This window comes from Rissa tridactyla, chromosome 24, assembly GCF_028500815.1.
Source record: "Rissa tridactyla isolate bRisTri1 chromosome 24, bRisTri1.patW.cur.20221130, whole genome shotgun sequence".
Taxonomy (NCBI): Eukaryota; Metazoa; Chordata; class Aves; order Charadriiformes; family Laridae; genus Rissa; species Rissa tridactyla.
The window spans coordinates 147,953-256,854 of NC_071489.1; the positions used below are offsets into that span (position 1 = coordinate 147,953).

The following is a 108,902-nucleotide window of genomic DNA, read 5'->3' on the forward strand; positions in this document are numbered from 1 at the left end:
AGTTAGTGGCGGGCTCTGTCCCTGCTAGAACTGAAGCCCCCTCTGGGGAACACACATTGTGGGCGGGGCCTTGGGGGGTATTTAAAATATGTCACAGAAAATTTAAGACGTTTTACAAATAATTTAAGCAGTAACTTATATCCTAGTGTTTTGTTTATTTGAATTTTGTGGTGCTGCAGGGGACCCCGGTGAGGGTTTGGGGTGGTTTGTTGGGTGGTTCCACTCGTGCTGTTGGCGACAAGGAGCGGGTTCAGGAGCTTTTTGGGGGATGGAGGGGAGGAAGCGGCACGAGGGGAGGGCTGGGGGGGTGACGGGACCCCAAGGGCTGTGCCCACAGGGTGACAGGAGCGGCTCTACCTGCTGTGGGTCCAGATTCCTCACTCCAGAAGCTGCTCTGGATTTGGGATCCCGCCTCTGTCCCACCACTCCCGCTGGAAACCCCAGTGGTGGTGGGGCTTGGGGTGCTGGGGGCTTTTGGTGGCATTTCGGGGTGGCTGAGGTGAGGGACTGAGGGCTTTTGGCCCAGGGCATGTACCCCCACGGCTGCTTTTTGAGGGGGGAGAGCGTCCAGCGGAGCCACCCCTTGTGGGCAGTGGTGGGTGCTGCCGAGCCCATGGGGTGGTGTTGGGCCCGAGGGTGCCCACCCCGGGGCTGGGTGGCCCTGGTGCCACTGCGGGCGCTGCTGCCACCGCGTGCAGAGCCGGGTCCGGGCTTGGAACATGGTGTGGGACTCGGCACGGGGCTGGTCCCAAGAGGAGCCGCGTGGTGTGTTCCCACAGGGATGTGAGACGAGGCTGTGCCGGACGGCAGGATCGAAGGGTCGCTGTCCCCAGCCGGCTCTGCCGGGGGATCCCGTCAGTGCAGCTGACCTGGAAACAGCTCTTACTGCAACCCTGGGCTGGGGCAGCCACCTGGGTTTGGGTTGAATGTTTTTTGGGGAAAACACCCGATTTCCTTTGTTCTCAGACTTTACTTTTCCAACTTTCAATAAATGTACTGTCTGCGTATGGTTTTGTGAAACTTTTTCTACATCAGCCTTGGTTTTAAGCGCAATCGGTGCCGCTGCCCCTCGCCAGCGCCTCTGCCGTTCCTGACACACGCCCCCTCCCCCCGCTGGTTTTGGGTACGGTTTTTAGGTCTCAGGCTCCCGGCAAAGGCCCGTCCCTCGCGTCCCCCCCGCTGTTTTTGGGGGTGGCTGCTCTCGGGTCGTCGGGCTTTGCAGTGACTCACTCGTTCTGCCCTTTCCGTTAGTCAGCGGGGAGCAATGTTGGTCTTCATCTGTCCTGGGAAGCCGGGAGGGAATGGGGTCCGGGCGGGGGGGGGGGGGGGGTCCTGCTGCCCCGGGACCGTGTAGGTCTCCCCGGGGCCACCGGGAGTCCCCGGCCCCGCCGCGCCCACGTGCCTCCTTCCCGCCGCGCCGCCCTCACGTGACTCCCGAGGGCGTGGCCCGTCCCGGCGGAGTGACGGCGAACTCGGCCAACCGCGCGCGGCACCGCCCCCACGCCCGCCGCCGATTGGCGGTCGGTCGGGCCAGTCAGGTGGCGGGGCGGGTGCGCGGCGAGGCAGCAAGGAGGCCGCGGCGGCAGCGAGGTAAGATGGCGGCGGTGCCGCCCGCCCTGAGCGGGGTCCGCGCAGCCCTTCGCCGCCATATCTGCGCGCTCCCCCCGGGCCCTTCCGCCCCGCACCGGCCGCGGGGGCTGTTGTCCGCCCGCCCTCCGCTCCGGCGGCGCTGCCTGGGCTCCCCTCCGGCGCGCCCCTCACGCCCGCCGCCCGCGGACAAAATGGCGGCGCCGGGGCAGCCGGGCGGCGCGAATACGCATGCGCGCGAGCTGGGCGCGGGGGTGGGTGTTGGAGCACGTGCGTGGGGGGAGCGGGGCCGGTGGGGGGCACCGGCAACAGGGGGTGGGCACCGGGATGTCCCGGGAGCAGGGGTGGGCACCGGGAGCAGGGGGTGGGCACTGTGAGCAAGGGGTGGGCACCGGGATGTCCCGGGAGCAGGGATGGGCACCGGGAGCAGGGGGTGGGCACCGGGATGTCCCGGGAGCAGGGGTGGGCACCGGGCGCAAGGGGTGGGCACCGGGAGCAGGGGGTGGGCACTGTGAGCAAGGGGTGGGCACTGGGATGTCCCGGGAGCAGGGATGGGCACTGGGATGTCCCGGGAGCAAGGGATGGGCACCGGGAGCAAGGGATGGGCACCAGGATGTCCCGGGAGCAGGGATGGGCACTGGGATGTCCCGGGAGCAAGGGATGGGCACCGGGATGTCCCGGGAGCAGGGATGGGCACTGGGAGCAGGGATGGGCACCGGGATGTCCCGGGAGCAGGGATGGGCACCGGGAGCAAGGGGTGGGCACCGGGATGTCCCGGGAGCAGGGATGGGCACCGGGCGCAAGGCGTGGGCACCGGGAGCAGGAGCCACGCACTGAAGAGCTGCACGGGGGAAGCGTACTGGGAGGAGGGGCTTCTGCACTGGTGCTGGGAGGGACCCCGTACTGGTCACTGTGCAGTGGGTGAGCGCTGGGGCTGCGGGGGGCGCGGGGCTGGGAGCTGGTGCCCGCTGAGAGGCCGGGAGTTGGGGGATGGATGATGCCGGGAAAGAATGAGGTTTGTGTGGGGCATCATGGGGTCGATGGGCTGCGGATGGGAGGGAGCCTTGCACCCTGGGAGGGTGTGGAGCTGTGGGGGTCCTGCGCTGGGGTGGTGGGGGCAGAGGGGTGCCTCTGGGATGTGTATCCCCACCACCACCACCACAATGCTGGCAGGTAGCCGTGCCTGTTGTCCCCACACCTTGGCGTGGATGGTGCTGCTTGGTAGCTCCGGTGAGCGAGATGTAGTTCTTTCTGCACAGCAACGGGGTTGCTGCAAAGCTAAAAGTTTCCTCAGACGTTGCAAGAAACTGTCTCTGTAGGAGCAACTTCATATCTTGCCTGTTCAAGGGGGTCGAAGAGATGCGTTAGCAGATGCTGCTCATCTCTCTTTTTATCAGTAGTTTGTTTTGTTTCTTTTAACAAGTCTGCATCTCTTGAGCAGGTGTTGGCATGAACAGAATTCGGATCCATGTTTTGCCGTCAAGCCGAGGACGCCTTACTCCTGTGCCGCGGCCGCAGGAGCCTCTGTCATGTGCCTTCACCCACCGCCAGTGCTCCCAGCCACGGCTGGAGGGGCAGGAGTTTTGTATCAAGCACATTCTTGAAGACAGGAGTGCCCCTTTCAAGCAGTGCAGCTACGTTTCAACAAAGAATGGAAAGCGATGTCCCAACGCTGCGCCCAAACCAGAGAAGAAGGATGGGTGAGTACCTCTGTCTCACGGTTCTCTGGTTCTGTACCATATAGACTTAAAGTGGGCAGGAGAAAGCCCTTCTGCTAATTCAGCTCTGCACTTATGTTACCTCAGACAAGCGGCTTCCTCTTTCTCAAGTGTTTTTAAGCTAGAAAAAGACTGTGAGTGCTGGACACTGCGTGGAGTTGTCTTGGTCCTGGGGGACTGTCGGGCTGCTGCCCTCTGCCATCAGAAGGTGGCTGCAGTGATCCAGGTCCTTTGTAAGAGCCGGACGTGCACCCACACGGGGCCGTACCTCTGCTCAGCCCAGCAAATATAACTTGCCGCTGTCTGTGCTTATGGATCATCCTCAGCACAGATACTCTGGTTGTGTTATGTGGAGTTGATGGCCTCATGGCACTTCTTGTCCTCTGATGCATACGAAATGTTCTGATTGCTGTGGATGGAAGGACCTAGAACAGTTATCGACATTCAGTGAGCACATCGGCAGAGCACAGTTTTCCTGACGGGACCATCAACCCCGTTTCATTCTCTGAGTTACGGGGATGGGGACACTGGTAGTCGTCATTCTGCCCTTGGTCCCTCTGTGATAAAAAGGATCCATGCGATGTGGGCCAGCGTGCTCTGCGTGGAAACTGAGAGTCCACTGTAAATGTTTGGCAGCAGAAGAGCTCACCTCAGTGGCTTTAAGTAAAAAGCTCTTTTCTCTCCCTGCTGCTTGCCATGTGGCTGCTGGCTGCAGTGCCAGAGGTGGCATTTCAGTGGTGGTGTGTGGTCTTCGAGCCACTGGGGGTCTCTGGCATTTCCGAGCTGTACCTGCAGCCAGCGGCGCTCCCTGTGAGAGAGCTGTGGAGGGATGTGCTTTCCAGGTGCTAGAGAACGTTTCTCACTGTATCACTTGTTCGTTTTGCTGGCTGAGGGCTTGGACTTGTAACGAGCTTGTGATTTATTCCCGCAGTGCGTCGTTCTGTGCAGAGCATGCCCGTAGGAACACTCTGGCGCTCCAAGCTCAGATGAAGAAGTCCAATCCTGGGCCTGTAAGCGAGACTCTCCTTTGCCAGCTCAGCTCTTACGCCAAAACAGAGCTGGGCTCCCAGACTGCAGAGAGCAGCCGCAGCGAAGCCAGTCGGATCCTAGGTAAGAACTGAAAGCAAAAGCTGGTGTGAGAGCACCTGGAGTTCTCAGTTTTGTGTGGAAATGCCAAGAGTGTCACATCTTAAATCCAGTGAAAAAAAGATCTGTGGGTAAAACATTCTGCAAACCCTGGCGTGTCTCGCCTGCCACTGATTGTAGATGAGTTACGCTGCCAGGCTAAAGTCCTGCAGGTTTTCTTCCCTTGCGCTCGCAGAGCAGAAACGTTAGCTACCTTCCCTCTTTCCTGGGTTAGTCTCTAGTGGTGCCTGTCAAACGCTGGCTCAGTGCTGAGCTTCCCATCTCCCCGAGTGGCTCGGTGGGGCCAGCTGGCAGTTCGTGGTTCCAAGGTACAGGCAGGAGCATCACTCCCCAGGAGCTGTGTGTTTTGGCTGCACCGAGTTGGTGGGCTTTCTGTTCCACGTCCCTTGCTCACACTGCTTGGGGAGGAGAAGCCTCTCTTGGCAGGAGGCAGAGCCACTTCACCTCTGCGTGGCCATGGAGCCGAGCTCCTGGGGTCTCTGGCTGTCCTGTGCCGCAGCAGCGAGCGCTAGGACAGTGTCCTGTCGCTCAGGGCAACTTACCTTTTCAGATGAGGACAGCTGGAGTGATGGCGAGCAGGACCCTATCCCAGTGGACCAGACATGGCGAGGGGACCCGGACAGTGAGGCTGACAGCATCGATAGCGACCAGGAGGATCCCTTGAAGTAAGCTGGACGCTGGTGGCTGCCGGCTGCTTACACGCGTGTAGCGTGCAGAGCGTTCTGAGCTCGGTGTGACACCAGAGGAGACAGCGGTTATGTTAGAGGTGGTGATACTAATGGTGTTGCAGTTGGCCTTTGTGCCTTGGTGGGTTGTTAGGCGTGGATGCTTGCAAGTCTTGGACCTGGTGGGAAGTATTTGATGATCATTCTCTTTCGGTGTGGAGTGGTCTGTTCAGCAGCAGTCTCTGGGTGATCTCTTAACTTTAAAAAAAAAACAAAAACCCAAACAAACTCAGTATTTCTGCTCATTGCCCATTGATCTCGGCCCACGTTTCTGATAACGTCTATGTCATTTGGTCAGAACAACCCCGAGGGACCCTTGCAAACTTCACCCTGTTTGCGTGGGTGTTTTTCAGGCATGCCGGCGTATACACGGCAGAGGAGGTGGCTTTGATCATGCGAGAGAAGCTGATCCGCCTGCAGTCTCTCTACATCGACCAGTTCAAACGGCTGCAGCACCTTCTGAAGGAGAAGAAGCGCCGATACCTGCACAGCCGCAAGGGAGAGCATGAAGCCATAGGCAAGTACCAGTACAGGTAGTCACTGGTCTGTATTCCTTCGGCTGAGGGCACAGCACTTCTCTAAAACACGTGCAGAATTCTACAGTTTAAAAAAAAAAAAGGTGGTTTTTGCCCTTTGTAGAAGCAGATATCAGAGCAGTGCTGCCTCAGTAAGGGTGAAAATTATTGTAGGACTGAAACTCAGTTAGAGAAGGTATTTCTGTCTCTGGCCTCGTGCCCAGAGATTGGTATCATTTGGGTTAGAAAGGTTGCCGGATTTCTTTTCTCTTCAAAGTTTGCAGTGTTGTCAGGAAATGAGACTACAAAGTTAATTCTGAGACAAAAGTTCTTTTCTTGTATGGGATTTCCTGTTTTTGGTTTTATAAACAAATTTATTCATCTGTAAGGTTCTGTCTGTATCGGCAGAAGTTTGTTTTGGTAGTTACTACTGTAATGACTTATTCCTCCTTAGTACAGATGCAAATTTCCCTTGCAAAAAGAACTTCTGCCGGGGTTGGAGTTCTCCCTGTGCAGAGCATGCTCTGGGGTGCAGGAGTTCATAGTCCAGCAGAGGCAGGACCAGGTTGAAATAATTGCTTGCAGGGCGCAGAACGCTTTCTCCAGCATAGTCTTATAATAGCTCATCCTGGAATATGGCAAAATACAGCTCGCTCCCAAGTAAAAATAACTGGAAGTTTGGTATGTAACAATTTCGTAGAACTCTTTTTAGCAAACCAGTAATAGAAAAGCATATCCCGAGTGTTGCCCTGTAATTATAGCTGGGAGCACTTACGGGAAGCTTCCAGAACTTGCACAGGAGCAAGCTGAAATTTTGACAGACTTCTGCTCTTCCTGCAGAAAGTACGATAGTAGACTTTTGAGTGGCCAAATTATTTTAAAAGGTGTTTTAAAATTATTCTGTCATCCCAAGCGCTCCTCATGTGCACAGAGAAGCTGGGATAAATTTTGGGATGGAATCTGCTCTGTCATCTTCTCGTATAGCTGACAGATGTGCTTCCTGTTTATATATGCGACTCTCACCGCTCGTTCGCTCTGCGTTGACATCTGTGTCGTTAGTCAGCTGTTGGAGCTCTCGACAGCTGATTTTGGCTCTGGGTACCAAAAAAAAAAAAAATAAATATGGAAGGATGTGGCAGGTGGGGTGGTATTTTCTGAGCCCTCCCTTGCTCCCCGCAGGCAGCAGCCTTCTGACAGGCCCGGAGGGGCTGATGGCCAAGGAGCGTGAGAACCTGAAGCGCCTGAAGTGCCTGCGCCGGTACCGGCAGCGCTACGGCGTGGAGGCCCTGCTCCACCGGCAGCTGAAGGAGCGCAGGATGCTGGCCACCGACGGCGCTGCCCAGCAGGTGGGTCCGGCTGGAGTTACAGCCTTGCTCGGAAGCTGGGGCTCTCCTTCTTTACTGGGAGCAATTCCAGGCTAGGTCAACTCTGGCCAGATTGTCCCTTGTAACGCCATTTCTGCAAGAGCGTAATGAGGTGAGAGCACCCTCGGTATCCACACGTTGGCTGAAACGTTGGGGGTTCCTAGGGTCATTTTAAATGGTCACCAGAACATCAAAAGTTAAAGGTGTGATGGAGAATTTTCCCTTTCGAAAGGGAGGGCTCAGTACAAGGTAGCCTGATTTTCATCACTGCAAAATGTGTAAAAAATACTCTTCCGTATGGTGGTGAAACCCAGACTCCTCCTGGACCTGTGGGGACCCAAAGGCAGCCCCTTGCATCACACGTGAAACTAAATTTGAAGCTGTGTGCTTCAAAGCCATTTCTTTTTAACCATTTAAAATTCAAAGCATTCCCTTAACCGACTTCTGAAAGTCGAAAGATAGGTCTGAGAAACCTCATTCTTTGAGACAGACTTCTGATACGAAGGTCTTCTATTGCAGTCGAGTCGTGCCTTATTATCTCAGCTCTCCTTAATAAAAGCTTGAATGGGAAGGACATAATGAGGAGTGAGGCCCTGCTGGAATGGAACTGAGTTTGGTCTTGGCGTGTTTTGAAAGCAGGACGCGAGTGTTGTATAGCTGAGGGGCTTTCTCTGGAACGGAGCCGGACGACTCCAGCGCAGCTCTGAGCTCTTCTCTTGGACTTGCAGGCGCACACCACCCGCTCCAGCCAGAGGTGCTTGGCCTTCGTTGACGATGTCCGATGCTCCAACCAGTCCCTCCCGATGACCAGGCACTGCCTTGCACGTATCCTTTGATCTGCCTGGGCTGCCTTGGGCTGTGCTTCTGACTGTTTGCTGGCAGTTTGAAGTGTGTCTGTTCCTCTTTTTTTTTTCCTTTTTCTTTTTTTTGTCTCTTTGGCCCTCAATCAAGGCCATCGGTTTGCTGTAGCCGTTGGTTTCAAACAGGAGCCCAGAGGAAACATCTCCCGGTCTGTTGGCGCTCCTGTCCCCGTGGAACAGCCAGTTCGTGTGGGAGTGACACCAGCCTGGCCTTGCCCTCGCTTCTGCATGGGCAGGTCCCGCTGCAGCATTTCTGCGGTACATTCTCTCATCCAGAGCGTCCGAACGGGGTGGCCAGTTCGCTTAGAAGCAACAAGGGAACCTCACAAAGCCCGAGGGAGACACGAGCTAGTTTCTGGCTGTATTGAAGGGAGGGTTAGAAGGAAATCTGCTCTCTCCTTGGCTCTGGGTGCCGAGTGCCAACAGCCGACCTGAGCAGGGTCTGCAGGCGCTTGGTATGAGTCCTGCTGTGAGGGTGGTGCGTGGGAAGGGGTGTCTGACTGCTGAAGCATGCGCTCAGTGATTCTTGGGAGGATCAGAATGGGGGAATAGTTCCTAGCCTGTTTGGGGCTGCCATGGACCATCTCGGTCTCCTTTGCCCCCTTGAAAGGTTCACACGTGTATGTCAACAGCCAGTTTCCCAAAACAGCCTCGGCTTTTTGAGAGCCAGAACTGAAATTGCCACTGGGATCCACCCACCTGGGGGATCACTGCCCCAGCATGGGATCCACAAACCGAGCGTTGCCCCGGCTGCATCCGCACGGCTCCGGTGTACGTGGGATTGGGTGGATGCGTCTGGGAGCAGGTTTGGATCGTGTCGGAGCTGCATTAGCAGCTGTTGCTGGTGTGAGTCAGGAGAAGCTGCGGCGCTGGGTCCCAGAGCGGCGCTGGCAGCCAGGGGGAGGATGAGCTCTTTGTTTTGTTTGAGCTCTTCGTTTTGTTACTGAAGTTGGCAGACTCGACTCCGGCTATGCGCAGGGAGCAGCCCAGGGAGCAGGAAGCTGCCTTTGTTTCTCTCTAGTGACCATCTACTTCAAAATAAAGACAGGATAAATGCCTCTAAAACAGTTAAAGCAAGTTGCTGTTTGCAGCTGGCTTGCTTTGAGCAGGGCAGGCCGAGAAGGGAGTGGAAAAAGCGAGGTTTGATTTCCTTACGTCTGAGCTGTCAGCTGACTTTCACTGACACAAACAAGATTTTACTTTGGTTAGCCCCGCTGAGCCGATAACATCTGCAGTCTGCTCGGCTTTGTGCATTGTCAGGAGGCTCTTGGGCTTTGTTTGCTTTTCAGGAGCTGGATTGTTTGTGACAGTGCATTAAAGGCACCGAACCCAGCTGGGCCGTTGGGCTCCAGGTGGAGCGTGTGATTTCTGTCATCTTGGCAATCCATGCTTTTTGGCTACCAATAAAGTCAGTGCTTGAGCTGGGAGTCATTCAGAGAGATTAAAATCTGCCTTCCCCACCCTGCTGTTCATACAGACGCTTTCCTCGCCACATCTGCCCTCGAGATCTGGCTCCTCTGGGCCAGGCTCTGTACCGTTGCTTCTTGCACAGATTACGGGCTCCCCGCGGCTTGCCGGGACTCCTGTCGGCGCCTTCACAGCTGCCTCAGCGCGGGGAGGAGAGGAGGAAAGGATAAATCTGAAACCTAGGTGACGTAAGGAACTGGGTTAAACTTGGCGCCTTTTGCCAGTTTGTGTGGGTTTGGAAGCTTGGGGTTTTTTGTTTTTTTTCCTCTCCCACACTGCGCTGCGTGAAGAGGAAACTGGGGTGAGAACAGTTACTGGGGTGGGTTTGATATTGAGGGATCTGACCTGAAAAACACGATCCGCACCTGAAATCTGCTCTGGCCCCAGCTCTAGGTTGTGTCACCCAAGTGCGCAGAGCAAGGCACGGTCTCCGTGCAGGTGACGGTCTCAGCCGCTCCCTGCAGCGGTGAGTAGAAACTTCACGACTGTCAGTAAAATGAAGCGTTGTTTGGGTGAACCCTCGTGCGGCCTCAGCAGTGGGTCCGTCTGTGGATTTGCAGGGCTCTTGGAAGAGGATGGGATTCGGTGTGTGGCTACTCTCTGCTGGTGGATTGCTCCGCCAGCACGATGCGATTGGAGCAGAGTTTCTGGTTGTGATTAAAGGCAGGAAATCCCATTTACACCTCTGGCAGGAATAGGTTTTCCATTGGGAAGGAAAATGCACTGGGAAGATAGAAATACCGGAACTAAGCTCCTGGCTGTGGAAAAAGCATTGTGTGTGCTCGTATCTCCGCTGCGTGTTAGATGTTGGGGCTTGTGCAGATGCCATTTAAATGGATGTCTGCAAATAAAAGTAAGCCCGTGCATTTGTAATATCTTCCATCTGAGGATCTGCAAGTGCTTTACAGGGATCCAGCCACATCTCCCAGCCCCCACTGGGAGGCTGTCGCTGTTGTCCCCGTTTCTCCATCACGCAAATAATGTCACCCGCGTTGCCGGGCAGTTGGGGTGCAACTCTGGAGTCTGGACTCCTGGTCTTGGAGAGGTGTGGGAGGTTTTTACACCATTTGCAGGAGGGCGGTGGGTGAGTGGGGAGCATTTATGCCTCTGGCAGCGTGTCTGTAGCTTGTCTCCTGCGCAGGTTTCCCTTGACCACGTCTTCCCAGACATCTGTCAGGACACGAATCAGACTCTATTTAAACCGTGTCAAGGCTCTGAGGAAGTGCCTTGCAACAAGCCGGTTCCCGTGAGCCTCTCCGAGGAGCCGTGCTGCCCGCTCCACCTCCGGCTGCCCCCGCAGATGTACGTGCCGGAGCAGGTCCTGGCTGTCCCCGAGGAGCTGGAAGCTGCCCCCACCGACCTGTACTTGAGCGCTGCTGAGCTCCAGCCCACGGAGAGCTTGCCCCTGGAGTTTAGCGACGTAAGTTGCGCAGTGCGGGATGTGAAAGCAACGTGGCCAGCAGAAAAACATCCCTGGAATACTGCTGTTTCCGTGATGGGCCGTGAAGTCCCAGTGAAATCCTGGTGGAGTGGGCTGCAGTGCAGCAGCCCCGGTGCTCTCCGCGTGGAGCATGCGTGGACGTCATGTAAAGCCCTGCCTCCCCGGCACAGATACCGTAGAACCGTTTTTATTCTTTGGGAATAAGAATCTCTTGAAAAATGCGCAGGAATGCAAAAGGTTTGGGAGATGTTTGTTTCTCCAGGGTTGGTGACTGCTTCTTTAGAAGGGCTGTGCTCTCATTTAAATCCGTATTTAGGGGCTTTTAAAAAAGAGGATTTTCCCCCCCCCCCTTCTCTCCCATGAGAAATCCAGGAGGATTTTAATCCCCAGATTATTCTGATGCCTTGCATGTATGTTAAGCCTACATGCTTAAAATCCTCTGAAATTTGTTTAAACAGAAAAAAACCCACCGTGGTTGTTTGGAGCCGCTCGTCTGAGCGAGGTGTCACTTGCTTTAGCGTTGGGATGCCCCCAGGATTCTTGAGCGCTTCGATCAGGAGGCGAATCTTGTAACCACTTCAGAGTTTGGAGGAGGGACCACCAGCAGCTGTGGGGTCCCGGGGAGGGCAGCGATGACAGGGGAGAGCGAGTGCTGCTGCGGGGGAGTCGGGGGAAACGCTCCTCCTGCCTTTGCTGGGCATGGAACCAGCCCCCCTCCCTGTGGGGCAGAGCCGGCACCACGCTCCATGAAAACAGCCTTTGTGGGAGGTGGGGTTTTTCAGGTCAGGAATGAAAAACGCAACTGTTTCTCCCCCAGCCTGTCCTTCGGGAGGGTCCCCCGCCCTCTGCGGGGTTTTGGGTGCTTCAGGCAGGATCCTGGGTGCCTTGCTGCTGCCCCGTAGCCCACACCGTGTGTGGGCGCGCGCTGCAGACAGTCTGTGGGAGCCCTCGGTCCTTGGCTCGGAGGGGTTCGGAGCTGCGGCAGCGTACGGCTGCGTAGGGCATCTGTGTTTTATCTCGCATCACGCTGGGCTGGTGGAGTGCCACTCGTGAGTCGCAGGCATCTCGCCTTGATGTCAAACACCCTCCAAAGCCAAAACAAATCCTGTCCTCTAACAATAGCCTCGCAGGAATCCCAGCCCCTTGCGTCAGCGGGGTTATCCACGCACGCAGCCGACGGCAGCGAGCAGCGTGGACGGAGGAGTAAGCCAGGGACCGTCCACTCCGAGAAGTTGTGTCAGGGCAAAGAGGGTGGTGTGGAAATCCTGGGAGAGGGGCGACTGCTCCAGGTGTCCCGAGCAGGGCAGGATGGGACCCTTTCCCCGCCCTCTGGGCTGCTGCAGGGATGCTGCTGGTGCTGCATGTCACACTGGGCTCCCCACCTGGTGCCCCGCACCTTGTCTGCTGCCAGCCTGGACCAGCCGCGCCGGGAGGACGCGGAGGCCCCTGTAGTTGTGTTCCCAGATGCTGAGGGTCCTGGTGCCATGGTGCCCTGCTGCTCTGCTTTCCCCCTCCCTGTGCCCACGGAGCAGTCTGCTGCCCGTTCCTGCCTGCTGCTCGAGGGGAAGGGCTGCGAGGGCTCCTGTCTCCTGCGGGGATCCTTGGGACCCCTCCTGCTGATGAGCCGCTCCCGGTGTTTTCTCTCCTAGGACTTGGACGTGGTGGGCGATGGCATGCAGTGTCCCCCGTCGCCTCTGCTCTTCGATCCTTCTGTGGCCCTCGATCAGTCCCTCAGAGAGGTGGCCGAGGCCCCCATAGACATTCTGGCCCTGGAGGAGCCCTCCCACCCCAGCATCCCTCTGCAGCCGGCACTGACGGACAGAGGAAGCTCCTCTGCCCACGTCTTCTCCCCGGCTGCCGACCCTCCGGCCGAGCCGCCTGTGCAGGTACGGCCAGGGAGCAGCGGGGGCTTCCAGCAGTAGCCCAGCTCCTGCTCCCAGTGGTCCCTGGGGCTCTGCAGTGTCTTCCTGGGGACAGAAGTCCCCGTTTGCCCTCCCACCGCGCAGCCAGGCCCTCGGGGGGTGGCTCTCCCACGCAGCCCAGTGCTACCCCCAGGCTCTGGAGGACATCAGGAGCGTTGAGGGGGTGGCAGCCGGAGCTTGTTCCCGGGGGAGCGGTGGAGGACGGGCCATCGCCTCTTCTCCGTGGGTGGCTCGGTGCCACCCTCTTCCTGTGCGTGGGACGGGTGTCGCGGGAGCTGTCTGGGATGTGGTGGGGGTGTCTCGCAGGCTGGGGACGGCCAGCTGTGGGAAGCCCATTTTCTCACGTCTGTGGACTTGAAGGGGAGCCGTCATCTTCTGGGCACAGGGCTCCTGCTTTCTCCGTTTGAGTCTCGTTTCTTCCCTTGCAACTTGCTCCTCCTGTCCCACCCGGAGCCTGTGGCTCAGGATGTGCCTGCAGGGTGACGTCTTTGGCGATGTCCTCAGATGCCCCATCCTGCGTCCCCTGTCACCCCTCCCTGCAGCCGGCGAGTCCCTGCAGTGCCTCTGCCCTGCTGGGAGCTGCATGTTGGGGTGGGGGCACCCCAGGCCCTGAATGAAGGCCACCGGTTTACTGTAGCCGCTGGTTTCAAGCAGGAGCCCAGAGGAAACTTCTCCCGGTCTGTTGGCGCTCCTGTCCCCGTGGAACAGCCAATTCGTGTGGGAGTGACACCAGCCTGGCTTTGCCCTCGCCTCTGCCCGGCAGGTCCTGCTGCAGCCAGCCCACCCTGCCTTTTCTGTCCCCGACAGAGCCACCCTGCCATGGCAGCGTGCCACCCGGCGCCCAGGGACGAGAGGCGGCCGGAGGAAGCCACCTCCTCCCCCCAGGCCCGCGGAATGGCCACCAACGGCAGCCTGGAGCCAGCGTCCGTCAGCTGAGACCGGCAACACCTGGCTTCTCTCCGCTCCCCCATGAATCCCGGCTGGCGCTGAGTCCCCGGGACGCGCGTGGAGACCGGCGGGTGCTGGTGCCCTCGCCCAGCACCCAGCCGAGCCCCAGCTCCGGCCGGCGGCGTTCCTGCGGTGCCGGGGGCTGAAACTCTGGAGCGGGAACCCCAGACCCTCCTTCCCCCGGCTCTGCACGTCCTCTCTGTGGGGGGGCCGGAGTAGCCACGGGGGGACACGGGGACGGCCAGGGTGGTTCTCCACCCTCTGGGACCCTTTGCTGTGGGGCTGCAGCTCCCTGGGGGGGCTCCAGGGGTCTGTAATGTTTGGGTGCGGGGTGGGGGGTCCCTCCAGCGTGTAACCCCCACAATAAAGTGATGGAGATGGGTGATGAGTGTCCTTGTGTGCCGGGGGGCGGAAGCTGAAAGATGGAGCAGCCAGTGCTCCCCTGGGGGGGTCTGGGGCTGCCCTGGGGGGGGCGGGGGACCCCTCTGCCCCCAAACCTCTGACCGGGGTGGGGGGCCACCTTTGCGTAGCGCTCCCTTATTTAGGTCATTTGCACGTTAGCGCGGTGGCTGCGGCGGGGGGGACCCAGCCGGGCTCCGGGGGGTCGGTCTCAGCTCAGGGCGGGGGGGGCGGGTCCCGGCCACTCGGTGTTTCCTCGCCGCCGGAGGGGGCCGGGGGCCGTGCCCGGGCCGGGGGCACCGGGTCCCTCTGGGGCAACTCCGGCGATGGCGGTGGGGGGAGGCACCGGGCCAGGGGGGGGGGGGGAGGATCCCGGCTCCGGGGAAGGGCCGCTGCGCCAGCAGCACCGGGACCCCCGCCGCCCCCGGGACCCCCTCCCCGCTGCCCCGGGGCCCCCCGCCGCCCCCGGGCGCGGATTGGCGGCGGCGGGGGCGCAGGGCGGAGCCGGCCCGGTGGAGCCATGACATCACCGCCGCCGCCGCCGGGCGAGCCCCGGCCCCAGCCCCGGTCCCGGTCCCGGCCCCAGCCCCGGTCCCGGCCATGCCGCCCCGCGCCGCCGCCGCCGCCGCCCCGCCGTAGCCCCCGGTGAGTCCGGCCCCGCCGCGGCGGGAGGGGGGCGGGGAGCGGCGGCGGCGCCGCCGGGGGGTCCCCGGGGGAGTCGGGCCGCAGCTTGGGGGCACCGGCAGCCCCGCGGTGCCCGGGGTGGGTCGCCGCTGCCGCCGGGCGCCGGAACGTGCCGCGGGGGGGAGGACACCGGGCGGCGGGACCGAGGGTGCCCCGGGGGAAGCGGCGCGGGGTGTCCCCGCGGATCGTCCCCCCACCACGTCCCCGGTGCCTCCCGGCTGCTCCCGGCATGTCCCCGGTGCCCCCCAATGCATCCCTGCTGTCCCCCCCACACACGCACGTCCCCGCTGTCCCCGGGCTGTTGTCCCCAGATCATCCCGTGCGCCCCCAGCACATCCCGCCTGTCCCCGGTGTGTCCCCACTGTCCCCTGGTGCACCCAGGCTCTCCCCGCCGTGTCCTGGCTGTCCCCGGTGTGTCCCCCACTGTCCTTCATCCCACCCGCCTGTCCCCTGTGTGTCTCTGCTGTCCCCGCTGCATCCTGGCTGTCCCCAGTGTTCCCACTGCATCCTAGCGTGTCCCTGGTGTGTCCCCAGTGTCCCCACTGCATCCTGACTGTCCCTGGCGTGTCCCTGGTGAGTCCCAGCTGTCCTCGATGTGTCCCTGCTGCCCCCGAGGCTGTTTCTCCAGCACATCCCACTTGTCCCCAGTGCATCCCGGCTGTCCCCAGGGTGTCCCCGCTGTCCCCAGTGCATCCTTGCTGTCCCTGGGCTGTCCCCGGTGTGTCCTGGCTGCCCCAAGAGCAGCCCAGACCCTGCAGCCCAGCAGGGTTGGGGACACTGGGGGCTGTCACCCCATGTCCCCAGGCTCAGGGTGGGGACCCTGGCATGGGGCAGGCCGAGGCCAGCTCATCGTGGCCATGCTGTGGGACCGTGGCCCGGGTGCAGGGGACCATTCCCTGCCGCGCTGGCGTGACCACAGCCGCGCGGTTTGGGCATGTGCCGTGTCCCTGCAGTGCCGGGGTTGGCGGGTGCGAGTAACCGGGGGAAGAGGGAGGGGGACATGGGCTGCGAGTGCCCCCGGCCCTGCTGAAGCTGCATCCCCCCCCCCCCCACAGGGACCCTGGCGCTGCCCCCGCGGGGCCCTGTGCTGGGGGAGGGGACGGTCGCACGGTCCATCTGTTGGGGGCCCCCCCATCCATCCCCCGCCGGCGGGGCCTGGGGGGGGCTGCGGGCTGCGGGCTGCTCTTCCCCTCTAGACGGAGCCTCACTTCCCCCCCGTGACGCAGCCGGAGCTACCAGCCCCGGGGCCACTTCCTGCACTGGGGCAGTGCCAGGGGGGCCCACACACCCACGGGCCACCACTGACCACCCCGGGAACCCCCCTGGCTCTGCTGCCGGCCCCGTGGGCTGCGAGGGGACAGGGACAGCACGTGCGAGGTCTGGCCGCGTGTGCCGGTGAGGGTGCACAGTGCTGCTGTGCCTGGTGCCAGCGGGGTCCCGGGATGTGTGACCAGAGTGACGCAGTCCCTCGGGTTGGGGACGGGCAGCTGGGGGCTTGGTGGGGATGTGGGGAGCGTCCCACAGCCCCTCTCTGTGGCCGGCCTCCCCCTGTGCCGAGCAGGGCTGTGGGTGCCGGCGCTCCGGTTAATTTTGCCGCTCTCGTTGCGTTGGGTGGGAGAAGGCGGCAGAGTTTGCTCCGGGGCCGTTGGGTGGCCCCCAGCGCTCCCTCCCACCCATGGGGCAGCCGTGCGGGCTCCCCGGTGGGGGACAAGCCTGTGGCGAGCCCTGCACGTGCCCAGTCCTCGCCTGCTTCCAGCGTCCTCCCTCCCGGCCTCGCTGCCTCCAGCACCCCCAGACCCTCCCGTCGTCCCCTGCGGCTCCCCCCGCCCCGCTGACCCCCCTCACCAGGACACGGGGCATCGCCGCCGTGGGGTCCGGGGGAGCCGGGACCGCGTGGCCCCACGTGAACCCCAACCCCTGCCCGGCTCGCGGGGTGCAGGGTGGAGGCCGCGGCCTGGGGCCACGGCACCGCTCCGTGCCTGGAGACCCCGGGGCCTCCCCGAAGGCTCTGGGGGGTCCCTCTCCAAAGGGTCCTGGGTGCTCCGGGGGCGTCCCCCTTCTTGGGGTGCCCTGTACCCCCGGGGGTGCCCGGTGCCTCACGGTGATGCTCGATGCTTCCTCCCCCGGGATGCCCGGTGTCGCCTCTCCCGGGGGTCCCCGCTGCCCCGGCCCCCCCCCCGCCCCCGTGCCGGCTCCCCGGTGCTCCCAGCCCGGGGCTGGCGCTGGCGGAGCCGCGCACTGGGGACGGCGGCGGCGGCGGCCCCGGCTCCTCCCCGGCCGCGGCGGGAAGGCGGAGCCGGGCCGCCGCCGCCTCCCAACAATAGCGCGGCCGGGCCGGGCCGGGATGGAGCCGCCGCCGCCGGGACCGGCCCCGGCGCCGCCGGGAGCCCCGGGCGTGAGTGCGCGGCGGGGGCGGGGGCGGGGGCGCGGCTTGGGGGCGGCCCGGGCCGGGGCCGGTGCTCGGGGCCGACCCCTGCTCCGGGGCGAGCGGCGCGGGGAGGCACCGGCCCCGGCGGCGGGGGGAGCCCGGGGGAAGCGGGGTGTGCGGCACCGGGGCGCGGGGGGGGGGGCCGTCTGCACCCCGGGGTCCTGCGCATCCCGGTGTCCCAGCGCCGGTGCCAGCCCCGGGGGCGCTGTGTGTCTCGGGGACCCGGGGCCAGTGCAGGTCCCGGGGCCGCGGGTGCGGTGTGTCCAGGGGCCGGTCCCAGGGTCCCTGCACCCCCCGGGAAGGGGCAGGGGTGGCTGGGCTGCGGGGGGGGGCGGTCCCTGTGGCTCCCGGTGCCGGTGCTGGTGGGGTCGGCCCCACGGCTCCCCTGAGGCTCCGTCCCCCTCCCCAGCCCCGTTTTTCCCCGCAGGTGACACCGCGGAGGGACGGGGCTGGGGACATCCCAAGCGAGGTAAGGGGGGGACCAGGTTGCCCCAGGGCCTGGCAGCGCTGCGGGCTGGGGGGACACCGGCCAGGGGACAGCGGGGACCCCGGCCTGATGCGCATCCTCCCGCAGGCCGCGATGTCGGAGAGCGTGGCCGAGGCACCGGGAGACGGGAGCCCCGTGGTGCTCGGTGAGACGGGGACCAGCCATGAGCTCCTGCAGCGGCTGCGGGAGCTGGAGGTACGAGAGCGGCCACCGGCTGGGACCACTGGTCAGCGGTGCTGGTGCCACTGGGCAGACACGGCCACCAAAAACTAGGGCCCCCAGGGCAGCTGTGGCCACCGGGCAGCTGCGGCCCATTGCCTTTGGGCAGCTGCGGCCATGGCCACCGTGCAGCCATGGCCACCGTGCAGCCATGGCCACCGTGCAGTCATGGCCACTGCCACCGTGCAGCCACTACCACTGTGCAGCTGTGGCTGGTGCCACCGGGCAGATGTGACCATTACCTTTGGGCAGTGGTGGCCACTGCCACCGTGCAGCCAGTGCTGAGGTGGCTGTGGCCGTTGTCACGGAGCCAGTGGCCCAGACACCACAGAGGGGGCAGCACTTTCCTGTTTTCCATGGCCCTTGTGTGCCACTGCTCCTGGGGCAGCCCCGTCTCTCCACACGTGGCCCGGGGTGCCACCAGGCAGAGGAAGGGTCCCCTGGGTGCCGTGGGGGTGTGTCCAGGTGCCCGGGGTCCTCCACCAGGTCCCCTGAGCCTGTCCCCGCTCTGTCCCCAGGCGGAGAACTTGGCCCTGGCCCAGGCCAATGAGAACCAGCGGGAGACGTACGAGCGCTGCCTGGACGAGGTACCAGGGGGAGGGGGGGGGTGACACAGGTGACACAGGTGACACACGCGTGTGCCGGGGCCCGGGGCTGCGTGTGCCCTCACGCCCCACCCAGGGCCCCCCCTCTGCTCTCCAGGTCGCCAACCACGTGGTGCAGGCGCTGCTCAACCAGAAGGTGGGTGTCAGGGGGATGTCAGGGGGCAGCGGGGGGCTGGGGGGGGGTCCAGCCTGACACACACACACCCCCTCTGGCTCCCACCCCCCCCCCCCCCAACCAGGACCTGCGCGAGGAGTGCATCAAGCTGAAGAAACGGGTCTTCGACCTCGAACGCCAGAACCAGGCGCTGAGCGACCTCTTCCAGCAGAAGCTGCAGCTCTCGGCTGGCTCCCTGCCCCAGGTGCGGGGGGGGCGCAGGGTGTTGGGACACACACACACACACATGGGGCAGAGCCCCCCCCCAGAGCTTAACCTGGCGTCTCCCTCCTCTCCAGTTGCCGCTGCACCCGGTGCCGGTGCCCCCGGACCCCCCGGCCACCCCCCAGCTGGGCTCTGCTGAACAGCCGCCCCCCCCGCTGCCCTCCGCCTTCTGCATCCCCCCCCCGGAGGTGGGTACTGGCGTCTCGGAGCGGGGGGAGGTGGGTTCTGGCATCTCGGAGCCCCTCTGTGCCGGCGTCCCCCTCCCCAGGCTGTGGCGTCCCCCTCCCCAAGGTCGTGCTGTTGCCTTTTCCACGCCTGCGGTGTTCCCAAGCCCGCAGGACCCGGCTTCCCGGGCCCGTGGTGTCCTCCCCTCTGTCCCCTTCCCCGCTGCCTTGGTGTCCCCATCCCCGCACCTGTGGCATCACCCTTTCCAAACCTGGCTGCCCACCGCGTCCCCGTCCCTGAGCCTGTGGTGTCCCCTCCTCTGCGCTCCTGGCATCCACCCCTCTGAATCCCCTCCGCCTGCAAACCCCTTTGTCCCCGGTGTCCCTGTCCCTGACCTCGTTGTGTCCTTCTCCCTGTCCCCCTCTACCCACAGCGTCCCCAGGGCGTCCCCCTCTCCCAGCCCCCCCACCCCAGGGCCTCGGTGCCGGGCGACCGCGGGGTGATGGTGCGCGGTCCCCGCAGGTCTCCCCTTCGGTGCCGTCGGGCAGCCCCGGGCTCAGCCCCGGCGCCCCCCCCCTGGACACCCTCTCCCCCTTCTTCAAGAAAAAAGCCCAGATCCTGGAGGTGCTGCGCAAGCTGGAGGAGACGGACCCGCTGCTGGGGCCCCCCCCGGCCTCCCCCGGCTCCCCGGAGCCCTGTGCCGCCCCAGGCTGGCCCCCCTGCCCGCTGCGGGGGCTGGGGGCTGCCGGGGGGTGGCGGGGGGCCGAGGGCAGCCCCTGCTCCTCGCCGGAGGAGGCTGCGCCGCCGCGGGGGGCCCTGCTCAGCGCCTTGGCCGAGCGGCTGCTGCGGGGCGAGGGGGGGTGCTGCCGGCTCAACGGCGAAGCCCCCGGGGGACCCCCCCGGCAGTGGCACAGCGAGCACCCAGCTTTCCTGGGCCTCTACGCTCCGGGTGAGGAGAGCCCCGAGGGGGGATTTGCCCCACTCTCGCCCCGGGGGGGGACAAACCCCCTGCCCTCGCCCCCCAAGGTGCTCAAGCTGCCGCCCCCCGCCGGGGCGCTGCGCCTCAGCCCCCAGCTCGCCCGCGCCTCCAAGATCCCCTGCCGTGGCGGCAACCCCGAGGCCTCGCCCGCGCTCAGCCGCCGCGCCTCCCCCGACGCCCCCCCGGAGCCCGGCTCCTCCGAGCCCCCCGCCTTCCCCCCGCCCTGCACCTACGAGGCGGCCGAGCAGCCCCCCGGGCCACCGGGACCCCCGAGCGGTGGGGAGCGGGCGGCTGCCTCCCCCCCCAGCACCCGTCGTAGCATGGGGGGCTCGGCCCCCTCCCGCCGCCCCGGCAAGAAGCCCCCTGAGCCGGGCTACCTGCCCTTCAAGGAGCGCCTGGCTGCCCTGGGCAAGCTGCGGGGGGCTGAGAGCCGCGAGCCCCCCGGCCCGGGGCGGCCCGAGCGAGGTCACGGGGCTGAGCCGCGGCCCCCTCCCCGGGGGGGGCTGGGGGGCAGCCTGAAGCACCCCGAGCCAGCACACGGTGGGGAGCCCCTGGCCCGGTGCTACTCCTCCGGCTCCATGGGCGAGCCCGGCAAGGCGGGGGGCAAGGGGCGCCCCGCCGGCGGCAGGACCCCTCCGCGGGCCCCCTTGGCCCCCCCCGCCAAAGCCCCCCGCAGCCCCCACGGCAGCCCCACCAAGCTGCCCACCAAGGTGGGTGCCAGCAAAGCCGGGACGCCGCGGGGCGAGGAGCCGGCCCCCGCCAAGGCGATGGGGGGCCCCCGCAAAGCCCTGTCGGCCACCGAGCCCCCCGGCACGGGGCTGCCGCCGCCGGGCGCCGCCGGGCACTCGGCCATCGAGGAGAAGGTGATGAAGGGCATCGAGGAGAACGTGCTGCGGCTGCAGGGGCAGGAGCGGGCGCCGGCCGGGGAAGCCAAGGGGAAGGCGGCCGGTGGCCTGGCCAGCTGGTTCGGGCTACGACGCAGCAAACTGCCGGCTCTGAGCCGTCGCGGCGATGGCGGCCGGGGCCGAGAGTGGGCCGGGACGCCGGCTCCCCTGCGGCGGGAGGTGAAGTTGGCCGCCCGCAAGCTGGAAGCCGAGAGCCTCAACATCTCGAAGCTGATGGAGAAGGCGGAGGACCTGCGGAAGGCGCTGCGGGAGGAACACGCCTTCCTGCAGGGGCTGGCGCTGGAGAAGGGGCGCCCCCGCGGCCCCCCCCCGCGGTCCCGGTCCCCTCCCGGTCATGTACCAGGAGGTGACGGCCGAGACCTTCATGCAGCAGCTGCTCGACAGGTCAGTGGGGGATGCGGGGGGGTGGGGGGGTGCCCCCTCCAGCCCGCCCTGACACATCCCTGTCCCCAGGGTGGACGGGAAGGACGTGCCCTACGAGAGCCGGCTGGAGCACAAGCGGGAGCTGTGTGACCTCCGGCGGGTCCCCCCCGACGCCAAAGACCCCCGACTCTGCCGCCCACCCCGCAACGGCATCGTGGGACACCTACGGGAGCCCCCCGACAAGGCGAGGAGCCCCCCCACCCCCCCCTCCCCTCTCCCCTCTCCCCTCTCCATTACCGCCGCCGGCCATGTGCCCTGTGGGGGGGGGCACGCCGTGGCCGCTCACCCTCCTCCCCCCACCCCTGCTGCAGGTGCCCGACATGGGGCTCCGGGATGAGCTGCCATCGGACGAGAGCTTGTCTGAGTCGGGGACGTCGCAGCACTTTGCCGGTGAGGGGGTGCTGAGGGGGGGGGGGGGGATACGGTGGGGAGGGGGACGCGGGGGCAGGGGGGGATGCTGAGAGGGGAGATATGGCGGGGAGGGGGACGCCGGGGCAGCCCCCCCAGCGCTGACGCCTCCCCTTCTGCCCGGCAGCCTGCGGGTCGCTGACGCGGACACTGGACAGTGGTATCGGGACCTTCCCGCCCCCCGACTACGGGGGGGTTCCTGCCAAGAGCACCCCCAAACCGCGGGGCCGCCCAGAGGCGCTGCCCGGAGCCGTGCTGGCGCGGCCGCCCGCCGTCACCAAAGTGCCGCGCAAGGCCCGGACGCTGGAGCGGGAGGTGCCCAGCGCCGAGGAGCTGCTGGTGGCTGGCAAACACCGGAGCACCCCCGTGTGCCGCCCGCTGGCCCCCCCCGGCCCAAATGGCCATCGTGCCAGTCACCAAGGTGGGTGTCTCACCGCGCTCCTGTCAGGCCCTGCCGACGGTGCCAGCCTGCACCCGCGCGAGGTGCAAGGAGGGGCTGGCACCCGGCGGGGATCATGGGGCAAAGCGGGGCGGGGGGGGGGTCCTGCAGGTAGCACTGACCCCCTCCCACCCCCCACCCCCCCCCAGTTTTCCCCGCAGATGCCGGGGATGATGCTGGGAAGCCGCGGCGCGTCCAGCAGAGCAAGAACTGGACCTTCCCCAACGCCAAAGCCTGCGGTGCTGCCGACCCCTTCCTCTGCCCCCCCGGGGGGCTGGAGGGGCTGCACCGTCCCGCACTGGTAAGGGGGTGCCAGGGACGGGGGGAGCTGTGGGACCCCCCCACCACCCAGCCCTGGGCTGTAATTGGCATGGGCAGAGAGTGGGGGGGACACAGTGAGCGCCCCCCCCCCCCTCACCTCGCTGTCCCTCCCCAGGCGCCCGTGTGCAGCCCTGCAGGGCGTCGGGGGGCGTCCCCGGAGGCCCCCCCGCCGCTGCCCCCCCGCCCTGAGCGCCAGCAGCAGCCGGACACCCAGCGCCTCGGACGTGGGGGACGAGGGCAGCACGGAGGCCCGGTCGCAGGACGGGGGGCACGGCCCCCCCGGGCTGGAGCACTCCGAGTCGCTCAGTGACTCCCTCTACGACAGCCTCTCCTCCTGCGGCAGCCAGGGCTGAGCCCCCCCTGTCCCCCCCTACCCCGGGCCGCACTCACACGTCTTCCACCCCCCCAGCCCCGCTGCCCCCCCGCTTCCCCAATCCCCATCCGGGGGTGCTGCCTGGGGCAGGGGGGTCCCCGTGCGCCGTGCCCCCCCCCCCCCGCACCCGGCTCTTTCCGATGGTGCTATGGCAGTGTACAGCCCCCGCCGCCGGGTTTTTAACTCAATAAAGCCGCCCTCCCCCGGTTTATTTATATACGTTATTGTGCAGCCGCTGTCGTCTCTGCATCGGCCGCATCCTACGGACGGGAATGGCCGGGGGGGGGGGGGTCGGGGGCGGGGGGGTGAGGGCCGAGAGGTTCAATTCTGAGCATTTTATTGAATCTTCCCGGTGTACAGAGAGGCGTCGGCGGGACTGGGAAAGCTCGGAGTCAAACCGTGCCGGCCCCGCTGGACACCTTCGCCCAACCCATCGTTTTCTTTTTCCGCCTGTATTTCTTGGCACCGTTGAGTTTGGCTTCGAGGGGGCCCACCGCCACCCCTACCCCCTATCCCCCCCCGGCCCCGGGCTGGCATGGGGGGGGGTCGGGGCTGCCCAGGTGGGGGAAAATCGCCCCGGCTCCCTGCGCAAGGCTGCAGCCGGGGAGAAACCTCCGTGGAAAGCTCAGGTGTCGGCGACAAGGCTGAGGGACATGGGCTCAGGGTGAGCGGGGCCGGGGAGGGTGGGGGAGCCGAACTCCAGCAGCATCTGCAAATCGGCCGCTTTCTAATCAAAAACGAACAAACAAAAAAAACCTAAATGAGAGAAAAACCCACAAGGTGTGAAAGCTTCTGGGCTGCTTTTCATCCGCAGCAAAGCGCAACCCCTTTAATGAATCAGAGAAGGGACGGGGACAGGCTGGGGACGGGGACGGGACAGGGACAGCTCCACCTCGGCCTGGAGCCGCTTCACTTCTTCTCCTTCTTCTTGTTCTGCAAGAGGAGAGGTGGCCGGTCACTGCGGGGGCCGTGGCCCCCGTCCTACCCCTGCCGAGGGGCAGGTTTGTCCCCCTCCTCCAGGCCATGCCTGGGGGACCGTCACCCACCTCGGTCATGCCCAGGATCATCAGGAGCTTCCGGAAAATGTTAGCGAAGTCGAGGAAGAGATCGATGCAGTGCCTGCGGGGAGGGAGGCGTGCGCTCAGGGGGGGCCTGGCCCGTGTGCCCCCTGCCAGCCCCATGTCCCCAGCACCCACCAGATGTAATCCTTGTCCCCGCTCTCCGCCTTCTCGATGATGAGCTGTGTGTCAAAGAGCACGAAGCCGCACATGATCATCAGCCCCAGGTAGAGGTTGGCCTGCAGGAGGGAGAGGGGACGTTAGATGGGGACGGCCCCACGTTGGCGTCACCAGCGCGAGCCCATGTCTGTCCGTCCCTCCGTCCGTCCGTCCTCCGCGGGGTCCCGGCAGACAGGAGGGGACTCACTGTGAAGAGCCAAGTGGATCCCACGAAGGTGTTAACCACAGAAGAGAGAAGCATCAAGGTGAGGCCGGAGAGCAGGAAACCTGCAGGGAGAGGGTAGGGAGTGAGGCCTGGCTGCGCCGTGGGGAGCCCCCCGCCCCGTGCGGGGAGCCCCCAGCCCCCCGTGGATCCCCCCTGAACCCCCCTCACCTCCCAGGTAGAGGAAGCTGCGGCGCCGGGCGTACAGGGCGCTCAGGGAGAAGCAAGCGAAGATGGTGGCGGTGCCGAGGAAGGCGGTGGGGATGATGCTGGGAGAGAGGAGAGGGGGTGAATGGGGCCTGGGGAGGGGGTCGGGGGGCAGCTGGGTGGGGGAACGCTTCTACCTGGGGTTGATGGAGATGCATATTTCCAGGAGGGGACCCAGGTTGGTGCCTGGAAGGACAGAGCAGGGTGTCACTGGAGCCATTTCAGAGCCGTGTTGGGGCCCTTGTCCCCCGCCTCCCCGGGGCTTGGGACCCTGCAGAAGGCGGGAGGGTCCCCGGTGCCCACCTACCCATCAGGAAGGCGAAGCCGGCCAGCATCCCCAGCCTCTTCTGCTCCGTCTCCCGGCTGTGCGGGGTGGCCGTCAGCCAGACCATCAGCCCCAGGGCGCCCAGACCGGTCAGGAGGCTGAACTATGGAGCGAGAGGCAGGTGGGGGCCTGGCATGGCCTCGCCAGGGCGGCGCGGGCAGGGGCATGCAAGGAGGGGGGGCCACCCGCAACACCCCAAAGGCTCCTCACCTGGAAGAGGTGGGTCACCACATTGATGTAGGCCCCCGCGGCCGCCACAAACATGCAGAGCGCGAAGCTGGCGTAGACCCTCTTCAGGTGTTCCTGGGTGGAAGCCGAGCTGCGGGCAAAGAGGGGGTAGTGAGGCCTGGCACGGCCTGGCACGGCCCCCCATGAGCCCCCTGACTCGAGCCCGGCCTCCCCAAGGTGTTACTCACATGTGGGAGAACTTGAAGAGGGCGTCAAAGTTGATGTTTCGGTCAAAGACGTTCATGGTGCCGGGCTAGGAGTGGGCCCACCGGCCGCTTCGCAGAGGCTCAAGCTGCAAGAGGAGAGAGGGAGCCGGGGGGGACGCTGGAGCCCTCCTGAGCCCCCAAAGCTCCTGTCACACGGTGCAGGAGCTCAGCAGGAGCCAAGGACCTGCTTGTCCCACGCGGAGCGAGCGACAGGAGCTGCGAGCTGCTTGGTTTCTGCTGCGCTCTGCGCTGGCCGGGCCTGCGGAGCCCTCCTTGCCCAGCTGGTGCAAGTGTTGCGGGCTGTTGCGAGACCGGGGGCTGCCCCTGGGGAGGCCCCGACCCCGCGGGAGCGCTGCTGGCAGCTGGAAAGCGTCTTTGTGCCAGGCTACTATTAGTGCCCGTAATGACGTCCCCAGAGGAGGCCCCGGCAGCGCCAAGCTCCCTGCGGGGCCTCCTCCTCCTCCTGGCCCCTTCTTGCTCTGGCCCCTCTGCCAGCCCCTGGTCCGGCCTGCTCAGCCGGTGCTGTTTGCCCTGGCACCTGCGGGAGCCCAACCAGCCCAGCAAGTGGCACAAGCTGCCTGTCCCTGAGGGGCAGAGGGGCACCAGGCTGGGGCAGATGGTGCCCGAGGGGCCACAGGCCGTGGGGCTGTCAACGAGCCGCCCTGGTGGAGGGGAGGGCCCGGGGTCTCCTCCTGCCACACCGGCACAGACCCCTGCACCCACTGCCCCTCTCCAGGGCCGCAATAGTTTCGCCCCAGCACGGGGACAGCAAGAGATTGATGGTCACTGGGCTGGTGCCAATGGGGACCTCCTGGTTTGGCCCCATGGCTCACGGTGGGGCAGAAGTGGAAGTTGCTGCCCCACGGCCTTGCTGGGGGTTGCGCAAGGCCATGGGGAAGCTGGCTCTGTGCGGGGTGTGGAAGCTGCGGAGGTGTGTGACAGCCTCCTCCTGGCACGGCGGGTGGTGGTGACAGCAAGTTTCGTCAGGCAGGGCCTGTCCTCCCCACGGGGACAGTGGGTGGGTCCTGGCTCTGGGATGAGAGTGGGACCCGGGTGCCCCTCACCAGGGCCAGGGAGCCGGGACAGAAGCCCCTCACCCAGCACAAGGGACTGAGAAGGGGCTGGAGCCCTTTCGGTTTCGCTTGTGACATCCCCGGCTGGTGGCCCGAGGGTCAATGGGTAACTGGAACCGTCGCTGCTGGGCGACCTTTACCCACTGGCGCCTGCACCCAGCCCCAGCCCTGGCGCTGCTCCGGGGCCGCCAGCGACCGCCCCTTCCCCTGCGGGCACCTCCAAAGGGCCACCCCCCGGCTCCCACCCGGCTGCAGCCCCCCGCAACCAGACGGAGCTCCCACGGCGGGCCGGACCCGCGTGTACCAGCCCCCCCAGCGAGGCCTGGTGGGGAGCAGGTCCTGTCCCCCCACCCCGGGGTGAGGCCTGGTGGGGGGGCAGGAACCGATCGGGCCCCCCGGGGTGAAGCCTGGTGGGGGACAGGAACTGACCGGGCCCCTGGGGGTGAGGCCTGGTGGGGGGGGCAAGAGCCGACAGGGCCCCCCCGGGTAAGGCCTCGTTGGGGGGCAGGAACTGACCGAGCTCCCCCGGGGTGAGGCCTGGTGAGGGGGCAGGAACCGATCGGGCCCCCCCCCGGGGTGAGGCCTGGTGGGGGGGCAGGAACCGACCGGGCCCCCCCGGGGCGAGGCCTGCTGCGGCGGTGGGGGCTGCCCGGGCCCCGCAGCCGCCGCGAGGACCCGGGGTGCGGCGGGGGCCCCCGCGGCCGGGCCCCCCCCGCCGCCGCGCCCCCCGCCCCTCACCTGCGCGGCGCTCCGCCGTCCGTACCAGGCCGCCGACGGTCCCCACTGCGCCACGCCCCCCATTCCTCATTGGCCGGCGCGCCGCGGAGGCCCGCCCTCATCCTCGTTCTATTGGCCCGTCACCGTCACTCGGGCGGGGCGGGGTGGGGCGGGGTTGGCCAGGCGCTCCCTCCCCCGCACAGAAGCGCGACGCTCATTGGCCGTCGGGGCCGGGGCCGGGCCAATGGGTATCTCCCGCTCGCTCCCTGCCCTTCAGCGCCCCCGCGTGGCGCCGCCGCCCGTCCGTGCTTTGGCGCCCCCTGGCGGCGGCGCCGAGGAGCGGCGGGCGGCGGGGCGGGGCCGGGCGGGGCGGGGCGGGGCCGGGAGGCGGTGGCTGCGGCCGGACGCGACGGGCTGAGCCTCCCCCGCCGCCCCCCGGTGCCTGGGCCGGGGATGGGGAACGTGGAGAGCGCGGACGGGGAGGCGCTGCCCCGGGGCCCGGGAGCGGCGGCGGCCCCGGGGGGGCCCGGGCTGCTCGGGCCGGGCAAGATGCCGATGCCGGAGCCCTGCGAGCTGGAGGAACGCTTCGCCCTGGTGCTGGTGAGAGACCGACCCCCGCCGCGGCCCCGGCCGCCCGCCGCGCCCCCGCCCCCGCCCGTCCCCCGCTGCGCCTCTCCGGTTCCCGGTGCGACCCTCCGGTGCGCTTCCCCCGCGCTCCGTCCGTGCTCCCGCTGCGCCTCCTCCGGGTCCCGCGCTCCCCCGCGTCCGTCCCTACCCGGGACCCCTCCCGGTGCGCCCTCCCGGGCCGGACGCGCCCCGCCGCCGCGCTCCCCTCCCGACGTCCGGGAACCGCCGGGGACGGCACCGGCGCCCGGAGGGACCGGGAGCGGGCAGGGAGCGCCCGTGCCCGCGGGGCCGGGCAGTGGCCACGGGGCCGGGGGCAGCCCCGGGGGAAGCCCGTCCCGGGACGGCGCCGGGGGGTGACGCCACTCTCGGTGCCATCGGGACTTTTTGACCCGGGAGAGTCCCATCGCGGGGGCACCGCGGCTCCTCCGTGCGCGCAGGGGTCCCGGCGGGTGCGGGGTCCCCCCGGGCGCGAGTGCCCCGCACGGTCTCCGGTACGCTATCATGGCCAGGGCGGTGGCCTTCCCACAGTGGCCACCGGCCGCGGCTGCGGTGTCGTCCCGTGGCCATCCCGAGCCAAAGCTCAGCGGTGACCCTGTCCCCACGTCGTGACCCCAGTGCCATTGGGGACCGCCAATGCCACGGGCGCCACTGCATCCCACTTCACTTCACAGCGGGGTGGCCCTGTGGCCCGTCCGCGGTGGGGTGGCCCATCCACGGCACTGGCTTTGTTTGGGGGACACCACGGGACACCGTGGTCGGTGACACCCAGGGCACACGGCCCCCGCCGTCCCGGTGGTGGCCGTAGCCAGCGGAAGCTGCGTCTGGTCAGGAAATGCCAAGTGTGGCCTCGTGGGGCTCTGGGGCACAGAACCAGGGGGGGTCACGGGGGGCACCAGCACCCCCAGGGGGGGGACTGTCCCACTGGTGGCAAGTGGCACCCGCCAGCGGGGCCGTTGCCCATCCCTGCATCCCACGCAGGGCGGATGCTGCAGCCGGTCCCTGTGGGGCCGGTGGTGGGGGGGGGACGCATCCTGCTGGCCGACGGCGGGGGTGAATTTTGGGGGTGGCAGCACTGGAGGTTCCCCCAGTGCCGCCACCCCCAAAATCTGTCACATCCCCCCAGCGTCAGCGTCACCTGGTGCCGGCCCGGCTACTGCCAGGGAGGAAAATATTTCATCATGTGATGGGGCTGCAGCACTGGTGGCCCCCGAAGGGGCAGGATCGGTCCAGGGGTGTCCCCCAAACCCCCCGGTAGCCCCCAGTTCTAGGACCCAGGCCAACTGCGGGGGGGGGGGGTGGTCCCTGGTGGGGGGCGGTGGCGGAGGAAGTGCCCGGCCGGGAGCGGCCCCGCTCCCGCCACAAAGGCAGGAAGCTGAGCGGCGGGAATGCCGGCGAGGGCGGCTGCGCTTCAAAGCCCCCCCGGTGCCCCCCGCCCCCTCCCAGGGCCTCTGTGTCTCCCCCCCCTCCCCGCCCCATCCCCGGGGTGTCCCCGCGGGCCCCGTGATTTTGCCGTTGGCCACGGTGTCCAAACAATCCCGGCCCCATGGGGAGGGAGGCACTGTCCCCCTCCCCAGGGCAATTCTGGGGGGGGTCCCCATACTTGTGGTGACATCCCCGCTCCCGTGGGACTGCCCCCCCCCCCCCCCCGCCCGGGGGGTGCGCGGCCTCGCCCAGGCTCTGCCCCGGTTTCCTGTGGCTCCGCGGGGCCGGGATGACCAGGGGAGGGATAATTTTAGCTTCCACGAGGTGGGTGGAGTGTCGGCACCTCCCGGCTGCGGCGGTGGCCAGATCCTGCTAACAGCACTGCCAGGGGTGGCATCGCCCGCCTGGGGTGGCATCGCCTGCCGGGGCAGCCCCAAGCCGGTGGCCATCTGGCATTCCCGCTTTCCACCGTGGCATCCCACTTGTGTCCTTGGTGACACTGGTGCCCTGGGCTGCGTCCTGCCCCCGCGGTCCCCGGCATCCCCCCTGGCGATGGCTGGCATCCCGGCGAGCCAGGCACGGTGCCGGGCCTCGCGCCGCGGTCGGGGAGCGGAGGCTGCGGTTTGCCGGCGAGGAAGCGGGTGCAGACAGGAAGGACGCCTCGGCGCTGGGGAGATTTGGTGCTGCCGGCGGCTGGCACGTGGCGCTGGTGGCACTGCCGTCCCTGTGCCACGCATGTGGCCCTGTGGCTCTGCTTGCCGATGCCAGAGACACTGGCCGTGCCATAGGGCCGGGTGCCCTCGTGGGGACCCTGGCTGTGCCATGGTGCTGGGTGCCCTCGAGGGGGACCCTGGCTGTGCCGTGGGACTGGGTGGCCTTGGGGGAGCAGCGTCCCCATGTCCCCCAGGGTGACACCCCCCCATCTGCCCCCAGAGCTCTATGAACCTGCCCCCGGACAAAGCCCGGCTCCTGCGCCAGTACGACAACGAGAAGAAGTGGGACCTCATCTGTGACCAGGTGGGGGGCTTGGGGCACCATGGGGGACCCTGGCGGGGAGGGGGCACTGTGCTGTCATGCTGGTGTCACCAACCCCACCATCCCCTCCCAGGAGCGGTTCCAGGTGAAGAGCCCCCCCCACACCTACATCCAGAAACTGCGCAGCTTCCTGGAGCCGGGTGTCACACGAAAGGTGAGGGGCTGGGGGGGACCAAGGGGGGGATTGAGGGGCCGGAGGGCAGGGGGGGACACGGCTCAGCCTTGCTCTGCCCCCAGAAGTTCCGGAGGAGGGTGCAGGAGTCGACCAAGGTCCTACGTGAGCTAGAGATCAGCCTGAGGACGAACCACATCGGGTGAGCGTAGCGTCCTGGGGGGGGGGGTGGGATGCTTTGGGGGGGGGTTGTGGGGTCCCAGTGGGGGCACAGGGTCCCGGGACCAGCCCTGCCGCAGCTGCAGGGGAAGTCGGAGGTGCTGCAGGAACTGGGCCTGTTCCTTCCCCGGCCGTGCCGCCGGCCAGGGCTGCGGGCGAGCAGGTCCCGGGGGCGGATGCCGGAGGCGGATGGGCCGGTGATGACGCCCTGCGATGACACTCTGCGCGAGGCGGCATGGCCGCATCCCGCCCGGCTCCCCCCACCCCCGGCACCGGGGAGCTCAGCGCCGGCCCCGAGCTGGGTGGCATTGCCGACCTCGCACTGGCGCCTCGTGCCTCCGGCGCCCGGGGGGGATGCGCAAGGGTGGCCGGAGGGACTGCGCGGCGTTGCTGGCAACGTCACCCGGTGGGTGCCCAGCGGCATGGTCATGCCCGCGTGCTCGGGGCGGCTCGTGCGTGTGCCGGGCTGTCCCCCGCCGCTGGCCCCGCCACGGCCGTGCCGTTCGGCTCTTCCCCGCCCGCGGCCCGAAAATAGCAGCAGCCGGAGACAGGAAACGGGCTGGGGCGAGGGGCTGGCGGCGGCAGGAAAGGGGTGGCCGCGGTGGCCCCCCCCCACCCCGGCTCCCGCTGCTGCCTGACTCACCGAGTGCAGGCAGGGCTGCAGGCAGGGGCACGGACACCCCCCCCCGGGCCATGCCTGCCCCCCCTGTGCTGGCGGTGCTCCTGGGTGCACCCCCCCCTCCCAGTGCACACACATGCCCCCGGTGCAAGCGCACTCCCCTGTACACACAGCCCCCCCCCCCCCCACCCGGACACCCCCCAGCTCCCCATGCATGCCCCCTCCCCCCCCCCGCCCTCGTGCACCCCTCCACCTCGGGCAAACAGTGCCACCCCCTGTGCCCACACCCCCCCACGGGCAGACCCCCCTGTGTACATGCATATCCCATGCGTGCTGCCCCTGTCCTTGTGCCCCCCCTCGCCGTCTGCACCCCCATGCACACACCCCCCCCCCCCCCCACAAGGGACACCCCCGCTTGCGCACATGCACACTATCTGCACCCCCCCTGCATCCCCCCAGCCCCATGGCACATCCCAGGCGGGTTCCTTGCCCTGTGCGACACCTCATATACCCTGCCAGGGGGCCAGGACCCCCCCGAACCCCCCCCCCATCCCAAGGTGCCCAGGGCTGGGGATGAGGGTACAGACCCGGCACCCAGCTCAGCTTCCCGCCTTGCGCCCAGGGCCGAGTCCTCCCTGCCCTGCGGCCGGCAGATAAAGCCGCACCAGTGCTGGCCCCAGCGATAGCAGAGGTGCTGCAACTGCCGCCAGAGCCCGGAGACGCCCCCACGGCCCCCTCCCCATCCCTCTGCCGGGCCGGGGGTCCCCGTGGTGGTGGTGGGGGGGGTGTGTGTCATGGTGGGGGGGGTTCCCTGGCTCCTGCAGGCCCTGATGGGTGCCTGGTGCTGTAGGTGGGTGCGCGAGTTCCTCAACGATGAGAACAAGGGGCTGGACGTGCTGGTGAACTACCTGTCCTTCGCCCAGTGTGCCGTCATGTGAGTAGGGTGCTGAGGGGTCCCTGGGGTGCTGGGGGGGGGGGTCCCTTGGGTGCCGGGGGGGCTGGGAGTCCCAGTGCCCTGTGGCAGCTCCCTGCTGCAGGCGGCCGATACCGCTGGGTCCATTATCAGCGCCGGGGCAGCCCGGCCGGCACACGGGGACCCGCCTGCCGTGGGGTCCCGGGGGACACGGGATGCTCAGCCCCCTCCTGCCCGCCCGGGCTGGGGACGGGGGTCCCAAGGCCACCCTTGCGCCTCTCCCTGCCCCGCCGCTGCCCCGCCGCCACCCGCTTCAGCGCTTGCCGCGGTGGCTGTGCCGCTCCGCGCCGAAGCCGTGTGTCCTCCCCCCCTCCCTTGCCGCCACGCGCGTGTCCCACCCAGGTTGGATTTTGAGGGCCTGGAAGGCGGCGAGGACGGCGCGCTGGAGAAGCTGCGCGCCTGGAGCAGGTCCATCGAGGATCTGCAGCACCCCAGCGCCCTGCCCGCCCCCTTCGCCAGCAGCCTGGCCCGCTCTGCCCGCCAGACCGCCCTACGGTAGGTACCCGCTGCGCCGGCCACCCCTCCCTGGTACGGCCCGTGCTGCGCCCCGCGGCTGCCCCGCTCTGCCAGCTCCGGCCGCCATGGCACTGCCACTTGCTGCGTGCCGTGCCGTGCACCGTCCCGCCATGGTGTGTGCCATGCCATGCTGCTTGGTGCCATGCGCTGTCCTGCCACGGTGTGTGCCGTGCCATCGTGCCCTGTGCCATGCGCTGTCCTGCCATGGTGTGTGCCGTGCCATCGTGCCCTGTGCCATCCTGCCACGGTGTGTGCCGTGCCATCGTGCCCTGTGCCATGGGCTGTCCTGCCATGGCGCAGGCTGTGTGCCCACTGCCTTGCGGTGCGTGCTGCGCCATGCGCTGTCCTGCCCATGGTGTGTGCCGGGCCACGGACCATCCTGCGGTGGTGTGTGCCATACCATCTTGCCCCATGCCATTGCACAGTCACATCATGACGTGTGCCGTGCCATCCTGCCTGGTGCCACGCACCAGCCTGCCATGGTGTGTGCCATGCCACAGTGCCCGGTGCCACGCACTGTCCTGCCACGGTGCCCGGTGCCACGCACTGTCCTGCCACGGTGTGTGCTGTGCCATGCACCATCCTGCCCTGCGGTGCGTGCTGGGCTGTGCACCACCCTGCCCGTGTGCCGTGCACCATTGTGTGCGTGGCCCGTGCCATGTCCCGTGTGCCGGCTGCCCCGTGGTGCTCCCCGAGCGCCAGGCTGTGCCATGCCCGCGGTGTGGCTGTGCCACATGTGCCGCATCCCGTGCTGCCTCGCGTGCCGCGTCCCGTCCTGCCAGCTGCGCGCGCTGTCCCCTGCCCGCTCGCAGCATCTCGCCGCTGCCGTCCCCGTCCTGCCCGTCCCGCTGCCTGCCGCGGCCACGCTGCCTCCGCTCGCCCCTGCTCTGGCTCTGCCCCCGTGCCCCGGGGTAACGCGCCCCATCTCTGCTTCCAGGGCCGGGCCCCCCCCTCTCTGGCTGCGCTCTCTCTCTCTCTTCTCCGCGCCCGCCTCGCCGCTCGCCCGCCGGGTAAGTACCGGCTGCCCGGGGTCCAGCCCCGGCACTCGCGGCTGCTTCGCTCCCCGTCTCCGCCAGCCTCTGTCCCTCTCGCCCCTCCAGCTGCTTCTCTCTGCCTCTTCCCCTCCGAAAGCCCCGCTGACCCCATGCTGTCCCCACCCCGGTCCCCATCGCGGTCCCCATGGCGGGGCCGGTTCCCGCCCGGGCGAGCGCTGGCAGTGCAGCACCGGCGGTGCGAGGGTCCTGCTCACGGGCGCCCTGTGTCCCCCCAGTTACGGCACGCTGCCGAGCCGCAGGGCGCTGAAGAACTCGCGCCTGGTGAGCCAGAAGGACGACGTCCACCTCTGCATCATGTGTCTCCGGGCCATCATGAACTACCAGGTACCACCGTCCCATGGAGGGGACACGCACCGCTGCCACCGCGCCAGCGCTGCTAACGCTGTCCTCGCTCTGTCCTCGCTCTGTCCCCACAGTACGGCTTCAACCTGGTCATGTCCCACCCCCATGCCGTCAACGAGATCGCCCTGAGCCTCAATAACAAGAACCCGAGGTAAAGGGGGGGTCTGGCAGGAGCTGGGGGGGGGGTTCCCGGTGCCGGCTGGGTGTGACGGTGCTGGTGCTGCCCTGCCCCAGGACGAAGGCGCTGGTGCTGGAGCTGCTGGCGGCCGTCTGCCTGGTGCGGGGCGGCCACGAGATCATCCTCGCTGCCTTCGACAACTTCAAGGAGGTACGGGGGGAGCGGGGGCGGCAGGAGCGGGCTGGGGCAGGGAGGACCAGGGGGAGATGGGAGCGGGCCACGATGGAGTCGGGGGCAGGACCAGGCTGGGATGGGGACACTGGCGGATAGAGAAGCAGGCTGGGATCGGGGACAAGGACCCAGGGAATGGAGGAACTGGGAACACCAGGACCAGGCTGGGATGGGGGGGCACTGGTGGGGGCAGGACCAGGCTGGGATGGAGCGACCAGGGGTGACAGGATCAGGCTGGGATGGGGGCACTGGGATCAGACTGGTACTGGGGACCAGGATCCAGGGAATGGAGGAACTGGGAACACCAGGACCAGGCTGGGATGGGGGCACTGGTGGGGGCAGGACCAGGCTGGGATGGAGTGAGCAGGGGAGACGGGATCAGGCTGGGATTGGGGACAAGGACTCAGGGAATGGAGGAATTGGGAACACCGGGATCAGGCTGGGACTGGGGACAAGGACTCAGGGAATGGAGGAACTGGGAACACCAGGACCAGGCTGGGATGGAGGGACTGGGGGAGACAGGAGGAGGCTGGGATGGGGGCACTTGGGCCACCGGGACCAGTCTGGGATGGGGGCAGTGGCAGATAGAGGAGCAGGCTGGGATCGGGGAGAAGGACCCAGGGAACGGAGGAACTGGGAACAGCAGGACCAGGCTGGGATGGAGGGACTGGAGGAGACAGGAGGAGGCTGGGATGGGGGCACTGGGATCAGAATGGTATTGGGGACCAGGATCCAGGGAATGGAGGAACTGGGAACATCAGGACCAGGCTGGGATGGAGGGACTGGTGGGGGCAGGACCTGGGAGCACTGGCGCTGGGTTGGAGGGACTGGGGACACCAGGTCCAAGCTGGGATGGGGGCACTGGTGGGGGCAGGAGAAGGCTGGGATGGAGGGACTGGGGGCACCAGGGTCAGGCTGGGATCGGGGATCAGGACCTAGGGAATGGTGGGACTGGGGTCAGCAAAACCAGGCTGGGATGGGGAGTCTGGAGCGCAAGGGATGGGGGGGATCAGGGAGGATGAGGCCAGGGTGGGACAGGGGGTCTGGGGACACCAGGACCAGACTGGGTTTAGGGGACTGGAGCCCAGGGGATGGGGGCCGGTGGCCGGGGGGGTCCAAGCCAGGTTAACCCCGTGTCCGCTGCTTGCTCAGGTCTGCAAGGAGAAGCACCGCTTCGAGCGGCTGATGGACTATTTCCGCAACGAGGACAGCAGCATCGACTTCATGGTGGGATGCCCAGTCGTGGATGACAGGGAGAGTCTTGGGGACATTGGGGGGGTGCTGGGGGGGACGCTCCTGGTGACCCCAGCCCTGCCCGCAGGTCGCCTGCATGCAGTTCATCAACATCGTGGTGCACTCGGTGGAGGACATGAACTTCCGTGTCCATCTCCAGTACGAGTTCACCAAGCTGGGGCTGGAGGAGTTCCTGCAGGTATGGGGGGTCAGGGGGCTGGGGGGGGGCTGCCCCGAGGAGGCCCCCCTGTCCCTGACGCCGCCCCAATGCCCACAGAAGTCGAGGCACACGGAGAGCGAGAAGCTGCAGGTGCAGATCCAGGCGTACCTGGACAACGTCTTCGACGTGGGGGGGCTGCTGGAGGACGCTGAGACCAAGAACGTGGCCCTGGAGAAGGTGGAGGAGCTGGAGGAGCATCTGTCCCACGTACGTGAGCGTGGGGGGGACGCGGGGATGCTCCTCACTGGAGCCTGGGTCATCCCCTCCCGGCGGCTGGCTTTGTCCCCAGGGAGGTCGGTGGTGATACCGGGGCGGGGGGGTGTCCCTGAGCCGGTGTCACAGCCGTGTCCCCCCCCCCCGCCGGCCCTGCAGCTGACGGAGAAGCTGCTGGACCTGGAGAACGAGAACATGATGCGGGTGGCAGAGCTGGAGAAGCAGCTGCTGCAGCGGGAGAAGGAGCTGGAGGTGGTGAAGGTGCGTGGGGAAGGTGGCCCACGGGGGCCGTGGGGAGTGGGGCAGGGTCCCAGACCACCCCCCCTCTCCCCACACACAACCCCCCCCACCCCCCCAGCCTGACACTCGCCGTCCCCAGGAGACCTACGAGCACACGAGCCACCAGGTCCACACGCTGCGGCGGATGATCAAGGAGAAGGACGAGGCTTTCCGGCGGCGCTACGGCTCCGAGCCGCCCCCTGTGCCGGGCGGCGAGCCCCCTCCCCAGCCTGAGCCCCAGCCCCTGGAGGAGGCCCTGCGGCTCCCTGTCCTGCCCCCCGTGGAGGCTGCACCCCCCCCGCCCCCCCCCGCCGCCCCCCCTGCCCCCCCCCCGCGCCCCCGCTCCCAGGTGAGGACTTGGCAGGGATGGGGGGGATCCCTGTGGCGTTCCCAAAACTTGGGACATCCCGGAGCCAGGCTTCCCGGGGTGCCCCCGGCATGGGCTGGGTCTCCAAAACCAGGGGGGTCCCTGGTGCTGGGCCACTCCTGAGGCTGGGGGCTCCCCAAAACGGGGCCATCCCCGGTGGGGCACAGGCTCACCCCCTCCTCCCTCCGCAGGCAAGTGCCCCCCAGCCCCGCCGCTGCCGGGGGCTTCGCCCTCCATCGCCCTCACCGTCGGGCTCTCGGGTAGGTGGGGAGGGTGGCGGGGACCGTGGGGACCATGGGGACAATGCAGGGACTGTGGGGACAGGGGTGGCGTGGGGACAGGCCAGAGGGGGTGCAGGGACCGTGGGGACAGGGAGGGCGTGGGGACCATGGGGATGGGGACAGGGAGGGTGCAGGAACCATGGGGACAGGGAGGATGTGGGGACCATGGGGATGGGGACAGGGAGGGTGCAGGGACCATGGGGGTGCGGGGACCGTGGGGATGGGGACGGACAGGGTGCAGGGACCCATGGGGATAGGGAGGGCATGGGGACCGTGGGGATGGGGACAGGGAGGGTGCAGGAACCATGGGGACAGGGAGGGCGTGGGGACCACAAGGACAGGGACAGGGAGGGTGCAGGAACCATGGGGACAGGGAGGGCGTGGGGACCACAAGGACAGGGACAGGGAGGGTGTGGGGACCGTGGGGATGGGAATAGTGCAGGGACTATGGGGGGACAGGGACAGGGAGGGCGTGGGGACTGCGGGGATGGGGTCAGAGAGGGTGCAGGGACCGTGGGGACAGGGACAAGGAGGGTGTGGGGACAGGGGACAAAGGAAGGGGGAGGCTTGCAGGCACCGGGGCGTTGGGGTTGCAATGGCCAAGGGAGGGGTGCAAGGACCGTGGCACGGGGATGTGCCGCCCCAGGAGGTGGTGACAGCTTGCGACGGACGCCGCAGGCTCGGGTGGCTCAGGGTGGGCACAGGATGCGTCCCCCTGCCCCGGCGGGGACTGAGCCACCTCCTGCCCGGCTGGCAGCCATCCGCATCAAGAAGCCCATCAAGACCAAGTTCCGCCTGCCCGTCTTCAACTGGACGGCCCTGAAGCCCAACCAGATCAGCGGGACAGTGTTCAGCGAGCTGGACGACGAGCGGGTGCTGGAGGTGAGCCCGCGGCCCGGCCCCACGGTCCGGGTGGCCACTGCCATCCCTGCCGCCTCTGAGCCCCTTGCCTTGTCCCAGCAGGACCTGGACCTGGAGCGTTTCGAGGAGCTCTTCAAGACCAAGGCGCAGGGGCCGGCCCTCGACCTCGTCTGCGCCAAGAACAAGGCGTCGCAGAAGGCGGCCAGCAAGGTGACGCTGCTGGAGGCCAACCGGGCCAAGAACCTGGCCATCACCCTGCGCAAGGCAGGCCGCAGCGCCGAGGAGATCTGCAGGGCCATCCACACGTACGTGCCCCAACCCACCGGGGGGGGCTGCCTGGGGTCGTGGCGGGGGGGCAGTGGGTCCCTGGCAGGGTGCAAGGGGGGGTGGCTGGGCTGCAGGGGGGCTCGTGGTGGGGCAGAGGGTCAGGTAGGGTGCATGGGGTACAGCTGGGGTGCAGGGAGGGTGTTTGGGGTGCAGTGGGTCCAGGCAGGGTGCGGGGGGCGGGTATCGTTGGGGTGCAAGGGGGGGGGCAGGCAGATTGCAGAAAGGGTATTTGGGGTGCAATGGGTCCGGGCAGGGTGCAGGGGCTTGTTTGGGGTGCAGGGGGGCAGTGGCAGGGTGCAGGGGGGTATTTGGGGTGCAATGGGTCTGGACAGGGTGCAGGGGGGTGTTTGGGGTGCAGTGGGTCCAGGCAGCATGTGGTGGGGTGTTTGGGATGCAGTGGGGCCAGGTAGGGTGCAGGGGGGGTGTTCGGGGTGCAGGGTGCCTGGACAGGGTGCAGGGGGGTATTTGGGGTGCAATGGGTCTGGACAGGGTGCAGGGGGGGTGTTTGGGGTGCAGGGGGGCAGAGGCAGGGTGCAGGGCAGGTATTTGAGGTGCAGTGGGTCCAGGTAGGTGCAGGGGGAGTGTTTGGGGTGCAATGGGTCTGGACAGGGTGCAAAGGGGTGTTTGGGGTGCAGGGTGCCCAGGCAGGGTGGAGGGGGGGTGTTTGGGGTGCAATGGGTCCGGGCAGGGTGCAGGGGCTTGTTTGGGGTGCAGGGGGGCAGTGGCAGGGTGCAGGGGGGTATTTGGGGTGCAATGGGTCTGGACAGGGTGCAGGGAGTGTTTTTGGGGTGTGGGGTGCCCAGGCAGGGTGCAGGGGGCGTGTTTGGGGTGCAGTGGGGCCAGGTAGGGTGCAGGGAGGGTGTTTGGGGTGCGGGGTGAGCAGGCAGGGTGTAGAGGGGGTATTTGGGGTGCAGGGGGGCAGAGACAGGGTGCAGGGCAGGTATTTGGGGTGCAGTGGGTCCAGGCAGCGTGTGGGGGGGGTGTTTGGGGTGCAGTGGGTCTGGACAGGGTGCAAGGGGGTGTTTGGGGTGTGGGGTGCCCAGGCAGGGTGCAGCGTGGGTTTTTGGGGTGCAATGGGTCTGGACAGGGTGCAGGGGGTGTATTTGGGGTGCAACGGGTCCGGACAGGGTGCAGGGGGGGTGTTTGGGGTGCGGGGTGCCCAGGCAGGGTGCGGGGGGGCCGGTCGGGGTGCAGGGAGCCCGGGCAGGCTGCAGGGCTGGGGCCGGGGCGCAGCGGGGAGCCGATTGCCGACGGTGCGGGCGCGGGGCAGGTTCGACCTGGCGACGTTGCCGGTGGATTTCGTGGAGTGCCTGATGCGGTTCCTGCCGACGGAGGCGGAGGCGAAGGCGCTGCGGCAGTACGAGCGGGAGCGCAAACCGCTGGAGGAGCTGGCGGACGAGGACCGCTTCATGCTGCAGTTCAGCAAGGTGGAGCGGCTGCCCCAGCGCATGGCCATCATGGCCTTCCTCGGCAACTTCGCCGAGAACCTCCAGATGCTGACGCCGGTAGGGAGGCGGGGAGGGGGGGAATACGCCTGGCAGGGGCGGCCAGAGCCTGCACCCCAGCTGAGTCCCCCTATCCTGTCCTCCCACAGCAGCTCAATGCCATCATCGCGGCCTCGGCTTCCGTCAAGTCTTCCCAGAAGCTGAAGCACATGTTGGAGGTGAGTGCAGGGGGGGATCAGAGGATGTGGGGACAAGCTGGGCTGGAGTCCTGCCCTCCATCCTTACCATAGGTGGGCGGGGAGGGTCTTCTGGGGGGGCTTCTCGTCCCTCCCTGACCCCTAAATCCCTGCTGCTTTTCTCCTGCAGATCATCTTGGCGTTGGGCAACTACATGAACAGCAGCAAACGCGGGGCCGTCTACGGCTTCAAACTGCAGAGCCTGGACCTGGTGGGGGCAGCCCCGGACCCCCTGCCCGGGTCCACGGGACCGCACGGGATCCCAAGGGTCCCATCCCACAGCCCTGATTTCCCCCGCCCCAAATCGTTCTGCAGCTCCTGGACACCAAATCGACGGACAGAAAGATGACGCTGCTGCATTTCATCGCGCTGACGGTGCGGGAGAAGTACCCGGAGCTGGCAACCTTCTGGCAGGAGCTGCACTTCGTGGAGAAGGCGGCCGCAGGTGCCCTCCCCGTCCCCACGCCCGCATCTCAGCCTCTCCTGGGGCCGTGGGTCCCCTCTGACCTGTCTCCCCTCTGTCCCCGCAGTGTCCCTGGAGAACGTGCTGCTGGATGTGAAGGAGCTGGGCCGGGGGATGGAGCTGCTGCGGCGGGAGTGCGGGCTGCACGACAACAGCGTCCTGCGCGCCTTCCTGGCCGGCAGCGAGGGCAAGCTGGAGCGGCTGCAGAAGGACGCGCGGACGGCCGAGGTGAGGGGCCTTGCGCGGACCCCCCCCCCGCGCGCGCCCCTTGGCACGTACGCCTGGCTTTGCACGGCTCTCGCGCACATCTGCTTTGCGCCCTTGTGCACGCCTGGCTTGGCCCAGCCCTCGTCTGTGCCTTGCTCTTCACGCTCCTCATGCGCGCCTTGCCACGCACGGCTGGCTTTGCCCACCCCTTGCGCGCATCTTGCTTCGCGCAGCCCCGGCGCGCGCCTTGCTCCGCGACACTCCTCGTGCACCCCTTGTCGTGCGACACCTTGCTTTGCTCGGGCCTCGAGCACGCCTGCCTCGCTTCGCGTGCTCCTCCAGCACCCGCCTTGTCACGCACGCCTTGCTTCGCGCGCCCCTCGAGCACGCCTGCTGTGCTCCACACGCTCCTCGTGTGCCCCTTGTTGCGCGCCCCTTGCTCTGCGCCACTCTTGTGCACGCCTGGCGTTGCACGGCCCTCAGCCGTGCCTTGTTTTGCACGCTCCTCGAGCGCGCCCGCCTCACTTAGCGCGGCCCTCGCGCGCGCCCGTCTTGCTCGGCGTGCTCTGCGTGCGTGCCTTGTTTTGCGCGGTCCTCGTGCCCGTCCTGCTTGGCGCAGCCCTTGCGTGGGCCTTGCTCCACCCGTTCCTCGTGCGCACCTTGCCTTGCGCGCCCCTTGTGCCGGGAGAGGCGGGACGCGCAGCCTGGGGGTGACAGCCCCGTCCCTGTCGCAGGACGCCTACAACACCGTGGTGCGGTATTTCGGCGAGAGCCCCAAGACCACCCCCCCGTCCGTCTTCTTCCCAGTCTTTGTCCGGTTCATCCGCTCCTACAAGGTGAGATGGGGCCGGGAGGGGACGCGGGGCGGGGGGGGTCGGTGACACCGGTGACGAGGAGGGGTGACGGTGATGGCTCCCACTGCCCTGGCAGGACGCGGAGCAGGAGAACGAGATGCGGAAGAAGCAGGAGGAGGTGATGCGGGAGAAGCTGCTGGCACAGGAGGCGAAGAAGCAGGAGAAGGTGAGGGGGGGTGGGCACATGGATGGGCTGGGAGGGGGACGGCGACACGGAGGGGACACCCGTGTCCCCAACCTGTGTCCCCTGCGCCTCCCTTTGCAGCGGAACAAGTGGCAGCAGCAGGAGCTGATCGCGGAGCTGCGGCGGCGCCAGGCCAAGGACCATCGCCCCGTCTACGAGGGCAAGGACGGCACCATCGAGGACATCATCACCGGTACGGCCCCCGCCGCTCCCCCCGGCCCGGACGCCTGGGTCCTGCCCATGTGTGGGGGCTGATGTCTCCCTGTGTCCCCCCCCCACCCCCCGCCCCGTGCCCCCCTGCAGCGCTGAAGAGCGTCCCCTTCACGGCCCGCACCGCCAAGCGGGGCTCGCGGTTCTTCTGCGAACCGTCCCACCACGACGAGTCCAACTGTTAGCCCCCAGGTACTGCCTGCATGCCGGGACCCCCCCCGGGATTCCCCCAGGTGCCCCCCCCCGGCCCCGGGTCCCTCCCGGCCCTGCATGCCCTCTCCTGCATGCCCCCTCCCCGCATGCCGTCACCCTGGGGTGCCCCGCACCCCCCCATCCCCTCGGAGCAGAGCAGGGTCCTGGTGCGGGATCCTGGTGCAAGGCTGGTCCCGGCACAGGATCCCAGTACAGTGCTGGGTTCCAGCACAGGATCCCAGCACGGGATCCCAGCACAGGATCCCGGCAAAGGATCCCAGTGTAGGATCCCACTGCAAGGCTGTGTTCCGGTACAGGATCCCACTACAGTACTGGGATCCAGTACAGGATCCCAGTACAATGCTGGTCCCAGCACAGGATCCTGGCACAGGATCCCAGCATGGGATCCTGGTGCAAGGCTGGTCCCGGCACAGGATCCCAGTACAATGCTGGGACCCAGCGTAGGATCCCACTGCAAGGCTGGGTTCCGGCACAGGATCCTACTACAGTGCTGGGATTCAGCACAGGATCCCAGCACAGGATCCCAGCATGGGATCCCAGTACAATGCTGGTGCCAGCACAGGATCCCACTGCAAGGCTGGGTTCCAGCACAGGTTCCCAGTACAGTGCTGGGATCCAGCACAGGATCCCAGCACAATGCTGGTCCCAACACAAGATCCTGGCACAGGATCCCAGCGTAGGATCCCACTGCAAGGCTGGGTTCCGGCACAGGATCCCACTACAGTGCTGGGATCCGGCACAGGATCCCAGCACAGGATCCCAGTATAATGCTGGTCCCAGCACAAGATCCCAGCACAGGATCCCAGCATGGGATCCCAGTAAAATGCTGGTCCCAGCACAGGATCCCACTGCAAGGCTGGGTTCCGGCACAGGATCCCACTACAGTGCTGGGATCCTGGCACAGGATCCCAGCATGGGATCCCAGTACAATGCTGGTCCCAGCACAAGATCCCGGCATGGGATCCTGGTGCAAGGCTGGTCCCAGTACAGGATCCCAGTACAACGTTGGGGTTCCAGCACAAGGCCTTGGCACACGGTCCCGGTGCCAGGCTGTTTCCGGCATGGGGTCTGTGCTGCTGTGTGGGCTCCTGCTGCAACACTGGATCCCAGCACAAGGTCCTAGCACTGGATCCCAGTTGCAAGGCTGTTTCCCAGTGAGGGTCCGGTGCAAGACTGGGTTACCAGTCGGGGGGGGGGGGTGGGGGTGGTGTCTTTGCTGCCGTGTGGGGTCCCAGTGCAATACCGGGTCCCAGTGCAGTACTGAATCCCAGCATGGGATCCTGGTGCAGTGTTGGATCCCAGGACAGGGTCCCAGTGCAATACTGGATCCCAGGGCAGGGTCCCAGTGCAATACTGGATCCCAGGACAGGAGCTCAGTGCAATACTGGATCCCAGCGCGGGGTCCCGGTGCAACACTGGATCTCAGGGCGGGCTCCCGGTGCAATACTGGATCCCAGCGCAGGGTCTCGGTGCAATACCGGATCTCAGGGCGGGCTCCCAGTGCAATACCGGATCCCAGCGCAGGGTCCCGGTGCAATACTGGATCCCAGCGCGGGCTCCTGGTGCAATACTGGATCCCAGGGCGGGGTCCCAGTGCAATACTGGATCCCAGGGCGGGCTCCTGGTGCAATACTGGATCCCAGGGCGGGGTCCCAGTGTGGGGCTGGGTCCCAGCCCAGTGCCTGGAGGACCGGCCCTGAGCTGCCTCAGCCCCACTGGGGTCACCCGGGACCATCCGCCCCCCCCAGGCCGGGGGGTGCCCTGACACTGTCCCTTCCATCCCGCAGCCCGCAGGTGGATCCGCCTGTAGCCGAGCGAGGGTAAGGACCCCAGGCTGGGGCTGGGGGGGGCTGGGGGGGCAGGCTGTGGGGGCCGGGCTGCCTCAGTTTTCCCTTCTCACCCCACTCTGCCCCACAGGTCCAAGGGGAGGGCTCTGTCCTGCCCCTGGCACCGCGCAAGGACATCCCATGGCACCGTCCTTGCCTGGGCTCGCAGGCGGCATCCCCGTCCCCCCCCCGACGCAGGGGGGACACGCACAGCCTGCCCCCCCCCCGCCCCCCGCAGTCTGCCCACAGCAGAGACCAAAGCCTGTGGTGGGGGCCCAGTGGTGGTGGCTGATCCATGGGGTGTCCCCTCCCCACCGGGGTCCTCATGGCAGGGGGGGGGTCACTGCCCCAGAGCCACTGTCCCACCGCAGGGACCATGGGGCTCTCCCCGCCCCTCCCAGCGCTCGTCACTTTGACCACTGATGTGAACACTAATTGCCAAAAAAAAAAAAAAAAAAAGGGACCAAAGCCAGGCCGGGGTGGGGGGGGTGGCAAGATGGTGCCCCCTACCCCCGGACTCCCCCTCCCCCATGCCCCCCCGCGCCCCCCCAGTGACTTTTTGTACATGTGAAATATATGGAGTCTTTTACATGGCTGCTGCCTGCTTTGGCGGGGGGGTGTCGCGGGGGGGGGGGGGGGCAGGCAAGAGGGGACCCAGTGTCTGGGCAGCCCCCCTCTGCTGGGGGAGGGTGGGGGGGGGGGGTGCCCATGTCCGAGGGGTGGGACATGCATGTGCAGGGACCAGACCCTTAAGCAGGGCTTTACGGTTATTAAAGCTCCAGGATTAAAGGGGGGGGGGGGGGGGGGGGGGGAGCACTTTTGGGGGGCTGGGTGGGTGGGGTGGAAACCACCCCCCCCACCCCCCCCCCCACCCCCGCCACTGTCAGCCCCACTCCGGGGTGGGGTTGTCCCAGTTCACCCCATTGCTGGCCGCTGTGGGGAACTGGGAGCAGTTTAGGGCCAGGGTTGGGGGGGGCCAGGATGCAGCCCTGGGAGCAAGAGGGGGCCAGGATTGGGCCTGAGCATCACCGGGGCAGAGCTAAGGGGCTGGGGGGGGGGGGGCGGAAGGGCAGAATGGGTCTGTGGGACCCCGAGCCGGGGGGGGGGGTCAGGGCAGGATGTGGCCGGATGTGGCCCCCCATCTCTTGCCAGCGGGGCTGGGAGCAGCAGGCTGCGGTCACCACGGTCCCTAGAGAAGGGCAGAAAGGGTTTGGGGTGGGGGGCAGGATGCGGCCCTGGCCACTCGTCGGGGAACGAGGGGCTGGGAGGGGTGGGGGGGGCAGCCCCAGACCCCCATCAGCCGTGGCACGGTGGGGCAGGATGCGCGTGCCTGCGCCCCCCCCCCCCCCCCCCCCAGTGCGGTGAGGCAGTTCTCCGGGCTCCCTCCCCGCGCCTGCCCCGCCAGCCCAGGGATTACTCCTGGAACAGGGAATAAAAGTTTCCCCTAATCCTCTCCGGGGGATTTACCAGCGCCTCCGTGCCCATGGCCACATCCAGCTGGGCCCCAGGACCGGCCCCTGCCGCAGCTCAGCTGGCCCCGTCGCCTTTTAATCCCTCCGTACAAGCCAGGGAGGCCGCGGCCCCCAGCGCCATCCTGCTCCATCCCAAAGTGCCATCGAAGATGCTGCAGGCAAAGACGCTGCTGTCCATCCATCCATCCATCCGTCCATCCGCTGGGCTTGGGCCAGGCCCTACACCCTCTCGGTAGCCCCCTCGGCCTCCCGGGATGGCCGCCGCTCCTGCGCTGGGGCCGCCACCAGACTCTCTGCCTGCAGCAGCAGATTGCAGCCGAGGAAGAAGACGGCGAAGGCGACGGCGAGGCAGAGCACCAGGCCGATGGCGATTTGGGCGGCCTCGGCCACCTGCAGGTCCCCCCAGGCCCCGGCCCGCGCGCTGGTGTTCATCTCCTCCTCCTCCTCTTCCTCCCGGGAGCGGAGTGTGGGTGTGCGGGGCAGTGGCGTGACGGTGACAGACGGGGAGGGTTTAAGTGATGTCAGGGACAGTCTGAGCTGCCCGCATGGCCCCCCCCGACTCTGCCCAGAAGCTGGATCCCCCCCCCAGGCAGGGCAACCAGCTTTGCCCCCCGCCTTGGTGCCACGGGGGCGGGGTGCGGAGTCCTGCACAGAAGGGGGATCACCCTGGGTGCGCCTTGGGGGTGCCCCACGTGGGATATCGCTCCCAGGGGGTGGCCAGCACTGACCCGGCCTAGTGGTGTCAGCCCCCCCTCCCCGTCCTACTGCCTCGCCCCACAGCACCGGGATGGGGTGGGGTCTCCCAGCTCAGCCTTGGTGCCCATTTCCCTCCCATCCCACAGACACTGGCCCCATCCACAGCCAGGACGTGACCAGCTGCCACATGAATGCAGAAACACTTTATTTTTCGCCCCAGAGGAGGCAGAGAGCTCCCCTCTGCGCCCCGCAGGGAAGCGGAGCTCAGTCCCAGAGATGGGGGTGCCGCCGGGGGGGGGACACACGGTGACAAGGGACAAGGCTGACGCTGGCAGTGTTGTGCAGAGTTGGAGAGCGGCCGCCGGCAGGGCCAGGCGGTGTTCGGCTACCACGTTCCCCTCTGTGCTGGTCCCCAGCGTCACTCTGCTGGGCCACCAGCCCTGCGCCAAGCTGGTGCCAGTGCCTCATGGGCCAACCAGCAGCTCCTGCCCCGAGGACTCACCACCCCTCTGCCAACCTGGGAGCTGCCGAGCCGGTTCTCCGAGCCGGGTGAGCACCCCACAGTGCAAACCAAAACAGCAGCAACCCCCAATTAAGGGCCAGGCCGAGTCCAGCTCCCCAGAGAGGCTTTTTGGAGGCAGAGAGGAGGGAACCAAGCCGAGATGCTGTCCCAAAGAGCCAGGGCTGTGCCACCACGCGGGGTGAACCTGCCTCGGTGGCACCCGGCCCTACAGAGCCAGTGTGTCCTTGATGAGCCGGCGCATGGTGGTGGTGACTGAGGTGCCCAGGGAGTCCGTGATCTGGTAGGAGATCTTGTACAGGTAGGGCTGCACGTCCTTCAGGCTGGTGTCAAAGACGTTGTCCACCTCCGACTGGGTGGGCATCTTGGGCAGGTACTCATGGCGGTTCATCACCTCCACGATGTTGATGATCTTCTCGCAGAGCTTCTCGCCCACCTTCTCCCGGCAGATCTGCCGCTCCTGCTCGTTAGCCAAGTTCACCACGTTCACCTTGATGGTCCACAGCTCCCAGGGGATGCACTCGTCCGAGAAGGGCCAGCGCGACTTCTTCTTCTGGTAGAACTCCAGGGAGATCTGCCCCATCCCATCGCTGCCCGAGTTGCGCAGCGCGTCCTGCCAAGAGACCATGTGGCTCGGGAGGGGGCCAGGGACGGACCTTCCCCTCACCGGCGAGGACACAGCACAGCTCTCAGGTTTTTAAGCTCCTGCTTTCGGCCCTGCCGGGTCCACAGGGGGGGTCCCTTACCTTGAACTCCCCAACAGCCTTGCGGAGGGCCCGATCCAGCTCCTCGGAGGAGACGCGGACGTAGGCGAAGTCGATGAAGTCGCAGTCCACGTCCTGGGTGCCCACGGTGCCGATGGAGTAGGTGCCCTCCTTCTTGTAGTGGAACTTGCCGGTGCTGCGGTGCAGCAGGACGGTGTGGAGCACCGCCAGCATGGCCTCCTCCACCTGCCGACCCTCCACCGACACCTCCAGCACCTCCGCGCGGCAGTTCATGGCGGGAGTGAGCGCAGGGGGGGCACAACAGCGGGTCCTACAGGGAAAGAAGGGTGTTGGGCGGGGGTTAGTTGTGCCCCTGCTTGGGTAACAGCACCTCTGCCAACCCTCTTTACCCACCCACTGGGGACCCTGGTGTTCCAGCGCGGGCCCTCCCCACCCCACAGGGATTCAGGTGTCTGGGTCTGTCCCCTCAACGCCACAGGGACCCAGGTGGCCTAGTACACACACCCGTCTCGCAGGGGCTCCAGTCCGGGCCCCCCAAGGCCCCATAAGTCCCAGTCCGGGTCACCCCACTCCCCCTCAAAGAGCCCCCTTCAGCATGGAAGGCCCCGGCCCTCTTCGTCCCCCGGCCTCCCTCACCCCCGGCCCGGCCGCACTCACCGCCCGAGCCCGACCATCTGACCGCGGGGAGGAGGGAAGTGGGGGCAGCCCACCTACGTAGGGGGGGGTCGGGACACACCATCTGCCGAAAGGACGGCGCCTCTGACAGCATCAGCCGTTTTTCCTCAATCTACGCCTCTCTCCGTGAACTCTGCGCCCACCGATGCCATCCCAGACGGCGGTGCGGCCGCGAGGGGGGGAATCACCGTCCCCGGTCTGCAGCTCCCGCCCCCCCCGCGCCGCCGCCCGCTTGGTTCGTTCCGGGGTGCGGCGCCACAGAGCTGGGCCTCCCGCGGCGCAGAGCGGCCACTTCCGCGGGGCGCTCCAGAGCTCACAGCTCCCCCTGGGCTGGAGGCTCCGGGGCGGTACTGCAGGGGGCTGGGGGCCCGGTGACCCCCAGTGACCCCCGCAGTGCCACGGCCAAGGACGGGGGGACACGGGAACAGGCGACAAGGAGAGAGCACGGGGATGCACATGGGGACATAGGACATGGGCAGGGGCATGGGGGACACCCATATGGGGATGTGGGCAAAGCAGGGACACAAGGACACGGGACTACGGTAGCACAGGGGACATGGGGACACAAGGAAAGGGAGGACAAGGGGAAAAATGGACACAAGGGACAGAGGGACACAGGGATATGGTGACACGGGACACAGGGGATACTGGAGACAGGGACATGAGGACATGGGGGGCACAGAGACAGGGGGATGATGGACACAGGGGCACTGGGGACAGGGGGACTCAGGAATGGGTGGACACGGGGGACACAGGAACGGATGTATATGGGGACATGGGAGACACGGGGACATGGGGATGGATGGACACAGGGACATGGGGGACAAAGGGACAGGGGGGGTGGAGGGACATGGGGACATGGCGGCCATGAGGACATAGGGATTAGGGGCACTGGCATCAGGCCGCCCGCGCCACCATGGGGACATGTGTCCTGGTGTAAACAGCAGGGAGGGCTGTGCCCATGACATGTCACCGGGCGGAGGGCCGGGCACACGCTGTGACACACGCTCCTGTGCCGCTGCAGCCGCGGGGCAACTGGCATGGCCGGTGTCAGCCATGGGGCTATTTATACCTGGCCCTGCTGGCACCAGCGTCCCCGTCCCTCCTGCAGCAGCCCCTGCCAAGGGGATGGGGACAGGGATGGGGCTGGGGACAGGGTGGGCACAGGCCAGTCTGGCGCTGCGGGGAGGGGACAGACACCCACCGCCCTGCTCTGACCCGGCCAGTGGCCTCAGGGCGCCAGGGGGTGCCCTCCCTGGTGGCTTCGGGGTGTGGGGTGGCACCACGACAGATGTCAGGACGGGCAGATGCTGAGCTGCGGCGTGGCACAGCACGGCCATTCCTGTCCCGTGGCACAGCATGGCATGGCACGGCACGGCGCAGCCATTCCTGCCCCACAGCATGGCACAGCACGGCCATTCCTGTCCCGTGGCACGGCATGGCATGGCACGGCACGGCGCAGCCATTCCTGCCCCACAGCATGGCACAGCACGGCCATTCCTGTCCCGTGGCACGGCATGGCATGGCACGGCACGGCGCAGCCATTCCTGCCCCACAGCATGGCACAGCACGGCCATTCCTGTCCCGTGGCACAGCACAGCACGGCACGGCACAGCCATTCCTGCCCCACAGCACGGCCATTCCTGCCCCACAGCATGGCACGGCTCAGTATGGCACGGCGCAGCCATTCCTGCCCCACAGCACGGCATGGCCATTACTGCCACATGATTCCTGCCCCATGGCTTGGTGTGGTTGCTCCTGCCCCACAGCCGGAGCAGAGCCATGCCGTGCCATGCCGGCAGCGCGCCCACCCCCCCCCCCCCCCATGTTGTCCCCCCCTCTGTCCCCAAGGCTCTCCCGGCCCCCCCGGCCATGGCCCCGCTGTGCGTCAGCACTCTCCCCATGGCGGGGGCGGGCGGCAGGGGGGGGGACAGAGGGGCCCTTGTTGTGTGCCGCCGCGGGGCCCCCCCCGGCCCAATGCTCAATGTGTCCCTTGTTCGGCACTGGCCCTTGGTGTCCCCATTAACATTTGCTCCGGGGCCAGGCTGTCCCCAGCAGGAGGAAGGGGACAAGCCGGGGGGACTGCACCAGTCTGGCGTGTCCTCCCCCATGCACCGGGACCCTAAGAGCCCGGCTGGGACAGGGACCCCAAACACCATCCATCTCCCCCCCCCGCCACGTTGGGGGATGGCCCTGCCGATGGCCGCATCCCCAGGGACACGGTGGGGACCCAGTCACGCTTCCCGGTTATTTTGGGGAGGATAAATCAGGCAGGCGACAGGTGCCGCCGGGGGGTGAGTGACGGTTCAAGGGCAGCGGCGAGGGCAACGTGCAGCTCTGGTGGCCCGGCTGTCCCCACCCCGGCTGTCCCCAACCCTGCCGCTCCGCCCCCCCCCCCCGCTTCCAAATCACCAGCTATTAAATATAGATGATATTACCGGGGGAAGACGCAGGAGAGAAAAGGCCCCTTTCAGTGGCTCTCAATATACGTACAAGTTTATATACAGAAACTGTCCAAAACAGGAAAAAAAAAAGAAAAAAAAAAAAAAAGAAAAAAAAATATAAAGGGGAGGGGGACGAGGCAAGCGGGGGGGGCTGGACCCCCCCTCCCTGCCCCCACGCCCCCCCCACTCTGTACAGGATCCGGCCGCTCGCTATTTACATCGGGGGCATTTTTACAGGGGAGCAGGGGAGCGCCGTGCCGGCGATGCCCCCCCCGGGGCGGGTAAAGGCACCAGGGCTGCTGCGCGTCTGCGCCCGGCACCGTGAAGGCACATGGCGGGGACCTGGGTGTCCCCAAGGAATCTGAAGGGGGGGACCCAGGCGTCGCCGGGGGTGATCCAGGCATCCCCGGGGGGGCGGGGGTGTGGGTCCCAGGCGACCCCAGGGGTGGCAGCAGCCCCCCCCCCCACCGTGGGGGACTCAGAAAGGCAGCGTGTCCATGAAGATCTTGTCGACGATGGGGGGGGGGTGGCACCAGGTCCTCCAGCTTCAGGTAGAAGATGCGCTGGAGGCCCTGGGTGCAGAGGCTGCGCAGCTCGGGCAGTTTGCCCAGCAGCTTGGAGAGGCAGCCGGGACGGCCCGGCTCGGCCCCCGCCGCCGCCACGTGGTCCTTCAGGCACCCCACGATGCGGTTCTGCAGCTCCTCCACCCGCTTCGGCTCCTTCAGCCCGTGGCGGTCTAAGGAGAGGGGGGACACACACACACACACACAGAGGCGTGAGGCCAGGGTGATGGCCGCGGCGTGGGGAGAGGGGCCAGCGGCGTGGTGACGGGGTGGGGGGGGGGTGTCTCACCTGTGATGATGACGAGGGCGGCAAGGCAGGAGAAGGAGGGGACGTCGACGCTCATGCGGTGCAGGCTCTGGGAGAACTCGAGGATGGCGTCGATCCACTCGCCGAAGCCCCGCACGCACTGCAGGCGGTGCAGCACCACCCCGTTGCAGAAGATGAGTTTCCCTTCCTCCGGCTTGGAGCTGCGGGGACAACCGTGCGTCACCCCCCCGCCCCCAGCACAGCCCGGAGCTCACCGGTATCCTGCACCGTGCCGGGGCTCACCGGTATGCCAGGCGCAGGATGAAGAGCTCGAGGAAGGCGGATTCCAGCAGCAGGTCCTGGTCCTCCTTGGGCAGCTCGGCGAAGCCCTGGATCTTCTCGGCCCACTTGCGGATGACGTCCATGGAGCCGGTGAGCAGGTCGTAAAACTGCTGCACGTCCACCGAGTCCTCCTTCTCGAACTGGCACGGCGCCGACTCCTGGAACTGCAGAGGGATGCGCTCAGGATCGGGACCTGGCGCGGCGTCGGGGAGGGCACGGGGTGGTATCGGGACGGGGTCAGGATCGGGCCCCGGCGCGGCGGCGGGGAGGGCACGGGGTGGTACCGGCCCTACCTTGGAGTAGTCGAGCTTGGTGGCGCTGGGGATGGAGTCGATGTGCGCCCGCACCAGGGAGGTGATGAGGCTGACGGGGGACGCATCCGGCGGCTGCTTGGGCTTGGAGGGCAGCCGGCCCCGCCGCCCCTTCAGGCTGTCGGTCCGGACCACTGCAGCAAGGGAGGACATGCGTTGAGCGTGTCTGTCCTCAGCCCAACCCGGCGGGCTGCGGAGAGGGAACCCCCCAACTCCTGCTGGGACACCCCCCCCCCTCCCTCCCAACCCCAGGACGGGACCCCGGTACCTTCTTTGACCATGCCAACGGCCAGGCACTTCTGGAAGCGGCAGAACTGGCAGCGGTTCCTCCGCCGCTTGTCCACTGGGCAGTCCTTGTTGGCCAGGCAGATGTACTTGGCGTTCTTCTGCACCGTGCGCTGCGGGGTGGGGGGGAAGGAGAGGCCCGAGCTCAGCCCCGGGCACCCGGCGGCCGAACAAAAGCCCTTCTGTGCTCCCCTGCCTCCCGCTCCAGCCCAGCATCCGGCTCCGCGTCCGTCGGGGGGGGGGGGGGGGCGGTTTGGGGTGTGCTCCCTGCCCTGCCCCTCCCCGGGGTGACCCACAGCATCCTTCCGCTGCCGCAGAGCATTGTGGGAATATCCCAGCAGTGAGTCCCTGGGGGGGGGGGGGTGTCCCCTTACCTTGAAGAAGCCCTTGCAGCCCTCGCAGGTGCGCACACCGTAGTGCTGGCAGGAGGCGTTGTCCCCGCAGACGGCGCAGCGTCCCTCGCCCGCCCCGGGGCTGCGGGCCTTGGCGGGGGCCAGTGCCGGCCCCTCCAGCAGCGGCGAGGCGGGAGCCAGGGGCAGCCCGGCGAAGCCCCCGGGGGAGCCCTGGGCCAGGGCGAAGGCGTCCGTGTCCAGTAGCCGTGGGTCCAGGCGGGCTGAGGGGCCCGGCTGCCCCTTCAGGGTCCCGGGGGACCCGCCGGGGCTGGGCACCGGGGGGCCGAAGGCGAAGTAGGGGGGCTGCGACCCACTGCCCTTGGCTGGCTCAGCCCAGGGCCGCCCGCCCTCGTAGTTCGGCGGGGGGGAGTACGCCCCGAAGGAGCCCTCCCAGCCCGGCGCCTGGGGCGGCTGGAAGCCCGGCGTGGCGGGCGAGGGGATGGAGCAGGGGCTGCCGTAACAGTCCGAGCCGCTGGAGGAGAGGGTCTCATCCGGCTGCCCACCGAAGGCACCGGGGTAGCAGCCGTACACCTGGAAGTCCTCCAGTTTGAAGGCGGCGGCGGCACTGGGCTGGCTGCCGGCCGGCAGCTGGTAGAGGAAGGCGTCGAACTCGCCAGCGTAGCCCTCCATGAAGGTGCTGAAGCTGGGCAGGGCGGGGGCGGCCGCCAGATCCGCTCCGGCCACCTCCATGGGGAAACGGCCACCCTCGGGGCTCAGCAGCTCGGCTGGGCAGCGCTCGCAGGGGCCGGCACCCGCCGTGCCGTACTGCGCCTGGATGCAGGGCATCTCTGTGGGGAGAGCGGGGCGTCAGTGGGGATCCCGCCGCTGCCCCCGGCCCCCCCCAGAAGATGGAGATGGGGCAAGAACCGCAGGGGCTTCCCTAGGATCCCCCCCCTCGTGCCAGAGCCGGACCCCCGGAGCCGGTGGCTGCCTGGTGGCGGCCACCGCCGTCCCCAAGAAAGGTCACGCCGCAGCCAATGGGCGCAAAGGACATTTGCCCAAAACGCTGGCTTAGCAAAGCTGGGAAAGGGAAGGAGGGAGGAATGTGGCCGGCGGATTCCCAAGCTCCGGGGCTGGCCGGGGGAAGCCAGTGCTGAACCGGGGCTCGAGGGTCCCGCTCCCCCCATGACCCATTTCGGGGCCTTTTGGAGAAGCAAAGGCAGCCGGAGCTGGCGGCTGCAGGGGGAGAGGAGCCCACCCCCTCCCGGCCCCGCAGCCCCCTGGCCCCACGGCACAGATCTGGCCCCGCATAAGACGTAACAGGAGTCCCGGGTCCAGCTGAAAGCCAAGCCAGGAGTCACCCTGATGGCAAGACGATAATGTAATTCATCTCGCAGACCTTTAAAGGTCACGCCGCCCCTGGCCCCCGGCCGCTGCAGCCCCGACATGGCACTGCTGCCAGCTCACCCGCCGGCCCCCGGCTTCCCCCGGCCAACTCCGGGCAGCTTTCGCCGATGCCCAGAAAGCCGATACCCGCCCGGGGAGCCAGGTTTAAAAATACCCAGCATGGGTCCAGCCTTGGCACCCACCGGGTGGCACGGGCCCCCAGCCCACTCCCAGTGCCCCAGTGGGGTTTGTGCCCATCCACTGGGCACCAGGGCTGTGCCGGGCTCAGCCGGTGGGTTCAGAGGGGAGGGTGACCCCCCAGCTGCCTCCTGTCCCTGCATACGGCCCGGGGGGGGGCATGACGCCGTGCCGGGGACATGGCAGCAGGGGACTCCGGCTCTGCCGGCGGCAGCTTTCCCCGCCGGCATGCAAATCCCGGCTGCAAATCGCCGGCCTGGCTATGCAAAGCCTCGACCTGTCCTGCCACCCCGGCGCGGGGTTTGCCTGGCAGCAGCGGGCAGCGCCCGGCACCGTCGCCGCTTCCTTATTCAAATGCTTTTGCCCTCGCCCGCCCGCTCGCTGGTGGCGTTTGGGGTCCCCCCTGCCCTGAACCCCCCCCTGCCCGGGGGGAACCAGGCACAAATTCCTGCGGCTGCCCCCGCGCTGCCCACGGGTAGTAGTTGCAGATTCCTCGTTTGGGGAGCGCAGGCAGCTGCCCGTGCCCAGGGCCGGAGGCCGCTGCCCATGCGGGCTGGTGGCAGCCCCTGGCACCGGGCCCTGGGCAGCGGGTGGGCGAGAGCAGCCGGCAGTGCCGGGGGGGGTAACGCTGCCCACCTCCCTGCCGGCACCTGCTGCCCTGCCCTGCCAAAACGCAGCCGCTGCCAGGCCTCTGTGGGCAGCGGGGGGGCTTGCCTGCACTTTCCTGCCTGCACGGCCATGGCAGTGCCCCCACTGCTGCCTGCACTGCAATGTCCCTGCTGCTGCCTGCACTTTCCTGCCCGCACTTTCCTGCCTGCTCCAGCTCCGCAGCTCCTCTGCTCAGGGCTCCGGGGGTGGTGCCTGGTTTGGGGGTGGCTCTGCCCCCCACAGCCCCTGGGCGTCGGGGCTCTCCCTGGCTGCAGCCGGATCCGGCGGAGGGGGGGGGGTCGGGACCGGGGACCAGCTCAGCCCCGGCTCCGCAGCCCGACACAGCCCGGGGGCAGCCCCGACAAACGGTTCCCGGTCCCGCACGGCTCATCCCGGAGCCCGGGCATCGCGCTCGTCCCGGGACACCCAGGACCGGGACCCCTCGCTCTGCCGGCCCCCGCCCGGTGTGCCTCCCCTCCCCGCTTCTCCCCGGTGCCACCGGGTAGCCCCGAGGGTCAGCCCCGCACGGCGCTCACAGCCCGGTCCCTTCCACCGGGACACCCGACTCTCCCCGGTGGCACCAGGGCTTGCCGGGACTCGTGTGTCCTTCGGACACGTGAGCCCGGCTCCGCCCGGTACCACCGGGACACCCGACCCCGTGCACCTTGCAAGACGCCCACGGCCCCGAGCCCCCGGTGTCACCGGGACATCCGAATCAACTCCCTGAGTGCCACCCGGGAAGCGCGACCCCTTGCACTTTGCAGGACGCCCGCCGCTCTGAGCCCCCGGTGCCACCGGGAACCCCGACCCCAGCTCTCCCCGGTGCCGCCCGGGATACCCGAACTGGTTCTCCCCTCTTCCAACCGGGACGCCCGACCCCATGTACCTTGTGCAGGACGCCCGCCGCCACTCGCTCCCGGTGCCACCGCGACACCCGAACCGACTCGCCCCGGTGTCACAGGGACACCCGGACTGGCTCCCCCTCGGTGTCACCCGAGACGCCCGACACCGTGCACCTCCCGGCGTTCGCACCCCCGGTCCCCGGTACCACCGGGACACCCGACCCAACTCCTCCCGCTGTCACGGGGCCACCCCACCGGGCTCGCCCCGCTGCCACCCGGGACCCCCGACCCCGTGCCCCTCCCGCTGCGCGCAACGCGGGGACATCCCGCCCCCGCGCTGCCCCCCGCCCGCTCCCCGCCTCCCGCTGCCGCCGTACCCGGGTTGCCGGCGCGGCGGTGCTGGGTCCCCGCTCCGGTCGCCGCTCTGGTCCCCGCTCCGCCGGGCTCCGGCTCCGCCACTACTTTCTCTTAAGCGCTCGGTGACGCGCGGGGCGGCGCGCAGGCCCGTGACGCACGGCGGCGCCGTAGAAGGCGCGGGGGGGCGGTTCCGGCGGGGGCGCGGCCGTGACGCACGCGGGGTTCCATTGACGCAACCGCGGCGCCCGCGCTAAAAATACCCGCGCGGCTCCGGCTAAAAATAGTGCGGGCGCCCCCCGGCCCCCCTCCCCCCCCCCCGGGGCTCCCGGGGCCGCCGGCGGAGGGAGGGGGGGGGGGAAGGCGGGGGCGGGAGGCCCCGGTGTCGGCAGCGGGACGAGCGGCGAGACGGGACGGGCAGGGGCGGCAGCGGGGCCCGGGGCCCTCCGGGGGCCGGTATCCCCGGGGCGGGTACCCCGGTGTCTCCTCGGTGCCGCCGTACCCCGGTGTCTCCATCCCCGGTGCTGCCCCCTTGGTGCGGGTATCTCTGGTGTCGTTATGCCCGGTGTCCCCTCGGTGTCCCCATCCCCGATGCCCCCTTGGTGCGGGTATCTCCGGTGCCCCCTTCCCTGGTGTCCCCTCGGTGCCGGTATCGCCCATGCCGTTATCCCTGGCGCACACTCGGTGCCGGTGTCTCCGCTGCCCCCATCCCCGGTGCCCCCTCAGTGCCGGTATCTCCGGTGCCGTTATCCCCGGCGCTCCCTCGGTGCCCCCATCGCTGGTGCCCCCATGCCCGGTGTCCCCTCGGTGCCGGTATCTCCGGCACCCCCATCCTCGGTGCCCTTTCGGTGCCGTTATCCCCGGCGTCCCCTCGGTGCCCCCATCCCCGGTGCCCCCATCCGCGGTATCTCCGATGCCGTTATCCCCGGCGTCCCCTCAGTGCTCCCATCCCCTCTGTCCCCTCGTTGCCGGTATCTCCGGTACCCCCATCCTCGGTGCCCTTCCGGTGCCGTTATCCCCGGCGCCCCCTCAGTGCTGGCATCCCTTTCCCCCTGTCCCCGGTGCCGCTATCCCCGGTGCTCTCCCGTATCCCCGGCGCCGCTATGCCGGTATCTTCGGTGCTCAGCGTCCCCGGTACCCCCGCTGACCTCCTGCCCGGTGCCCGGGTGCGGGACACCGCGTGTCCCGTCGCCCCCCCCGCCCCAGCCCGGTCCCGGCGGGGAGACCCTGGCCGGGGCGATGGAAAGAGCGGCGGCTGCTGGCGGGCGCCCAGCGCCGGGAACGGCGCCCGCGGGCTGGAAAGATGAGCTCAGCCCGTGCGGGGACGGCGGGAGGGCGAGGGAGGGGCGAGGAGGGACCCGGTAACCCCCTCCCCCCGGTTCCCGCCGGTACCCGCTCCCGGGGGCGAACCGGGGGTCCTGGGGGACACGGCCCGCCTGGTCACTGAGGGAAGGGGCGTTAGTGCCACCCCCGTTAGTGTAACCCTCGTTACTGCCACCAGCGATGCCACCAGCAACGAACCCCCCTGTTAGTGCCACCCCCGTTAGTGCCACCAGCGATGTCCCCCCCGTTAGTGCCACCCCCGTTAGTGCCACCCCCGTTAGTGCCACCAGCGATGTGCCCCCCGTTAGTGCCACCCCCGTTAGTGCCACCAGCAATGTCCCCCCTGTTAGTGCCACCCCCGTTAGTGCCACCAGCGATGTCCCCCCCGTTAGTGCCACCCCCGTTAGTGCCACCAGCGATGTGCCCCCCGTTAGTGCCACCCCCATTAGTGCCACCAGCAATGAAACCCCCTGTTAGTGCCACCCCTGTTAGTGCCACCAGCGATGTCCCCCCTGTTAGCGCCACCCCCGTTAGTGCTACCAGCGATGCCACCATCAATGCCCCCCCGTTAGTGCCACCCCCGTTAGTGCCACCAGCGATGCCACCATCAATGCCCCCCCGTTAGTGCCACCAGCGACACCCCCCCCGTTAGCGCCACTCCCGTTAGTGCCACCAGCGATGCCGCCAGCAATGTCCCCCCCGTTAGCACCACCTCGTTTGTGCCCCCAGTGATGCCAGCCTCCGGCAATGCCCCCCCCGTTGGTGCCAGCCCTTTACAATGCCACCAGCGATGCCACCAGCAATGTCCCCTCCCTTTGGTGCCACCTCCATACTGCCACCAGCAATGCTTCCCCTTAGTGCCTCCCCCTTAGTGCCCCGGCGATGCCAGCCTTCGGCGATGCCACCCCCGCTAATGCCAGGTCCCCCCCTTTAGTGTCATCCCCATTAGTGCCACAAGCAATATCCCCCCCCCCCTCGTTAGTAACCCCCCGTTTTTGCCCCCAGCGATGCCAGCCTTCGGCGATGCCACCCCCGTTAGCGCCAGCCCTTTGCCGTGCCACCAGCGATGCCACCAGCAATGTCCCCCCCCCGTTAGTGCCACCCCCATTAGTGCCACTTCCACTAGTGCCACCCCAGCAGCGTCCCCCGCCGTGGCAGAGCCCCCCGGCACGGCCCCGCGGGGGGAGCGGAGCAGCCCTCGGGCCGGGGGGCCCGTGTCGGGCTCCGGCCCATCCCCGAGGCTTCGGGGCGGCTCGGCGGGGCTGGGCCCGGGGAAGAGCTGCCGGGACCCCCGGCGCTGGGACCGTGCCCGGCTTCCCGGGACGCCCCCCCGGCCCCGCCAGGAGCGGCGAGGGGGGAAGCCTGTCACCCGCGGATACCGGGGGGGCACGGCGCCGGCAGCCGGGGGGGTCCCGCGGGTGACGGGCCGTGGCCGCCCCCTCCCGCCGCCCGTTACCTCGCTCCGTCCCCGGGTCCCGCCGCCGCGCGGCCCCGCGCGCCGCCCGCCCCAGCCGGGGCCCCCATGACGTCACACCTGGCCGCTGACGTCGCCGGGATCCCGCGGCGTCACCGGGGCCGCCCCCGCGGGGATCCCCCGCGCTCGGCCGGGCCTCGCCGGGGTCCCCGCACCCCACCAGCGGCGCCGCCGGTACCGGCGCTCGGCCCGGGGGGCAAACCGGGAGCTGCAGCCGGTGCCGGCCCCATGCTGGGGGGCATAGCCGGTGCAAACGGGGGGGGCACAGCCGGTGAGAGCCCGGGGGTACGGCCAGGAGTCCCTGGGACACGGCCAGGCCGGGGGTCCCGGAGCCAATGGGGGTCCCGAAGCCACTGGGGTCACGGAGTGTGGCCAGCAGCAGCCCCCTCGCACCCCTCACTCGGTGGCCGAGCTGGTGGTGGCACTGCTGGTGGCAGGAGGGTGATGCCAGCAGCCCCTGCACCCGGGATTAGCTGTACCCCAGCTCCGGGGGAGGAAACCCGAGCCCGTCACCCCAGCAAGGCCACGGGGATGCGTGGGGGGAGCCCTGGCTCACGCTGGCCCTGGGGCGATGGATCCACCTCAACACCCCAGTGGGGACACGGGGACACAGTGGCTGCCAGCCAACCCTTCCTGCTGCCCCCAGGGCCTATGCAGCCGGGGCTGGGGTGGGCGTCGGGGGTTCACAGAGTGCCCACGGGCCGGGTGGGTGTCGGAGATCGCAGGGTACCCACAGCCGGGGCTTGGTCCCTGCTCCGGGCCTATATTTGTGGGTAATGACAGGCTGCTCTGGGGCGTTCCCGGGCCGTCCCCAGCAGCCGCGGCCCCACCAGCGTCGCCCGGCTCAGCCGGTGCCACGCGTGACCCCGGCATCCAGCCCATGGCACACGCAGCACCCGGTTGGGGCTAAAAAAAGCTCCGCGTGGGGTGGCAGCTGCTGCGGGGGGTGGGGGGGGAAGGGGTGGGTGTCCCGTGACGGGGACAGGGTGCCCCAACACTGGCAGCGCGCGGGCGGGTGCCGCGAGCGTGGCCCTGTGAGCCAGACCATAAATGTCCAAGTGCGGAGCCGTCCTGGAACAGGGACAAGGCAGGAGAGCGGCGGGGAGCTGGCACACCCCCCCCCCCGCGCACGTGTGCGCACACACAGCCCTGCAGCACACACGTGTACACCCCACACCCCCCCCAAAACCTCCTGCAGACACCCCCTGGGGTCCCGAGGGGCTGAGACCCACGGGGGCCTGGCTGTGGGGTGCAGCTCAGAGCTGAGGCTCCCTCAACACGCAACAGCCCGGCTGGGGACAGTCACAAGTGACAGGGGAAACTGAGGCACGGAGCCCATGGCAGAGGGCTCTCCAGGCCTGCACAGCAGGCTTGTGCAAGGTGATCCCTGTGCAAGGGAATCCTCGAGCGAGGACACCCCTGTGGGTGCTCGCTGCAGCACCTGGGGGGGGACTCGGTGCCCCCCAAGGCCTCTGGATGCTGCTTCGGTGGGGCTGGGGGACAAGGGGGTGAGGGGGGACCCCGGTGCCCGCCCCACTCCCCGCAGGCACCCCGTCCCCGCGGGCGGAAGGGCTCGGGGTGGGACCAGCTTCCCGCCGGCTGCTGGAGGAAGCGGGGCAGGAAGGGCCTGGCCGGGGCCCTGCAGTGCCGGGACGCGACCCACGGCACCGGGGGCTGCCGCGGGTGGGGGGACGGGGGGGCAGGTCCCTGGGAGCCCACGCAGGGTCCAAGGTGACACCGGCCACCTTTCTGCCTGGAGCTTGGCCGGCCAGCGGGAGGGCGAAGGGGGCAAGCGTGGGGGGCTGCAGACCCATGGGCTCCCCAAAGGACATGTTCCCCCCGCCCCAGCCAGCCTGTCCCCGTCCCCTCGGGGCTCTGTCCCCCCCCCAGTCACAGCCACACACCGCTGCAAAAAGTCTCTGTATTGGCGAGCGCCGAGCGTACCGGCGCAGTACAAAAGCCCCCGGGGCAGGGGGAGGGCAGGAGGCCTGTGGCCCCCCCCCGAGCCAGGGGTGGGATGCAGGGCCTCCCCCCGTGCCCCCCAGCAAGGAGGGCACCGATTCCTGAGATGAGCGGTGGCTTCTGGAGCCGCCTCGGGGAGGGTCCCACATCTGCCCCTCGGTGCCACGACCCTCATGTCCTGGGTCGGGGAGGGGGGCCGTCCTGGGACCCCCGGGGCCGACCCCGAGCTCCTTCCAGCGGCCCCCGGGGAGGGAGTTGGGGGGGGGGGGGGGCACGGAGCCCCTTGCAATAAATAAATAAATAGGTCTGGGGGGGCGGCGGCGGCCCTGGCTAGAGGTGACTCTCCTCCTCCTCCAGCGCCCGGTTCAGTCCCGGGATGAACTTGAGCAGCCGCCGGCGGAAGCTGCTGTGTCGCCCCTTGCGGGGGGCGGCCGCCCCCTCCCCGGGGTCTCCGGTCCGGCCCCACAACCGCCCCGCCGCCCCCGGGCCCCCCCCGCACTTGAGGCTGGCGCTGCGGGTCAGGGCCGGCCGGGGGCGCGGCGGGGGGGGAGTGGGACCCCCGCCGTCCTTGTCGCCGTCCTTGTCGCCGTCCAGCGAGTCGGCGGAGGCGAAGAGGCAGGTCTGGTAGAGGGAGTCGTCGCTGCCACAGGCGCTGGGGCGGGGGGAGCCGCCGGGCAGCCCCCCCTCACCCTGTAGGCACGAGCGGATCGACTCCAGCGTGTCGTAGATGCTGGGGTCCTTGGCCACCACCCCTGATGGGGACACGGAGGGGGGAGGGGGAGCCGGGGGAGGTCAGGGGGGGGGGCCGGGGGGGTGCCCCACAGCTTACCCCAATCCCCCCCCCCCGGCCCCCACTCACCCCGCACCAGCCGCTGCTCCTGCACCATCAGCGAGCGGTACTCCCCCCACTTCTCGTACAGCGTTTGCTGTGGGGAAGCGGAGGGGGGGTGAGGCACCCGTGGGGGGGTCCCCAGCACCCCCTCCCTCCCAACATCCACACATTCCCCCCCCCCCCTCCCCCCGCCCCAGCAGCCACCCCTCACCTTCAGGTACTGCAGCCGGGCCTCCAGCTCTGCCCTCCGGATGGACGTCCCATAGAGTGTGTCGAGCCTGTGGGGCAGCAGCCATCAGTGTAGGGGCCAGGGGCCACCCAGGACCCCCCCACGTCCCCCCAGCTCACCGGAGCACGTTGCCCGAGCTCTTGATGATCTCCACGATCTCGCGGTGCCGGACGCCCTCCACGTTCAGCCCGTTCACCCCCGTGATCGTGTCCCCTACAGTGCAGGGGGTGGGGGGGACGGGCTCAGGGATGCTGGTCCCCGCTGTTGGGGCCCCCCCGGCCACCCCCCGGGGATGCGCTCACCGGCCTTGAGTCCTGCCGCCTCGGCCGGGCTCCCACCGTGCACCCGGCACACGAAGGTGAACATCTCCACGCTGTTCCTGTCCTGGTGGTGCAGCCCGTAGGTCTGAAATGGGGCAGGGGGGGCGGTGAGGGGCGCAGGGACCCCCCGACCCCCGGCGTGCTCCCCAGGCAGCAGCCATCAGGTGGCAATTGCAGTATTTAATTGCTGCCGGGTGATGTGGGGCAGCACCCCAGCCCCGGCAAGGGGGGGTGGGGTGGGGGTGTCTCGCCCCAGATGACTGCGCCCCAAGCGGGGCCCCCCCGGCCACCCCTGCCGTCACAGCTGGGGGTGGCTTCGGTAACCAGGCAGCCCCGTCAGCACTAAAAATAAACCCTGGCTCAGAAACAATTTAAAAATACCTTCGATGCAAAGCAAGGTGCGGGCTGGAAGGGTGGGGAGCGTGGCATGGCACGGCACGGCACAGCGTGGCACATGGCACATGGCACGGCATGGCACAGCGTGGCACATGGCACGGCACGGCACAACATGGCATGGCACCCACCTGGATCTCGAAGCCAAAGGTCTCTTCCGCCGCCTTCTCCAGCGTCACCACCCTCCTGGGGGACAGGGGGATGAGGGACAGGGCAGAGACCCCAGTAGCCCCCACCCCGACTCAACCCCCAGGACCTCGGGCACGTCTCCGCCAAAAGGTGGCAGAGGGGTTTGGGTTTTCCCTGCGCTGGGCAGGACCCCACGGATGGGACTCCCCTCCCTGGGACGGGCACCCCCCCAGGTTGCAGCCTGTCCCGTGAGTGCTGGGCAGGGTCCCCCAGGGAGCTGGGTCCCCGTCGCTGCTCTCACCTGCCTCAGTTTCCCCAGTGAAATCACCCCCATTTCCCACCCCTGTGGAGCATCCAGAGCAGCATCCCAGGGCCGAGCCCCGACCCGCTGGGACATGGACCCCAGCCCCCTCCCTGTGTGTCCTCCCCCTGTCCCAGACCCCCGTCCCTACCTGTGCTCCTCCGGGGACTGGCTTGGGGACGCCCGCCTGAGCCCCGCACCCTGCAGCAGAGGGAGAGCCATCAGCGGGGGACACTGTCCTGGGGCACATCCCCCTGCCACCCCCCTCTGGCGACAGCCGAAACGGGGCATCCCACCAGGACCCCACCGAACCCCCGGGGAGCACCGTGCCAAGCTGGCACCGAATCAGCACCAGGGTGCACCCACTGCCCTGCGGCCCCCCCAGATGGGCCGGGCATAAGGAGGCTTTTATCGGCGCTCAAAGCCACCCTCACATCTGCTCCGCGCTCGCCCCACGCTTTGACGTCACCCCGCACCGCACCCCACCCCACGCCACGCTCCAGGGGGGCCCTGGGCACAGAGGGGCCCTGTTGTGGTCACACAAAGTCGAGTTTTTTTCATGCAAAATTCCCCCCCTTCGGCCCAGACAATGTCCCTGTTGTGGAGGGTGCGGAGGCGTGGGCGGGCGGAGGGACCGGCTGGGCATGGCAGGACCCTCGCCGCAGGGCAGGAGGTGGCAGGGCTGTCCCCAAATGCCCCTCCATGTGCGGCTGCTGGGCTCCGGCAGCCCTGGCGCAGCGTGGCCAGCGTCACCAGGAGCTGTGCCTCAAGAGCGGCACATGGCTCATCCTCGGGGGTGGCCAGGTGCCACCGGCTCCCCCTGCCCTGTGCCACACGGGTGTCACCAGCCCCGTGGCTGGCCGTCCTGAATGCATCCGCAGACATTTAAGTGCAAAACCACCAGAATCGGACACATTCACCACAGGGAAAGTTGCCGCTCGTCACGTCGGGCCCCCACGTCACCCCAGTGATGGGGAGGTGACGCGGGACGCCCCAGCCCCCTTGGGGACATCTCCGGTGGTGGCCTCGGCCAGCGAGCGGGAGCCAGGCCGCTGCACGTGACCCGGCCTGCGCCAGCACGGCCGCGAGAGCCACTTCTGCTCCGGATGTCGGCTCCGCTCTCGCTTCCCCCCGACGCTCAGGAAGCGCCGCGGGGACGGAGGGGGGTGTCGGGGCGGTGACAGCCCCAGCGCCACCAGAGAGGGGCTTTCCCAGGGACACGGTGGCAGATGGTCCTGGGTCCCACCAAACCAGACCCTGGGCGCCCTGCGCCCCATCCCCTGCCCTCCCCATGGGGCAGAGCCCAGGGCGCCGCGGGGACACGCCTGTCCCGGTGACATGGCCACATACGCCAGGGTGGGGGCCTGTCCCTGCGCCCCAAAGGCTGCAGAGCAGGACGTGGGGAGGAGCCGGGACAGGGCATGGGGCTCGTGGGGGCCACTGGGTCAGGGTGGGGGCACAGGGAAGATAGTGGGGCAGGACGTGACGCTCGGGGGGACAGCACTGGAGTGGGATGGGGACACTGGGAAGGTGTTGGCGCACGACATAAGGCTGGGGGGGGGATGGTGGTGTCACCGGGACAGGATGGGGACACGGGGTAAGGTGTGGGGGGGGGTGGGGGGAGCATCGGGGCAGGACAGAGACACAGGGAAAAGGTCGCGGGGCGGGGGGGGGAAGAACCGGGGCAGGACAAGACCCCAGGAGAAGCCGCCGGGGCAGCCCCGCAGGGTGCAGGCACCGGTGGCCGCGCGGGACGGCGCCACCCCCCATCCACGGTGCCCCGGTGTGTCCCCCCCACCCCGCACCCCGGTGCTGACAGCGGCGCCGGGTCCCGGAGACCAGCGGGGAGCGGGCAGCCCTACCTTGCGCACCCGGGGCAGGGTGCCGCCGGCGGCCGCCAGCGCCCGGTAGAGCTCGGCGGGTGCCGGTCGCTCCGGGGCCGCCGCCGCATCCTCCTCCCGCGGCCGGAGCCGCCGCAGCCGCCGCAGGGTCATGGCCGGGCCGGGCCGCCCCGCGCGCCGCTATATCAGCCCGCGGGGGGCGGGGCCAGCTCTCGCCACGCCCCCTCCCATGAGAACACGCCCCTTTCCCGAGCAAACCACGCCCCTTCTGGTGCCAGGTCACTCCCCCAACGTAAGCCACGCCCCCGCACTAAGCCACGCCCCCAACCCCCTGCCCTGGCGCGGGGACGATGCTGGGGACAGCGGGGACGGGGGGCGGCGGGGGGTGTCAGGGGTGTCACCGCCCCGGGGATCACCATGGGGATGACAATGGGACTGTGCGGGTGTGGGGGGGGTGTGTGTGTGTCAAGGATGATAATGGGACAGGGTGGGGGGGGTGTCAGAGCGTCACCACGGGGTGTCACCGCCCCGGGGATCGTCTCGGGGGTGATAATGGGACGGTGCAGGGAGGAAGGGGGGGCGTCACCACCCTGGGGATGGTCTTGAGGACGATAATAATGGGCTGGTGCATGGGGCGGGTCAGGGGTGTCCCTGCCCCATTGATCACCTTGGGGATGATAACGGGACAGTGGTGGTGGTGGGGCGGGTCCGGGGTGTCACCGTGGGGTGCCACTGCCCCAGGGAGCGCCCCAGGGATGATAACAGGAGGAAGGGGAGGGTTTCCCGGGGGCAGGAGCGATGCCGCTCCCAGCAGCTGTCTTGCTCCCCAGGACGAGACCCACCACCGCGGCCACATTTGGGGCTCAGTTCAAGGCTGGAGCCGGAGCCCCGGGCCGAGCCTCCAGCCTGGCAGACGGAAGATTTAAACCGCTCCCCAGGAGCTTTGCCAGTGCCAGGGCCCCGGGAAGAACAATTCCCGGAGGCAGGAATGGGACAGGGCTCTGGGCAGCCCCTTGCATTACACCCAGAGGTAGCAGGAATTTTCCAGCTGGAATTAAGGGTTTTGCCCAGATGTTTATTTAAAATTTGCCAAAAAAAATAATAAATCAGTTTGTGACAGTCCCGCTGGCGTTACAGCCCAGCCACCCGGCCAGGGGCTGGCCAGGAGCACCGGGCAGCTCCCGGAGCCGGGCTGCTCCCGCTTGGAAGCGTTTGGGAAAGGCCAGGATCGAGCCCACCACGCCGTCACCCTTCATCAGGGAGCAAAGAGGAACGTCCCATCCCTCTCCCCAAACCTGGCAGCCCAGGGAATGACGCGGACGAAGCCATCCCAGCCCCATTTTCCCACCACATTTCCTACAAGAGGAGTAATAAAGACAATTTTTTTGCTTTAAAAACCAAAAAGCATCCTCTCACCTCACCCGCCGTCTCAGCTTCCACGCCAGGGTCAGAGCGTGGGGGGCCGCGGCAGGAGCTGCAGACAAAGCTGGGAGCGAGGGGGGGGGATGAGCCCAGATGGCGGTTCCCCCGCCCCGAGTCTGAGCCCAGGGGGACCCCGGATTTTCCCCTTGATCCGCTCACAAGATGCTCGTTCACGGGAGGCTCTAATTAGGGAGAATTAGCGGGGGCAGCTTGCACAGAACCGAGCAAACAGGATTTTATGGGGCTGCTGGGCGGTTTGGACCAAAATTCACCCTTCTTCGGAGCTGCGGCTCCGTGCGCAGAGAGCGGGGGGACGCCAGGGGGGACAGGGGCACTGTGGGGACCTGCCCCCCACACCCCGTCCTGCTGCAGTGACCGACCCACAGCAGGGGTGGGGGGGAAAAGACCTGATTTTGGCTGCTGGTCCCTGCGTTGGCTGGAAATCCCTCCGCTGTGTCCTCCTCTCCCCTCTGCTGGGATCACGGCCTCTCCCGAGTACACCATCGCCACTAACAAGGGGAATATTCAACGTTAAGATCTGCTGAAGAGGATTCCCGGGGAGATGAATGCAGGGAATGAGACACCCCCCCCCCCTCCCCCAGACGCTTCTCTGGGGCTGGGGGGAGTATAAGCTTGGGCAGGCCTCGGCACTCGGTTCCTACCCCCCTACGCCACGGCTAACCCTTGGCAGCAAACAGCGAGAGACTCCCAACACCTCACATGAATAAAACAAACTTTTAATAATGTACAGCAGAAATCGACAGCCTCGTTTTATATTAAACAAAAGATTTCCTATATTACATTGTATTTACATTTGCATACTGAAGAGGTAAAGTGTCTAAGTGGCTATTTTACAGTCCGTTTCTAATAAAATATACAAAACCAAACAAATAAAAGGGGCAGATAAGTACCAAGAGATCTGTTCTGAAGCCAGCGTACCACGGGTTCACCCTGCGCCACAGACGAGAAGCACGAGCTCCGACCCTCCGCCTCTCCCCAGCACCATTCGCCCCCCAGCACCCCACATCCCCCCCCTCCTCGTCCCCAGCTGCAACGGTGGCCTCTTCTCCTCAACTGCCCGTAACGGGGCATTTTTCCCCGGCTGCTACCACCACCTCGGAGCCGGGCACATTCCCACGTTTGCTACTGGTCAGCTACGGACGCACTGCACCTCCCCGGCACGGGGTTGCATGAAAAGTGCTGTGTAAATGCTACATAGTCAGCGTTCCTACCACGGATCCTCCTCGGTTTTGACTGCCTGGCGATGGCGTCTCTCTACTCAATGAGGCTTCTCTCTTATAGGGGATTCCCTGTCGTCCTGCCCTCACCCCTTCGGACCTTCTCCGGCCCGAAACCGCTCCGCTCGGCCGTTTGGTTTAGCGCTGAGGCAGATGCGTGTGTGGCTACAGTTGGAGGGGCAGGGGGAGCGAGTCAGTGCAAGTCACGTAGCTGACAGCGTCCTCGTGGAGACCCCGCGCCGTTAACGGGGACGGGAGACTCATACTGGGAAACCGGAGCCCGCAGCGCCGGCGGGGCGGGTGGAGCGCGCGGCAGACGTACCTACCGGCGTGATGGGCTTTCCTATGGCAGTTTATGTCACAGTCGTTAAGAATTTGTCCCCAACCCGACAGGGTCCTGTCAGAGCAGCTGAAGAGTCTGTAGGGTGAAGCGCCCACCACCTCGGTTTCTAAACACAGAAGGGTTCGGTTAAGGGACGTACGGTTCTGCGGACACACGGGAACCTGGGGCTGAGATCCGAGGCTGGACAAAGGGGGAAGGGAAGGGAAAGCCGGACGCTGATGAGGCGTACACTGCTCCCACCTCGGTGCCGCACCGTCCCACCCCAAACTCCACGGGAGGAGGCAAAATGGCTCCAAACACGAGGCAAAGACACAACTCCTCACTTTACACAACGTCACAGACAGGTAGGGAGTCTCGGGGAAGACGGACACACGGACGGATACACAGACAGCAAGAACAGAGTGTTTCAAAAAAAAAAAAAAAAAAAAAAAAAAAGAAACAAACCCAAAAGTTAACCCCGGCGCCCGGAGCAGAGATGAAACCTCACCTTACAGAGCAGGCGCAAGGTTTGAGTAGAAACAGTTCCAGTGTAAATCGAGCTGTGTGCATTCATTGGTTGTTCATTTTTTTTTTTTTTTTTTTGCAGCGATTTCTTTACAAACAAACAGGTCAAGAGGTAATAATCATAGATTGTTTTTCTTCTCTTATAAAGAATTAACAATATTAAAAAAAGTTAAAATCCAGACCCTCCCATAAAATAATAATAATAATTAAAAAAAAAATAAAATCAAAACTACTCCAGTTAAAATTTATGGCTTCAGAGTTATACACCGTAGATACTGACCTAACCACCAAACAACCGGCACTTCCCAGATCGCCTTTAATGCTGCCATCAGCACGACAGACTCCGGCCTCAGCTACTCCAGTTTTTGCTGGGCCCAGCTGCAGACAACAGTCAAACCAACCCGACGACTTCAAACCGTGATTCGGCATTTCATCGAAAGAAAATTCATGCAGTTCCCCCCACCCCCACAAGTTATACACAGCCACTTCCAGATTATGAGATATTTATATATGTATATTAAAAAAAGATGGGACTTCCAAACCCACACCCCGCTGCCGGGTGCCCCTTGGGAGGTGGGAGAACACCCCGGCTCTGCCCTGAGCGGCCACGAGCGTGCCTGGATGGTGACCCCGGAATCGCGTTCCGACCAGGAGGGTCTCCTGCAGTTCCCCACCGCCCCATCTCCTTCCAGCCGGGCAGCTCCTGCTCTACCTCCGACACACAGCTCGGCTCCGGGGCAGCTCCCCGGCCCCTGGTCTCCCTTTCCACCCTACAAAGAATTACAAACCCCAGGGGGTCAAGACAAAAAAAAAAACAACCCCAAAACAACTCGATTCCAGGAGTGAAGTCAGTTCCTCATTTGTTTTGTCTTTAACAAAAACAAAAAAAAAAAAAAGGGAGGGGGTGGCAGTGAGGCAACCTGATGGGAAGTTCCTGCAGCCGGCGTAGGGACGGTGAGGCCACGGCACCCATCGGAGAGCTAAGGATCTGGTTTTAAGCAGCCCGTCCAAGCCAGACAATGCTCACGACTCGACAAGGAGAGCACCAGCGCGCACAGCTCAAAAAAAGGACACTCTAGATTTGCACATGCACAGAAAGCACGAACAGAGATGAGCCACCCTACGGGCAGACACTGCACGTCTACGGAAGGAGATGAACAGGCACGGGGGACACGCGCACCTCGCGCATGCAAACACCACTGCGCACACTGACAGCCAGTCAGAGTTCTGGGTTTTGACTTCGAATCTTTCAAGCTTAAGAAAAAGGAGGGAAATGGTTTCGTGAAGCTGATAAACTGTTCAGGCTCAGCCTCTCAGAAGGGAGCACCATTTGTTTTGCAAATGCTTTTTCTGCGTGAACGTGCCAGTCCCTGGAAAAATCCTCAGAGTACGGCAAGAAAACCTTCCTTTTCCCTTCCCACTCCCAGCACCCCCGGCCTCAACCACTGCCAAGGGGCGCACTGCGCGTGCTGAACTTTACAGGGATTTCCGTTAAAGAAACAAGAGTTACGATCATGGCTGAGATCCCTCAGGTTAAGTCCCTCTCAAGTCTTCACACTGTCAGGAGGTGATCATAAAAGGTTTCGGATTGTTTCATACCCAAGCAGGGCGGAGAGCAATTCAATAGGCTCCGTCACCCCGCCGAGCAGCCCATAGGTCAACGCTGTCTGGTTGGTAGCAGTAGATTGGGCAGAAACACGAGGTAGGCCTCCGTCACACGTCTACTCTAGCATGGCAGCTTCTGTGCAGTTTCCTCCTGCTGGGGCTCAGCGCCTAGATTTTCACATCTTCCTGGACACTGAGCTGCGAGAGGGTTTTCTTAATGCGGAGGGCGGTAAGTCGAGCCGCTCCGTTGGCGTACCAGCATTCCCGCATCATCTTACCCATCACCCGCAGCGCCTAGGCAAGAAACAAGGCAGATGTCAGACCTCTCCTTGTCTCCCAAGTCGCCCCGCCAGGCTGCTGCCGCCTGGCCGGACACACACGCAGCCTCCACACCTCCTAAAACTGGAGCTCAACCTCCAGTATTGTCCTCTTCCGAGCGACACAGGACTGATTTATCTTCTAATGCCTGGGAAAACCGCACTTTTGGAGGAGCGAGAGCTGGGCACTTGCCCCAAGCTGCCACCAGGGTTATTTCATACCACGGACGGTACATTCAATGCAAATTAGGAAGTTTGCTCAGGAGTTCTCTCTCTCTCCCTTGCTGGCTGCCATCCTGAGAACTCCTTGCCCCGGTGCCGGAGCCCTCGCAGGGTCCCACATTTGCTGTCCCCTGCAGGGAGTGCACGGCTTCCTGCTGAGGGAATGGCCCGAGTACAGTCCTCATCTATTTTATATTGGTAATTGTATCGACACTGGTTCTTTAGTGTTATTAACATTAATCATCTCTTCTTATTCTACTAAATCTGTTTATATTCCAACCTTCAGGTTTCTTTAATTTTTCTTTTCCCCCCCCTCAATTCCCCTTCCCGGGAGGGTAGGGTCATTGGGTGGGAGAACCATTGTCTAAATGACAATAAATTGTTGCGTACTTACTTTTTACTCACCTTATCCAGGGGGAAGGGGATGTGAAGACGAAAGCAGACCTTACCTCGTAGCTTTGCCACCAGTTCGGGATATTAGGCCGTAATTTCTGATCACATACGACCTTCCGCATCTCCTCAATAGAAGGATCAGAGGGTACGAGGTCGTAGTACGGAAGCTGATATTCTTCGTGGATACCTGAAAGACAGAGAAGGGGAAATGCAATTCCTGGGAGAACGGATCATCACCACAGTGCTCGCTGAAGGCAGACTGATACTGCTTTGGACTCCATGACTCATGGCTGAGATGCGTCAACACTTTGCAGTTATTTAGAACAGAAACGAAGAATTTGGGATTGGAGTTTACAAGAAAAATTCAGGGAAATAAAATGCAGCTGCCCAAGCTGGAACAGAGTCAGCGTGCTGCGATCAACACCTCCCAGCAGAGGCAGGCCCATCGAATCTTGATGGAGCCGAAGGCAGGAGGACTGTCACACGCACCACGGTGCTGCGCTCCTGCCCGCAGCTGGATGTGCCAAGACCCTCATTTACACCGATTTGGGGGAAGAAAGTCACCCACCAAATTAGCACCACCACTTCCTTAAAATCCACCCAAAGGACCATCAGCCACCAGTCAGAGCCTTAACCCCCACTTCTCCCACTTCTCCACCCAGGCCAGCCGTAGCAGCAGCTGCGGGTCCGTTAACTCCCTCAGTAGCAAGACATACAGACCCCTCCTCCTGCAGCCCTGCTCTCCAGGCTCGCCTCGAACCTCACAAACACCCGACCAACAGAAACACCAAGGCTGGGAAACCCGGGAGCATGAAGGGTATTACCTCCCGCGTTGCACCTTCGAGCAATCTCCCAGTAGACCAAGCCCAGGGCATAGATATCGGCACATTTAAATGAATCAAAATGCTTCATGTTAATGGTTTCATCCAAGACCTCGGGGGCCATGTATCTGCAGAACAGAAGAGGATGTTAATTTTGAGAGGGGATTCTCTGGAAGACAGTAAATGGCAAGTTTCCCCACATAGCGCTTCCCAGCAGACAAAATTCTGCTCTGCACAGCCTTAATCAGAACAGAACCGGACCCCGTGGTCTAATAGAGTGAACAAAATAACTCAAAAAGAATAGCAAGTTGGGAAAGAGCTAAAACTGTCCAGAAGCACATCAGGCTCCAGACAGCAGGAGCCAAAGGCTTTTGAGAATGCCAAGCTTGTTATCAAGTATTATATGAGCTCCCTGGTGCTGAGAGGTATAGCTGGCCTACACCCCTCAGCTCGATGGCACCTGGAGACGAAGGTACTGACGCCCTTTCGACACCCATCTGGGCACGGTGCTGGCACTGGTGAGACACTTGGAAACGCTTAAGACAGAGAATTTCACCAGTGCTCAATCAGCAGCTCAGGCATTTGCTAGTCACACTCTGGTGCCATCGAACGCTGGCCAAGAACACTGTTCTCCTACCGTTTGGTTCCAACCCTTTGATTTGGTGCAATATCAATCGTATCCGTAACCGAATCATGCCGGACGGCCAGACCAAGGTCGGCGATGGCACACGTGCCGTTCTTCTTCACCAAGATGTTCTTGGATTTCAAGTCCCTGTGAGCAATCCCAGGCTTTCCTAACAGAACAAAACAAAAAGTAGCGGGGGTCAAGGTCTGGTGAAATCTGTTAGTCAAACTGGCGCAGAGGCAGTACCGGATTTCAGGGCGTTAGTTAAACTCTCAGTGTTGCAACACATTTTCCTGTTTGGATACACTTGAGCGCTGAAGAACAGCGTGGTGCTGCCAGCCTCTGGCATGCGAAGGCTCCGCTCACGCTTCGGAGGCTCCGCTGATGCAGTAGCACCCAGGGGCCTCAAGAGGGACATAAACTCCACTGTCCCAGGCATCAGACACGTTGACGGGGACGTAAGGAGTTTATAATTCTGCTGCTGCCTACGCTAACACCCCACCCAAGTAGCACCAATTTTAGGACGGGGACGTGAAATGCTGCTATAATTCCCAGGAGCCAGCGCGAGGCTAACCCACTTTGCAGCCAGCCAAAGCAAGCAGTCTGTTTCTGGTCAATACTGACCAGATGCATCCGGGCTGACTCAGCCGGTGTTTTCTGTGCAGCACATCAGTCCCCCCGGTCAATTCGGCTTTACTCCCCCCGCCTCAAGAATTCCCAGCATCTTTTCAAACTTTGCTCTTACCCTGAGTACCCACAATCTCCATGTGTAGATGGGCCAGCCCACTAGCAGCAGACAGGGCGAGCTTGATCATCCCCTCAATAGTCACCGTGTATCGATTAAGGTAGTCAAAGAGAGATCCATGCTCGTGGTAATCGGAGACGAGCCACAGCTGAGTCCACGTTCCGTTATCTGCAGCAGGAAAGAGACTGCGTCGGGTACAACGCAGGGACAGCACGGAGCCATCCAGCGCTTTGCACCCTATCTTTTTGGTGCAGAGGAGAGCTGCTGGGCAAGGAGGAGGCTCAACAGCCAGCCTGGGGGCAAATAAGGTAAAGAATTTTAAGGCAAAACGCAACTTTGCAAGGTACAGCTAATGCACCATCATGCCTCTCGACAACTGCAGTAATTTTACCATCTTTTGGTAAGAAACATTCAAACATGCAGCTATTTGAAAAGCACGCTGACAGTTTTCGTTAACCATTTCATTGTAAATCCAAGTGAAGAAATGCAACTCCCGAGAGCAGACTGGTGAAGCCTCCGCTCTCGGGACTGAGGCATGTTTTACCTTTGTTATCCGCAGCAATAAATCCCAGGATGTTCTCATGTCGCAGCATAACGGTCTGATATATTTCCGCTTCCCTAAACCAGGACCGCTCCTCACGGGAAGAGAAGATTTTTACAGCTACGTCACCTCCACGCCACCTGCCACGCCACACTTCCCCGAAGCGGCCTTTCCCAATGATCTCCTGCAGGACAATCGTCCGAGCCACAGTCCGTTGGACAAAAAGCGGCAAACCTACGGACAAGAAATCGGAGGAATGAACGCCTGCGGCAGCAAAAGAAACTCCTGGAACCCCAAGAGTCTGAAGTAGAGCACCTCCAGACCTAGGAGGCTCTACATTTGATAACAACCAGCAGCCCAAGCAAGCCCCAAACCAGCGAACGGTGGTAGCTCCTGTGTAGGACGTGTCGTTTGGCTGCTCGGGCAGTATCTGCATATCGCTTTGAAGTAGCTTGAAACCCGCCAGTGATTAGGCACGGAGCAGCTGGGGAACTTCTGCTCTATGGCAGATCAAAGTAACTTTAGCCTGAATATGCAAAGAGTGGAACTCATTGAAGACAGACTCTGCTAAAAAGCAGTCAAGCCCCAGAATTTCTCTTAAGAAAAGAGCCCTAACGTAGCTGCCACCTCTTACGTAAGCTACAGAGCTCACCTGCTGAGAGCGTGTACAGAAGAGATCTCAAAACATTTTATATATAGCAGATATGGTACTAAAGGTTTATTCCCTGGTCAAATACCAGGTTGTTATATTCTCTGCCTCTGTGGATTATCCTACAGTTTCCATCTGCTGCAAAATTCATTTTTTTAACCTAACTGCTTTCATAGTTCAGCCATGAATAAAACGATGACTTCCCTATCTGTTCTGGGGATGATTTCTTTTAAGTGCTACAAAAGTGAACATTGGATGTTGTTCACTTTGGAAGACCCAAGGGTCCTTTGGGCTGAAATGCGCTGTACAAATGCAGTATTTGCATGCTGTAAAATTTTCAGCTGCTGGGATCTTTCCCATTTTCCTCCCGGCCCTGATGCAGGTGACATCCTGCATCCTCCTTTGAAAGCCAACAACCCCCAGGTTAGCAGTTAACGTCTGTTTCCAACCCAAATCCGGTTCCAGGGCTAGATTTGAAATAGATGTAGCCGTTAAGAGTTATCCTCTTGCAGAAAAGGAGGAAAGCTACACAAAACTATTTTTACACATCAGCAGTTAAGGAGGAGTTGAACTATTGCTCTTACCCAGCCCAAGCACTCAACACCGACACGGGGCTGTAGCCACACCATCTACTGCATGACTGATTTAAAACACGCCCTCCACATTACTCATGACAGGGCAACCGGAACAGGCTGACGAGGCAACGGCCAACCTGTGGCAACCAGGAGCCCAGATCAGACGCCTCCATTAGAATTACACGTTCTCATTTGTCATTTCCAGTCATATCTTAATACCTGAACCAGAGCCAGAGGTGGAGAGATCGTAGACCAGATCTTGCAAGGTCTTATCCTTCGACAGACACATTTCACAAGAGGGGTCTTCCATGTCCAGCCGCTGACGATTGTGATAGACTCGTTGGTGGTGATGAAAAACAAAGACTACTATGATCATGACAACAAACACAAGGAAGACAGGTCCAGCAATCACCGCCACCAGCTCTACAGGACCCCAGCTCGATGGGGGTTCGTTATCTTTCAGGTGTCCTTGAAAGGAAAGGGAGGAGAAAACCAGACACTTTTAGAAAATTATCACTCCTTCACAAGCATTCTTTAAGGACTTTCTTCTAGTGTTTTAATTATCCTCTCAGAGCCTGGACAATTTTAGCTTGCTGTTCCAGGATGGTAGAGGACACATCAAGTAACAGTGTTAACATGGGACTGATCAAGTCACCAGGCAGGCAAACTACAGCTAAAATCCCCAAAAGAAGATGGTGCTTCAATTACAGGATCAGAGATTATGGCACTTGCTATTTAAAAGGGGGTGGGAGCCTGTTCTGGGCTGAATTTGCTACAACAGCCTGCATTTTACCTTCCACGCAAACTCTCCAAGTGGGAGAAAATCCAATCAGTAAGTAAGGACTCATTTCTCCCTCTCTCCCCTTCACCCTGTAACAACCAGTAAAGGCTCATACCTGAAGACAACAATTTTTTGTCTTTTTTGAGAACAGAGAAGACGTCCCCACTGCACCCAAGAAAAATGGAGTCTTCATACAACCCACTAAATAACTGCCCAAACCAGAGCGGAATGAGGTATGAGGAAGTACCGCGTGCCCTCTGTGTCCCAGGAATTAGAAAGAAGCAGACGTTTCCCACACCCGCACTCAAAAAAGGCAGGGCTGCTTCCTCTTCGCCTGTTCAGAATCCGTGCACCCCTCTGCCCCACACATTTCACTCTGAAGCTGCTGCAACGTTCCCATACTGATGGCTCATCACTGAAAAGATGTGCAGTCCTAAAAGGAAAGCGACTTTATCTGATAAAAGGCAGGCCACAGCACAACTCAGCGCCAGAAAAAGGGATCCAAACTGTGCCCAGGGAACACGCACCATCCTCAGGCCACTGCAGGCAGCAGACACTTATATTTAAGCATAGATGAACGTTGCTGCTGCTGCCTTCAGGAGCCTGCAGGATACCAGCAGCAGGGCTGATAAGGTGAGAGAAGTCTCGTAACACAGAGCTACTGAGTGCAGGTGGGGAAAAAAAACCCCAAACTTTGGAAGCTTCTCCTATCCTAAAGTACAACCTCATCATCTGGTAACATTTTGTCGGCCACAGGGGAGTTCAAGCAACTTCACATTTTAATTTGAAGTAGTTTATTATTATTTCCACTTTACAGATCAAGGAAATAAACCTATCACTCAAGTTCACACAGCAACCTAAAGGAAGGAGGGAAAAGAGGTAGAGAACTCCTTATTCCCAATCCCAAATAGACAGCTTCTTCCCTCCCCACTCCAAACAGACGATTTATTTAGCTCTCTACTCACCACTGGGAACCATCAAATCAATTTTGTTGCAAAAATCAGAGTAGCAGCAGTGAGTATTACGCAGATCTTCTGAACTCAGACAATAGAAGGGTTTCCCAGCAGGAATCAATTTTGCTTCAGGAATGCAGGTCCGAACGTGATGTTTAACACCATCCAGGTTGAAGACTGAGACCATGCACGCGCCATCCGTTTCACACGTGGAGTTCGCTTGTTTGCAGTCGGAGCACAAACATGTCAAAGCTGCAGAAAGCAAAACAAGAAACCCTCCTTAAAACCCACCAGAGACCGAATGCTCAAATGAGAGAAAACTTTCTTCTGGAAATTTCCCATTTCAGAGGGAACGGGCCATTCTTAGGCTCAGGAAGAACCGGCTTTAGGAACACAGCAAGTCATACTCAGTATTTCAGACCCTCAAGAACCCAACTGAAGCACACAATACAACACAGAAGCCTTTCCAGAAGGTGACTGCCCAGACAGCCCTTTTTCCTGCCCCTGTTGCAACTACCAAGAGCGATAACCCAAGTCATCCCTGCAAACTAGGCTAGATTTTACCGAGATCCACTCCCAAGCCAACCCAGGGTCAGAACGCAAACTGAAAACAACAATTACTCCATCTGACAGACTGGGCTTCACCCGAACTCGCTGTCCAGGCTTCCCCATCTACACCAAAGACGAGCTGCCCATTAGGGGTTGGCGAGGGACGACCACCCCAGCTCGCGGGAGACAACAACCAGTTGGCAGATGCCAAAACAAAACCAATCCAAACTGACTCACAGGCCAAGCGTGCTACACCCAACCAGATCAGCCACTTATTTAGTTACTGCTTTCCTGATCCGAGACACTACCTTGGGTCAAATACATTCCTGGCTTTTTGCCTGCTCTCCACCAAGATTATTTGGGTAAAGAGCGAAGGAGAAACTCCAAGGCAGATTCCCACATTTTTCCGCCTCCCAGCTGTCATTGTGCTTTTCTCAAGCTGCCTGAAAAACTGAAAGCAAATCCCCAGGCATCGCCATCCTCGGGAACAAAGAGCGAATACAACAATGTCAAGAAGAAGGGTGGGGCTTGTTTAGCAGCACACAGTATTTTCTTCTGCTTTCATCAGATCTTTCAGCCTCCCGGGAGGGATTCAGAAACATGTACTTACCCGCTGCAGAAATGGTCTTTCAGGTAGAGAGAGTCTGAAGAAGGGCTTTAAAAGATACAAGTGCCACGGTTAACTCTCCCCAGCCCGACAGCTAAATCTTCTACGTCTGCCTGTAATCTCTCTCAGTTTAAAGACACAAATGAAAGTCACTGTCAACATTTGTGTGTGTCAGCCACCTTGCCGTGGGGCAAGGGAAATGCCGAGCCCTCACTCACCATCTCTGGCAACCAGCAGATTTAAGGAGCAGCAGCATCCAAGGATATTCATGGCACTGGAAGAGCCTATCCCTCCCAGCTAACGCACAGAGAGTTACGCTGCTGGGGGCACGTTACCCTGAGCTTAACTAAAAATGAGTTGATCAACTTCAGGGTTCTTCATTTAGGAGGAAGACACCCATTATCCCTTATCTCCACTGTCCTAGGAAAACCAGTTAGGCTAACTGAATTGCTACTCATTTCTCTCTGGACACTGCGCTCTTTGTTTCCCAGCTGTTGTCGGGAGCTGCCTAACAGCTCAAAGGTGGGCTGCAGTATTTCAGACAGGCCCAACGCAGACGCTGCCAAGTTTTGAACCCACAGATTCAAAGCTGCAGCAGCAGTAAAAAGCCAGTAAAACCCAGAAGAGCTGTTAAGAGAGATGCCTTTAAAAAGCATCATGAGCAAACGTAGCTTATTACTATGCGCTTAGCACGGGGCAGGGAAAAGGGACATAGAACAGAAAATGGACAGGGATGACCCTGAGACCAAACCGCGTCGAGAAGGGTTGAGAGCACCGTACCCATCGATTACACAGCTTTTAAGGGGAAACTTTACATTGAAAGGAAAAACACACCCCACTAATGTTCAACTTGACAAACAGCTCTGAGTACACACTTTTCCAGCGGTCAGCAAAGCACAGAAAAGACAATTCTTCTGAAAAATACGCACACTTGGGGGAACAAAGGTTGGTTATAATGGAGTTTTTATGAAAACATGAGAAAGGAAAGAGCGGCCAGGGCACATTCCTACCTTCAAGTATACTTAAAAGGAAATAGTGTTTTAAAGCATCTCATTTGTTACTTCATCAAAAACTCAAGGTACAAATTAAAAACATTTAAACCACACATATTTCACCATGTAGGTTCTTTTCAACTTGGCTTAGATAAAGCAAAACTGAACTTTGCTCCTGTTAGACTCATTTCTAAGGTCTCCAACCCAAGATGTTGTATGCTATGGCAGTTTTGCTTCCAGAAGCTCCCAAGTAAACAAAACACTTCAACACACTAATAAAACTGGTTTTGTAAACTTCTTACTGAAGTATCTGGCCTGAAATTAAGCATCCCTTTGAGAAGGAAAGCAGAAGAGCTGGTCGTTATCTGATCAGTTTCATTTGTAGAATTAAAAAAAAGAAAAAAAAAAAGAAAAGAGTTTACTTGCAAGGTATGATACGGGAGCCCCAGCGCACAGGGACAGGGGAAGAAGATCCTTATCTGTCCTGTGCAGAAAGCAGAAGTTTCCTGCTGAGGAGGGTTATGCCCCACAGAGCACGGCCTCAGTCCACCTCCTGGTGGTGTCAGCTGATGTCCCCCCCTTTGAGACAACCGCTCTTTTTTAACAGCGATTCTTATGTTTGCACCTCAAAACCCCCTATGACAAGGAAAGCAGCGTGAACAAAGACAATTAAGGCTTCAGCACACGTGTGTACTTCTGCTACACCTTTCCGGAGACCCTCAAGGGGCTTTCAAGATATTCCTGCCCATAACCTCCAGCTGCAGGTAGGCGCGCTCAGATTTTAGGGAAGATGGTCAAATCCATGGGTAGACGCTGAAGTCCAGCTCCTGCCTCCCTCGTGCAGCCAGGAGATGACTCTCTCTTTATTTTTATTATGAAAAAGCCCAGGATACACATCTACCATGACTACAGCCACGTTCCTCCCTGAGCATCACCTCCCGCCAGTTCCTGCAGGCACCAGCTGTGCCGGGGAGGAAAGGCCTGTCTGCACCGGGGCTCGCCGGGAACTAGGGCGCTGCCGGCAGAGAGGAGAATGACAGGGCAAGCCGTGCTGGTCCAGCATTTCAAGTCTGATTAACCAGAAGGGAAAATTCTTCTCATATCAGGAACAGCAGAAGCCTGGAAAAAGCAACTGTTGTTTCCCCTCGGGTGGGGGGCAGAAAATGGACAGGTACCCAGAGACCCCCGCTGGGCATCTCTGGGGTGCTCCCGAGAGCAGCCGGGGACACCTGGGCGAAGCAAAAGGAGACAGGAGTGAATAAAAGCATTTTTCATGCCAACGGCATTCTTTTCATTTGGGAAGAAAAGCTCCTATTGAGCAAAACATATAATCTACTTAATAAAAGAAACCAACTGGGCTGAAGAAAATAGATGGGGCAAAGGAAAACAAAAGAGCAGTTCAGAGAGCCGGGGCAGTGCAAATGCCCGGGGATGAGTCTGCACGGAAGGTGCTACAGAAGTTGGCAGCAGAGGCGGCTCTATCTGCTCAGCACACTCTTGCTGACATTCTGCTGGGAGACAAACCCAACCCTTTAAAGAAGCTGTTTAAACAAGCCTAACATTAAGCTGCAGATCCTCAGAATGAAAGCTTTGTTCTCGCTCAAGAGATGGATCAGGTTGGTATTTACACGGAAACAAACCCTCGCTGCAATTTAATCCAAGGCAGAGTGCGGGCGGTCGTGACATCAGTCCCTGGAGGGAGCCAGGCCAGTGCTGGTCCTCACTGCTCTTCCTGAAAACCGGAGCGGTCAGTTGGCACTGCCAAAGGACAAACTCTCCTTGACCCTCGGCTAACGCAGCCCAGGGCTCGTCTGCAGGGCCGGCTACTCCTTTGAGTGACCACCCTGAGCCCAAGAGGTGCTTCTGCTCCCCCTGAGGCTCCCAGGCAGGGCCATGGGTGGCAGCAGGATTGCTCCTGGCAGGAACTGGGCACAGAGGTATTAGTATCCCTTTGCATTAGCTACAGCAGAGAGGAAAACAAGAGAAGGCCTTCTTGTACCAAATTCCCCCATTAAAGGCAACGACTGTTTACAAAATGAATCCAAACAAACGGGTGGGGGTCCGTGGATTAGAGCTCTAGGCTCCAGGGAGACTCAAATATTAAGCTCTGACAGTCAAAGAACATTTCCTTTTTTTTTTTTTTCTTCTTCAGCAACTATCTGAGCTCATTTTGCACATATTTATTCTCGCACAGGATTGCATGTGTCAAGATGTCTATGCAGCTAGACAGGGGAAAGTTTCACAGCAAAATCTAATGTAATGGTGTTAAGCACCTTTTGGAATACATTTTCCAAAATCTCCTGAAGCTGTGCTATGGCGAGATGACATTTTCTCAGGGCTAAACACTACCTGATCAAGATGTATTAAGATAATTAACCTGAAGATGATCATTGGTAAAATTGCCAATAACCGCCCACGTATTTACCAGATAAACAGATTTTTTGCAGAGATTGTAAGCTGCTGTTCTTTTTCAACACTTTGAATCAAGGCTGGAACAACAATGATTCCCCTGACTTCTGAGCCTTTATAAGGCTCTGGAACAGGAGCTGCAATTTATTATGTCTCTGTACAGCACCTAACTTAATGAGACCCAATCTGGTAGTGATGTTTTAATGCTGCAGCAGCATAATGTTAGCAAGAGAAATGGAAAACAATTGGGTTTGTACCTCTGCTGTTTCTTTAGATGCTATAATGAAGAGGGACATGTGTAAACATGCTTGGAAGAGAGAAATACCTTTCAGTATTTCACTATATGCTGTGCCGGAATAAATAAAGAATAACCTTTATCACAGAGCGTTTTGCCCAAGAGCAGGCTAGGAATAAAATCCACTCCTTGCGGCAAGGCAGCAGAGGTCTGTGCCAGGAGTACCTTTGTGCTCCTCATTCAACCAGACCACCCCAAGAACGGTGCTTCAAGAAAACCACCAGGGCTTCACATTCAAAAGGACAGTCAAAGCCATCTGATGGAGATTTCAAAAACAAAGATTTACTTTCCATTATATTCACCTCGATTCTTCTCCTGCCTGGTGTCAACAACTGGGGTCCCCACATCCCTCTCTAGGATACATCTGAGTCCAAACGCCCGCCTTGTATAAAAATATATATATGGGCATATACATATGCCCACCAGTATCTTCTCCAAGCCCCAGAGCCAGCTCACCCACACCCACCACCTCCAAAATCAACTGCATGGCCACTTCTGGACCCTCCCCATGCCCCTGTTTTCTTACAAAGCAGCTGAAGAAACGAGCACAGATTTGCCCTTCTGTAGATGTAGTACCACCACCTCGAATATCTTTCCTACATCTCACTGCCCCATCAACTTCTCCTCCTACTTTCAGATCTCAACATCTCTTTTGCTCCTTGCTTATGAAATCTACTGACCCACTGCTGCTAAATGAAACAGAGTTAAAATTAGCTGCAAAGTACTATGAAAAAAAAGCACTTTCACACAAGTCATCCAGAAACTAAAAATTATACTAGGATATTTAAAGCTGGAAACAAGAGTCTCGACTTTTTCAAGCTGGCTGCAGTCCCCTGGCACAGGTTGAACCTGACATGAACACATCACAGCTGAGCAGAAAACACATACTAAATGGAAAAAAAAGGGGGCAGGAAGAACATGCTCTCACCTTTAAAGTGAAGAACTTTCCCTGCATCTACTCAAGTAACACAAAAGGAGAGGCTTCTAAATGAATTTTAAATAAGCGAATTGACAGGAGTCTCATGATTAGTAGGTTAATTAGAAGAAGCCTGACATTTCTGCTGCTCTTCAACTCAGAAAACAGACATACGGCTCCAAACTCTTTCTCCAGGCTCTGGGCTGACACCTATTTTGTGTTTTAACTTGTTAGGAAACCAGTTTAGGAGCCACCCATACCACACCAGTGCCGTGGAGGAAAGTCCTGCAAACCAGCCGCATGGCAAGGCAGACACACAGAACATTACTGATGGCTTTCAAGACTTAAAACCAATGCTGTGTATTCTCAGGCAACAGGCACATGTATTTTCAGAGTCTAAATAACGAGTTGTTTAACATGCAGTCTATGTTCCAACACCCAGCAGTCCACAGGTTACTTCCAAGAAGCCCACAGAAGGCAGCAAGAGCCAGAAAACCAAGCCTTTGTCAAGGGGCTTTAACGTGCAGTGAAGTCCGCTTTTCTGATAAAAAAATAAATATATGGGTCCACAACCAACGAGAAGGGAGGCTGGAAAGCCAGTGGCTTAAATAATGAGGAGAAAAGAGGTCTCCCACCCCCTACAGCTCACACATGAGGGTCTGACTCTACAAGCTCAGCTCCAGCGAAGGTTTCATCCCTGCAATACCATCGCAGCTTTCTCCCTCGAGACGAGCAATTCCTCCTTGGTCTGCTCAGATAACCGCGCTGGCTGTGCGGTGGAGAACATATTTCCACTGGTCAACACCCAGTGAACTTTGCTTGCTGTTAAGAGAATTGACGTTTTACTTCACTCCTTTCGCAATACAGATTTCCGGAGCATCCACTACTGGCAGCAGACGGCATACCCAGGGAAAAAAAAAATCCAAGCTGTCTGGCCAAGGAGCTGAAGGAGTTCAAGAATGCTTGTTGGACCCTGTTTTTAATTTCCAGTTAGAGAAGTCTTTCTTGGAAAGTTGTAAGATATAACTTATGGACCATGCGGAGTTTGCCTGATTTAACCGGGTAAATATTTTAAGCAGGTGTTAATAATAAGATTTGCTGGCCCAAGATTGCTCCCGACGGTATTCTTTTGCTTTATTTCAAGCACGCAAACAAAGCCTACCTACAACCACCCTGTAACCATTGCTGCAGAGGCACCTTTTTTTTTTCCCTTTTCCTTTTTTTTTGAAGGAAGAAGAGGTGGGGGGATGTTTTCTACTCCATTTAATGACGCACACAGAAGTTCACAGCTCCGAGCACAGTTGAAACTAGGATGTCTTTCCAACCTCCCCTGAAATAAGCAGCTGCGAAGATCTCTTGTATAAAGCACAATAGTAAGGGCAGCCCTTGCCGGCTGAGGACGCAGACCAAATGTGCATCATGGCTGCTTGAGCAGCAGACAATTTGCAGGGTTAGGGTCCCTGTCCCCTGCCACCCTGCTCCGCAAACGCAGCTCCCTCGAGCACCTTGAAGCCAGGCTGAGCCCACACCTTTTACCGGAGGGCGCGAAGAGAAATGTACAGCAGGCACTGAGCGGAAACAATAGCCAGCCATAGAGAGCCCAGTATCAAAGGCACTGATAATTGTCTGAGTTTCCAGGAGATACGCACAGTCAATTGGCCCTTTCCTGTTTGTTTATTTATTTATTTTTTAATAAACACCAGCTGTATATAATATGTGAAGTGAAAGTCTGAGAGCAGATGTGTGACGAGTCTCAATTGGTCCTGTTTTGCCATTTATCACAGAAAAGCTGAAACACTTTCCCAAGGCTGGATTTTACTTTAGGCTAAAACAAAGCCCGGCCACGCTCCCCTAACACAGGTTTGCATTACCAGACTCACGAGGACTCGCAAATACACCCCTAACCTACTGCCCTAGTGGGGGTTTAAAGCCATTTTCTGTAGCCAACAAGTCCAGATCTGCACGCACAAAGTTATTACCTTCTCGCAGTCGGTTGGTAATATATAACACGGACAGTGAGAGGATTGGGGAGGAGAAAAATGTTTCAGTGCGGTTCCTGTTGGAACAGGTACCTGCGTTACACAAGCAGCGATCTCCCCCGATAGCCCCAGAGAGAGGGACTGTGTGGCAAAGCCTCGGACACTGAAGAAGCCGCTGCCACCAGCCCTGCCAAGAGGTGCTCACAGACGCTTCGGGCCCATCCAGCGCCGGGGGAAAAGGGCCAATGTCTTTAAAAGCGTGGAGCTGATACCTCTGGTTCTTCCCCCAGAAGCAGCAGCAGCTGCACCCCCCCAGGTAAAGAAAAAGGATCGACACAGAACAAACAACCGAAACAAAGAGTTTTCCCTCACTCACCTCCCTCCAAACAAATATTTACAGTTGTCACAATCCAGAGGCACAGGGCTTTGGAAAGGTTTCTTTCAAAAAAACCCCACAGACTCCAGCAAGGTATATATTAAGCCCACACTGCGATCTCTAGCACACAGGGGGGGTCCGAACCCCCCTCGGCTGGGTCCACAGGCCGATGGGAAGCAGCCATGAACTCCCGAGGTCCGACCCAGGCCCAGAAACAACACAGTGGCGCTTCCACCCCCCCCCCAGCCCTGCCCCAGGCCCAGCCTGGCTCCCTGCAAAACACCCCTGGCGACCCCCAACACACACTGACCCCCTGGTTCGTCCTCACTTCGGGAAAAAAATACTTATTTCCATCTTTCATTATCTCCTGAAGGCTGTAAGACTCTCAGTTCTCTCCCCGGCCAAAGCCAAGGTGAGCGTGGGCCTCCTGGCGCATCCCCCCCGCCCCGACACACTGCTGTCCCCTCGGCGGAGGGGACGGGTCCCCAGACAGAATGGAGGGTCCCCTCGCACTACACACCCCCCCTGCCAGACCCCCTCCGGCCAGGCTCGACGCCCCAAGGGGGCTCGACGCTGCCGAACACCCTCGGGGCCCGACCCTACGCTAAGTCCTTCCTGCCTCCAGAGACCCCCCTATACCTACCAGGACCCCCCCCCCACCCCATGGATTCCTCCCCTATTCCTTCTCCCCCCCAAAACACCCACCTCTGCCTCCCCAGAGCCCCCCCTGCCCACGGCCCCCCCACCTCAGACCCCTCAGGTCCCTCCCCGTCGCCTAGAGGAAACCCCCATCTCCCCAAACCCTCTCGCACCCTCTTCCCCACCCCTAAAATCTCCCCCCCGCCCCGGCCTCAACCCCCCCCTCACCTGCCCCACAGCCCTCCCGGGCCGACCTCACCACCGGGCCCGGGCTTGCCATTGCCCCCCCCCCTCCATCGCCTCCCCCGTCGGGTTCTCCTCATCGATTCCCCATTCCCCTCACGACTCCCGCCCCCCTCAGCACCCTCCGGTTCCCTCGCGATCTCCCCCCCTCCGCTTCCCCTCACGATTCCCCTCACCCTCCCTCCCCCACCCCCTTCCCCTCACGGTCTCGGTGCCGGGCGGGGGCGGGGCGGCGCGCCGCCATGTTGTGCCCGGTGCGGGGCCGGGCCCGGGGTGTGCGCGTGTGGGGGGGGCCGCCACTCACCGCGGGCCCCGCCGAGCGCCCCGGCCAGCAGCAGGACGAGCAGGAGCGCGGCGGGCGGCGGCGGCAGCAGCGGCGGCGGGCGGCGGCGGGGCGGCGGGCGGGCGGCCATGGCGAGCGCCGCGGCCTCGGTGCGAGCGGCCGCCAGCGCCTGCGGGAGGGGCGAGCGCCGGCGCGCGGCCTCGGGGCGGGGCCAGCCTTAAAGGGGACGGCGCGGCCTAAAGGGGAGGGCGCGGCGGCGGCGAGTCGGCCGGCAGGGAGCGGGGCTGGGGCCGGGGGGGAAGCCTGCGGGGTGGGGGGGAAGGGTGTGTGCGGGGTGTGTGTAGATGTAAAGGTACGTAAGGGGGTGCGCGTGCCCGGCTGCGTGCCGTCGGGAGGGCGCGTGCACGCGTGGGGGGTGGGCACCCCCAAAAACCCCGGACAAGGAACCCCAAAACCCCGGGCACGGCACCCCGAACTTGGACTCAGCACCCCAAACCCCGGGCGGAGCACCCCGAGCCCCAAGCTGAGCACCCCTAACCCCGGGGCAGGGCACCCTGACCCCCGGGCTGAGCACCCCAAATCCGTCAGGGCACCCCGAGCTCCAGATTGAGCGCCCCAAACCCCGGACTGAGCACCCCAAATCCGGAAGGGCACCCCAAACCCCCGACTGAGCACCCCATACCCCGGGCAGGGCACCCCGAACCCCAGATTGAGCACCCCGACTCCCGGACTGAGGACCCCAAATCCGACAGGGCACCCTGAGTCCCAAGCTGAGCACCCCAAACCCTGGGATGAGCACCCTGAGTCCCAGGCTGGGCCCCCCAAACCCCGGGCTGAGCACCCCGGGCCCCCTGAGCCTGGGCTGAGCACCCCAAACCTCGGATTGAGCACCCTGACCCCACGCTGAGCACCCCAAATCCCAGGCGGGGCACCTGAAACTTGGACTCGCCACCCCAAGCCCTGGGCTGAGCGCCCCAAATCCTGGGTTGAGCACCCCAAGCCCCTGGCAGGGCACCCCGATCCCTGCCCTGTGCAACCCTCACCCCGCTGCCAGCAGCTGCCCTTTGCCGACCGGTTTCTCCCAGTCCCTAACTGGGAGCGGGACACAAAGGCAGGACCAAGACCCAACAACATGCTGGGAACAAACGGGGATGTTCTGGGAAAGGCTGAGGTCCAACTGGGGCTGAAACCCCACAGTGGCCATGCTCCCCCTTCCTCCCCGGGGGGTTCGCCCTCGCAGGGCAAACCCCAGGAAGTGGGGGGGCTGGTAGCCGCAGCCCCCCCGCGTGCAGCCGGGCACAGGGAGAGGGTTGGCAGGGGGCTGGATCCAGGTTTATTGCGGGATCTGGTGACGCCGGAGCGATACACGGCAGCTACGTGGTGTTGAAGCGATGAATTCAGCCATGCAGAAGCACTGGGGTCTCATCCTGCCACCTCACCCGCTGCCCCATGGAGGTTTGGCAGCTGTTAAGCGATAAAATAGCTTTACACTTTATTAAATATATTAAATCTGAATAATTAAATAATTATGGAGTAAGGCGCAAAGCTGGTTCTGCTGAACATCCCGGTCCTGTCTGACCAGCCCCGAATGTGGGGTGGTTTTCGGGATGGTGGTGAGCGGTGCGGGCTGGAGCTGGCCGCAGGGTCCACCAAAATGGCCTGGAAAACACCAAAATGTTGGAAAAACCCAAAAGGGCTTGGAAAGGGGGACTTCTGGGGAAGGATCAGGCCACCACGGCCACCGTCTCAGTGTGTCCCTGTGGCACGGGGGATGCTCAGACCCTTCTCGGTGCCGGCAGCTTCTCGTCCTGAGCAGCCCCAAGATGCGCCAGGGTGCGGATCCAGCCCAGCCCGGGGGATGCTGCCCTCGGACCATCCCCTTTCCCAGCCAAACCCAGACCTCCTCCGGCGAGAGGCGCGCCGGGCACTGCGGGCCCGTCGGGGAATTCCTGCCGCCGCCACCGCCGAGCCTGCGGCATCCCCGCTGCCGACGCGCCGGGCAGGCAGGTTTGGGCAGCACCCGCTGCTGGGTGCCGCACCGGGCGCCGGTGATGGGTGGGTGCTCGGCCGGGCTCGGGGGCTGCGGCAGGGGATGGTGCTGGCTCCGGTGCCTGCTCGTCCATCGGCCGTGGCGTCTGGCCGGGGGGCTTGGGTGGGCCCCAGGCGGCCCTGCTGCCATCCCCGCCAGGCAGGCGAGACGGGCCGGCGTCAGATGACAGATCCGGGGGGTATTTTTATAGCCGAGCTGGAAGATTCCTCCCTTGCTTTCCCCCCCCTCCCCCTATTTTTTCCCTTCTTGCAAATTAAAAAGGCTCCAAGAAAGGGTGGGAAAGGCGGGGGCTGCGAGCAAAACCCCCTCCGTGACTGGGAGCCATCCCGGCATTGGCTTCGCTGCTGTCCCCGGTGCAGCCCGCGAGTGGCTCTGGCGCGTTCCCAGCGCTCACTGCTCCGGTTTGGGCTTTTCCAGGGAATTGTTCAGCTTCTTCAGCGTCTTTTTAATCCGCAGGGCGGTGAGGCGGGCTGAGGGGCTCTGGTACCAGCACTCCTTCATGATCTTCACCAGCGCCGACAAAACCTGGGGGAGGCACAAAAAGAGGGGAAAATTGAGGAATGTCACGGGGAGCAAAGGTCTGGCTCGGGGTGGGAGCAGGGCGGTCCCCTCCGGGACTCACCAGGTCGGAGAAGAGGCGGTTGGGGATCACAGGGGTCTGCTGGTCGATGCACACCACCTTCTTCATGTCCTCAAAGCTGGGGTCGCTGGGGACAGCATCAAAGAAGGGCGGCCGGTACTCCTCCACGATGCCTGCGAGCAGTGGGGTGTGAGGGCAGGGGGGTGTGTGGGGTTCACCCCCCACCCTCCACATCATGGGGTCCCCGGGGGGATTTGGCACAACTGACCTGCACCCTGCCTCGGGGGGCATGGGGGGCTCTGGGAATTGCCAGTGTGATTTGCTCCCCCCCCACTGCCACCAGCAGCGATGCTGCCCATGGGGTGCACGGCTCCAGCCCCCGCTGCACCGCGGGACCTCGCTGGATGGCACGGGGAGGCTGGGGCTGGCTCCAGAGCCAGCTGTAGCATGGATGGTAGCTCCAGCCCCAGCCCTACCATCAACCGCAGCTCCAGCACCAGCCCTACCATCAACTGCAGCCCCAGCCCTACCATCAACCATCAACCGCAGCCCCAGCCCTACCATCAACCGCAGCTCCAGCACCAGCCCTACCACCAACCGCAGCTCCAACACCAGCCCCACCATCAACCGCGGCCCCAGTCCTACCATCAACCACAGCTCCAACACCAGCCCTACCATCAACTGCAGCTCCAGCCCCAGCCCTGCCATCAACCATCAACTACAGCCCCAGCCCTACCATCAACTGCAGCCCCAGTCCTACCATCAACCACAGCTCCAGCACCAGCCCTACCATCAACTGCAGCTCCAACACCAGCCCCATCATCAACCGGAGCCCCAGTCCTACCATCAACCACAGCTCCAGCCCCAGCCCTACCATCAACTATCAACTACAGCCCCAGCCCTACCATCAACCACAGCCCCAGTCCTACCATCAACCACATCTCCAGCACCAGCCCTACCATCAACTGCAGCCCCAGCTGGAGGACCCGCACCAGCTCCTGGCACTGATGCCACCTTGCGGCCCCCCACCTCCAGCCGGCAGCCCCATGGTGAGCCTGCCAGCTGGCCCAGCTAATCCCCGCTTAGTGCCTCCATATGGCTGTGTGTCCGCAGGGTTTAACCCCTTTGGGTTGCCCCGAGCACCCACTGGCCCCCCTGCACCCCGGTGGGTGGCCCCTGAGCCTGGAGGTCCCTTGGAGCCCCTGTCCCCCACGGCCCGGGACTGCGCAGGGGCCACTCAGCCCATCCCGGAGGACAAGGGGGCCTGGAAGGGTTAAAACCAGCCGGCTGAAGGTCATCTCCTGCACATGGCTTTGGTAATTCGGAGTAAATGTTTAATCTGAAGGAGCCCCGGGGTGGTAAATGAGATTATCCAGGCCAGACTGCGCCCGGGGGGACCTCCTGCCTCACCCGCCAGCGCCCACCATTTAATTAATGCTTCTAATGGACTTTGCTGGCGGTGAGCGGTGCTGGCTGGGCAGCCCTGAGAAGGAGCCTCTGCAGTGTGGGGGACCTCGTCCCCACCCCCGTCCCCCCGAAGCCAAGCACCGCCGGGCCGGCCGGAGGTCCGGGCCATGGCCGGCTTCCAGGCAACGCTCCACGCTGCTTGTTTTCTAATCAGCGCTGAACAAACAAAGCGCTGATTGAGTCTAATGGGCCCTTTAATCAGGGAGCCGGGTGCTGACACTAGATTACAGTGTTTATAATTTACAGCTAATCTGCTGGGCGAAGGGAAAGAAGAAAAAAACCACCATAAAAAGGAGAGAAGGAGGGAGCGGGAGCGGAGCCGTGCTGGGAGCAGGGAGCGTGGCAGCCGGCTGGGAGGCACTCACCGTTCACCACTGTCCGCCGGGTGATCTCCCAGAGCACCAGCCCGTACGCCCAGATGTCCGTCTTCTTGTAGGACTCGAAGCAGTCGGTGCGGATCTGCTCACTGAGCACCTCCGGGGCCATGTAGCGCTTGGTGCCCACCCGGGGGTTGTTGCCGATGTCCAAGTAGTCACTGCCCTGGGAGTGCATGACGGCCAGCCCTGCAGGGGTGCCGGCCCCGGTCAGCGCCGCGCCAGTGCTGGGCCCCCAGGATGATGCATCCCTGGGGCACTGCATCCCTGGGGTACCACAGCTCTGGAGCACCACAGCCCCGATCCCTGTGCCACCACATCCCTGGGGTGCTGCATCCCTGGGGTACCACATCCCTGGGGTACCACGTCCCTGTGTCACCACATCCCTGGGCTGCTGCATCCCTGGAGTACCACATCCCTGGGGCACCACATCCCTGAGGCACCACATCCCTGGGGCATCACATCCATGGGATGCTGCATCCCTGGGGTGCTGCATCTCCAGGATGCTTCATCCCTGTGCCACCACATCCCTGTGCCACCACATCCCTGGGGTACCACAGCCCTGGGGCACCACAGCCCTGGGGCACCACAGCCCTGGGGCACTGCATCCCTGTAGTACCACATCCCTGAGGCACCACATCCTGGGGGTGTCACATTCCTGGAGTGACACATTCCTGGAGTGACACATTCCTGGAGTATCACATCTGTGGGGTTCTACGTTTGACCCCATCTCACCCAGGTCCGCGATACAGCACTGACGGTTGCTTTTCACCAAGATGTTCCTGCTCTTCAGGTCGCGGTGGGCGATGGCGGGCTTGCCCTGGGTGCCGAAGATCTCTACGTGGAGGTGGACAAGGCCGCAGATGATGGAGGAGGCCAACCCCAGGCAGGTCTCCACGTCCAGGGCCGTCCTCTGTAGGTAGTCGTAGAGCGAGCCGTTCTCGTGGTAGTGGGTGATGAGCCAGAGCTGCGTGCTGGAGTTCCTTGACGTCATGTCGGAGGCGATGAAGCCTGGATGGGGAGAAGAGCCAGGACCATGGAGCCGCCACTCAGCCGCCCCCTGGCTCCCCTGTCCCCTCACTCACCCAGGATGTTGTCATGCCGGAGGAGGACGGTGTTGTAGATCTCGGTCTCGCGGAACCACGACTGCTCGTCCCGGGAGGAGAAGATCTTCACGGCCACGCTCTCCCCATGCCACACGCCTCGCCACACTTCGCCGTAGCGTCCTTTGCCTGTCGCAGCCACGGCACCGCATCATGAGGCCCCTCTGGCCCCCAGCCCCCTCCCCACACCCAGGGTGATGAACGTGGGGTGCCCAGTGTGGGGCTCCCGGTGTGGAAGAGCAATGGAGCGGCGCAGGGTCCGTTGACCTCGGCTAACTGCCGCCCATGCACCCAGCCGCTCCCTGTCCCCCCACCAGCAGGACAAGGGGAGAACTTGGGCTCTCTACAGGGTTTTGCCTAATGCGATCATGTCCATGCCCCCTCCCGGGTCTGGTGTGGCGGTGCCATCACCAGCTGCTGCGGGGAAGGGGTCCGGCATGTGCCCAGGTGCCAGTTGGGAGGGCTGGGGCAGCCTCCCCCCATGCCCGGCCGCTCTCCTTACCCACGCACTCCACGAGGGTGATCTGCCGAGCCACCGTTCGCTGGACGAGGAAGGGCAGCCCCGAGCCGCTGCCTGTGGTGCAGTCGTCATTCAGCAAGTCCTGCACAGCCGGGGCGGCAGCGGGGTCAGCCCTATGGCCGCCCCACACCTGGCACATCCCTCCCTCCCGTGCCTCGGGGGCATTCAGGGTCCCCCCTAGAGCTCACCCACCTCCAAAGTGCTGTCTCCCACCATGGATGTCTTCAGCATGAGGTCCGTGTCTCCAAAGTCACTTTTCTTGTGGCGGTGCTGGGCCACCTTCCAGCAGAAGAGCGCCGTGAGCACCGTGAGGATGAGGAGGGTGAGCAGCGGGACGAAGATCATCAGGAGGAGGTTGGGCAGGGAAGGTGCCTTTCCCAGGGCCTCTTCTCCTGCGGGGGAAAACGATGGATGGGAGTATGAAGGTTGGAACTGGGGAGGGTGGAGGTCTTGGTGTTTGGGCTTGGACCTGGGGAGGGTGGCTTATTGTTGGGGTCAGCCCCATGGATGGCGGCTCTGCAGGCACAGCCCCAAGAAGGGACAACAGAGGTCATCTCGCGGGCCTTGTCCCACCTGGGATAGGGGGACCCTCGAGGTGCTGAGCGAGGAGGGGGATGATCTGGAGACCCAACCACATCCCAGCCCTGTGGGCAGCTCTGCCCCTCTCCCCCCTCAGCTCCTCGAAGGCGGCCGTGCCCCCCGTACCTTGCAGGAAGATCTCCAGCTCAGCGTTGCACATGCTGAAGTTGCAGCACGTCATGCCGTACTGCTCCGTCACGGGCGTGTGGCAGTTCTCCAGGATGTTCTGGGAGAAGCAGCCCCTGTGCTGGGTGATGGTCCCCTCCTCCTTCCTCTTGCTGACGAAGCACACCTTGCCCGTGCAGGTGGGCAGGCTGCAGTGTGGCACGTCGCAGGCGCACAGCAGCTCATCTGTGGGCATGAGGAGGGGACGCGTTGTGCCATGGGACCGCCCTGCCACCCATCCCAGGGCACCCTGGTGGCTTTGGGGACAGTGACATCTGTCCTAAAGACTCTTGAACCACATTTCCAGAGCAGGCAGCCCGGGACCGGCTGGGGAAGGCGGCTGCGGGTGCTCAGCACGGGGGAGCCTGTCCTGAGACCTCCCGGAAAATCACTTGCTCCCAGCTGGGACCCTAAAGCCAGCCCCGAAGCTGGGGGTCGCCTGTCCCCGTGCCCCCGGGAAGGCAGCAGAGAGGCTGTGCATCCAGCCCCACCGCCTGGGATTAACTGGGACGCACTGGTTTGCAGCACACAGGGTCACATCCCGCCCGCGGGGTCCCAGGGGACGCGGGAGCACCCCGCTTCGGGGCTGCCTGCGGGAGCCGGGTCCCGGGAGCCAGGTTGGGATGAAAAGCCCCAAACACAGCCAGTGCCACCCCAGCGGGTGCCGTGGGAACACTGCGTTTTGGCACCCAGGTGCCGAACCCAGGGTCTTCCCTGGAGCTTTCCCCGGCCGCCTGAAGGCGCTTCCCCGCGCTGTGGTGCCGCAGCAGCAGAGAGGGCGGCCACACTCCCGACCTCCCAATTTAGCTCTGCCCTTTCGTAGAGAAAATATCCCTCCTGGAACTGGCGAGTTCAGCGTGAGGGCAGGCAGTCAGACGGTGGCGAGGGAACGGAAGGACGGCAGTGAGGGGACGGACGGCTGTGGCCAGGGCCCCCTCCTGCCCCTGTCCCCGCCCTGTCCCAAAGGCCGCCCAGGGCCATGGGGTGGTGGTGGGACCAGGTTGGTAAACCCTGGGGGTTGGTGGTCCCATGGGCAGGATGGGGACCAGGTGGGGACTCATCCTCCCCACGAGCTCTGCTCTTCCTCCCCGGCACGGCCACGCTGCGTCGGTTCTCCCTGCACAGGCGCCCAGCCTGGATCTGTCCCCAGCTCACCCCGGTGCCCCCTGGGGGTCTCGACCAGCTCGTCCCTGCTCCCCACCAGCAGCACCAGCGCCCCAGGGAGAAAACACGTTCTCAAGCACGTGCGGGCAAGCTTTTTCCCCGACTCCCCTCTGGTGATGTCAAAGCACTTGATGAACCGTAATTAGTTAAGCTGAGATCCTCTCCTGGAGGCAGGTCGCCGTCCCAAAGGGGAGAAGCCCCTCGCTGGGGACAGCGCGGGTCCCTGGGGGGCCCTGCCGCCCTCGGCGCTTGCTCCGGGCGAGCTTGAATGAACTGCCCTCCGCAGTGGTTTATTTCCAGCAGAGCAAGTGATGACGTTCCCCGAGAGTCGAGGGTTTATTTTAACCCCCCGCGCGTGGCCGAGAGCGCCCAGTGCTGCCCGCCCTCACCGCGTCCCCTTGGTACTCACCGGCTGCGAAGCCGAGGGAGAGGGTCATCAGCGCCAGCACTGCCCGGCCGGGGGCTCCGCACGGCATCGTCCTGGGGGAGCAGAGGGGTGAGAGACAGCCCCCCACTGCACCCTGCAGCTCCCCACGGCCCCCCATGGCCCCCCGAGGGGCTCATTGCCGGGCTGGGGGTGGCCACAGGGGTTTTGGGAAAGAAGCGGGGGGCCGGCGGGGAGGGCGAGGGCTATGGTAGGATGTGTTGCTTCCAAGCGGAGTTCGGCCCCGGACGTCCCGGGTACAGCCCTTCCTGAGAGCAGAACCCCGGGACCTCCCGGGCTCAGGGGACCTCCCAACCATGGCACGGAGACACCGTGCACGGCCCCGCAGCGCTCGGGAGCGCACCGTTAACGGGGACCTCACCACGTCCATGCCGCCCCAACATCCTTCCTTTATCCCAGCCATCCGTGTTCCGGCATTTCCCACCATTCCTGTGGCTCCCACGCTGTGTAACCACAGCCAGCAAGCAAACCCCATGGGTTCGGCAGCAATGGCGAGCAGGGTGATGCCATGGCACTGCCGGACATGACAGCTTTGGCAAGACTCGTGCCATGGGACAGAGCTCAAAGCCCCCCCGTCACAGCGCACCCCCCGCTGGCACCAGAGCCACGGTCCGGGGCTCGGCCCTTGGGGGGGCTTTTCTATGGACCTTATCGACGATGCAAGCAGAGGCAGCCAAAAATTCCCCTGCTGTGCCTTTGTGGGAAGTTTTGCCGTTTTTTCTCTGTTGTTTTTTTTTTTTTTTTTTTTCCTTCTAAAAGAACCATTTCTGCCAAGGCAAACACGGCGGAGCCGGTGCTGCCCTCCACCCCTCGCCCCGCCGGCATCGCTGCCCCTTTCACATGGCTGAGAGCTCGGCCGGCGGCAGCCGGGGCTCCCCAGCCCCTCCTCGGCTCATTCTTCGCGGTTCCCGACATAAACACGCCAAAGTCTCCGTTTCCTGCAATTGAAGGAGCCCTGCCCAGGGCCGCCGGGACAGGAATCAAGATTGTTTAGATTCTGGCCTTGATGGGGAAGCGAAGTCACGCAAGCCCGGCCCTCGAGAGCATGCACGGACGTGGCTGACACAGGCAGGCTCTGGCTGTGGCGTAAAACGGGCTTTTCCTCCCCAAAATAGCTCTCTTGGTTGTTGCTCGTGGGGAGGAAACGGCGACCGGGTCCCGGGGCCGGAGGGCAGGAGCGGGGTCTGGTCCTGGGTGCCCCGTGCCAGGAGCGATGGCCGGGCTGATCTCCGGTGAAGCGGCAGCTGGTCCCTTGGCTGGCCTGGGATCAGCTTAATTTTAAAAAATAAACTTCCCCGGAGTTGGGGTTCTGCTCCCTGAGCCTCCAGGATGCTCCCAGGCACAGCGCTTCTCCTTGCAGCCCTGAGAACTACGAAACGCATCTTTTTAAAGGGAAGCTGAGACTCCCGGGTGGTGAATTCCCTCCTCGGGGGCACTTCCAAAGAATCCCGAGCCGTTCAGTCGGCTGGGGGATGTTTGCCATGAAACACAAAGCAGTCGAGGCCTCCCCCCAAGCTTTGCTGTACGTGCGACAGCCCCGCACAGATTTTCCGTGCTAACCGAGAGCAAACCTTAACCCAGAGCCGTCCCCGGCGTCCTGTAGGAGAAATTTCCCAGGTGCTTCTGTCAATGGGTCAAACCAGCCCTTGTGTCCCCATCCCTGTCCCCAACCTCCCTCCTGTCTCTCTCGCACCGGAGCTGCAGTGCACGCACCCTCCAGAGCACCTTCCCCAGCCCGCCTGGGGGCTGAGGGTGAGTCACGTTGCCGTGTTGCATCTTTCCATCCTTTGGGATTTGCAGCAGTGTCAGGAGAGGGAAGAAAAAAACCCCCAATTTAAACCTCTCAGGCGGGGCATGGGCGCTGGCAAAGCATCTGGGAGCAACAGGCAGCCGTGCCGCGGTGCTGGCTGGGGGGGTCCGGAGCAAGACCCAGCCCTGGCGAAGGGGAATTTCCCTGTGCCCCCATGGTGAGAAAAGCAAAGGGGCTGTTGAGGGGAGACGGAGCAGGAGGCGGCAAGAGCCCGGGGAGGGGATGGCTGGGCTGGGCACAGTCCTCAGGGACATGAAGATGGCTGGAGGATCCCTTGCTCTTACTGGGGTGGCTCGGCGGAGCTTTGCAAGCCTGGTGCTTCTGCCCTCCCCTGCAGTTTCTGCTGCTCCCGGGGGGGGGTTTGGCCGCAGGACGTGGCTCGTGACTCAGTTCCCCTGTGTCGCCTTTTTGAAGGCAGCCGGACACGGTGGAGACCCTTGCGCCACCCGGCCGGGCAGTGCCGGCGCTGGCTGGGGGGACGCAGGGCATGTGCCAAACACTGACAGCACTGGCTGCGATGCGAGGGGCTGGATGGACACCGCATCCGAGTGGGCAAAGGCTCTGCCACAGACTCCCAAGGCTTCAGCTTGGTTTCAGGCAAGGGACGGAGGTTTTCCTCCCTGCTGCCCATACTGCAGGGTCACCACGCACGTAGCAAAGCCGTTTGCGTCCCCTGGACCCTCCGGTGCAGCTGGCGCAGGAGGGACGGATGCAACGCTCAGCTCGGGTGGGCTGCGCTGCCCCGGCCCCTCTCACACCCATGGGCATCGCTGTGCCGTAAACGAGGGACGCAACAAGAGCAGCAAACCCGGCTCGCACCCGCCTTCATCTCTTGGCGAGGCAGGAAAGCGGGGCCGGGGTCGCACACAGCTCCTCGTGCAGAGCCGGGACGAGGGGAGCGATCCTGCCCCAACCCTGCCCAGGGCTTGAACGCCGCCGGTGGGACAGAGCCCCCACGGCACCAGCTTCGCTTTAGGCACTTTGTTCTGAAAACGGAGCCCCTGCAGCAGCCGTTTGTCTCTCCCTCGCCCACTCCTCCTCCGAGGGACCCGGCGTTCGGCTTTGCAGAAGGGCTACGTCGAGGTGGCGCGTCCAGTGGCGTCGCTGCCATCGGTGACCCACCGCCCTTGCTCCAGCCCCTGGCCAGTGGAGCCGTCAACTTTCACTCATTTTACTCACGCCTTTCCAAAATACACCCAAATTCTCCATTTCCCATGTCAGCTCTGGGTTTTGGTAGCGGCCGCATATTGTTTCATCTCTTTCACAAGCACCTGGGGATGGATCCTGCTACTACCGCACTGGTGTAAATCCAGACTTAAGCTCCCGGCTCTGCCAGAGCCCCGATTCCAGCCTCCCTGACATCAACCCCGGCGTCCCACCGAACGCGAAGGAAACGGGGCCAAATCCTGATTTCGGCTGCGCTAGGTTAAATCGGGAGGGAGGCGCTGAGCTCGGGGCTGCCTCAGACCCTGCCAGCACCCGGCGCTTCCCCACTCACCTACAGCATCCGCGTCCTGCGGGCGCCTGCGGCACTGCCCGGCCCCAGCGAGGCTCTCCTGTCCCAGGCTCGGCGGGGGCAGCTCCACTCCGTGCCGTGCGCCCCGGCTTGAAGGAGCTTCATGGGGCTGCTCCCCTCCCACCGCCCATCCCGGCACCACAGGGGCTCCCGCGGCTGCAGTGTCGCCCGTCCCGGTGGGGGAACGTCTCCGTCCTCGTCCCCGTCCCAGACCCAGGGGCTTGGCTGAGCGGCCCCGTTGTCCGAACGCAGCCGCTTGGCAAGCGTTCTGTGGTCTGGATGTGGGAGAAGTCAAAAAAATGTTTCTTATTACTGCCTCTTCCTGCCTGGCTTCTCTCCACCACTCCCAGCTAATAAAGCATTTCCTATTGCTGAGCACACATCCACGGCCAGCCTCCCTTCCTCCCGCACACCGGGCCCCAGCTCCATCCTGGTTGCCCTCCCTTGGCCCGTTCCTCCCGCCCCTGGCCTTCACCGGATGCTTTCCCTCCCCACTTTCATGGCTTTCAAGGCAAACCCAAGCCCTCGGTGGGGGGACGTGCATCATGTCTCCTTCCCCGAGCATCTAAAGGCCTTTGGCAGAGAGGTGGCCGGTTGCTTTGATGGTCCTGGGGGTGGGAATGGTCTGGAGAGATGCTGTGGGAATGACCTTGACATTGCGGGAATGACCTTGACATGCTTGGCCATCCCTCCCGCTCCAGCATCCCGCCCTCACAGGGATGGGAGCACCACGGCAGGGCCAAGGGGCTCCCCGGTTATTCGGTGTTGGCCACAACTTCCCAGCGGGACTTTCAGGCTGGAGGGCAGGGGCTGGGTGTCCCCCAGGGTGTAACACGGCATTGGGGGGTGCCGCCGCATCGTCACCCCATCGGGGATGCTCGCCCCAGCTGCGGGCATGGAGCAGGCCTGGGGTGGGCCAAGGGGGTTTGCTCAGTGCCTCCTGCCATCACGTCCCTGCTGACCCCCACCACTGCCCTTGGGATGCTGCAGCAGCGGGCGCTGGGACACGGGTGGTGGGGCCGCTCCCACGGGGGGAGTCTGGGCACTTCCCGCTCCCCCAGGACACATGGTGCCGCCGGGGCTGCGGGCAGAGGAAGTGCCGCTTCCCCTTTTGCGGCTTCGGGTTCGTTTTCTTTCAGCCACCCCGCTCTCGGCAGCTTCGAGCTCCTCCCGCTCCCCTCCTCACCCTCCAGCGCCTTCCCAAGCCCCATCCCTGCCTTTCTCCCGGCTGCCGCCCCGGCACGGTGACCACCTCCAGTGGGCAGGGGGATGCAGCCGGAGCAGGCAGCCGGCAGCGTGTGGGCTGACATCGCTGCCTCTTTCCTAACGAAGTTACAGGGCCTGATTTACCTCTCTGTTCCCCGTTGCATCACCAGCCACAGTTGCACCATGAACCCAATCGGCCCCCGCCGCCACCCCGTGCCGGGGGAGCGGGGGCCGGCTGCGGAGCTTTGAGGTCTTGCTGGCCGCCTCTCCCCGGCTATCGCCCATGATCTAGGAAGTTTAAACAAACAAAAGCACAAAACCAGGATAAAACATGAAGGACCTTCATGCGTGACCTTGCCCGTGCCGGGGCCGGGAGGTTTGCAGAGCCGGCGCAGGGGAAACGGGCAGTTTCCATCAGATAGGAGCCGCCCGGGAGGAAGCCGGTGCCTGCAGATGCCTTATCGCCATGACCATCTTTGCTCCGGCATGTGGGTCCCAGTGATCTGACCGGCGATCGGCCCCTCCCGAGGTTATTCCTGGATGGCTCCTGTGTCCCAGCTGCCTTCCACAGGCACAGGCACACGGTGGGCACCGGCACCCCACCTTTATGGCCACTGGCAAGAGTGTCCCCGGGCAGCCGAGCACGCCGCCTCTCCAACGAGGGCTGGTGCCGGCTGCTTCAGTCCCTGGATTTTCATCTTCCAAATGGGACAGGTCCATATTTTAACAACGATCATCACCGGGGGAATAACCACTTGCTGAAAAACTTCTAAAAGTTGCCACGTCCTAATCCCAGGCGACTGAGGGAACTGGCTGATGTAGTTGCCAAGCCTCTCTCCACGATATTTGAAAAGTCGTGGCAGTCAGGTGAAGCCCCTGGCGACGGGAAATAGGGAAACATCGCACCCATTTTCAAAAGGGTAGAAAGGAGGACCCTGGGAACTACTGCCCTGTCTGCCTCACCTCTGTGCCTGGGAAGGTCGTGGAGCAGATCCTCCTAGAAGCTGTGCTAAGGGCATGGGAGGTGATTCGAGACAGCCAGCATGGCTTCACCAGGGGCAAGTCCTGCCTGACCAACCTGGTGGCTTTCTACATCGGAGTGACTGCATCAGTGGACAAGGGGAGAGCTACGGACATCATCTATCTGGAGATCTGCAAGGCCTTTGACATGGTCCCCCACAACATCCGTCTCTCTACGTTGGAGAGATACGGATTTGATGGGTGGACTGTTTGGTGGATAAGGAACTGGGTGGATGGTTGCATCCAGAGGGCAGTGGTCAATGGCTCGATGTCCAGGTGGAGAGGGGTGACAAGTGGTGTCCCTCAGGGATCTGTACTGGGACTGGTGCGGTTCAATGTCTTCACCAATGATTCAGACAGTGGGATCAAGTGCACCCTCAGCAAGTTTTCTGATGACACCAAGCTGAGTGGCGCGGTCGATGTGCCAGAGGGACGGGATGTCATCCAGAGGGACCTGGACGAGCTGGAGAGGTGGGCCCGAGCAAACCTCATGGAGTTCAACAAGGCCAAGTGCAAGGTCCTACTCTTGGGTCGGGACAACCCCCGTTATCGATACAGGCTGGGGGATGGCGTGATAGAGAGCAGCCCTGCGGAAAAGGACTTGGGGGTCCTGGTGGATGAGACGCTGGACATGAACCAACAATGTGTCCTTGCAGCCCAGAAGGCCAATGGCATCCTGGGCTGCATCAGGAGAACCGTGGCCAGCAGATCCAGAGAGGGGATTCTGCCCCTCTGCTCTGCTCGGGGGAGACCCCACCTGGAGTCCTGTGTCCAGCTCTGGAGCCCTCAGCACAAGAAGGACACGGAGCTGTTGGAGCGGGGCCAGAGGAGGCCACGAAGATGTTCCAAGGGCTGGAGCCCCTCTGCTGTGAGGACAGGCTGAGAGAGCTGGGGGGGTTCAGCCTGGAGAAGAGAAGGCTCCGGGGAGACCTTAGAGACCCTTCCAGTCCCTAAAGGGGCTCCAGGAAAGCTGGGGAGGGGCTGTTTGGAAGGGCATGGAGCGATAGGATGAGGGGCAATGGTTTAAACTAGAGCAGGGCAGGTTTAGATTAGACATTGGGAAGAAGTTCTTTCCACTGAGGGTGGTGAGACACTGGCCCAGGTTGCCCAGAGAGGGGGTGGAGGCCCCATCCCTGGAGACATCCAAGGCCAGGCTGGATGAGGCTCTGAGTGACCTGATCGAGCTGAAGATGTCCCTGCTGACTGCAGGGGGGTTGGACTAGATGGCCTTTAGAGGTCCCTTCCAACCCAACACAGTCCATGATTCTATGACTGAAAGGGCAGGGATGGGTGGGAGCCCCGGGCCGGGCTGTGTCTCTGGCACTGCTGCCGTGGAAAAACAAATTCATCCGTAGAGGTTTATTAACGAACGCACCGAGCCCACCCCAGGCTCTCTCAGCCGCAGGCAGGGCACCGGGCTGACCATCAGCAGTGCCGCGACTCACCATCCCGCGCTTGCCATGGCCCAACCTCCCACCACCCCCTTGAAGCCGAAGTGCGACTTTCTGTCGTCTGGGTGCTCGTTGCCGCATGCTGTGACTTCAGCCCATGGAAAGGCACCAGTACCCCCAGACCACGGCCGGACCCTCCCCGTGGGTGTCCCCATCCCTCCCTGGGGGTTCCACCGAGCCGTCCTGGCAGAGATGGAGGGTGATGAGGGGCAGGCGGGGGCCCGGCTCTCCCTTCCCTCTGCGCAGCGGGCGCCGGGCTGGCGCAGCGCGTGCGAAGGCTGCTCCATGTGCTGTCCGCCCCCGGCTCATCTGCGAGCTGCTGCCGGAGCTGGCGAAGGAGGGCGGCCACGTGCCGGGGAGCCCGACGCAAGCCAAAGGCTGGAGGGGAACAGACGGGGAGGTCGCAGCTCCTTCCCGACCAGCGTCCTTCCCCCGGTGCCCCGTGAAAGGCAGAGCCTCAGCCTAAAAGTGGGGAGTGGGGGGTTTTGTCCCCCTAAAGAAGGGGACAGTGAAGGGCGGGGGCTCCGTCCTGGGCTGCCTGACTGGCCAAGGGTTATTTTTATAGGTATATATAACCTGGACTGGTTATTTATTACCTGGATAACTAGTGCTTCAAGCAGCTCTCGCTCCCTTGGGGGTCAAACCCGGGGTGCTTGGGTGTTGCAGGAGCCACCGCAGCGTCTCAGGGCAGCCGGCACCCCAGGTTCACCATCCCACACCCCAGGATGGAGCCAGATTTAAGAGGAGCTGGAAATACTGGGAGCACGAGCCGGCTGCTGCTGCAGCACATCCAGGGTGTGCCGGCACCCGACAAACCCACAGCCATGGGGTTCCCTGTGGGTGCAGGCGAGGGGTCCCGTGGCTCCACGTGGGCACAGGCTGGAGCTCCTGGAAGGTGGTTTTCCTGGGAACAGGGACTTCTGGGTCGCATCCTGGGTAAGGTTGGAACACAAAAGCTGCCTCCTCTCTGGGAAGCAGCTGGGGAGGGAGCCCATGAGCACCCCAGGTTTGGGTTCCAGCGTGGAGATGCTTCCCTGCGCTGAGCCTTGCTTTGTCCACCCGCAGCTCAGGAACACAGAGGAGCGGGAAGTTAATGTCACCGAGGGGGTGACGGGGTGGACAGGGGACGCTGGCAGCAAGGGGGAAACGTTCCTGCCAGCCCAACAAGCAGCCCTGAGCTTTATTCATTAAATCAATCCTGTTAACATGGCAACCACTTCCATTTCAATTTGCATGGCCGCGTTCCACCACGTGCTGCGAGACCAAGATCTCAGGAAGATCAAAGAGGCAAAAAAAAAAAAAAAAAAAAAAGAGAGAGGAAAAAAGAAGAGAAAAGAGACACTTCTGCTGCAGACCTGCTCCCTGGCAGACCCAGAGCCCAGCCCAGGGCAGGGTCTCGGCCCATCAGAGCCCAGCACAGCCAGAGCCGGGTCCTCAAGGCAGGAGAGGACGAGGGGCCAAGCAGGGGGTCGGGGACGCAGGACCACAGGGGCTGGGGCATCTCAGCTGGATACGTCCCCAGCATCCTCCTCCCTTGGGCATCCCCATCCCGCCGGTGAAGGAAACCACCCCTGTGCCAAAAGCGAGCAAGTCCCAGGGGATGGCTGGGAGCTCCCCCCACCCCGACACCTCCTGCCTCAGCAGCTCTTCCCCCTTTTCTTCTTTTTCTCCTCGGTCTTCGCCTCCTTGGCCGCTTTCTTCTCCTCCTTCCGCTCCTTGTACCTCCACTTGGGTGGCTGCAGCAGGTTCTTGTCCCCCCCGCGCTGCCTCCGCTCCCTGCAGCGGGCGGGTGGGCAGGAGTCTTTGCTCACTTTGATTTTGGGGACGGGCTCTCCGGGGAAGATGCGGGAACACCCGCGCTGCAGCCGCAGGGGCAGGAATCCCAGGAGGCCGCCAGCTGGCCGGCGCGGCGGCAGGAGCCGGATCTCCGACATGGCTTGGCCATTGCAGGAGGATGCAGCAGTGCTGGGGCACGAGGCGCCTTCTGGCTCAACGTCTGGATCCGGCACATGCTGCCCGAGGATCTCTGGCACCGACAGCCTGCGCTTGCCCACCTCAGGGGGGCTGTCGGGGCAGATGGTTTGGCAAGCAGTGGCCATGAAGGGGCTGGCGAGGGAGGTGGTCATCCTCACCATGTGGTCCATCACGCCGTCCTCCTCAGGGTCGTGAGGGAAGTTGAAGGTGAATATGGATTGGATCTTCTCTGACAGCCTCTTTCCCCTGGTTTTAGGGCCCAGGGCCTTGGCCACCAGCTCTGCCAGGGCCGGCCACTCAGGCCGGTACCGGGTGCCGAACTGCTCTGCCCGTGGGCGCCGCAGGAGGCTCCGGATCCGCATGGTCGTCTCGAAGCGGCCGGTGAAGGCTGCCCACTCCCTGGCCGTCTTCCCCTTGACGGGATCCACCGCTTGCAGGTCTGCTCCTGGAGACACCGGGAGGCAGTGAGCATCACCGCGGCGTCCCACCCCGTCCCCCGCCCAGAGCGCATGGTGCAAGCGCAGGGTGAGCAGCAATGCCACCCCTTCCCAAAAAACCCCGAGGAGTCTCTGGGGAGATGCTCACCGGCCAGGAGCAGGGCAGCCACGCAGTCCTGCCGCCCCTGCACCGCAGCCTTCATCAGCGCCGTCAGGCCCCGGGGGTCCCGCTTGTCCACCTCGAGCCCGGGGTAGTAGTTGAGGAGGTAGTTGACGATGGTGATGTGTCCTTAACAGCCAAGAGAAGCTGCGTTAGAGTTCCGACAGTTAACGAGCGATAACTGCTGGTTGGAGAAAAAAGTATTTTGCAACTGCACCTCGTGAGGACAGAAACGCAGAAATGTGGAGGGCTCAGGACTGAAAGGGTTTGGGTTTATTTTGTTTTGTGTGTGGCTGTGCAGGGAACAGCACTGGCGCACCAGCTGCTTCAGCAGAGAACGCAGGAAAGAGTCCAAAAATGAAATAAAAATCATCAATTCCAGCAAGGATAAAGTGGGAATAAAAGGTGATCCCCACTTTGAAAGCATCCTTCCCCCCGCAGTTAATCAGGGCAGCAGGAGACGGACTCTTCTGTAGAAGCAAGAAAAACCACCGTGACTGGAGATTTGGTCCCTACTCATGGCATATGCCAGCTTGGACTTTGTGTGCAGGTGAATCACTGCAGCTCACGGGGCTTTTCCAGAGCACGTGGGGCGGCTCCGGCTCAGCCCCGTGCGGCTGCTCGGGTGAGATGCGTTGCAAGACAGCATTGCTGTAGGAATCTCTGTTTTGGCATCACCTACACTGTTTTCAAAACCGTGCTAAGGTGAACCGTAAACTTAGAGGGGGAGGGTCACATCCCTCGGGACCCTCAGCTTTCCCGATGGCGCACAGGAGCCCCTCTGCTGTGGGGACAGGCTGAGAGAGCTGGGGGGGGTCAGCCTGGAGAAGAGGAGGCTCCGCGGAGACCTTCCAGCCCCTTCCAGTCCCTCAAGGGGCTCCAGGAAAGCTGGGGAGGGACTCTGGAGCAGGGAGGGGAGCCATGGGATGAGGGGGAAGGGTTTTACACTGCAAGAGGGAGATTTCGGTGAGATGTGAGGAAGAAATTCTTGGCTGTGAGGGGGGTGAGCTCCTGGCCCAGGTTGCCCAGAGAAGCTGTGGCTGCCCCATCCCTGGAGGGGTTCAAGGCCAGGTTGGACGGGGCTTGGAGACACCTGGGCTGGGGGAGGTGTCCCTGCCCGGGGCAGGGGGTGGCACTGGGTGGGCTTTAAGGTCTCCTCCAACACAAACCATCCTATGATTTTAAGGGTTTTGGACAGGAAGCACAGGGGGTCACATCACTTCTTGAGGGGTCTCACGGGGGCTGCCCTGTGCCGAGGCTGAGCGTGGTCTCACCTGCCTGGGCTGCCATCATGAGGGCCGTGTTCCCATCCTTGTCCTGCTGGTTAACATTTATGTAGGGGCACTTCTGCAGCAGGGGCACGATGTCCACGAAGCCCTTGTAGCAGGCGACCATCAGCGCGTTCTGGAGAGGGGGCAGCACTCAGCGCCAGGGCCGGCACCGCACCATCCTCCCTGCCGCAGGCCTCCCCATGGCCCCCCACTCTGCCCCCCTGCCCCAAACTACTCAGGCTCGGGGTGGGAGGACAGACAAGGTTCTGCTCCAAGGATTGGATCAACCCCAGGAGACCCATCCCTTGTCAAAGCCAGGACTCTCCCTCCTCGTCCACCTGCTTTAGCAACCACCCCTGCTCAGGACCTGCCTATTCCCAGGAAATCCTCTTTCTACTCTGCGGGGTGCCCACCCAGACGCTCACCCTCCCGTTGGTGTCCAGCTCCATGGCCTCACTCCGGGTCACCCCGAGCTCCAGCCTCTCCTGCACCAGCTTGGCATCGTTCCTGGCGCAGCACTGGTAGAGGCTGAGGTCCCCGGCACCACCAGCCCCCTGGGAGGGCTCGTAGCAGGGGTAGACGGAGTCGTCGGAGAAGATGCTGCCAGTGTCCGAGGGCTCCGACTCATCCTCCTCCTCCTCCTCCTCCTCCTCGTAGTGCAGGTCCGGGTCGGAGGCATCCAGGCTGGAAGCAGGGGCTGCCGCATGTTCTCTTCCACCACAGGCATCTGTCATCCGGCCCGGCCGGGGGGAGCGAGCCCAGCTTGGCCCTGAGCCCTGCTGGGGGCTGGGAGCCTCTCCCGGGAGGACGAGGGGACGCTCCGGACCGTTCACTCCCCCCTGTGCAGACACAGAGTGGGCGTGGGAACCGTGTGGGCTCCGGCATCCCTCATCCCTCATCCTGCCGGGAAGCCTCGGCCAGTTCCCAGCTGCTGGCACAGCCCATGGGTCCCATTTCCATCCTCTGCCCCATCCAAACGTGCTGGGGGCTTGGGTGCTGCGAAACACCAGGAGGGGAGCAGCTCCCTACGACACTGTCTCCAGCGCAGGGTGGGGAAAACGGGGGGACGTCGTGGGAGTTTGAAGGGTGGATAAATGTCCCATGGTCCGGGTGTTGGATCCAGGCGGGTGGGGAGGTTGGGGGATGTCTCCGGGGCAGCAGGGATGCCGGTCGGGGCACTGGGCTACGAGCCTTCCCCGCCGAACTGCTGCACATCAAAGCAGCAGCAAAGACCTTTCCCAGTGGCAGAACCAGGGCAGCGTGCAGAGAGAAGGGTTAAATCCGGCTCCTTACGACCAAGCAGCAGGCGAGCAGAGGCCGGAGCTCCCCGAGGAGCCCCTTAAACCGTGTGACATGGGAGAGCCCTCCGCCCTGGCACAGGGGCTGCGGGGCAGGGACGGACTGGCTGCAGCCTGGCAGCAGAAATGAAACCATTCTGCTAGGTTAGAAGCCGACCATTAATTGATTGGTACTGCCAAAGGAAGAACGCCTTCACAATTCCATTAAACTCTCCCACCCCTCTTAGACATCCCAAAACCAGGCTCTGGGGATGGGGGATGCTCTGCTTGCCATACCCTGAGCTTACCTGGGGCTGCTCAGACCTTCCCCGCGGGTCCCTCTTCGGCTGTGCAGCATCGTGGCTCCAAGCAGGACGGAAAATTTGGCAAGAGACAGCGGAAAATCATCCCTACCCTTTGCAGCCAGAAAGAGATTTCTGCTGCGGGTCTGAGGTGGCCTTTGGGCACCGACGCTGTGACAACCTGCACGTTGACGTGGGCTCAGCTAGCCAAGATATCTTAATTTAAACTGTTGCTTAAAATGGCTCCATTCATCCTGAGCGGGATCAGAGCCGCTTGGGCAGGATTTAGCATCTTTAGCTGAGGAGCTGCTGGGAGTCCTGGGCTGTATTTTTATACCTGTCTCACCTTGGTAAGATGCTGCCACTTGAGCAGCCCCCGCCAGCTCCGCTAAAACCCCCCAAACTCCCTCCCAGCTCCCTTTGTACGCAGGTGAATTAGCTGATCGGGTAAACCCGGGGAACTGCTGCTTTGGCCAAGGGCGCAGACACCCATAACTGTGCGGGTGCGTTAAATAAACTCCTGAATCCCCCCTTGAGAGGTGCCTTGGAGCCTCCAGCCCACCTCCTCCTCTGGGCAGGGGAAGCCCAAGCCCTCGGGGCACCGGCGAGCTCAGGGCAGCCTTAGCCAGGAGCTCCAAAAAGCTGAATTCCACGTGAAACCTCACTGCTCTCTTATCTCCATCTTTTAACGGTTGGGTGGGTTTTTTTGTTTTGTTTTGGGGATTTTTGTTCGTTTGTTTCCTTATTTTTTTTTGTGTGGTTGGTTCCTTTTTACATGTTTTTTGAGGTTCAGGGGCCAGCTGCCCCATGGGATCTGGGAAACGGCACTTTTAGTCCCCCGGATCAGCTATGTCACAGCAAAAAGGCCTGAGTTTGGTCCCAGAGCAGATCGTGGGAGGCCACGTTCTCCGTTTAAAGCAACCGTTAAGGCAGAGCCCCAAAGGTCACTTTGCTTCATCCTTGAACGTGAAAATATGGAGGAGATAAAGGATCCCAGCTGTTTCTTTTGTGCTGGGCGCATCCTGCTGGGAAGCGTGAGCTGAGGAGCCCCGTGATGAACACCAGGATCCTGATGCTGAAGATGAGGATCCTGATGCTGAAGGCTGCGGAGCCGGAGCTGGGCTTTGTGCCTGCAGTGTTCTCCCAAACCCTAGTGTCACCCTGGCCGTGTCCAGCCCTGCCAAGGCCTGCTCCGAGCCCTCCGGCACCGCATGTGGCTGGTTTCCAGCCCCCTTGGAGCTGCTCTGCCTGGGAAAGGCCCCAAAGCTGGCAAACGCGCGGGGGGATCCCCAACGGCAGCACCGAGAACCAGCCCCAGCCCCTCGCTGTGGGGCTGAGCCCGCTCTCCCGCTCCGCCGACGGGACGGCGCGGCCAGCGCAGTGTCACCCCGCTGGGACGCCTCCTGCCCCGCAGCCGCCCTCCCGCGCCCCCTTATCTCGGGAGAGGAGCGGGAGCAGATTTAGGGCTTAGGGAGTTATCCGGGGAGCTCCGTGCCGTAATCGCGGCTCTGAGCTGGTTGCGTAAGGACGAGCCGGGGGTGCCACGGTCCCCGCCCGCCCGCCGGGGGTTTGCCCCGGCACCGTGCGGTCCCGCTCGCCGCACCGCGGCCTCGGGGCGGCCCGGCCTCGGAGGCGACAAGGCGGGATGGCACCGGGGGACGTTTCCCGCAGGGCCTTTTGCCGCCGGTGGGGCTTTGCAAAGCCTCCGGCTGCCGCAAGGGGATGCCGGAGGCCGCGGGAGGAGGCAGCGGCCCAGCCCCGCTCCCGGCGCCTCCCACCGGGCTGGCCACGCTCGGACGGCTCCTTCCAGGGCAGCGGTGGGCTGGGCTTGGGCCTTATATGTATTGTTTTTTTAGTAGTAGTACTTATTTTTTTTTAAGAAGTTTGTACGCGGACGTCATGGCATCCTCCCAGATCTCATAGCGTCCTCCCCCATGTGACGGCATCCCCCCGTCAATCATGGCATCCTCCCAGATGCCATAGCGTCCTCCTGGATCTCGTAATATCTTCCCTAGATGTCATAGCATCCTCCTGGACCTCATAGCATCTTCCCAGGTGTGATGGCATCCTCCCAGATGTCATGGCATCCTGACACGTGTCATGGCATCCTCCCAGATGTGACAGCGTCCTCCCAGGCTTCACCCCACGTACCTGAACCTCGCTGCCTGGGAAGCTGCTGGGAAGGGTGGGGGTGAGGCGCAGCTTGGAGGTAGGTAACCCAGCGGACACATGGAAACCATCATGGCGAGAAGGATGCCATGGCCAGAGCGCCGGAGCCATCTGCTTCGCTGTGGGGATTCGCTGCTGAGAGCGGCTCCTCCGGCGGCAGAGCATCGCCTGCTCTCCGGGTGAACCTGCGCACACTAAATCACGG

At 63.6% G+C, this 108,902-nt stretch overlaps 11 protein-coding genes and 2 non-coding genes across 18 annotated transcripts in view; 6 read left to right on the forward strand and 7 right to left on the reverse strand.

Annotated features, from left to right (window-relative positions):
* CCNT1 (cyclin T1) overlaps positions 1-138 on the forward strand; it is a 9,525-nt gene extending 9,387 nt beyond the window's left edge. For all 3 annotated transcript variants that reach the window (XM_054183137.1, XM_054183138.1, XM_054183139.1), the window contains one exon: positions 1-138. This exon is cut by the window's left edge and continues 1,624 nt beyond it. The gene's annotated coding sequence lies outside the window, so the exon portion shown is untranslated.
* A 1,331-nt stretch (positions 139-1,469) lies between these two features.
* KANSL2 (KAT8 regulatory NSL complex subunit 2) lies at positions 1,470-14,001 on the forward strand. Of its 2 annotated transcripts, none has more exons than XM_054183188.1 (10): positions 1,470-1,590; positions 3,029-3,287; positions 4,237-4,415; positions 5,002-5,116; positions 5,530-5,697; positions 6,875-7,037; positions 7,784-7,880; positions 10,549-10,802; positions 12,473-12,709; positions 13,553-14,000. In XM_054183188.1, the coding sequence occupies exons 2-10, from the start codon at positions 3,037-3,039 to the stop codon at positions 13,679-13,681; spliced, it is 1,593 nt and encodes a 530-aa protein (XP_054039163.1). In that variant the 5' UTR covers positions 1,470-1,590; positions 3,029-3,036; the 3' UTR covers positions 13,682-14,000. The 2 variants fall into 2 exon arrangements, with proteins under 2 accessions (XP_054039163.1, XP_054039162.1); XM_054183187.1 differs by lacking the exon at positions 1,470-1,590 and adding an exon at positions 2,795-2,817 and having other exon boundaries at positions 13,553-14,001.
* Positions 7,991-8,119, forward strand: LOC128901363 (small nucleolar RNA SNORA2/SNORA34 family). The gene has a single exon (XR_008463471.1). It is a non-coding gene; the product is annotated as a small nucleolar RNA SNORA2/SNORA34 family (small nucleolar RNA).
* LOC128901362 (small nucleolar RNA SNORA2/SNORA34 family) lies at positions 13,349-13,477 on the forward strand. Its single transcript, XR_008463470.1, has one exon. It is a non-coding gene; the product is annotated as a small nucleolar RNA SNORA2/SNORA34 family (small nucleolar RNA).
* Positions 14,002-17,086: 3,085 nt separating the features above from the next.
* On the forward strand, positions 17,087-22,887 carry NCKAP5L (NCK associated protein 5 like). Its single transcript, XM_054183042.1, is given in 16 exon segments — positions 17,087-17,171; positions 17,632-17,673; positions 17,779-17,886; positions 18,429-18,497; positions 18,613-18,651; positions 18,755-18,874; positions 18,969-19,082; positions 19,582-19,758; positions 19,855-21,255; positions 21,257-21,327; positions 21,397-21,550; positions 21,678-21,756; positions 21,902-22,195; positions 22,363-22,514; positions 22,650-22,802; positions 22,804-22,887. Coding segments are annotated over 16 exon segments (3,108 nt in total). The 5' UTR covers positions 17,087-17,120.
* Positions 22,888-23,697: 810 nt separating this feature from the next.
* Positions 23,698-27,218, reverse strand: TMBIM6 (transmembrane BAX inhibitor motif containing 6). 2 transcript variants are annotated; one of them, XM_054183276.1, is made up of 10 exons: positions 27,125-27,218; positions 25,296-25,399; positions 25,090-25,198; positions 24,862-24,982; positions 24,692-24,740; positions 24,519-24,616; positions 24,333-24,412; positions 24,104-24,204; positions 23,954-24,026; positions 23,698-23,840 (listed from the first exon to the last, which is right to left on the reverse strand). In XM_054183276.1, the coding sequence occupies exons 2-10, from the start codon at positions 25,349-25,351 to the stop codon at positions 23,817-23,819; spliced, it is 711 nt and encodes a 236-aa protein (XP_054039251.1). In that variant the 5' UTR covers positions 25,352-25,399; positions 27,125-27,218; the 3' UTR covers positions 23,698-23,816. The 2 variants fall into 2 exon arrangements, with proteins under 2 accessions (XP_054039251.1, XP_054039250.1); XM_054183275.1 differs by having other exon boundaries at positions 25,296-25,442.
* Positions 27,219-27,491: 273 nt separating this feature from the next.
* FMNL3 (formin like 3) lies at positions 27,492-43,982 on the forward strand. Its single transcript, XM_054183237.1, is given in 29 exon segments — positions 27,492-27,703; positions 30,086-30,169; positions 30,261-30,341; positions 30,425-30,501; positions 31,988-32,071; positions 32,453-32,605; positions 33,897-34,005; positions 34,098-34,174; positions 34,258-34,351; positions 35,525-35,599; positions 35,694-35,804; positions 35,883-36,032; positions 36,198-36,299; positions 36,418-36,630; positions 36,633-36,666; positions 36,876-36,944; positions 37,723-37,847; positions 37,929-38,131; positions 39,424-39,658; positions 39,748-39,816; positions 39,965-40,045; positions 40,150-40,279; positions 40,365-40,525; positions 41,239-41,340; positions 41,435-41,524; positions 41,624-41,735; positions 41,846-41,944; positions 43,753-43,785; positions 43,883-43,982. Coding segments are annotated over 27 exon segments (3,060 nt in total). The 5' UTR covers positions 27,492-27,556; the 3' UTR covers positions 41,938-41,944; positions 43,753-43,785; positions 43,883-43,982.
* Positions 43,983-46,147: 2,165 nt separating this feature from the next.
* On the reverse strand, positions 46,148-48,124 carry ATG101 (autophagy related 101). Of its 2 annotated transcripts, none has more exons than XM_054183295.1 (3): positions 47,862-48,124; positions 47,226-47,514; positions 46,148-47,092 (listed from the first exon to the last, which is right to left on the reverse strand). In XM_054183295.1, exons 1-3 carry the CDS (start codon positions 47,876-47,878, stop codon positions 46,688-46,690), a joined length of 711 nt encoding a protein of 236 aa, XP_054039270.1. In that variant the 5' UTR covers positions 47,879-48,124; the 3' UTR covers positions 46,148-46,687. The 2 variants fall into 2 exon arrangements, with proteins under 2 accessions (XP_054039270.1, XP_054039271.1); XM_054183296.1 differs by lacking the exon at positions 47,862-48,124 and adding an exon at positions 47,709-47,728.
* A 2,541-nt stretch (positions 48,125-50,665) lies between these two features.
* Positions 50,666-56,007, reverse strand: NR4A1 (nuclear receptor subfamily 4 group A member 1). The gene is given in 8 exon segments (XM_054183081.1): positions 50,666-50,849; positions 50,851-51,059; positions 51,176-51,354; positions 51,437-51,639; positions 51,769-51,920; positions 52,055-52,184; positions 52,446-53,251; positions 55,855-56,007. Coding segments are annotated over 7 exon segments (1,725 nt in total). The 5' UTR covers positions 53,250-53,251; positions 55,855-56,007; the 3' UTR covers positions 50,666-50,801.
* Positions 56,008-60,535: 4,528 nt separating this feature from the next.
* On the reverse strand, positions 60,536-64,788 carry TAMALIN (trafficking regulator and scaffold protein tamalin). The gene is made up of 8 exons (XM_054183086.1): positions 64,657-64,788; positions 62,946-62,995; positions 62,496-62,550; positions 61,954-62,056; positions 61,771-61,864; positions 61,634-61,700; positions 61,450-61,516; positions 60,536-61,342 (listed from the first exon to the last, which is right to left on the reverse strand). The coding sequence occupies exons 1-8, from the start codon at positions 64,786-64,788 to the stop codon at positions 60,921-60,923; spliced, it is 990 nt and encodes a 329-aa protein (XP_054039061.1). The 3' UTR covers positions 60,536-60,920.
* Positions 64,789-66,778: 1,990 nt separating this feature from the next.
* ACVR1B (activin A receptor type 1B) lies at positions 66,779-85,795 on the reverse strand. Its single transcript, XM_054183082.1, has 9 exons — positions 85,679-85,795; positions 76,382-76,621; positions 74,855-75,103; positions 73,415-73,645; positions 72,871-73,038; positions 72,138-72,294; positions 71,504-71,628; positions 70,736-70,866; positions 66,779-70,041 (listed from the first exon to the last, which is right to left on the reverse strand). Exons 1-9 carry the CDS (start codon positions 85,785-85,787, stop codon positions 69,916-69,918), a joined length of 1,536 nt encoding a protein of 511 aa, XP_054039057.1. The 5' UTR covers positions 85,788-85,795; the 3' UTR covers positions 66,779-69,915.
* Positions 85,796-87,124: 1,329 nt separating this feature from the next.
* Positions 87,125-97,741, reverse strand: ACVRL1 (activin A receptor like type 1). Its single transcript, XM_054183083.1, has 10 exons — positions 97,413-97,741; positions 94,069-94,139; positions 92,457-92,681; positions 91,944-92,143; positions 91,734-91,833; positions 91,214-91,360; positions 90,864-91,139; positions 90,120-90,317; positions 88,330-88,460; positions 87,125-88,232 (listed from the first exon to the last, which is right to left on the reverse strand). The coding sequence occupies exons 2-10, from the start codon at positions 94,133-94,135 to the stop codon at positions 88,098-88,100; spliced, it is 1,479 nt and encodes a 492-aa protein (XP_054039058.1). The 5' UTR covers positions 94,136-94,139; positions 97,413-97,741; the 3' UTR covers positions 87,125-88,097.
* Positions 97,742-102,744: 5,003 nt separating this feature from the next.
* Positions 102,745-105,683, reverse strand: ANKRD33 (ankyrin repeat domain 33). The gene is made up of 4 exons (XM_054183085.1): positions 105,375-105,683; positions 104,953-105,082; positions 103,667-103,807; positions 102,745-103,526 (listed from the first exon to the last, which is right to left on the reverse strand). Exons 1-4 carry the CDS (start codon positions 105,681-105,683, stop codon positions 102,745-102,747), a joined length of 1,362 nt encoding a protein of 453 aa, XP_054039060.1.
* Between the last annotated feature and the right edge of the window lie 3,219 nt (positions 105,684-108,902).

What these genes read in the sequence shown, in the direction of transcription:
- ANKRD33 (XM_054183085.1), bottom strand. Translation starts at nt 105,683, where the DNA reads ATGACAGATGCCTGTGGTGGAAGAGAACATGCGGCAGCCCCTGCTTCC. An exon ending in AGCTGGACACCAACGGGAGG is followed by an intron (nt 105,083 to 105,374) that starts GTGAGCGTCTGG and finishes CCCCCTCTCCAG; the next exon opens with AACGCGCTGATGGTCGCCTG. An exon ending in GGCTGCCCTGCTCCTGGCCG is followed by an intron (nt 103,527 to 103,666) that starts GTGAGCATCTCC and finishes CGGTGTCTCCAG; the next exon opens with GAGCAGACCTGCAAGCGGTG.
- ACVRL1 (XM_054183083.1), bottom strand. Translation starts at nt 94,135, where the DNA reads ATGCCGTGCGGAGCCCCCGGCCGGGCAGTGCTGGCGCTGATGACCCTC. An exon ending in CCGGCATGACAACATCCTGG is followed by an intron (nt 91,140 to 91,213) that starts GTGAGTGAGGGG and finishes CTCCCCATCCAG; the next exon opens with GCTTCATCGCCTCCGACATG. An exon ending in ACCGCCTCTTCTCCGACCTG is followed by an intron (nt 88,233 to 88,329) that starts GTGAGTCCCGGA and finishes TGCCTCCCCCAG; the next exon opens with GTTTTGTCGGCGCTGGTGAA.
- KANSL2 (XM_054183187.1), top strand. Translation starts at nt 2,796, where the DNA reads ATGGTGCTGCTTGGTAGCTCCG. An exon ending in GAGCATGAAGCCATAGGCAA is followed by an intron (nt 5,698 to 6,874) that starts GTACCAGTACAG and finishes CCCCGCAGGCAG; the next exon opens with CAGCCTTCTGACAGGCCCGG. An exon ending in GACCAGGCACTGCCTTGCAC is followed by an intron (nt 7,881 to 10,548) that starts GTATCCTTTGAT and finishes ACGTCTTCCCAG; the next exon opens with ACATCTGTCAGGACACGAAT.
- ATG101 (XM_054183295.1), bottom strand. An exon ending in AGGCTGTTGGGGAGTTCAAG is followed by an intron (nt 47,093 to 47,225) that starts GTAAGGGACCCC and finishes GTCTCTTGGCAG; the next exon opens with GACGCGCTGCGCAACTCGGG.
- TAMALIN (XM_054183086.1), bottom strand. Translation starts at nt 64,788, where the DNA reads ATGACCCTGCGGCGGCTGCGGCGGCTCCGGCCGCGGGAGGAGGATGCG. An exon ending in CCTTTGGCTTCGAGATCCAG is followed by an intron (nt 62,057 to 62,495) that starts GTGGGTGCCATG and finishes GCCCCATTTCAG; the next exon opens with ACCTACGGGCTGCACCACCA. An exon ending in GGAGCAGCGGCTGGTGCGGG is followed by an intron (nt 61,343 to 61,449) that starts GTGAGTGGGGGC and finishes TGTCCCCATCAG; the next exon opens with GGGTGGTGGCCAAGGACCCC.
- ACVR1B (XM_054183082.1), bottom strand. Translation starts at nt 85,787, where the DNA reads ATGGCCGCCCGCCCGCCGCCCCGCCGCCGCCCGCCGCCGCTGCTGCCG. An exon ending in TCGAAGGTGCAACGCGGGAG is followed by an intron (nt 70,867 to 71,503) that starts GTAATACCCTTC and finishes TCTGTCTTTCAG; the next exon opens with GTATCCACGAAGAATATCAG. An exon ending in ACTGGTGGCAAAGCTACGAG is followed by an intron (nt 70,042 to 70,735) that starts GTAAGGTCTGCT and finishes TTTCTTGCCTAG; the next exon opens with GCGCTGCGGGTGATGGGTAA.
- TMBIM6 (XM_054183276.1), bottom strand. Translation starts at nt 25,351, where the DNA reads ATGAACGTCTTTGACCGAAACATCAACTTTGACGCCCTCTTCAAGTTC. An exon ending in GATCCACTTGGCTCTTCACA is followed by an intron (nt 24,205 to 24,332) that starts GTGAGTCCCCTC and finishes TCCCTCCTGCAG; the next exon opens with GCCAACCTCTACCTGGGGCT. An exon ending in TGATCCTGGGCATGACCGAG is followed by an intron (nt 23,841 to 23,953) that starts GTGGGTGACGGT and finishes CTCCTCTTGCAG; the next exon opens with AACAAGAAGAAGGAGAAGAA.